We start from the raw sequence: 144,179 nt of genomic DNA, 5'->3' as shown, positions 1-144,179 counted from the left end.
CAGTAATGACTCCTCCGGATATCAAACATGATATGAAGCACTTTATCACCACTACCAATGGTTTCCAAGCCTAGGTGCCTTGGTCCTGAAAAGTTAGCCATTGCAAAATGGGAATTCCAATTCGTACTGGATCACAACACAATTCATCATCGGTTTGCCCTTCCAGCGAGCCGGGTAGGGTGTTTGAAAACGAGCATCTTCCAAAGTTGCCTATTCAAAAACATTTCGTTGTCCAAGACAGATTCCCAATTCCATCCTCTTCTCTCCACATCTTCCCTCAGTTGGTCCATCCATCTTCTTCTTGGTCTTCCAGCTGGTCTTCTACCTGTTATTCTCTTTTCCAAATAAGCACATGGTAACCTTGTGCTATTCATTCGTTTAACATGCCCAAACCATTTAAGTCTAGATGACCTAAGTCTTTCCTCCATCGATTCATTTAGACCTAGGTTAGATCGGATCTCATCATTTTTCACATGATCAAGTCGGGTCTTTTGGAGGGCAGTTCTAAGAAATTTCATTTCACAGGCTTGAATCCTACTATAATCCTTTGATGTTAGTGTGCAGGTTTCCAGAGAATATGTAAGGATAGGAATGAAATATGACTTGTACAGGGTCATTTTTGTTCTTTGTGGGACTTTCTGATCCCATAGTAGGTGTCTAACGATGCTGTAAAAGTTAGAGCCTTTGGTTACTCTGTTTGTTATTTCTCTCTCAGCTCTGTTATTACTAGCGATTACGCTTCCTAAATAACTGAATTGGTGTACTACTTCAACTTGGTGGTCCTGTATTTTTATGTTGCATTCTGTATAATGTCTGCTGATTTTTAATGCTACTGTTTTTGATGGGTTCAATTTCATTCCATAGTCATCAAACTTCTTACACCATGCATTCAGATTATTTTGCACTCCCTCCTCTGTTTCATCCCATATTGCCACATCGTCTGCAAACACCAGAGCCTGAAGATCTTTATTACCTTTTTCTTTTAGTTCCTTTAAAATGGTATCCATAACTGCTATGAATAGAAGTGGTGACAAGGCACTTCCCTGTTGTACTCCTTTGGTTGTATTGAACCATTCAGAGTGACCATCTCCAATTCTGACACAGCTTTTACAATTACTATATAGCATTTGGATCTTCCTAATAAGGTACTCCGGTACACCAAGTTTTCTAAGACTTTTCCAAATAGTTGATCTAGGAACATTATCATACGCCTTTTCAAGGTCCATAAACACAATCATTAGGTCTTTTCCTCTTTCCCAGTGTTTCTCTGCCAACATCCTCAAAGCAAATATCAGATCTGTTGTGCTTCTTCCAGTCCTAAAACCATGTTGTTCCTCTTCTAAGATAGGCTCTAGTATATCCCTTACTCTGGCTTCAATGATCTTCTCCATAATTTTAAGGCCGTGTGATAGAAGGGTAATGCCTCTGTAATTTTCACTTTTCCTTCTACTCCCTTTCTTAAAGATAGGAACTATCACCCCTTTTGTCCAATCTTCGGGTATTTCATTATCCTTCCATATTGTTCTGAGAACTCTATACAGTCACTGTATACTGGTGGACCAGCAGCTTTAATCATGTCAGCTGTAATTTCATCAGCTCCTGCTGACTTACCACTTCTCATCCTGTGGAGAGCTTGCTCTACTTCTGTCCATGTAATTGGGATATCTTCCTCTATTGTTTTCTGTCCTACATCCTCAACAGAGATCTCTTTAGGGCCATTTAGGAGCTTGTCAAAATACTGCCCCATTGTATCCGTGATATCTTTCATATTGCGAACTATATTCCCATCTGCTGTCTCCAGGGCTGTAATTGCTTCTTTATCTGATCTTTTACTTTTAACTATTCCATATATCATTTTCATATTCCCTTTACTGTCTTCTTCCAGTTTAGTTGTAAATTCTTTCCAACTTTTCTCTTTTTCTTCCCGTACAATTCTCTTGACTTCCAACTTTCTGTATCTATATTCCTTTGCTATCTCTTCCAATTTATTGTTGTCTGTTTGGTCACTGTTGATTCTTCTGTCAGACTTAGCCACATCAAGAAGTTTTTTGGCTTTATTCCTTTTCATTATGGCTTTTTTCACTTTATCATTCCACCAAGATGTTCTTTTCTCTCTCACTCTTCTGCTTGTTCTTCCACATATTTTATCTGCACTACCAACCAGACTTTCCTTAAAATCATTCCATTCTTCATTACCTTTCTTTGTGTCTGTTATTGGTATTTTAGCTCTGATTTCCTCTTGAAACTGCTGTTTGACTTCCACATCTTTCAATTTTCAGTCTTTAATTCGTGTTTTTTTTCTTCTTGTCTACTTTAATAATAGGTTTGGTGACTTTTAGGTCTGCAATGAGGAGTCTATGGTCACTATCAAGGCTCTCACTAGGTATCACTTTTACATCATGCACCTTTTCTCCACTTGACCTATCTGTGATGATAAGGTCTATCACTGATCTATACTGACCGTCCCAACTGTATCTCGTTATCTTGTGGCTATCCCGTTTCTGAAACCACGAGTTCTTCACCAGAAGTTGGTTTCGTGTACATAGATCAAGCAGAAGTTCACCCTCCTCATTTCTATTACCAAATCCATACGGACCAATAATGCCTTCATAACCTGACCTATCAGTTCCTACCTGGGCATTAAAATCCCCAATTATCATTATGTTCTCTTCATCAATGATGTCCTCTAGTTTTTCTAGGAAGCTCGCTTTTTGGTCATCGCTACAACCCTGCTGGGGAGCATAAACTTGGATTACAGTTTGAGTTTCTCCATTTAGGTATATTTTAGCTTTGATTAATCTCTCATTGATGAAGGAGACATCTGTTACACTATCAATGTCTTTATGGAGTATAAAACCAACTCCATTCCTCGCCACTGCAGGATTACCACTCCAGTATAATTTATATCCGTCCTCTAACATTCTTGTGTTGCAACCTTTCCTTTTGGTTTCACTTAGCCCTAGGATGTGAATATGTCTACGGTTCATTAAATCCGTGATTTCGTTGCATTTTCCTGTTAGAGTCATAACGTTTAAGGTTCCAATCCGAAGCTTGTTTCTATGATCGGGTCTTCTCGTGCATCTTGAATGAACATCGGACATGACGTCGTCATTAGTTCCAAGAGTACTTGAAGTATTGTCGACATTCAGAATATGTTTCTTTCCGAGGCTCGTTTTCATTTTGAAAGCAACTGCATTGTACTCCTGTACTGACTTGCTAGGCCTAACGTACTAGAGGATTTTCTTTCAGGGTGGTCTCCCTTAGCCTTTGGCAGTCCCCTGCCTCACTGCAAGGCAGCAGCTGATGAATTTATGTGTTATTTCCCACACAATGGTCTCATCTTATCCAATCTTCTAAGCGAAAACTCCTCTGCTCGCAGCTATTGGTTTTCCCTTAGTTTGCCTGGTTTGGTATCGGTTGCCAGACCCTCAGCCAGACAGTCGCAGGTAGTACCGTCTACTGTCGCATACGATAGCAGAATATATTCTGACCTGACACCAACTATCCCAAAAAGCAAGGATGCCTCTTCCGCCAGTTCCGCCGTACCAATGATCTTCATCTCCGCCTTCACTGCCATTGAGGTCTTCACCCGTAACCCTGAGCTGGGACCCTTACCAGATGGTACACACCGGGTCAGTGTGCTCTGGGACTCACACAGGCAGGGGCGCCACTCCCTGGGTAGGGCTGCCTCCGCAGAGGGTCCCTACCTGCTACCTTATCACAACATAATTCAGCCTTCAAAATCACAATGGCCAAGCCCAGTGCATTTAGCTGCAAAGAAGAATGGAATGTGACATGTGTCTGGTGACTATCATAGACTTAATGAGTGTACCGTACCCGACCGTTCTCCCATCCTCACACTGATGACATCAATTTACATCGTACAAGGCAAAACAGTTTTCTCAAAATCAGACATGTTCAAAGCTTTTTTCACGAATTCCATTAGCAGAGGAATATAAAGAAAAATCAGCAATAACTACACCATTTGGCCCATTTGAATTTAGGCTAATTTTATGCCTTATGGACTCAGGAATGCCCATCAACTTTTCAAAGATTTATTCATGGTATTTTACAAGGATGCCTTTGCTGGCAGGATGTAGTGTTTACTGTGCACTATGTCTTCTGGTACAGGCTAGAGCAATTTTGTTACTTTCATTGATCTGTCTCTGTCTTATCCTTGCCTTTGACAATATGAAAACGACTAAGGTATGAGCAATGCTAGTAATGTCATTCCTTATACAGCCAGTACCCGCTATGAATGGTGTGAAAATATTGCTCATAGGATCGGTTGGTGCATGCATTTCAGTGGACTCTGCAGACTGATATGTAATAGCAACTTCTGGCTCGTTGAGGAAAGCAGTGGGAAACTACCTCACTCCTCATTTCCCTAGTATGTCTCTTCAGTGATGCCTAGGCTGTGCACGCATTTCAGTGGACTCTGCAAACTGATATGTAATAGCAACTTCTGGCTCGGTGAGGAAAGCAATGGGAAACTACATCACTCCTCATTTCCCTAGTACATCTCTTCAGTGATGCCTAGGCCATCTGTAACAGCTGATGGCAGAGCTGTGGAGGATCCAACCAGCCTTAGGGTTGAGGATTGAACATACATTTTACAAGAACTTGATTATTGTTTTGATTACATTGATGACATCTTGACTGCTTCAGAATCTCCAGAGAAATATACTGAGAATTTGAATTTAGCATTTCAAGGATTGAATGATAATGACCTTAGAATTAATTTAAGTAAATCAGGCATTAGGAGTACATTAAATTCAATTCCTAGGCTATTCAATTACACCAGCTGGCACACAACTACAGCAAGAAAGAGTTGAAATAATCCAAAATTATAAGCTTCCTCAAACAGTTTGAGAACTTAGGAAATTTCAGGAATTATCAACTTCTACAGAAGACATATCAAGAAAACAGCCAACAATTAAGCACTTTTGAGTGAATTCCTTACAGGATCAAAGAAGAATGACAATAGGAAGATAGTCTGGTCAGAAGAAGCTATTATGCAGTTTCAACAGTGCAATCCTTTCAGCAATGTTTGTTGATGCATATGACTAGGCAGTTGGTTCTGTATTACAGCAGTATGAAAATAACGGTTGGAAACCAATTGAAGGAATCAATCAATCAATCAATACTGATCTGCATTTAGGGCAGTCGCCCAGGTGGCAGATTCCCTATCTGTTGCTTTCCTAGCCTTCATTGATGTTATTGGATGTTCATTGGATGTTATTCCAAGAAAATGAGTGAAACTGTGAGAACATATGATAGAGAACTACCTCTCAATAAAATATTTCAAGCGTTTAATGCAAGGCAGGAAATTTTCATTGTTCATGGATCACAAACCTATGGTATTTGCCTTTAAGCAAAATAATGAAAAAGCTTCACCAAGGCAACAATGTCACCTGAAAAACATATCACAGTATATAACGGGACAATACAGTAGCTGACAACATGTCAAGACTAGAGGAGATATCGATAATAAACTATGGTGAAATTGCTGCAACTCAGGAAGAGACTGAAGAACACAAGAATTCGCAATTAAACCCTCAGGCTTCTCTTAAGTTCAAGACATATCCATTACCATCTGGGAAATCATTATCTTTTATCAGACCATACATACCTAGCATCACTGGTATATGTCTTTAATTGACTGTACAGTTGAAGCTGTGCCCTAAAACTACCTCTGTCCACAATCTGTATCCTTTTATACAGGTGAAAAGTTATATGTTGCCTGAGGGCAACAGTATGCAGTCAAGTATTTCATCATTACCACAGCAGGTCACACCCAGGTGTATGGGCTACCATGAAGCTAGTATAACATCCAAGGTGATATGGACTAATATGAAGAAAGACCTAACTCTCTTGGGCCAGATCCTGTCTAAACTGTCAACGAAGCAAAGTATCCTGTAGGTATATTTTCTAACGAAGACCAGCGATTCAATACTGTTCTTATGGATCTGACTGGATCTTTACCACCTTCTGAAGGTTTCATATATTGCCTCATTTGTATTGACAGATTTACTGGGTGGATGGAAGTAGTACCTTGAACAAACATCACAGCAAAATTAATAGCACAAGCATTTCATAGCATTTAGATAGCAAGATTTTGTGTTCTTTCCAAGATCATTTCAGACCAAGGGACACGGTTTCAATCTAAACTTTTCCAGTCACTTCCAAGGCTGTATGGATGTAAATTCAATCATACAACACCTTATCATCTACAAAGTAATGGGAAACTGAATGTTTTCACCACAATCTTAAAGCTACTATCAGAGCTCACAGTGTGGCAAGATGAACAGAAGTTCTTCCTACAGTTATTTTAAGAAGAAGAAACAAACTGTTCTATTGCCCAAATAGCTTATGGCTCAACAATCAGACTACCTGGTGATAATGAATATTGAATTTTCACGACCACATTGTAATCGAAAGCGACTTTCAACCTATTAGGTCGTGTTACGTACATTTAGTACGTGATGAAGGGATGTTAAGTACAGAACAAAAATGGCCAACCACACACCAGTGGGTAGAGCAACCGACGCGAAATCGGGAGGTTGTGGGTTCGGATCCCACTGGTGTCTGGTTGGCCATTTTTGTTCTGTACTTAACATCCCTTCATCACGTACTAAATGTACGTAACACGACCTAATAGGTTGAAAGTCGCTTTCGATTACCTGGTGATAACTTTGACGATTCAACAAACCAAAAAAAAAAAATCTCCATCTTTTGTCAGTAAGCTACAACATCAAAAAGCAACTTTAAAACCAGTGAAAGGCAGTCATAGAAATCAAGGCAGGTCATTTGTACATAAAGATCTTCACATTTCCAAACTTGTTTTCGTCAGAGTGCGTAGGATCAAGTCACCTCTCGAAAAACCATATGAGGAACCATATAAGGTAAGTGAAAAATTGAATAAATATTTTATCCTTGCTATCAAGAACAAAGAGGTAAAAATCTCCTACGACAGACTGACACCCGCAAACACTCTACCTGATGTTCCAGTGAAAGGTCTCCCAGCTACATCTCAATCATCATTAAGAACCTCAAGTGATGATCAGACACAACTGACATTAAAGAAGTTGTCTCTGGATCGAGAAAAAAGGGTCACTCGTTCAGAGCATGTTATCTGTTTTTCTTCCAGGTATCTTGAAGAACAGTAGTGTAAGAACCCTGTTGGACATAAGATGGCTGCCATCCTAAACACCCTGTAACACTTACGATGACTAGCGTGTGCTAACCGAAAAAACGAAGTCGGTATATAGCCTATAGTTTCTTAGGGAAAACAGTGGAATTAGATTTATTATTGTTTTGATTCAGGAATCAAGTGTAAAGTGATTCTTTGTTCTTATTTTATTCATTAAAAAAGAAAGATGTGTTGTTATTATTATTCAAAGTAAATAATTGCTCTTGACCGTACCTACATATGAATAATCAATAGTTATATTATGAGAGGGTTCCTTTTTTCTTTTCTATAATATCATGTTTGTATATTAGCCCGTGTGGTGGCCATTTTCGTTAAAGCATCAAGTCTAAATGGTTTGACACCATGATTAGCTGGTTCGAGTCCTGTTTGTTGGGGGGGGGGGAAGAAAAAGATACCATGGGAATGTTGGCCTGCAGGGTAGGCGAGGATGTAGGATACAGTTTCTAATCACTAGATTGCGTGCCTAAACCCTGGAATAAAATAATTTCCAAACCTCTCCGCAGTGTTCATAGAGGGTGAGGGCATGTGACGCTGTTGATGGTTATTCGTCCATCGGATGGCGACGTAAAGCTTCGAGCAGACCCCCTTGGTGTTTTTCGACAGAAATAGGATACGTACCAACACAGGGTTTCATCCTCTCCTTACCCTTGTTATAAACATCCCACATCCAGACATGCAGGTCACCCATGGGCATCGAATAGAAAAGAGAAAGACCTGCACCAGGCGAGCCAAACATGTCCTCAGACACCACCACCACAAAACACCATACTGTAAATAAATATAATGCTTCTATATTAATTTGCCTGTTATTCTATTCCACTTTCTTCAATCTTCATTGCACTTATTTTAGTATAGGGAATGTACATAGTAGTCTGCCTCTGTGGTGTAGTGGTTAGTGTGAATAGCTGCCACCCCCGGAGGTCCGGCTTCGATTCCCGGCTCTGCCACGAAATTTGAAAAGTGGTACGAGGGCTGGAACGGGGTCCACTCAGCCTCGGGAGGTCAACTGAGTAGAGGTGGGTTCGATTCTCACCTCAGCCATTCTGGAAGTGGTTTTCTGTGGTTTCCCACTTCTCCTCCAGGCAAATGCCAGGATGGTACCTAACTTAAGGCCACGGCCGCTTCCTTATCTATCCCTTCCAATCTTCCCACCCCCCTGCAAGGCCCCTGTTCAGCTTAGCAGGTGAGGCCATCTGGGCGAGGTACTGGTCATCCTCCCCAGTTGTATCCCCTGACCCAGAGTCTGAAGCTCCAGGACACTGCCCTTGAAGCGGTAGAGGGGAGATCCCTCGCTAAATCCGAGGGAAAAACCGACCCTGGAGTGTAAACTGATAAAGAAGAACTGTACATAGCGAAGGTTATTACAAGATATTAGAATAATTCCGTGTTGATGGTTATCACTTTATTACTCCATCTAATGATGGAATTATTTTATGTATTGAATAGGCAGATACATTAAATTTTTCCTTTGTAAAGTAGGTAAGGTTATTTTTTGTGTAATGAACCTCCAGGTTGTGTACCTGTCCCATGTTGTATTTGTATGATATACTGTAGGATGAACATTCGTCATAAAAGTGAAACTTTTTCTTTAAACCTGCATTAAAGTAGGCTACTAATTGGTTCACAGGAGTCACAACACGGGTTGTCACATTTATAGCACATCATGTTAACAACCATTTCGTATGTAGTATTAAAATTTTAAATTCATAAAGGTGAATATTCTTTTTCCCACTTCTAATATCCCGATGAATGTTCCACCGAAAAAATACTACGGCCTAAACTCGACATTTTACGGTGTCAGTCACTAAACATGTGTACACTTACTAATAGGATTTCACACTTTCCTAAAACGCACAGAATATGAAGGTTTTCGCGCAGCTGCACTTCCACGCAACGTACCAAATTTTATTATAAAAACCAAATTAGGCTTGCGTGATCCGCAATATCAACCACCTCACATACAGAGTGAGAGTACCACTGAAAAAGCGCATCATTTGTTAATTTCTTTTCACGTAAGTTCCCTTAGGGAGAACTCTCCAAAAATTATTTTAGTGTAAAATTAATAATGTGACAGTTATAAAACTGCACAACTTCCGACCGAAATTTATGTCGTAAACTTTGCGGTTATAAGCGGAGTAGCACCTCCGGGATAGCAGAGGTATATAAAATATTCCCTCAACTCAACCTCACCTTCCATTTTTATGTAACGAAAGAATTTTTTCCACCATTACATATAGTCAGTTTACTCGACAGATATTACATAGGATCACATACTTCTATAATCTAGTACATAACACACCGAAACGAACGCTAGAAAATAGGCCATTGTCCAGAGTAGTGATGGGTCGTTCATTGAGAGTCGACTCTTGTACACTGCCTGCTCGATCTGCACCCGATGGCTGCTTATACTGCCTGCTCAATACAACATTTTAACACGGCACTAAATGAAACACTCCGTTTTCAAATACCCACAGCAGGTGGCAGCACCAACCGGCTCCAGACTTGTCAGAATGAAATAGCGGGAAGTAGGGTAGTACTGTACTTGTTTCCTTTTTTTTTTTTTCTTTGCTAGTTGCTTTACGTCGCACCGACACAGATAGGTCTTATGGCGACGATGGGACAGGGTGGGTCTAGGAGTGGGAAGGAAGCGGCCGTGGCCTTGTACTTGTTTCCAGTGGAAATGATGTACTGCTGCGTGCCTTTCTGCAAATCAAAGAAAGGGAAACCAGAAGGCCGTGGTATTTCTTTCCAGGACACGGGCCTTTTCAGGAGATCCAGTTGAACCCATGTTTAGTTCTATAAGAATGGGAGGAGGGTGCAATGACATGACTGACTCCAGGGCTGCTCAGAATTAAATAAAGAGAATTCTGAAATCCGGTATTTTAATGTTCACCGATGGTGCTAACTTTATCCACAAAAATATTCAAAATTTTCTGCCTCAGTATCCTCTCCCGGACTTGACGAAACAGAACCAGTGATGCCGCTGAGTATGTACTTGATTTACTGGAAGATGTTCGTGAGTCCCCCTAAGTCAGTATGTGTCACTTTTTTTTTTTTTTTTGCTATTTGCTTTACGTCGCACCGACACAGGTATGTCTTACGGAGACGATGTGATAGGAAAGGCCTAGGAATTGGAAGGAAGCGGCCGTGGCCTTAATTTAGGTACATCCCAGGAAAACCATCTTCAGGGCTGCCGACAGTGGGGCTCGAACCAACTATCTACCGATTACTAGATGCTGGCCGCACTTAAGCGACTGCAGCTATCAAGCTCGGTGTGTGTCACTTTAGAAACTGCTTCCCAGGCATTAGTGTGTGGTTATTTAGTGCGTGTAATCGAAGAAAAAACAGAATGCAGCACGCGTTTGAATAACGTTTCCACCTCAGTTAATGCATCCCCATTGATGAACTGCGTTATCCCCAGCAACGATTTATTGGCCTAATTATGGGGCTACAGAAATTTGTTGAGGCGGCTCTGCCGTACTGCAAAAAATCTACAAGTCTGCTCCAGACTATGAAAAACTATGTTCTACCCTCTTTGTGCCAGTGTAAGATTTTAAAGCGTTTTGGTAACAATAAGCACCAGGAACTTGTGTCAGAAACTGTGGTGGCCAGATTCGTGAAACCTCTACTTAGTAATGTAGGGAAGTATAATACAAACAAAGTTTCCAGGTTTTCTTGTTGGTCGATACCTCTTTCTCGAAAAGTCCTGAAGCAACCACTCTCTAGAGCATCACTTTATGCGTACAATTCTTTAATTTTTCTGTTACTTTCAGATTTAAAATATGGCTTGTATGCTTATCTAGCTGTATTCACGCGATAAGTGGGTACGTCTGGTGCTGCCATCTAACGGCATATTGTTTGTAAGTCGTGTTACAAGTTTGAATATGGAATGAGCAGGCAGTATAAGCAGCCATCGGATGCAGATCGAGCAGAAGCAGCCATCGGATGCAGATCGAGCAGGCAGTGCTCTTGTAAGAGCTAGCTCCCTCCCTGCTCGGGAGACCTAAATAAGATTCACCGCCATCTAGCACCACGTGTGACGTCACGCAAAGCCGAACATAGCCGCCTCAGCTCCGACCCGGAAGTAGTTCTTACTCACTGATCTCTATACATGGATCGCTGATGGCAGCTCTCCGCTGCAGGAGAAAGTACGCCAAGTTGAGCGCGCGGTTCGCCATGTTGGCGTACCCATCCTAGAGCTCTCCTTATGGGGAAGCAATGATAATATAGTCAATTTTAAATCGCAATTAATGGCGCGTTGGAATAATTGAAAATATAGGGACATGTTCACTCAAAGCACAAGGACATTGGGATCACTGACACGTCGTTCCGAGGTCAGTATATCCCCGGGATAGCAATAAAAATGAGTGTATAATAACGGCCGACTAATATTAACTTAGGTGCTGAATACATGCAATTAGCGATCGGTAACAAATACGAGTGAAAATCAGTTTCTGGAAACATTGCTCTAAATTGTATACATGTATGTCACGAAATTATGCATTCTTAAAATGATGTACCTATAAACGTAGCTCACTATATAGGCCTAGATTCGACATACCATAATCGGTGCTTGATAATGAATTCCTGTTTCCTGTTTCTATGAAATAACGCGCAGTTTATCAAATTAAAATATAATTGAAGCAAATGTACACATTCATAAAACCAGAAAATATTCAAAACTTGTCAATATATCACATTACCTGCAGCCTAATTTATTATTACAGACCTCTTTAATTAAATTCAGCTACCAAAGCAATATTGATGGTCATCATCAGAAATATGTAACACCTGTTAAATGAGCCCCAAATACCACAAATAATGGGATAGCCTAAAAAACCCACCACACTTTGCCTTCTCCCACCACTCCAGTGTCTGAAACCTACAATTATTACTGATGTAAATAAGCTCTAGAATTCCTCCAGACTTCATTTTCTAAGATTGTTATAAGGTCACGTCAATTACTTCATCAAAACCGTCAGTTTAATTATGACAAATAAATAAAAATATAAGTAAATCTTTACTTGCAGTTAATGTTCAGTAAAATTGAAAACAGTTGGCTATACATCATTTCTAAGGCGTGCAGTTTGTCCATTTTTATTTAAAGAGTCTTCCTCAAAGTGATGGGAGCAGAGAACAGCTGTTTTAGAAGGCTCCCAAGTCTTCCGCCTGATACTCCTAATTCATGATCTTAGATGTTCGGGTTTCGAGAAAGGAAACCTAGAAAAATTGCCATTTTGCTCCCAGAATATGCGAAATATATATCTATTTTTTTGCTAGTTGCTTTACGTCGCACCGACATAGATACGTCTTATGGCGACGATGGGACAGGTAAGGGCTAGGAGTGGGAAAGAAGCGGCCGTGGCCTTAATTAAGGTACAGCCCCAGCATTTGCCTGGTGTGAAAATGGGAAACCACGGAAAACCATTTTCAGGGCTGCCGACAGTGGGGCTCGAACCTACTATCTCCCGAATACTGGATACTGGCCGCACTGAAGCTACTGCAGCTATCGAGCTCGGTGAATATGCGAAATAAAATACAATAAACCTAAAACTCAAAACACTACCCTAGAGAGATTATTATGTACAGTATAAAACTCACCGATGAAATGATTTCTCCTTCTGCTGATCGTTTCTGTTTGTACATCCATAAGCTGAACACTGCGGTATGTTAATACCCGGTAGGATGTTTCTTCATTCGGATTTCACATAAATACATGCACATTTAAATTTAATTTTGTAATTTACTAGCAGTGTCCGCCTCTGTGGTGTAGTGGTTAGTGTGATTAGCTGCCACCCCCAGAGGCCCGGGTTCGATTCCCGGCTCTGCCACGAAATTTGAAAAGTGGTATGAGGGCTGGAACGGGGTCCACTCAGCCTCGGGAGGTCAACTGAGTAGAGGGGGGTTCCATTCCCTCCTCAGCCATCGTGGAAGTGGTTTTCTGTGGTTTCCCACTTCTCCTCCAGGCAAATGATGGGATGGTACCTAACTTAAGGCCAAGGCCGCTTCCTTCCCTCTTCCTTGTCCCTATCCCTTCCAAACTTCCCATCCCCCAACAAAGCCCCTATTCAGCATAGCAGGTGAAGCCGCCTGTGCGAGGTACTGGCCATACTCCCCAGTTGTATCCCCGACCGAAAGTCTGAATCTCCAGGACACTGCCCTTGAGGTGGTAGAGGTGGGATCCCTCGCTGAGTCCGAGGGAAAAATCAACCCTGGAGGATAAACAGATTACGAACGAACGAATTTACAAGCATACTACAAGGCAACAAACCTAAATTCATAAAATACACTACTATTTCTTTTGAAATAATACAGCACAGAACACCCGTGGAACTACAATCAAGGGGGTTGGCGTCACTGAACTAAGCATAAACAAAGCAAGCGCGCTCCTCGTGGTCTACTGTACCGTGCGCTCGCTGCCATGTTACTACGCCAGTCATCTTCTATTCCGCTTACTGCTACCCAAGCCACCGGCCATCCATCTATAGAGATCAGTGATCTTACTCCAACACCCGATAGAGGCCAGCGGTTGCGCGCGCAATGGGACTCGCATTGTCATAATTTAAGAAACGCATTTTATAAATGATGAAATGAGATCATTTAATAATTATTGAAAATTGTTGAAAATAACTGGAAGTATATTTTTAAATTCAAAGTTTTTTCTTCAGAAATATAAATACAAAGTACGCCTACACAATAAATTTGATACTACTGTAAATATCACTTTGTCAGAAACATAATGCTAAACTTCAGCGGGATAGAAATATATCATCAAATAATTTTATTCAGAACTGTTCTGTTAGTTTTGTGTCTTCAGCCAGAATCCTTGGAAAACTCTCTGTAAATAAAGAATATTTATTCATTTTATGATAGCAAACGATATGTTTAAACCTGTTTCCAGTCATTTGACCGGGTCAGCAATGGAATGAACGAAGCCCCCATTCTAGCGGCGAGGATGGGAATTGTGCCGGCTGCCGAGGCCTGTCGCACTCCTCTGGGGCAATGATTAATGAATGATTAATGAAATGAAATGAGATTGGAGAGTGTTGCTGGAATGAAAGATGACAGGGAAAACCGGAGTGCTCGGAGAAAAACCAGTCCCGCCTCCGCTTTGTCCAGCACAAATCTCACATGGAATGATCGGGATTTGAACCACGGAACCCAGCGGTGAGAGGCCGGCGTGCTGCCGCCTGAGCCACGGAGGCTTCTCGATATGTTTAAAATTCAGTGGTCCCTGGGGATTTCAGCTTGGGAGCGTGGATTGGCCACCACGAGGCCCTTAGCTGAGTCCTGTCATTGCTTCCACTTAGTTGTGCCAGACTCCACACTTCCACTAGTCCTGTCCAACCTCTCTTGATCAACTTTTGTTCATTTCCGACCCCGGCGGTATTACATCTGCGAATGCTACGGAGTCTTTCATTTTCACGCCCTTTGTGACCCTTGTCTTTCTTTGGCCGATTCCTTCATTTGTTGAAGTGTCGGACTTCTTTCTGTGATCAGTTTGTTAAGCGTTGATGGTTGCCCAGTTGTATTTTTTCTTCAAGCAATAATCACGGTTTCCCGTGGTGTAGGGGTAGCGTCCCTGCATCTTACCCGGAGCCCCCGGGTTCGATTCCCGGCCAGGTCAGGGATTTTACCTGGACCTGGGGACTGGTTCGAGGTCCACTCAGCCTACGTGATTGGAATTGACGGTGAGATAGCGGCCCCAGTCTAGAAAGCCACGAATACCGTTCGAGAGGATTCGTCGTGCTGACCACACGACACCTCGTAATCTGCAGGCCTTCGGGCTGAGCAGCAGTTTCTTGGTAGGCCAAGGCCCTTCAAGGGCTGTAGTGCCGTGGGGTTTGGTTGTTAAAATCACCACCACCTTTTCACTGTTATGGAGATATAAACAGAAACAGAGATAATTACGAGGTTTGGATTGAAACGGAGATTAACTAAAGACATTATTTCTAGGGAGATAACTAGCTCTTCACGAATAATAACTGTGTATTTTATTGTATAGTTTTATTATTTATTGAATCCTGGTATCTAAACGAATCTTCGTTTTACATCAATAATAAAGTTACACTGAATTACACATATTGTTTGCTGTCATGAAAATATTCTTTTTGAAACAGTGAATAAATATTCTTTATTTACAGAGAGTTTTCCAAGGATTCAAACTGAAGGCACAAAACTAACAGAACAGTTCTGAATAAAATTATTGTATGATATACTCCTATCCCGCTGAAGTTCAACATTACGTTTCTGACAAAGTGATATTTAACATAAAATTTATTCTGTACTTTGTATTTATATTTCTGAAAAGAAAAAACGAACTTCGAATTTTAAAATATACTTCAAGTTACTTTTGATAATGACTACTGGGGATGATCTCATGTCATCATGCGTATTACAGTGCTTAGCCTACAAGGAATACAAAGCCTGCTCATTCGCAGTGCACTCTTCAGAAACCGTGTCCGCCTGGCAGTGCGCGTCTTGACCACTGCAGCGCTAGTATACCACCTTACATCAGCACTCACTAGCATTGATAACGGGAGTTGAAACTAGCACAAATTTACCTCTACACTACACTTCCTGTATATTATATACGTTACTGAGCAGAATGAAGTAGAAAATAATAAACGTTCACCTTTTACCCCTAGCTGTGGATTTTCATTTCAGATAACACACATAACTGTCGAAATTTGTGTCTGGCATTTAAAAGGACATAAGGTCTACACTAGATATTTTTACTACCGCACCGTAGATTTTCAGTGAAAATGAACGACTTTAACCATTTTCCTTGATATTTTCTCCTCATAAATCGTTTTTCTTCTCAAGAAGTATTCTCGGCGATACTCATCTGTGATGCCATTAGCGTAGTTAGTGACAGAGGGGCGTAGATACTTCTGCAGTATTATTCTGCTTAGTTCTTCAGGATGATCACTTTTCCCACACCGTAGAATAGGATTTTTAGCAACACGTGGCAACAGTATTTCGGTTAATGTTTGTGCTATTTTTGGACTGCCCAGCGTTACCGATAACATTTCGTCCCTTATTTGCCTCAGTTTCATCAGCAGTGAAACAAAACTTGGCTTTGGATTCCTGAGACGTGAGACCACCTCTGTCTTTGATTTTTTATTAATGACGTTAGTGGAGATGGATTCTGGATACTACTAATTTTATCAACACACTCTTGACATGGCATGTGGTCTTCGACAACTCTTACCAAGTACCCTCCAATATATGCCATTGCAGCACTCGACGGAGCGGTCACTAGTGTTCCATAACTTATCCTTGGTACTTGGTACCACCTACACAACAGAATAAGGACATTATTATTATCAGAACAGGAGCAATAATAATAAGTAACCTAATTTTTGCCGTCATAGGGTCTGCGTATTTTCTGTACCATACACTGTCTGTTTATTGCTTTAATCCACAATTCCCTAGTTGGCTCTTGGCAAGGGAATTCATTGAAAACTTTATTTCTAGAGCCTTGTTTAAAAAACGGTACGCAGCAGTACACCATTGTAATATAATTGACGGATTTTAACAATACATTTTTCCCGTTTGGTCAGTGTGTGAATTAAGCCAAAAGTGTCAGGTTCCAAGTCGTCCTCAATTTACAAGAGTTTCCCCATTTCACATTGGATGGTAAAATTATATTCTGTGACGTTTGCAGCAAAGAGGAGAGGGAAACTTGTTTTATATTTCCCCGTAACGAATTATAATCAATTTAACAAAATCAGCATGGTATTTTAAATAATGCATATTAAGGTACGTAAAATTTCAGCTGCGTAAAATTATTGTAGAGCCTATTTGAAAGTCTGTTTTAGGCAGCTAAAATAACACTTTAGCACCTAAATGTCCGAGGTCTAGTAATCACTATATCAAGTTCCTGTGCTGGTTGGAAGTGTAGTGTGTTGTCTGAATATGAAAGGAGAAGTGTTGGAACAAGCACAAACACTAGTCCCCGAGCCAGAAGAATTAACTAGACGTGATTATAATCACCCATTTGGCCGGCAATCGAATCCGGGACCTTCTGAACCGAAGGCCTCAATGCTGACCATTCAGCCAAAGATTCGAACTAATCAAAATCATTATTGAGTTTCATTATTTCTATCGGTATTAACCGACCGAGGTATTCATGTGAGGTTGAATTGCAGCGCCTCTAGCGGCAAATATAGCATCCACAGGGCGGACAGCTATGAGTGGCTATTGGGCAGGCTTGGTATTCATTGTAGGCTAAGTACAGTGAAAGTGTATATTTCAGTATTTTCTTAAATGATTACTTGTATACTAATGCGAGTCCCAGTGCGCGCGCAGCCGCTGGCTCCTGTCAGGTGCTACAGTGAACTGTTTCGGGTCGGAGCGGAGTCGGCTATGTTCGGCTTTGCGTGACGTCACACGTGGTGCTAGATGGCCTTCGATAATATATCCAATAGATGGCTGATGACGTCACATTCTTGAAGCAAGGATCTCAATCAGCTGACTGGTGGGTAGTGCGAGAGTTTTGAACATTGTGTTATTCACGCATGTAATATCCTGATTTAATCTGTACGATCCTGCCTCCCTTATTTGTGATCTGGTCATGTATGTCTATAGTAGTAAATCGCCGTGATAGATCACACTGGCGTGAAGATGTAGAACCCTGTGTCCCCGTGCTAAATCCCTGCAACCTAACACATGTCAACTTGTTCGGTTTGTACATATCTGTAGTATTAGACGCCTCGACTATTCCTCATGTCTCTTTCCTCCACAACCTCTCCCAATACACTAGTGTGTACTTCCGTTTCCCACTACCCTCAAATCTATCCCTTTTTGTAACAGACACTTTGATTGGTGAAGTTTAAAACAACCCAGTGACTGGACGTAGTGCGCTGCGCAGAGTCCAAAAACAAACAAAGAAGAAGAAGAAGAACATTGTGTTATAGGCGAGAATAGTGATCAGCGTACTTAAAAGTGACTTTAAGCTCCTGTTAATGAAGCGATGGTGCACTATTGCGTAGCGTATGGATGCAAGGAGACCTTCAAAAAAGGATCTGGCATTTCCTTTCACAGGTAAGTAAATATTTACGTAAATATGATGATGATGATGTAAGGGGTTTCATACAGTTGTTGTCAGGTGTCTGTAGAATACGTACGTTTATTGTATTGGTTACAGTTCCAGTTTCCCGGTTACAGCAATTTTGAATACTGTGCTTTTATTGATTTCAGTTTTCCTGCTGATGAGACAAGGAAAAAGCAATGGGTAGTTGCATTAAGAAGAGAGAATTTCATACCTGGAAAGCATTCAAGATTATGCTCTAAGCATTTTTCACCGGAATGTTTTGATAATGAAGCATTTGGTGTGGGAGTTAAACTGAAGCCAAATGCAGTATCAACAATTTTTAATTTTCCACCCCACCTTTTACCAGCTGAGAAGAGGAGAAAACCTCCTGTGAAGAGGAAACTTCAAGTGGATCCTGTTGCATCAACAAGTTGTGTGTGAGCAGATTTTTTTTTATTTATTTATTATTTTCCATAGATTTATGCAGGAATGTGGCCTGTCATCCTTATGTGAAATATTTGTGTTTAAGATATTTAACATACTGTTCAACTGCAACATCTATTGCAGCATATTAGGTTACTATATTACACATAGGTAATACATTTTTGTTGTTGACCCTTATAATTTTCATATTTTTTCAGTGTTCCTCAGGAAGAGGAGAATGAGTCTCTTCCTAAAACAAAGTTGTTCAGAAAATCTTGTGTTGGTGATTACACTGAGGAAATGGTAAAGTCACCAAGGAAAGCCCAGACCTTCATGCAGGTTGCCAGGGAAGTTATTCATAAATCCCATAAGAAGCTGAAATTGGAAAGGCAGAAGTATCGGCGAGCTATTAATCAGTTGCAGAATGGGAAAGCCTTAGTAAACCATCTGAAGGAGAAAATGATGATAACTGAAGATGCTGCTTGCACGCTTGAGGTAAGAAAACAACAGCTTAAATATTTTTTCGGTTTCCCTGTATCCGCTAGCCTTTGGTGGTGCTATTTGAGGATCCAAACAGTCTCTGGGTTGATGACCTAACAGACAGACATACATACATAAAATTTGGAGCCTTTAGAAGTCTGTAATTTGTTTCTATTGTATCACAATCTCTGTTAAACAAATATTTCAAAAATAATGTAATACCATAAATTAACTTGTGAAAAAGCATAATGCACCTTTTAACTTCCATTGTTCCAGAAATGTCTGTCTTTCTCCTGCTGCTGCCCAACTTCTGATGCGAACAAAGGATGGTGATACAAGAGCAGAGTATCCTCCTGAACTACGCTGCTTTGCACTTACATTGAATTTCTATTCAAGTCGTGCATACAGCTACTTGAGGGATGTATTTCCTCATGGTTTGCCCCATCCAAGTACACTGCGGAAGTGGTATCAGTCGGTGGATGGTAAGCCAGGATTCAGTTCAGAGGCTGCAACTGCTCTCATTTCAAAAGGCAAGGAGATGGCTATCAGTGGAAAGCCCCTAGTGTGTGCACTGATGATGGATGAAATGTGCATCCGGAAGCACATTGAATTTGATGGAAAACAATTTCTTGGTTATGTGAATTGTGGTACTGAAATCGAGGATCAGGATTTACCAGAAGCCAAGGAGGCTTTTGTGTTTATGGTGGTCTCACTAAATGGACACTGGAAACTTCCAGTGGGTTATTTTTTGATTAACGGTTTAAGTGGCTCGGAGAGAGCAAACCTAGTGATTGAGTGCCTTAAATTTTTAAATGACCTAAATGTAATTGTAGTGTCACTTACTTTTGATGGTGCTGCTTCTAATTTATCCATGGCCCGTTGTTTGGGAGCTTCTTTTGATGAAAATAATATGGTGAACTGGTTTGAAAATCCCTCAAATGATTCTAAAGTGTTTATTCTTCTAGATGCTTGCCATGCTATAAAATTAGTGAGGAATACTTTAGGAGCTAAGAGAACTTTTGCCAGGGGTGATAATGTCATAGACTGGAGGTACTTAGAAGAGTTAGAGAAACTTCAGAGTATCGAGGGCCTTCATCTAGGAACAAAACTTTCCAAAAGGCACATTCACTGGGAGAAGGAACCCATGAAAGTAAAGCTCGCCACACAAACATTCAGTGAAAGTGTTGCAAGTGCAATGACATATTGTGACAGAGACTTAAATCTTCCTCAGTTTCAAGGGTGTGAGGAGACTGTAAAATTTGTTAGGCTCATGAACAATATATTTGATATCTTGAACAGCCGTAATCTTTGTTCAAAGGGATGGCAGAAACCATTGAAAGCAGAGAATATCCACAGTACGAGGGCCTACATTCAGGAGGCTATTGAATATATACAATCACTGCAAGAGATGGATGGTGGTGTTTGTCTAGTGAAGTCTCTAGGAAAACTGGTTTCATAGGTTTGATTGTGTGTCTAAAGTCTGTCTTAGGAGTGTATGACTCAATTTTGAACATGCCACAGCTGAAGATGCATTTTCTGCTCACCTACAAACTTAGTCAGGATCATCTGGAAGTATTTTTAGTGCCATTAGGAGTCATGGTGGTCATAACAACAACCCCACAGCTAGGCAGTTTGAAGCAGACTTTTGCTCCATATACAGATAGGTACTACAACCAGTGCCAATTGCTCTGCAGTTGACCCTACTGTTATTATGAATTGTAGAGACTGCAGTCAAATAACTGGTGATCCTATTCATCTGCCTGCCAACAGTACTGATGTACTTTTTGTTAGTCATGATCATGACTACATTCCACACCCAGCCAACCTGACACTGTATGTTGAGGACGTAGTGGAATATATAGCAGGTTTTGTTGTGAAAATATTACAGAAAACAGTTAAATGTGATGTTTGTAAGGCAGTTCTCCAAACAGCAGTTTCACATTCAGCACTCCTGAAGAGGAAAAACAGAGGTGGCCTTTCAATCCCATCATTAGATGTGATATACCTCTGCAGGGAAGGTGAAAAGATGATGCGACAATTCCAGCACAAAATGACAAGGATGAAGGACCCTTTAAATGTACTTGTAATGGCAGTACTGAACCATGCTAAGAGAGAAGTGTTTGATGAACTTCAGGAGCATACATTTGCTTCTCCGCCCCTTGACAACCACATTCATCAGCTGAAGCGAGCAGTTTTGATGGAATACTTTAAAGTGAGGTTACACCATAAAGCACGGCTTGAAACAGAAAAACTTCACAGTGTGAGGGTACGAAGCTTTCACACAAAGACTGTTCTATTCAGGAACCAGTAATATAAGGTAGGCTGTTTTATAATATAATTATTGCATTTGTTATATAAACGTGTTAGAGTGTGTAGGCCTATATGAGGATTTCTATGCTTCCTATGACTGGAATATTTATATAGACTCAAGTTGCTAATGTAAGAGGATGCTGGTGTGGTATGCTAGTTTCACTGATTTGTATTAGTGTTCTACTTTTAGGCATATTCCCTCTAATCATTCTGTCTATGAGTCAGGTTGATTTTTATAGAAATTCATTCTTAAATTACTTTTATATTGGCATGTCTTGTTTTTGTATTTTGGGAACAACATTACTGAATGCTGCAGGATGTTTTCTTTTCTTCAGATGTGACCTCCTATTTATAGGCCTACTTCAAATGTGGCATGTGCATTAGTTTATGTTGGGCTTTAAACTAAGCTTAATTTAGTAGGTGGCAGTGGAGTGAAATTTTACCTGTGTAGCATTTGATGTATCCCTTTATTATTATTATTATTTATTATTATTATTATTATTATTATTATTATTATTATTATTTTGTTGTTGTTGAAGCAGCATATTACAACACATCCGTGCTTCATAGGCATAAATAGGTACTACAACCAGTGCCAATTGATATGCAGTTGACCCTACTGTATTGTGAATTTTTATAACTTATGATAAGTGAATATTTCTTGTTATGGTACCTGTTTATCGTTTACCCTGGAGAGTTCATTTTTGTTGCCATCTGTTGGTGGTGTATGGTTCACTTAAGTGTGATACTTGTGTTATTTTCTTTCCATAATGATCCTGTAGGCTATGTGTCACTCTTTGCATCTTGTGTTGTTGGGCATTGGTTTGAAGTAGGCCTATTTCAGTCAAAAGTATACCGAGCACGGTAAATACAGTATTTTAAAGTTGTTTTTGGAAGTTATGAAGTGTTTATTGTAGATGTCAGTCGCATTAATATTTCAAATTAGGCTACACTTCCTTACGGACAACTTTCAGAGGTTAGCTTTCAGCTATTAATCCCAATATGATGCGATAATTGGAAAAAATTACTTGTCTCTTACATTATAATAAATAATTAACATTAAACAATTAGTGTTACTCACGGGGATGTAATACTTGCAAAAAAAAATAAAACGATCATAATGAGGGTGTATCCTATCGTAGCTCTCTTTTGGTTTTAAACATTTTCGTCGTAATTATGCATTTATGTCCACGGTTTTTATTGTAATTAACGCTTAACCACAACAGCTAAGCAGGGTACATATCATATTCCGATTTCGCCGCCTTTTCGAATGTCACTGTTTGACAATTTCCTTATATCCTTTCGGACTCTGCTTCGAACTACCCCCCAGTCAGCTGATCGAGATGTTGGCTTCAAGCCGCAACATGGACGAGGTGGCGCTAAGCGCACTCTATAGTATTAATGCTCTAAGTAGATGGCGGTGAATCTTAGGTCTCCCCTCCCTGCCGTTGCTGCTCCCTGAGAGCTAGCACGAGCCGACTCTTTTATCTTCTTCTTCTTGGTATTTTCTTGGGCGCTGCTAAAAAGCCATTACCCAGTCGCAACACTTATTTGATCCCAAATCTTCGAGAGAAACAGACTGAGTTTTACTTATGACGGATAGAGTTGATCAACACTTGTAGAAACACTCAAGAAACACTAGGGATACAGGTCGAGAACGTGACGTCTTCATAGGTTACAGCAAAGAGATTGAGTTACAGTCATGTAGAGGAGGATGCGAGTTAAGAAGCTCATAAGACTCACTAGGCGAGTGATTGTTGTGGGTACTTGTATGTTTCGCGAGCGTAAAGTGTGGAAAAAAACCTTTTCTATGTAGAGCGAAATGGGAACATTGAAAGAATATGTGATTAATGTCGGCCATACTATTATTACATGAACACATGGGTGAATCCACTAACTTTAATTTGAATTTATAAGCCGGAGTCAGAGCGTGATTAAAGCGTAATCTGATAAGTGTTGTAATATTTCTGCGTGAATATTTTGTTGTTGAAAACCATGGGTGACTAGCAATACTTGGTTGCAGCTGATAGTAACATTTTCCTTTGAGTTTCGCCGATTGTGTCCAATTGTGCTGCCATTTTTGTTGAACAGCAAGTTTAATAATCGGCGTGAAATCTGTGTAGGGAAGGGCTATGGAAGCATTGATTCCGGTTCCGGATGCAGCTTGTTTTGCCATTTTATCAGCCTGATCATTATCTGCGTTGTTCGAATGACCTTTTATCCATGTTAAAGTTATATCAGCACCATTTTCATCGAGTTCAAATAAAAGGCGTCGAATATTGCAGATATAACAATTTGTATAGGACTTGTGTGGCATTAAACCTTGAAGTACACTTAAGGAGTCGGTAAAAATGATCGCTTTGGAGATATGATGATTTTTTATGTATATCAAAGCTTGTCGTATAGCGAAAGCCTCAGCAGTAAAAATTGAGGCATAGTTTGGAAGTGTGTATTGCTCACGGACGTGTAACTGCGGAATGTAATATGCGGCTCCCGTGCCGACATTTTGTTTGGATCCGTCTGTATATATTATGAGAGTAGGATTTAGATCGTTTATTGCCATTTTAAGTGTTAGTTGAGGTATTTCAGAAAGTTGCATTGTGCTGTTATTAAAGGAAATGTGCTGAGACACTACAATATTTGGTTTGTAGTGCATAATACTGTATGGCATTGTATTGTATGGAAGCGAAATATTTTGTTGAATGCCAGTATGATATTGTCGCGTCAGGTTGAATGCGTCTAACAAAGCTGGAGTTCGTGATTGCTGTTGAGAACGTTGACGATATTTTTCCATTAATTGTAGTTTGGGTAGAACAGAATGTCTAGCTAGTGCCATTCGGGGCAATAAAAATTTAGAAGCTAAATACAAACGGCGATAGTGGAGAGGCATGTCACATGTTTTAACAAGTAACGCATAGTTGGGGTAGAGGGTAAAGCACCTATACATAATCGGAGTGCTCGATGTTGAATTACGTTAAGCTTGTGAATAAGAGTGGAGGATGAGATATCAAAATAAAAGGATCCATAATCTAAATGCGAGCGTATTGTATGCCGATAAAGTAATAAAGCCGTTACGGGATCAGCACCCCAGTTTCGTCGAATTGTTAATGTCAATATATTGGTAAATATTTGAGTCTTTTACGACAGGTATTCAAAATGGGGTTTCCAGGACAGTTTATTATCTAAAAATATACCAAGATACTTGTGCACCCGGACGATCGAAATTGTAATATTTGCAATTCTGAAAGAGTCTGTATTATACTTGCGTTTATGCGTGATAATCATGGCCACATTTTTAGTAGAGGAAAGTTCCAAACCATGCTCGTTTAACCATGTTTTAGCAGCAGTTAATGCTCGAGTGATATGAGTTCTGCAGACTTCCAGACTTTCACGAGAAAAATAAATAGCTATATCATCCGCATAAAGTAATATTCTTGCATCGCGAAGTACGACACCTTCTAAATCCTTTTAGTATAAAGCAAATAATAGGCCACTTAAAATGTCGCCCTGAGGCAAACCATTATACGCGTATCGTACATTAGAGGTTTGGCATGTGATTTCCATTCGCCGAAAATATAAAAGATGTTGGAGTATTTTAATAAAATTAGCAGGGAAGTGTAAGTTATGAAGTTTCGACAGTAAAATGTGTATGGGCACGTTGTCATAGGCAGCTTTGATGTCAAGGAAAGCAGCAATTGTTCCATGTTTGCGTTGTTTTGCTAGTAGCAAATCCGTTAATAATATATTAATGGGATCCGCTGTGCTTCTCCCTTTTATAAAGGCATATTGATAGACCGGTAGCAAATTGTGATAAGCTAGACACCACAAAAGCCTTTCCAAAAGAATACTGAGGAAGACCTTCCTTAAACATGATCCTAAAACGATTCCTCTATATTCGATGAGATTGGTAGTCGAGAGTTTTGGTTTCGGTATGGGCACAAGCGTAAATGTATTGTACCAGGAAAGGTTTTTGGGTAAAGGGCATGAGTAGGACCTCAGGGAGTGGAACTTGGTTTTGGAGCCGATACAGAGTAGGATAGACTCGCAGAGCGAATAATAGATGGTTATAAATTTAAAAAAACAGTTTATTGATTCTTCACCCTGCAATATGATTATTGGACTCAAATCTGGCATTGACATTAAAAGTTTGAACTAATCTTCCTGAATTCTGTTCATGAAAATTAAATGATTATCACTGATTCCAAAGTCTTTCATATGTGAAAATACGAGGTATTAGATTTCCACCTAAAGTCTTTCTAAATATGAGCACACACTTGTAATTGCAAATTAACATAGGAATTTAAATTTCTGTTGAAAGTTTTTCAGTTTGTAAACCTTGATGAGCACACTTGAAAAGCCTAAAGTTCTTTTGTGAGATATTAAAATTAAATTTGAAAATTAAATTAATCACAAAAGATGAACTTCTGAGAAATTATGAGAACTCTGAAATATTTGTTCACACGCGGCACTGAAGTTTCCACTGTTCAAAATTAATGAGAAAAATTTTACTCAGTTTGTTACTACTCACTTAATGAAAGAAATGTTGCTACAAATGTTGAAGGACGGACGTCTGGAACGTTCCGTGGAGAATCAGGATCGGCGATGTTCCATTAACACACCATGTTGACGTCTCGATGAGGTGATGATAGCTGGAACTGGATCGTGTAGAATTGTAGCTCGTTAAGGTGATTTTTCGCACACGAAAAATTCACTTAGTGCGAGTAGTTATCACTGACACTGTCATTTACTGTCGAACACAGTTTATGGCGTAATTGAACTTTAAGACGTTAAATGAATAATCACAGTCCTTTCTGTATGAAATACTATTTAAAGTCGTTACTGAGAATGTCCATAATTAGACAGTTCACACATGAAAAGGGCAAATCATAGTCTATAATCACAGTCTTTGAACACGGTCATTAAGTCACTAAGGATTATTTTCTGATTATCTGGTTATTATAACGTCATATTACCTCAGAAAAAGTTCTTAGTATTCACCCAGTTTACTACTGTAAGTCGTATACTAATATGGCATGAACACTACGTGAATAAAGAAACACAGTTCAATGCTCGAAAAGAAATGAGTCCTGGTAATTCTACACATTAATTTCTGTTCATGGTAGAAGTTCAACATTATGTGAGGTAAACTAAGTCGACACGTAATGATATACTCGGTGAACGTTAAATATTTTGATATTTGCACTTCAATAAGTTCACTCGTATTATATTCTCAAATGTCTTTAGAATTAGACCGTAGTCACGACGCGATATACTAGATACAGTGCGACGTCTTTTATAATTTTGTCGGCGATATAACTTCGTATTCCGAAAACGCGACGGCAAGTACTTTCACCGTGACTGCGCGGACATACTGTACGGGGTCGGTCTCCCCTCTGTCTCACTCACACACACGTCTGTGTACTCGTCCTTGTACTGCCCTGCTCTGCTCTGCTTGTTAGCCTTGACGGCGCTCGGAGGGGTGTTTCTATTGGTCATGTGACCGTGAGTGCATAACCTTCTTAGACTTGAAATTATTATAACTCAACAACTATGGGATGGATTAATTCGAAATTCACAGGGATTAACTTTTATGACGTCCGCTACAATTCAGCGTTTGTCCCGTTGAAGTTGGTTAAGGCGTTGAAAAGCTTGCGAAAAGAAAATTCTTTTCGAGAAATATCTCTAGGGGAGGTGAGCTTCGAGCGACAGGTGACGTCACTTGACTTCGCCTAGTGCACTCGTGGAGTCTGGTACATGCTGGAACATTCCTTTGAATTTGTTCGTACGTCGGACGAATATTTTATGCTGGAATAACGTTTCTTTCGATTGATATGGGCCAGGACCTAGGCTTTCCTGGTACAGTATTCAATGCAGAAGGAGGAGCATCTGAGTTTAAGTATTTTATTGTAATACGCTATGATTATTGCATGTGTATGATAAGGAAGATGGGAGAGCATTTTATAGGTAATATAGTCCGGTCCAGGAGCAGAAGTAGGTTTCTTTTGGAGTATGTTAAAAAATTCTGGGTAAGATATAGGTTGGGAGAGTGTGAGAAATTTATCTGAAAGAGGCATTGTAGTATACTGCTGAAATTCTTGAACAACGAAATCCGGAGTTAATGTGTCGTAAAATTGGGAGATGCTTTCGAGGTGTGGTTGGTCAAGTTTATTGCATCCCGTATGAGCTAGTTTTTTATAGCAGCACAAATATCCTTAATACAGGTGTTTCTATGTAGGGAGTTAATAAAACATTTCCAAGATTCTCTTCGTCGTTCGTTGAATAATTTTCTCAGGTGGGCAGTGTACTTTTTATATTGCAAATAATTAGCTGGTGTGAAATTTTTATTTAAACTTCTAAGCAGGCTGCGTCTGCGTTTCACCATAGCAGCGCATTGCTTATTCCACCAGTGAATATTAAGTCGTCTAGTAGTATTGTTATATTTACGATAATGAAAACGGTGATATATATCTGGGTAGTTTTGAATATGCTGATATAAGGAAGTATAGGCAGAAGCTGTTTGTGAGGAAAATTTAATGCGATTTGAAATATAATCATGAAAGAGGCCAAAATCAAAACCTTGCAGATTCCGTGTTCTACGCTGAAGGTTTAAAACTATGTTCTGCGGATGGAGCTGTGTTATAATGTCAATAATTATAGGAAAGTGATCACTTAGATGAGTGTCTTTGTGCGTGTACCACATTGATTTATGGACGATATTTTCGGAACAAATTGATAGATCTACTGCACTATTAGGGTGTCCGGGTGAAGATAGCCGCGTAGGGGAGCCATCATTTAAAATAAACATGTGGTTATTTAAGACTGCATTAAGAATATGACGTCCCTTTGTTGTGATATCGACACATCCCCGGTCAGTGTGATGTCCGTTTAGATCACCTGCTATTATTGAACTGTCTCGGGCTGAAAACTGTGAAAAATAGTGATGCCATTGAAAGGCGTTGCCTTGTATAGAAGGCGGGCAGTAGAGGTTCACGATAAGGAAATGTTGTACTCTCACAGCCAAGGAGTATGTGTTAGGAATCGTGTAAGGTAGCAAGACGTTAGTATATGGTATTTGCGACGCAATTAAAGTGAGTACCCCACCGTAGCCACAATCATCCAGTCGTTCAACATTATAACCCTGGACGGAAAAGGTGGAGTCAGGTTTTAACCATGACTCTTGTAATATAATAATATGGGGATGATATTCTTGGATGAGAAATATTAATTCGTGCTTTTTTGGAATAATACTTCTACTGTTCCATTGCAGTATGCGCATCCTCCTCTACTAAAAACTGACTAACTTTGTTAAAGAGGATTTTTAATAAATGAGCCCATTGAGGCTGTTCACCCAGAACGTCTGCTAGTCGCTTGAAGTCTTGCAGTATTTCTTCTTAAACATTCTTTGTTAATCGCGGGAGTATTGGGCGATCAGATGAAGTATGAGGACCTTCTGAAGGGGAAGCCGTGCTAGTTGACTGTTCCACTTGCACCTTTGGCGGTTGAGCCTGTGAAATAGATTCCCGTGGAGCATGGTCCAAAATAGGATTGCGTGAGATTGCGTGATAGCCTGCTCTATCAAAGCCTGGCAGGGGAGCTGGACGAAGTGGTCTTTGAATTTCTTCAGTGAATTTCCTTTTACGAGGAGTCTCACGTGGAGACGTCGAATTGCTTGTACTAAGCTGTGGAAATAGATGTGGGACACTAAGGGGGGAAATCCTGTCGGATGGAGTTTTTTTTTGTGCTTCCTGGAAGGAAATATTGTCCACACACATCATGCGCTTGATTGCGATTTGTTGCTGATGAACTTCACATCGATCGGATCCTACACTGTGATTTAGCCCACAATGTAGGCATTTACGTATTACATCAGAACATGTGTGAGTTTCATGATTCTTAGAGCAATTACCGCATGTCGAAGACTTTGTTCTGCAGTTTTTGGATGTATGCCCATATCGTTGACACTTCCTGCAGATAATAGGGGGAAAAATAAACGCCTGAACCTCCAGTATTACATGAAAAATAGTAACAAATTCGGGTAAAGCTTGGCATTTGAAGGTTAATTTTATCGTTCCCGTAGTAACAAAGTTAGCTTCTCCATCAACTGTCACACGTCGGTTGAGCCGTTGGGCTTTAACTATAGGAACGGGGGATTCAATGTACTTGATAATGTCCTCCTCAGTTAATTTCTTATCAACTCCCCGAATTAATCCAATGCGATACAAGTTGGATTCCGGAATGAAAGCTTTAAGTTTATGAGAGCTCAAAATGGGGTGTTTGAGAAAAAGGTTGGCATTGTTAGCTGAGTCAAATAGAATTTGAATACGCTTTGCACCTTTCGGTTTGATAGATTTTATACCGACAATTTTACTATCGTAGAACAGCCGACCAAGCGCCATGGGATGAATATTTCCAGTGTTTTTCTCATCAGCTGACTCAACATAGATTACGTACGGACCGCGGTGTCCTGAATAGTAGTAAATCGTATTAGTGGTAACAATCTTATCAGAGTGTATATTGGATAAAGAGTTTTCACCACCGATAGGTGTGCTGACACTATTAGTGGTGGACCGCACTGTTTCTTCATGGTGAATATCACTAGAAATATCCATGTCCGGTGAACGGTTAGTACCGCCACCCCCACTATCGAAGAGAGCCATACATATACTGTAACGCTTGCACTATAGAATACTGCACTTGTCGCACACGAATCAAGTAGGAAAGTAGAACCGCACACTACCGCTGTTCGAAGCGAACTGCTCGACTCTTTTATCAACTACGACTCCAAGAAAGAGCTAGCTCGTCACATCGACTCTCGTTCATTTCTAGCCAATACCATGCCTCAGATAATCACGTGACTCGGATCCAACAACCCCCTTCAACCCCTCCCACAGCCATCTCTCAATACGTCACCTCCCCCACCACGCTACAGCCTCCTTAGTTGCGTCATTCGCGGCGTCGATCCCTCTATTTCTGAAGACACCATCATCTCCGAGCTCAACTCAGAAGGCATCCCGGCGAAAAAGGCATTCCGGATCAGGAACGCCGCGGGTCCAACTTACATGGTCCGGATTCTTCTCCCCACACCAGCAGGCATCGACCGGGTACTGGCCAGCGGAGTCTCGATTCACCGTCACCACCATAAGGTTGAACCTTCACGTGCACCGCCTCCCCAATCCTTCAGGTGTGAGAGGTGCCTCACATACAACCATCATCTCACCACGCACTGCACTGCCCAAAGCCCATCATGTGGACACTGCAACCAACAACACGCTACGCCCCGATGTCCCAACACCCAGCAACCACCCCAGTGTCATACCTGTGGAGGAACTCACCCCGTCTACTCCCGCCGTTGTAGAAGCCGCCCTTCCCCTCCCCATAATCGCCCAGACCTGGTGGCCCCTATTAGAACCATAGACCCGCACATATCTCCCAGTCGCTCTCTATTCTCACCACCCACCGTTGAAGATCTCATCCGTTTCGTCACTCTCTCCCTGCTCAACATTCACCCCTACAATCGCTCCTTAGTACTCCATCACCTGCAGGCCGCAGCCAATCAAACCTTAAACCTCCACTTCTCCACCACGCATTCCGGCTTAAATTCTCATTTCAGTTCCACTCCTCTGGAAACACTGGTTTAACCTCCCCTACTCTACCGTATATCTTGCAGGTCTGTAAGTGTTTTACAAGAACATTTTCCCATGGTTAAATATTTCCACCGTGCGCTGTCTGTCTTCACATCTGGTATCCCAGGCGTCGGATATAATGGACAATTCCTGAAGTTTTGTTAAAGCTGTAAATTATGTTATTACAAAAAAAACCTGTCCAAAACCCTTCCACCTGATTATGCATATACTTGTTGCTTGTATGTACTTTTTCAAAACAAAGAGAAAACAAAACAAAAACAGAAACAAAAAGGAAAAATAATAAATACATAAATACAGTAGTAACATCCTTAGGCATAGACAAAATTCCTCCCCATCTCCTCCTTCTTCACATCCTTTACCCACCTCCTTCTTCCATCACATCTCCCCAACCCGCCCGCATCTCTTGGCCAGAGAGAGGGCGTAACCCTCTAGGTGGCCCGCCCCACCCCTTCAGGGTGGGAATGAAAACATTCTTAGATAGATACAATCACGGGTCATACAGAAGCCGCTTTCTTTTTAATAGCCTGCCCAGTCTAGCCCACTTATTCTCTTTGGTCTAGCCTCTTCCCTCATTCAGTCAGTGCTCTGAGTGCAGTGGTTGTGGTCTGTCTGCTAGGTACGTTTTTGTGCCATAGTTCTGGCCTTGCAACCTAACGAAAAAATGAAATGAAATAAACAACATGTTATTGAGCAATACTTACCTGTTCACTTCCTGTATCCACTCATAATCTATGAAGTTCGGGTTAACTAACCTCAACTAAGCACGAACAAACAGTCACTATCCAGAATACTGAATATACCACTCGGCAAGTAGAAACGGCGTAGTTTTATTCTGTCTCAAATAATTAAGAAATACTCTGACAAATCCTCACCTGTTTCTTAAATGCGGTCGTAGTTATGAATTAACATATTGCCAAAATCTTTCGGTTTTACGGTGCAGTGGATAAAATAATATAGGCTACCGTAGTTTTAAATCGAATTAAGGCAAATAGAAAATAACACTAGTTTTGGCTTTAAAATATAGGCTAAATAACCCATACCAAAGTGTATACCGCAGTACATTTCCAAATAATCATGTATCAACGTGTAAGGAGTCCGACTCCTTAGCTGGATGGTCAGCATTGAGGCCTTCGCTGCAGAGGGTCCCGGATTCGATTCTCGGCCAAGTCGGGAATTTAATTCTTCTGGCCCGGGAACTGGGTGTTTGTGTTTCTCCCAACACTCTCCTCTTCATATTCAGACAACATACCACAATACCAACCACCATAGAAACACGCAATATTGATTACATCCCTCCGTATAAGGTTAGCGTCAGGAAGGACATCCGCCCGTAAAACAGGGCAGCCGGGCTGAGTGACTCAAACGGTTGAGGCGCTGGCCTACTGACACCAACTTGACAGGTTTAATCCTGGCTCAGTCCGGTGGTATTTGAAGGTGCTCAAATACGTCAGCCTCGTGTCGGTAGATTTACTGTCACGTGAAAGAACCCCTGCGGGGCTAAATTCCGGCACCTCGGCGTCTCCGAAAACCGTAAATGTATTTGGTGGGACGTAAAGCCAATAACATTATTATTTATTATAAAACGGCCAAATCCACATTTGCGGAACAGTTCGCACCCGCGAATCCACAAGTGTGGGAAAAGTGGTCGAATAAGAAGAAGTAGGTAGTGTTAGGAATGCCAATATATCGAAAATATACGTCTCATACGGTTCAATCGTTCTTAAAAAAATAGAAGGGAATGTGACCATACTGTACGCGAAAAAAAAAGGCAAAATGCTATGCGTACTGTAGTATACTTGGTTATATGTACATTTGTGCTGATAGTAGTTTCCATTATTTTCGTTTAAGATCGCGTTTAATCAGTTATGTTTCCTACGCTGCAGTAATGCATGAAAGAATCTGTTGTTCCAACGCGGAGAGTCAAGTGTCCATATTTTATTTAAGCCCCCTCCTCCCGCCGGGAGGAGGAGTTTGGTTAGATTTGCTAGTACCGGTGCAAATAATTGCTCCTCACCTAGCAGTGTAGTGGCTGTTGCGCCGCCCGAAGGGCGGCGCCAGTAGAAAAAAAATATATATGTATTAGAGAAATTAGAAAAAAAATATATATGTGTATTAGAGAAATGATGTTATTAACGATGTAAGGAAGATTTGAAGGTTTTAATAGTTGATTTAAATTATTGTTATAAGAGAAATGAAGTTATTAAAAAAATGTAGAGAAAGATATGTTTAGTGTTGGTCACCCATCCAGTGAGTGACCAAGCCCAATGTTGCTTAATGGTGGTTATATAATTTAGTGAATTTAAATGGATGTTGCAAGTTGTTCACATCGTGTATGGCTGACACAGTTATTGAGTGGTTGCAGATATGTGGTGGTACCAGTATGGTACTCATTCCAGTACCACCACGCCCATGGTTACCTATGTTTGGTACGGGCTTTTATCTGTTATCGTGCGCAGTGACGACTCATTGATTAAACTAATTGTTTAATATTTAATGAGTGTATGCGGGTATTGATTTTAAGCAGCATTGCTATTAGAGCGCCTTGATGTTTGGTTCTGCTAAGGTGTTGTTACTTGCCTGTGATGTTGGTTGCGTATCGTAGGAGCTGAGGAAAAACTTGTTTTAAGAGTATTTGTGTTTTAGAGTAGTGTAGTTGTTTGCATGTGTTTTGTACAGTGATTGTAGTTTTATTTGTTGCTCAGAATGTTCTTAACAATAAGTATGTATTTGGGACGTCGTTTATACTTATCTTGTGGATCCGGTTCGTAAGTACCCAGATGTCTGATGAGTGGGTTGGTGTGATGTTGTGTTCGGTGATAGAAGTTTTTAGTGATATTTACAGCGTAGTCTAGGAGGTATGGCACTTTTGTTCTGTTGTGTGTATCTGTGGTGCGAATTGTTTTATATTTAACTGCTAATCTAAGTAGCCAGTTTTGGATTGTTTGTAGTTTTCGAAGGTTGGTAATTGAAATGGTGCCAATGGCCGGGATAGCATACGTGAGGATGGGCCTGATGAAGGTATAATATATGTTTACAACATTTTTCTGGGAGAGGGTACTGTTTTTGTGTATGAGTGGGTATAGTGCGAGAGTTATCCCTTTGGCCTTTTGTATTGTGTTCTCAATGTGGGGTGTTAATGTCAATTTGGTGTCGAGTGTGACCCCTAAGTAAGTGTGTGTTGCTGTCCATTGTACGGGTTCATTGTGTAAGTTAAGTTGTTGTGGGGGCCGTATGTGACGTCTGGTGAAAAGCAGGGCTCTTGTTTTATTTATGTTGACTGCTATTTTCCATTTAATGAGCCAAGGTTCCAGTAATGTTAGGTGTTCCTGTACATTTTGGATTGCAGTTGGTAGGTTGCGGCTCTTTGCTAGGATGGCAGTGTCGTCGGCGTAAATGGCAGTTATAGTGTTATTTGTGGTTGGGATATCATTGATGTAAACGAGAAATAATATAGGACCGAGTATACTACCTTGGGCTACGCCCGCATGTATGTTTACTAGGTCAGATTTTACTCCATTGACTGATGTGTAAAATTTACGGTTTTTAAGGTACTGGTTTATTATCTTAATGTAAGTAGGGTGGATATTTAGTTTGATTAGTTTATATATTAGGCTTGTGTGATGAACGCGGTCAAAGGCTTGTTTATAGTCAAGGAAGATTGCAGTGGTGCTTTGGTTGTGTTGGAAGCCGTGAGTGATATATTCTGTTACTCGGAGGAGTTGATGTGTAGTTGAGTGTCCTTGGCGAAAGCCGTGTTGCTCATTAATTAACTGATTATTAATTGTGTTGACTATCCTGAGGTACAGCAGTCTCTCAAATAATTTTGAGATCATGCTGAGAAGGCTGATCGGTCGATAATTCTCAGGAAGTCTTGGGTTTTTGCCGGGTTTAGGAAAGCAGATAATTTTTGCAATTTTCCACTGCTGTGGAAAGTATTCTAGTTTGATCATACTATTAAATATTAGAGTGAGGAGATTAATCATGTTATGGTTTAGATGTTTAAGTAAGGGATTGGGGACTAGATCGTCCCCTGGTGCTTTGTTATTTGGGAGGTTTTTAAGGATGTTTTTAATTTCAATAGGTTTAAATGGGGGGATTGATGAGTGTGTAGGTGTGTGTAGGAAAGTTTCCGTGGTTGTTTTAACGTGATTATCGTGTTGTGGGTTAGTGAGATAATCATTAGGTTTAAAGTGTTCTTTAAGGGTGGTTGCAAGAATTTCAGCTTTATCTTTATTAGAGGTGGCTGTGTTGCCATTAGGGGTATTTAGTGGGGGTATGTCTCTTTCTGTTTTAGTGAATACTTTTGCAAGTCGCCATAGATTATTAGGATTATTATTTTTAGTATTTATTGTATTTAATTTAGTGTTCCATTGTTGGTTCCGATATTTTATAATTTCTCGTTTACTTTTAGAGTGGAGGCGATTAAATTCTATTTTATCTTGGAGGGATTTAGTGCGTTGATATTTAGAGCGGGCTTTATTTTTGTCCTGAATAAGTTGAATGATGTGGTTAGGCAGTGTGTACGGTTTAGGTGGTTGGTGAACTGTGCTGGCTCTGGCAGCCGTTAGTATAATGTTTGTGAAGGTTTTAATAGCTGTGTCTATCTGTTGGGTAGTGCTTGGTTCTGGAATGGTATTAACTTCGTATAGGGATTCAAGTTGGTGGTTGTACTCATCCCAGTCGATTAACGCAGCATTTATGTACTTGGTTTCATGTCTGTGTTGTACGTGTCCACCAAGTTGCATAAGTACAGGGCGATGGTCGGATCTGAGTGCTGGCATGGTGTCTATAGTGTAGTTGTGTGGGATGTTTTGTATTAGTGCGACGTCGTTTGTGTCGGCGTGTAGTGTATTATTTCGTGTGTAATAGAATGTGGGTTCTAGGGGGGCGGTGACGAAGTAGTTGTTGTTCAGGTTGTGGGTACGTAAGATGTTTCCATTTCTGTTTATTACTTTACTATTCCAGTCTGTGTGCTTAGAGTTAAGGTCGCCTGCGATGATAACTTGTGGGTAAGAGAGAAGTAAGTCCAGATCTTGTGTGACAAGGCGTTTTTTAGGTGGTAAGTACGCAGAAATAATTGTAGTTGTGGTGTTGTTGTTGTCATCGATCTGGATAGCTGTGGCTTCAAGGGATTGTGTAGCTGGAAGGTATATATGTGAGTGGGATATATTACGCTTAATAGCCACCAGTGTTCCTCCGCCATGTGTGTCTCTGTCGGTTCTGTATATGTTGTATTTAGGGAGACTAAATCTTTTCCTGGGATTTAATTTAGTCTCTTGGAGGAGGATGATATCAATATCGTTTTCTGTGATGTATTGTATGAGTTCTGTGCGTTTAGCGGTGTCGTTGATGCCATTAGCGTTCCAGGTTGTGATGCTCAGTTTGTTCTTACCCATGTTTCTGTAACGGCGGTGGCTAAGTCTGCAAACAGTTTATTAAGTTTGTTAAGTGTAGTTATAAATTGGTTTGTTATTTCTGAAAGTGTCTGTTGTAGATTAGTGAGTACAATTTGTAGTATTTGTGGTAGTGCCTGGTCAATTGGTGTTTTAATGAATGGCAGTGAGTACATGTTTTTTGAGGATGTTATTGTGGTTTCCGGTCGAGATACTGGTGTAAATGGGTTAGTGGATGCACGTGTTGTTTTGGAGGTGCTGGGTTGCTGTTGTTCTGAGGGGGTCGTGGGGTTGTTGAAATGTGGTGGTGGAGTGAATGGGTTGGTAGGTGTTTGTGGAGCTACGTGTTTGGTTGGGGGTTTCTTTTTGTTGTTTAAGGTGTCTGAGAACAACTGAGAGGTACGCCTCGTGGATGTAGGTGTTGGGGGAGGGCTGGATGGTTGTTGCTGTTGTTGCATCGGGGCATGAGTTTGATTGCTGCTGGGCGCAGCTGGTAGGCTTGGAAATTGCTGCTCACAGTTAAGATCTATGGAATTTGTGTCATCAGTCATTTCGGATAGCACTTGATATCTGTTAGTGCAGGTGACGGTGGTTGTTGTTGTTGGTGCGCTACTGGTTGATGGTTGCTGATTGGGGGGTAATGACTGCTGGGTGTTGGGTAGTTGTTGTTGGTTTTGAGCGGGTGTTTTCAGTGTTGTTGTTTGGTTGTTTCTCTGTCTTCTTGCTAGTTGGTTGAGATATACAGGGCATTGACGGTAAGATGCTACATGTTTACCTGTACAGTTTGCACATTTGAGTTCCTCAGGGAGTTTTGCAGTGCAATTATAGGTTTTATGCGGACCTGCGCATTTAACACATTTATTGTCCATGAAGCAATATTTGTGGGAGTGGTTGAAGGCCTGGCAGTTAAAACACTGTACTATGCGTTCCTGAGGTTGATTGTGCTGTTTGGAGTCTTCTATTTTTATGGGGATATTGCACAGGTTCTTAATGTCACGTATACCTTGATTATAGGGGAAATCATCGTATGTAACCATGAAAAGTGGCAATTTCTCTCTGCGGGGAGCAGATGCTCGGCTTTCTTGAGGGTGTTGCTCTTTGGTTTTTGTGATTTGATGTACAGAGAGCGGTTTGTAGGACAGTTCCCTGATACCTTCTAGTACCTCCTCAGGGGACATATCTACTGGCAGTCCTCTAATGACAAAGTATTTGTGAGCTGTTTTGCTGAGAGGGTGCGTAAAGTAATTAATGTTTACCTCACTAAGTTTGGTGGTGAGAGCTCCGTGGTCAGCGATAGTCTGTACCTGGACTACTCCTCCTTCCGCGGTTGGTTTTAGTGTGTAGTTAGTGTGCTTTAGTGTATTGTGGATAAATGTTCTAAGGTCTTTCCAGGTTTTAGAGGTCCTAACATGAATAGGCGGCGGGGGCCGTTGTGTGGTAGCTACTTCGGGTGTTTTCATTGTGCAGATTAATTCTGATTATGATTATTTAGTGTTCGGCGCGCAATGCTTACGATAGATATTTAAGTTCTTTCTGAATGACAGCATCTGCGGTAGCCGCCTCGGCGGCGGTGGGGGCGGTGACCCTAAGCCACGTACTGGGGCGCTGCGTCGGGCCAGGTAATTGTTATTAGAGTGGTTTCCCCACGACAAGGCCCGAGTCAGCGCACCGCGTGGGTGATAGTCTATGCTGAAAATTAGCCGGTGAAACGAGGTGGATCGCAGATTTATATACTTTACTGGCTGTAGTTCGTGTAGTAGAAATCTGCCGTGGCTGTGAAGAGAGGAGTGGCTCCGACCAGTCAGGCGACCGCGGCCCCAGGGAGCGTCCCCAGACAAAGAAGGCTGGAGTGGACCAAGGACCAAGGGGGATGTTTTCATTCCCCTCCCCGAAGGGGAGGGGCGGGCCACCTAGAAGGTAACGCCTTCTCTCTGGCCAGGAGATTTGGCGGGGTTCGGGGATTTGGATTGGTTTGAAGTGAGAAAGGGGGAGCGTTAGGTTTTAGTGAATTGGGGGAGTTTGACCTCTTGGCTAAGTGTGTAGTATGTGCCTTGTGCTTTTTATTAAGAATTTCTTACAATGGTTACATGTGATTTACAATAGAATACAAAGGTTGTACATTAGTTTCTTACTTGCTAGTGAGTAGGATGGGAAGGATTTGCTGGTAAAATGCGGTGATATTTGCTAGGGACGTGAGTAGAAGGTGGAGGAGGTTCGTATTATGGTGTGGATTCGGGAGATGGTGTTGGGGACGGGGTTGGTTGCGAGGAGGGTTTGGGCGGTTTTGGGTTTTGGGTGGGGAGCGAGATGGTTCCACACGGTGTTGTTTCCCGAAGAGCTGAATTCCGTGTTGGATGAGGCGCTCTGTCTCTTCGGGAAGCTGGAGATGTAGTCGCACCATGTAGGTCGGTCCGGCTGCATTCTGTATTCTGGTGGCTTTCTTTGGTTGGAGTCCTGTGTTTCTGACTTCCTGCAGGATGAGCTCCGGTGGGATGGCTGGGTTTACGCCTCGGATGACGCAGCTGCTGGTGCTTTCTTCTGTGGGTGGTGATGGTGACTGGGTAGTTCGGTGAGGCCCGGACTCGGACTCGGGAGCTGGTGGTGGTGGTCGTTCTGTTTCCATTACACTGTTGTGGGCTTCTTCTTCTTCTGTTGTTGGTGGCCGGGTAGGGCTGGGGAGGGTTGATGTGGTGGGAGACATCATGATGGGAGTGGAATGGGCCATGGTTGTAGTAGTTACAGGAGTAAGGGGAGCGGTCCGGGCGGGGGTAGTAGCAATGGTGGTGGTGATGGTAGTTATTGGGGTGGTGAAAGGATGGGTTGACGGTTGGTGTGGTGGGAGGTATGGTGGGGGGGTGTAGGGTGGTGGAGGTATCTTCGCTGGCGTTCGAGGTGACTGGGGTGGCTGGGTTCCCGGGTCCGGTCCGAGATCGTTTGCCATGCACGGTGGGCATGGCTCTGCCAGGTGTGGCTTGCCGTAGATATATATGCCATATCTGAGGGCTGCGTGTACTGCCCGTTCTGAGCTTAGCTTGATTAGCACTCTGTCCGTGGGGGTGAAGTCAACTTGGAGTCTTGAAAGATTAATTGCTGGAACTCCTTCGTTTTTCAGGTAGGCCAGTAGAGCTGCATCACTGAAGGAGAGATCTACACCGGATAAGATGATGTTTGGCATGATGGGGGAGGCCGGCCTCCTGTTTGGTGCCTGGCCTGATTCTGCTTTATTGGGACGGCTAGGACACGATAGTAGAGTTGTGGAGTCCCCTAGCCGTAATAAAAACGGTGTAGATCGTTTCTCGGATGATGGAGAGGCGATGACTGGAGTGGACCAAGGACCAAGGGGGATGTTTTCATTCCCCTTCCTGAAGGGAAGGGGCGGGCCACCTAGAAGGTAACGCCTTCTCTCTGGCCAGGAGATTTGGCGGGGTTCGGGGATTTGGAGTGGTTTGTAGTTAGAATAAAGGAGCTTTGGATTTGGAGGAGTTAAGGTGTTTGGCCTCTTGGCTAAGGGTGCAGATCTGTTCCTTTGCTTTTTATTGAGTTCATGATACAGAGATTACATATATGCATGGGTTTTACAATTATGATTTACATAGCTTTACAATGGTATAAGACAATTTGTTATAGTGGTACATGTTATTGTTGGTGGTTAGGTAGAAGGAATTGGGTTACGTGTTGGTATAGGGTAGAGAAGTTGAGTAGAGATGTGAGAAGGACTTGGAGTAGGTAGGTTCGGGTCTGGGAGTTTAGTTGATGGGGTTGTGGATTGGGGAGTCGGGTGCGGTTGTGTGAGGTGGATGGGCGGGGGGAGGGTTGCGGGGGAGATCGGGATGGCTCCACACGATGTTGGCGGCCGAATAGTCTGATCCCCTGCTCGATCAATCTTTGGGCTTCTTGGGTACTTTGCAGTTGTAGCCTCAGCATATAGGTGGGTCCAGTGGCGTTGAAGATCCTGGAAGCCCGTAGGAGATGGATTCCGGCCTGTCGAATTTCATGATTGATGAGGTGCTGAGGTATGCCTGGGTTGACTCCTCTCACGACGCAGCTAGGGTTGCCCTCGGGCGGTGGTGGTGGCGGTGATGGTTCATTGCAGTCGGGCGGTGGTGGCGATGGTCGTCTGGTGGTTTCCATTGGTTCCTCTGGTTCCTCTTCGGGTGGCCGAACCGAAGTATTGGGTGGGGTAGTTGGGAGGGGAGATATCATTATAGGTGAGTTGTGGGTCGAGACTGTGGTGGTTATGAGGGTCTTAGGTGAGGTGGGGGTAGGATATGTGGCGGTGGTGGTTGTGATGGTAGTGGTCGGAGTTGTATAGGTGTAGGACGAGGGCTGTTGAGGTGGGATGTACGGAGGTGGCTGGGTGCAGGGTTTCGGTGTCGGTGGGGGAGGGATATACTCAGGTGGCCGAGTCCCCGGTTTCGGTTCAAATTCATTTACCATGTGCGGTGGGCATGGATCTACGTAGAACTGGCGGCCGTGGATGAAGATTCCGAATTTCAGGGCTTGCTGGACGTCGTGAGATGTGGCCAGTTGGATTAAGAAGTTCTCTGTGGGAATGCAGTTCTCTAGAATTCGAGAAGCATTTGTAGCTGGTACACCGCTGTTTTGTAGAGAACGGAGGAGACCTCCGTCCGTCACTGGGTAATCAACGCCTTTTAGTACACAATTAGGCATGATGGGGAGGCCGACTTCCTTATTGGTGTCTGGCCTAATTATGCTGTTTGGCACGGCAGGGAACAAAATTAGAGATGAGGTGTTACCCTGCCGTAATAAAAATACAGGCGTGATCGATTACCGAGGTTGGAGAAGCGATCCTGGAGTGGACCAAGGACCAAGGGGGATGTTTTCATTCCCCTCCCCGAAGGGGAGGGGCGGGCCACCTAGAAGGTAACGCCTTCTCTCTGGCCAGGAGATTTGGCGGGGTTCGGGGATTTGGATTGGTTTGAAGTGAGAAAGGGGGAGCGTTAGGTTTTAGTGAATTGGGGGAGTTTGACCTCTTGGCTAAGTGTGTAGTATGTGCCTTGTGCTTTTTATTAAGAATTTCTTACAATGGTTACATGTGATTTACAATAGAATACAAAGGTTGTACATTAGTTTCTTACTTGCTAGTGAGTAGGATGGGAAGGATTTGCTGGTAAAATGCGGTGATATTTGCTAGGGACGTGAGTAGAAGGTGGAGGAGGTTCGTATTATGGTGTGGATTCGGGAGATGGTGTTGGGGACGGGGTTGGTTGCGAGGAGGGTTTGGGCGGTTTTGGGTTTTGGGTGGGGAGCGAGATGGTTCCACACGGTGTTGTTTCCCGAAGAGCTGAATTCCGTGTTGGATGAGGCGCTCTGTCTCTTCGGGAAGCTGGAGATGTAGTCGCACCATGTAGGTCGGTCCGGCTGCATTTTGTATTCTGGTGACTTTCTTGGGTTGGAGTCCTGTGTTTCTGACTTCCTGCAGGATGAGCTCCGGTGGGATGGCTGGGTTTACGCCTCGGATGACGCAGCTGCTGGTGCTTTCTTCTGTGGGTGGTGATGGTGACTGGGTAGTTCGGTGAGGCCCGGACTCGGACTCGGGAGCTGGTGGTGGTGGTCGTTCTGTTTCCATTACACTGTTGTGGGCTTCTTCTTCTTCTGTTGTTGGTGGCCGGGTAGGGCTGGGGAGGGTTGATGTGGTGGGAGACATCATGATGGGAGTGGAATGGGCCATGGTTGTAGTAGTTACAGGAGTAAGGGGAGCGGTCCGGGCGGGGGTAGTAGCAATGGTGGTGGTGATGGTAGTTATTGGGGTGGTGAAAGGATGGGTTGACGGTTGGTGTGGTGGGAGGTATGGTGGGGGGGTGTAGGGTGGTGGAGGTATCTTCGCTGGCGTTCGAGGTGACTGGGGTGGCTGGGTTCCCGGGTCCGGTCCGAGATCGTTTGCCATGCACGGTGGGCATGGCTCTGCCAGGTGTGGCTTGCCGTAGATATATATGCCATATCTGAGGGCTGCGTGTACTGCCCGTTCTGAGCTTAGCTTGATTAGCACTCTGTCCGTGGGGGTGAAGTCAACTTGGAGTCTTGAAAGATTAATTGCTGGAACTCCTTCGTTTTTCAGGTAGGCCAGTAGAGCTGCATCACTGAAGGAGAGATCTACACCGGATAAGATGATGTTTGGCATGATGGGGGAGGCCGGCTTCCTGTTTGGTGCCTGGCCTGATTCTGCTTTATTGGGACGGCTAGGACACGATATTAGAGTTGTGGAGTCTCCTAGCCGTAATAAAAACGGTGTAGATCGTTTCTCGGATGATGGAGAGGCGATCGCTGGAGTGGCGATAGCAGCTTGCCGTTATAATAGAAGCGGAGAGAAGAAGGCCGTCTCAGCTCGTTGTTATAGCAGTATATTGTTGTAATTGTGTGCTAAGCCCAAGTGCTCATTCTCAGCGTACACGCAGCGTTCAGTTAGAGGAGCAGCGAGTCACAACCACACCGTCCTGCTGCCTCTTCCTGTAACGAATGTGAGAGTCAAGTGAGAAACTTTCTGTAGCTCCAGTCGAAAGAAGATAATCTGGTGACATCTTTTGAGTGAAATGTAAACTACGTGAACAGGAATAGAGATTCTTCTTATGCTTATCTAGACTGCCGGGGTCGAACAGAAGTATTGCCAATATCTCGAACATACGTCCCGTACGGTGCATTCAATCTTGAAAGACATCACTTTAAGGAGAATGGAACTTAGGCAAAGTAATATTAGATGTCATCAATCAACATTGTACATTTGTGATACATTTCTTCGTTACTATGTATAAAACGTTGTCATTGGATTAATTGCGAATGTTGCCAGCAGTGTACATTAGTTTTATTCCAAGAGTAGCGTGCCAAACTGGACACTGTGTTGCCATCTGTTGTGGGAAAGGTGAACTATCTCGCGCCAACTCGATCCTTCAAATAAAAACGGGAGTCACGATTAATCTAGAAAATGTAAAATCACACTATTATGGGCTTTTATGAATAAATAACTCATGGCTAGTATATCCTATAGTAACTTACATCCCATTATATTTTTAAACAATTATTTATTAACGTGTAAGTATTGCCAATATCATGAACATACGTCTCGTCACGGTGCATTCAGTCTTGAAAAGCATCATTTTAAGAGGAAAGGAACGTAGGCAAAGTAATATTAAATGTTATCCATTAATACTGCATATTTGTTAAACATTTCTTCGTTATTGTATATAAAGCTTTATCGTTAGATTAATTGCCAATGTTGCTGGGAGTGCATATATTAGTTGTTCATTTGTTTTATTTCAAGAGTAGCTTTCTAAACTGGACGTTGTGCTGCCATCTGTTGTGGGAAATATAAACTATTTGCGCTATATCATTCGTTCTCGGAAGTCATACAGAGCGACCGGAAGTCATAATGAGCCGTCTGCCCTAAACCGGATGAACGAATGAACGAACGAACCTGGAGCGGAGAGCGGCCTCTGACTTCCTCTTCTCGCTCCTACCTTCCCGCTCCCAAGAGTCGACTCTTTTGAACGACTCTCAGTTAAGAGAGGGAGCCGGAGGGAGCGAATGAGCTAGCTCCCTCAAAAGAGCTAGTTCGACCCATCACTAGTCTAGAGTGGGTCGTTCATGAACTAACTAGTTCATTTGAACGACTCTGGTACGAGTTCGTTTAAATAATTTGAACGGGTCGTTCACGCAAGCATACAGCATGTTAGAGGACGAAGACCTAAGCAAGCACCATCTATCGTAAAATGTACGTACTAGCTGGCATCTCGTTCATTTGAACGACTTCGTTCATTGAACGATGTGGCGGGAGAGCTGATTCCATGAAGACAGCACAAATGAACTACCTCGTTCATTTGAACGACAAAATAGTCTCGTTCACTCTGTAGAGCGGTGCGGTTGTATAGCGAGTGCGGTTGTATCGAGTCGGTTCTAGAATTTTCTACTTAGTGCTTGAAGAGTGGTAGAGTGCATAGTGTGGGACAACATGGATAGTGACAGTGGCGGAGGTGAAGAACCTGATCCTTCCGTTAACGAAAATGTAGATCATGAAGAAACAGTGAGGACGAATCTAAATTCAGCAAATAACGTTAAGGATATCTCTGTGGCTATTAATCCTCCACCTAATAAGGCTCATAATTTAACTACTAAAATCACTAACAATAAGTTTACTTCATATAGCTACCCTACCAATCACCAAGGTCCATATATAGTATTTGTGTCCGCCAAAAATACGAATAATAGTGGCAACCTACACCCAATGGCACTCGGAAGACTTCTACATGAAAGTAATTTCCATGTGCACTCCATTCAACCAAAAGGGAGAAACAGGATTCAGATCACTTTTCAATCTGTCCTACATGCTAATTCATTTTTACAGCGTAATTTTCTTGCCTCACACAATTTACAAGCCTTCATTCCACATTCAAACCTATTTCGGATTAGAATAATTAGAGGGGTTGAGAAAAATCTTACAGAAGCTGACATATTAGCACTAATTAAAAGCGATGTAAAGGTGCATTCTGTACAAAGGCTAAATCGTAAGACTATAGAAGAGGGGAAGTTAATATATGTGCCGACAGTCTCAGTCAAAGTCGTCTTTTGTGCGAAACATCTTACCAAATATGTCTCCATTTTTCAAGTTGTGTTAGAAGTTACTCCATTTAATTTTTATCCAGTTATTTGTACGAAAAGCCAAAGATATGGCCACACGCTAAGAAATTGTCAATCTTCCACCTTTAGATGCAGGAATTGTGCTTTAAATCACGCGACAACTGATTGTCTATCTAATGTAATACAATGTCTGCATTGCAATCAGCAGCATGTATCGGGTTCGACCGATTGTGACGTACACAAACGCCAAGACAAAATAAAAGAAATTAATGTGCCTAGAGAATGTCTCCTTTTCGGAGGCTGCTTCGCGTTTATACCCACAGCCAATAGCTCCACAATATTCTCTTCGAAATTCCCCCCACTCCTACATACTCAAGTGACTCCAAGTGTTGTTGAAGCTCCGCGTAAGAGGAAGTTTACACAGGTTATTGTTCAAGATTTGCCTCCAAACCAACTCCCGGTTATGACCGTATGGGATATATGCAACTTCTGCAACACTATCAAATTCCTCGGCACGCATCGATGATGGCTCAGCAAAACCCCCCTTCACATACTAAGCCGATCCCATCTACATACAGACAACACTCATCACAGTAAGCGGTAAACCAAAGCTGGTGTGCCCTCTCCACGTGATGCGCAAAAGGACCAAGTCCTACAATGCCTAAATACGCTCATGTTGCTACTACAACCACTACTTAAGGATCAACCTAATATGTTAACCATGATTGGACAACTCTGCGACAGCCTCCAGCACTTATTCAATCAAGACGATGAAAATAATTCAATGGAATGCTAGGAGTATTCGGAATAAATATCATGAATTGCGAATATTGATAAAAGAAACAACACCGGCTATAGTAGTCCTACAAGAAACTTGGCTTGCGCCCGATAATGTTTTTTTCTATACCTTCTTTCCAAATTGAACGCAAAGACGGCCCGGGGTATGATGGAGTAGCATTTCTAATACATCAATCAGTCGAATATCGGCTATTTCATCCACAATACCAAATACCTAACACATATGTACTTGGTATAATATCTAACGATATACATGTCATAAATATATATTGCCCACCTGATCGATATATATCACATATGCAAAGGCAACAATTCCCCGACACCAGCCATATTCACCATACCCAATGGCGTTCACAAGTTGATACACCTAGGGGAACTAACTTCTTGAATGCAATACAGCGAAGTAACCTATTCATTCTCAATGATGGGTCACCGATCAGACTAACCCCCCCCCCCCTGAAGCACCTCCCAGTGCAGTGGATATTTCATTATGCAGTTATAATATAGCATCCACAACTACCTGGCGTACATTAAGTGATACCCACAACAGTGATCACCTTCCAATATTTATCACTCATGGTTTCGGAGCAATAGTAACACCCCCATGGTCCCAAAAGGTAATGAGGAAAACACGCTCCTTACATAAGTTTGATACCGAGGCGTTCAAGATATTTATACTCAATCAGATTGAAAAACATATAGACGATGAATTTAATTACAACACTCTCTACCAAATGATATACTGTATCAATATCTGGAATGTTATCATCCATTTAAACCAACGCCTTACGCACAGTCCCACAATATTGGTGGCCTCAGATGGTGGGATGAGGAATACTACCACTTAGTTCTTAAACGGAAACGCCTTTTTAAAATCTATCGGAAAACATTAAACTTAGCGAATTATATTCGCCTGAAACACCATACTGCTACACTAAGACGAACATTCCACCAAAAAAGACGCAAAGCTTGGCAAACATTTATCAATTCTTTCCATAAATATATATCAGTAACAAGTTTATCAGTAACAAGTTTATGGAACGCGGTCAGAGCATTGACGCGTGTCTCCACACAGATTACTAGACCTTTAATTCATCCCGATATATTGGAACAATTCCTTTACTCATTAACTCCAAATACGGTGGTCCCACAGTATATCCCTAAAAGCAACGATTCTCAGTTTTGTTCCACAAAATCACCCTCCGTGAACTTACAGCCACGTTACAAAGATGTAAAACATCCACACCTGGTCCGAATTACATTAATTACACGATGATAAAAGCCCACCCCAATCAGGCCTTACAAGCACTTGTGAATCACTACAACCATATCCTACAAACCTCGGCCCCTCCAGACGACTGGAATACATTTTTCTTAGTACCTATTCCCAAACCACGGCTACCGTTGAATGATCACAAGAATATTCGTGGAATAGTCTTAGCATCTTGCATACGCAAAACATTTTAAAAATAATACTACAACGCTTTTTATGGTACTTAGAATGCCATGAATTAGTTTCCCAGTACCAATATGCATATTTTAAAGGTCGCAGTTCACATGATGCAATTAATATACTACTAACCGACATATTACTTGCTAAAACACGCAAATACCACACAATTGCAATCTTTCTGGATATAAGGGGGGCGTTTGATTCCGTCCCATTGCATATGTTATGGGCCTCACTATCATCCAAAGGCATTCCTACTTCGTTCACCACACTACTCCGAAACCTCCTTACATATAGAACGCTTATAATAAAACACCCTGATTCTCCACCTATTTCTCATCAGGCTACGGATGGAATTCCTCAGGGCAATATTTTTAGTGGCATATTATTTGCATTGTATCTCTCAAACCTAGAACAATTTGTACTACAATATGCCCGAATCTTGCTCTATGCGGATGATATAGGCTAGTCATTTACACATCAGAGAGAGATATTGATAGTGCCCGTAATACTATTACTAAAGTAATGCTTGAAGTACAGAACTGGCTCAGTGCCCATGGTTTATCACTATCTCCATCTAAAGGCGCGTCAAGACTTGCAACAGAACATCGTAACGCAACCGCGTCGCGCTCTTGTCTGGACGGTACTGCGTAACTTCGTCGCGGAACCTTAGCCCGCAACATGAACGATACGGAACGAGGTTCGCTGCGTTCCACTGCTTGTCGGTTTTCCCGCATTACATCAAAGAGCTGCGCGCGCTGAAGTTACAGCAAGCTTGGAAGTACACAGGACCTCGGCGCGTAACACGCATTCGCCTCTATCTACTTGATCAGTAAACATGGAGTGGGACGAGCAAAACACACTGCATTTTATTGAAAAAATGAAATGCCGCATGGCTTTTAGTGCCGGGAGTGTCCGAAGACAAGTTCGGCTTGCCAGGTGCAGGTTTTTTGATTTAACTCCCATAGGCGACCTGCGCGTCGTGATGAGGTTGAAATGATGATGAAGACGACACACACGCCCAGCCCCCGTGCCAGCGAAATTAACCAATGATGCTTAAAATACCCGACCCTGCCGGGAATCGAACTTGGGACCCATGTGACCATAGGCCAGCACGCTAACCATTTAGCCATGGAGCTGGACACTGCATTTTATTGAAATGTACAGAGCTAAGGAAATTTTGTGGCTAGCTAGCCATCCCAGGCATTTCAACAACATTTTAAGGAATGATGCATGGGAGGAGCTGGCGACAGAACTGAACACAACGGCCTAGGAATGCCGGAAGAAAATGACGTCCTTGCTTTCTTCACTCCGAAGGGAGAAGGGCAAAATAAAGAAGAGCATGGGAACAGGGTCAGGTGTGTATAAATAAAACTATGTAATATTACTTATAAATTATGGCATCAGACTTTAAATGCGACGACGCATTCTTAAGCTTTCCGCTTTAAACAGTGTGTACGGTACTATATTGCGATGTTTGAATATATGCTGCTGCAGCTATGTCCGTCTTTCAAAGCTGCACTGTCTCAACTGGCGGAACGCTGGTAGGTTCCGCGTTACGACCTACGGCGCGGGGTTGAAAATTTACCTCGCAACCGCGGTGCGTAACACTGCCCCGTTTAACCTTGGCGCGCGATGTGGTTACGTTACAGAGTTAAGCGCGCATATCTGTACCCACCTTAAGTGTTCTACACTCATTTTTACGCAGAAACGGATATACAACACTGAACCGCAAACAGTGGGTTCCTATGAGATACAGATAAATACACATCATAAATATCTAGGCATCATCCTAGAAAACAAACTAAATTTTTCAAGACATGTCAACCACCTCAGAGATACGGCTGATAATTATATAAAACTCCTCAAAGCTATAACGAGGCGATCATGGGTGGCAGACCCTACAACAGCCAAGTCAGTGTACTGCGCTACAATTCGTTCGAGATTAGATTATTGCGCACATACCATTGATATTGCTAATCCCGCAACACTGAATAAGCTAAATACTATACAACAGCAAGCGTTACGTACTTGTTTTGGTGCATTAAAATCTACACCAACGAATGCTTTGCAAGTGGAAACAGGAGAACCACCACTCTATATTCGCCGGCAGTACCTTGCTTCCAAGTACCTACTTATTTATTTTCCTGCCGCTTTTCCCACACCTGTGGGGTCGCGGGTGCAAACTGCGTCGCACATGTGGATTTGGCCCTGTTTTTACGGCCGGATGCCCTTCCTGACGCCAACCCTCTATGGAGGGATGTAAGCACTATTGCGTGTTTCTGTCCTGGTTGGTGGTGTAGTATGTTGTGTGAATATGATGAGGAGAGTGTTGGGACGGACATATACACCCAGTCCCCGAGCCAGAAGAATTAATCAGAAGTGATTAAAATCGCCGACCCGGCCGGGAATCGAACCCGTTCCAAGTACCTACTACGACGTTTAATATCAGTTTCTAATCATATTATACCGAAACTCCAACTACTGTATGAAAGATACAATTCGTATAAAATAAGAAATAAAAAAAAGCCTGCTCTAATAAGTGTATTCCAACCCGTATCTACATTCAAAACAAATACACTGACTGACAGAGCAAATGCAACACCAAGAAGGAGTGGTCAGAACTTTATGCCAATTGCTGGGTAGACTGACGTCACTGAGGTATGCTCATGATGTGAAATGCGCCGCTGTGCTGCGCACGTAGCGAACGATAAATGGGACACGGCGTTGGCGAATGGCCCACTTCGTACCGTGATTTCTCAGCCGACAGTCATTGTAGAACGTGTTGTCGTGTGCCACAGTACACGTGTATAGCTAAGAATGCCAGGCCGCCGTCAACGGAGGCATTTCCAGCAGACAGACGACTTTACGAGGGGTATGGTGATCGGCTGAGAAGGGCAGGTTGGTCGCTTCGTCAAATCGCAGCCGATACCCATAGGGATGTGTCCACGGTGCAGCGCCTGTGGCGAAGATGGTTGGCGCAGGGACATGTGGCACGCGCGAGGGGTCAAGGCGCAGCCCGAGTGACGTCAGCACGCGAGGATCGGCGCATCCGCCGCCAAGCGGTGGCAGCCCCGCACGCCACGTCAACCGCCATTCTTCAGCATGTGCAAGACACCCTGGCTGTTCCAATATCGACCAGAACAATTTCCCGTCGATTGGTTGAAGGAGGCCTGCACTCCCGGCGTTCGCTCAGAAGACTACCATTGACTCCCCAGCATAGACGTGCACGCCTGGCATGGTGCCGGACTAGAGCGACTTGGATGAGGGAATGGCGGAACGTCGTGTTCTCCGATGAGTCACGCTTCTGTTCTGTCAGTGATAGTCACCGCAGACGAGCGTGTCGTCGGCGTGGAGAAAGGTCAAATCCGGCAGTAACTGCGGAGCGCCCTACCGCTAGACAACGCGGCATCATGGTTTGGGGTGCTATTGCGTATGATTCCACGTCACCTCTAGTGCGTATTCAAGGCACGTTAAATGCCCACCGCTACGTGCAGCATGTGCTGCGGCCGGTGGCACTCCCGTACCTTCAGGGGCTGCCCAATGCTCTGTTTCAGCAGGATAATGCCCGCCCACACACTGCTCGCATCTCCCAACAGGCTCTACGAGGTGTACAGATGCTTCCGTGGCCAGCGTACTCTCCGGAGGGAGTTTATATCGTCCTTCACGCGTCAGGTTCCAATTGCAGACTTGTGGAATGCCATCAGGGCAATCACACGAGTTACGCAGCACTCCCCTGCCAAGACCATCCCAGGTCAGGTATTATCTGATTTTCTTGTTAGAGAGACGCCAGATTTTGTTGTACCACAGTATGTTCATTCCCAAGACCCACTAGACGCACGTTTTTCCGTATTGCTACAACCCTGCGATTATCAGGAATTAGAGGCAGTACTCCAATCATGCTCACATTCCTCCCCAGGTCCAGATAATGTATCATATCAAATGCTCCAATTGTATTGTTGTATTGTATTGTATTGTATTTTATTTCGTCCAACTGATCATACAGTGATATGGGACACGTCAATAATCATATTTACAGTAACAAAGGATAAAACAGTAATATACATGCCATGATAAATAATGAGAAATATACAATGTGGTAAAGAGGCACAGATTTAAAAAAAAAGTGATACATAAGTTAATTTCCAAGAGCTAAGTATTCTTCAATAGAATAAAAACAATGGTTAGAAACAAATTTGAATAATTCTTTCTTAAATTTTGAACATGGTTTTATCTGCTTAATGTAGTCTGGTAATTTATTAAATAAATGTACTCCTGCATAACTCAAACTTGATTCATATAGCTTAGTTTTGTGTGGTTCTATGTGCAGACTGTGTTTATTTCTAGTATTATACCTATGTACATCAGAGTTTATGGTGTAGCTGTTTACATTCTCCTTCATATATACAAGTGTATGGAAGATATAAAGGCTAGGCAATGGTAAAATAAAATAAAGTTTAAAGTATTTCTTGCAGCTTGTCCTCCTGCCGACACCGGCCATTCCTCTAATTATTTTCTTTTGTAACTTAAAGATGACTTCGCTATATCGTGAATTCCCCCAGTAAATGATTCCATAGGTTAGTATGGGATGGACATATGCAAAATACATAATTTGGCAAGCCTTTAAATTAAAACTATTTTTCAAAGATATTATCATGAAATAAATTCTACTAAGCTTTTCCCCTATAAACTCTGTATGTTTTTCCCAGGTTAATGATTCATCCATCCACAAGCCAAGAAACTTTGTTGAGGATGAGTACTCAATTATGGTCTCTCCAAATGATATTGGACTAACTTCCATATTTAAATTAATCTTATGGTGAAATCTAATCACAGAGGTTTTCTGTTTACTTAAAATTAATTTATTATCTTCAAGCCAGCTCAGGATATTACTCACTATATTGCATGCCTTCAATTCTAACCCTTCAGAACTTTCATCAGCTACAAAAACAGTAATATCATCTGCAAACAAAGTTAATTGCACACCTTGAATATCATCGACAATTTGGACGATATCATTAATAAATACTAATTACTAATTACCTATTAGAGCAAAGAAGGCATTATTAAACAGGTATAATGATATTTTTTGCAATCATAGTACACCTGTTAGTTGGAATGACTTTTTTCTAATTCCCATTCTTAAAAATAAGCAGTTACCCACTGAGGTTAGTAATTATCGAGGTATAGTACTCGGTTCGTGCCTCCGTAAAGTCTTTCTAAAGATCTTACTTAGAAGAATCATATGGTTATTAGAATACTATAACTTGACGCCTCGATATCAACATGCCTTTTTTAAGGGACGCTGTACATCTGATGCATTTAATAGTTTTGTTATCGATTTACTATTAGCTCGTCATAGAAAACATAGTACCATAGCTGTTTTCCTTGATATTCAACGGGCTTATGATTCCGTACCTTTGAACATATTATGGGAAAAACTTGCAACTCTTAATATTCCTGAGGGATTTATTATCATTCTCAGACAACTTCTGACTTATCGAACACTCAGATTTAAATCGACACCTTATACAATCCAGCCCCGGCAGGTAAGTCATGGGTTGCCACAGGGCGATATTCTGAGTGGTATTCTTTTCGCTCTTTTCATGAAAGATTTCGAAACGGTCATTTTACGTCATGCTCGACTACAGGCGTATGCTGACGATTTTTTGCTTTATTATACACATGAAGATTTACAGCTCTGTAGACAACATATTAGTTTCACGCTTCATGAAGCTAGAACATGGTTAGAGGCCCAAGGGTTAAATCTTTCCATAGCGAAATGTCGAGCGATGATATTTACACATCACCGAACCTATGACCGATCGCCACTTGCTTTTGATCAGTATGAAATACCAGTGGTTAGTCACCATAAATATCTTGGGTTATTTATCGATCAAAAACTTACATGGAAACATCATTTTTTATATTTGCGTTCGAAGAGTGAACGGTATATTCAGGTAATACAAGCTGTAACCCGTAGGCAATGGGGGGCAGATCCCGTTGTGGTGCTATCTTTGTACAAAACCACTATTAGATCGATATTGGACTACGGATCACATATTTTTGACTTGGCATCGTATACTAACTTGAATATTCTTAACACTTGTCATTATAAAGCAATACGCTCCTGTATTGGATCTTTAAAGTCCACGCCTACCAATGCACTTTTGGTCGAATCCTGCGAAGCCCCCTTACAAGTACGTAGAAAAATACTTGCGACGAAATATTTACTTAAAAAGTTTTCTTTAACAAGTCATCCTTTAATTCCGAAGTTACAGTTACTCACGGAGTATTATTCCGTACGGCGTCAGGTTTTACTCAGATTGTCAGTACTGTTTCATGCTTTTACTACATTGCAGTCTAAACAGTATACCTTAATACACAGTGTTAATTTAATACCCTATACCTTACCCTATCAGGTTTCTTATTATAAGCCTCAAATAATATGGCCTATACGTAATGGCTCCACTAACGTTACTTGTCTGCAGGGGACCGAGATTTGTCCTGTTAAAAGAGTGAAATTTTCTAATATTCCACGAAGCATAAACATTTTTACAGATGGGGCAAAGAACATTAATGGAGTTGGGTCCGCTTATTATATACCTTCTCTAAATGTTAAAGAACAATATGGTTTGCCTAGTGACTGTTCGATTTTTACGGCGGAGTTATTCGCTATACAGCAAGCTTTACTTTTTGTTCAGCGACAGGGATATACGCGAGTTACAATCTATACGGATTCGCTGAGTGCATTACAATCTTTGGTTTCGTATCAGTTATCCTATAATTGGTATGTATACAATGTCAAGAGTCTCCTTTATATGCTTGACAACGTCGGTATTTACATACCTAACTTTAGTATGGGTACCAGGTCATGTGGGTATCGAGGGCAATGAAAAAGTAGATTGTCTTGCAAAACAAGCTTCTCGTCTTCCTGTTCCGAATACTAACAATATTGTTCCTGCTTCTGATTATGTAGTTGTTATCCGACAGGATGGGCGTCAAGAATGGCAGAATTTCTGGATACAGACTGCACAAGTCAAAGGTAACTTCTATTATCATTTACAACCAACACTTTTGGTTAACCCTTGGTTTATACGAAGATCATATTCTCGACGACATATTATTAACGTCATTCGGTTACGGTTTAATCATGCCCTTACACCATATAGAGCACGTTTCCATTTAACGCAGGATACAAACTGTTCGTGTGGTACAAATATTAGTAACTAGTTGATGTACCCGTGCTTCGCTACGGGATTCTCAGAAAGACTGACTTTGTGGTTTTCCTAACTGAAATCAACATAGATCATTACAAAAACGTAAGTATGAATGTAGCGATTAAAAGCAATGCTATCATATAAAATACTCGATCAAATGGAAAGCCGCGCGTTTTATCACTTTTAACGAATAGTGCTGCGGTTAGATTGCGGTGCCAATCTAATAGTCCAAAGTTCCAGAGCTGGGATGACCAGGCCGCAGATTGCCATGAACACTCATCTGCCATTATTCCGCTAAATATGCACACTGTTCATTCCAATCAGTGCCTCAGAGTAGGGATTGAATAGCCCGAATGCTATGATGATCCAGTGTGTTACGTACCAGTAGTATCAGAAAATTTATAAACCAGGGGAATGGCATGCTAAAGAAGAAAGTTATCTAACTCCCCAGCTACTTCCCATCAATATTCAGACAGGCTGTTACACACTGTACGACTGGGCGAGTTGACCGTGTGGTTAGCGGTGCGCAGCTGTGAGCTTGCATCCGAGAGATAATGGATTCGAACCCCATTGTTGGCAGCGCTGAAGATGGTATTCCGTGGTTTCCCACTTTCACACCAGTCAAATGCTGGGCCTGTACCTTAATTAAGGCCTAAGGCACTCCTAGCCCTTTCCTATCCCACCGTCGCCATAAAACCTATCTATGTCGGTGCAACGTAAATCAAATGAGAAATACTCTGTACGCAGCAGTAATCCTATCTACCGGAGATAAGGGGCAACAGAAGACACAAAGCACATCACGACAAACAATGGTCAATGTAATGTTATTGTTGATCAATGTTATGAGCTTTCTATATTGTAGGCCTTCACATTTAGTTTTCTTTCGACTCTGTGATTTGTAAAATATTTTATACCATAAACTGTAGTTTATTATTCACCGACTTTACATACCGATTTTCATTAAATACTGTTTACCCATTTTCTCGTTACTCGGCGCTGATATGTACTTAGTAACAAAAATCCAAATTCATGAATATCTTTGTGATCATAGCCAGTACGGCAACAATGTATAAGACATGAATAATAGGAAATTTAATACTATATAACCTTAGTTATGTAGCATTCATCAGTTACACCTCTAATACGAAATATTTGAGAATTACATTTTAGGCCTTCCCCTAAACTACCATTTCACTCAGCGTGAATAAAATAATTTACAGCGTAGACTATAGTGACTTATTTTCTGACTTTGCATACCGATTTTCATCAAGATAGGACTACTAATAACAACAATATTTGAGAATTGAATTTTACGCCTTCCCCTAAACTACCATTTTTCTCAGCGTGAATACAATTATTGATAGCCTAGATTGTAGCAACTTATTCCCCAACTTTGCATACCCATTTTCTTTAAAATACGACCACTAATAACATAAATAGTTGAGAATTCAATTTTAGGCCTTCCCCTAAACTACCATTTCACTCAGCGTGAGTAAAAATATTTATAGCCTAGATTGTAGAGGCTCATCCCCGGACTTCACATACCGATTTTCATTAGACCACTAATAACATAAATAGTTGAGAATTCAATTTTAGGCCTTCCCCTAAACTACCATTTCACTCAGCGTAAGCAAAATAATTTACAGCCTAGATTGTAGAGGCTCATCCCCCGACTTCACATACCGATTTTCATTAAATTATCTTCAACCGTTTTCTCGTGATGCGTGTACATACATACATACATACAGACAGACAGACAGACAGACAGACAGACAGACAGACAGACAGACAGACAGACAGACAGAAATTACGGAAAAGTAAAAAGTGCATTTTCATGTTACTATGGACATGATCGATACAGAAATACCATTATTTTCAAATTCTGAGCAATGTACAGACAAAACTCTTATTTTATATATATAGATGGCGACTCCAACCACATTTTATTTGAATGTTCTTTATATGCTAACCCCCGTAAAAAATTTATGACTAATCTCAAGCGACTCAAGCAAGTTTTTCCAACCAGTGTTTCTTGTTTGCTCTGTAATCCTACAGTCGAGATTATTAGAGTGCTAAATTTGTTTCTAGATGAAGCCAATATCGTGTTATAATTCTGTCTGTAATATAGGGTGAGAATTGCTCATGCTTTTGAAGGTTCCATTTGAGTGATTCCTCATATCATTAGTGTATTACTTGAGAGTGCTATTTGGATTATTCGTGTGGGTGAAGCTTTAGAAGAAGTGTAATTGCAAGATTGGAAGTTTCCCGTATGAGAACAGTCTGCTCTAGCAAACTAGGGTTATTATGTGATATAGTGAAGATCAGTGTTTTGTGTTTTCTACTTGCAAGCTCAAACATCAATTATTGAACAGAAGTTTTTCATTTATACTAGTGTGTTTACATGAGTAAGTGAGTATTGACTGGGTGAAATGTCGTAGACACAGCCCATAAGCATCAGCTCAGCAAGCAAGCAAGCAACACGTGGTTTTGTTTACATTTCGTTGTGTGTTTTTCATGGTGTTTCTTATCGGTTAGTGGATCTGTGGTTGTGTTATGTATAAAGTGATTAATATATAGTATTGGCAACTATTTTAGTGATAACTGCGAGCTTACATTGATCGGTGATATTAAAGAGTAGGCCTAAGTTAAGCCGTAAGTGTGGAGTGGAGAAGTATTCACGAAGGTGACCTCTTGTGCAGCTTTCAATTGTACAAATCGGCTTCGTAAAGGATCTGGTATTTCTTTTCACAAGTGAGTACAAATTGAAATGTTATAAAATTACCATAATCGAGAATGGGCTATAGAGTGGTGGATCAGGGATGTATGGACGTGGCATTCTCAATGTTTAGGCTTCTTCTTCTTGGCGTTTTTCATTTCATTAGGGACAGTTCTTAAGAATTAAACAGCTATTCTGAAAAAGCTCACATTTTGTTCTTACAGACTTTGTAGGGCTACCCGTATTAAAATTTCGGTAACACGGCCTAGAATCCGGAAAATATGATTGATAAAAAGCTTGGCAAACCCATCTTTTTTAGGTTAAAATATGGTTTCAAATTATTAACAATTATGAGAAAAATGAATTATTGATACCATTATCCATGTTTTCACATCATTTTTTATAATAAAAGAATTGTTAAATATGCTGTTCCAGAGAAGTTTGACAGGGCTGACTCCTACTTTGCACGAGAACACATTAATCAAATTACCGGTTTAACTGTTGTATTCATATATGCTTAATATTCAAGCTCCTTTATCTTCTTCCTTGTGTGAATCATAATGTTCTTGTAATAGACAAGTCAGAACACATTTTCAATTTTAATTTGTGTTCGGAAAATCTCCTTTCAGTTCGAGTTTATAAAATCAGTAGGCCTAATATTTGTATTTAAGATGATAATATTATGAGAGGGAATTTTGCATCCTAAATGATATATTTTTCCTCTCTTAAACTTAAACAACTGCTAAAAATACATTAAACTCAGAGAAACTCAAACTAAGCTAAATAGGTATTCTTTTCATTGTTAGATACATTTAGAATTATGAGGTAGAGTAGTACTAGTGTAAATGAGCTTTTTCAGGAAGAAGATTTTCAAAATGTAAAATAATGTAGTGAAATGTGAATGATTGCTGGCTCCACCACTCTGTTCTGAAATATATCACATGAGGTTCTATTTATTGAGCTGAAGAATATTTTGTGATAAATCAATGGGGGAATGTTCTGCCTTTGTACCAGGAATTGTTGAGAAAGAAATGAGGGATAGATATGTATTATACATTTCTTTGGTTTTGAATATATGGCTATTATTTTTAGACATACTGCTTACAGGTTCCCATTAAATAAGCCTGAACTTCTGTCAAAGTGGCTTGTTGCTGTTAAAAGAGACAAGTTTGTTCCAACTTATTCCCATAGATTATGTTCAATTCACTTCTCAGAAGCAAGTTTTTGGAAATCTCAAGGGAACAAAATTTTGAAAGATGATGCAGTGCCAACACTGTTTGATTTTCCAGATCTAAGAAAGGTACTTGTAGGTCAATTAACTTGGATTAGATATTGTATTACTTCATATTTAAAAACAACAATGATAAGGTTTTGCTTATGGTAGACTCAACAGGCCTATGTATTTTTATTTTTTTCAGACTGAAAAAGTTCCCCGTAGGATTTTAAAAAGGAAATTAGATTTTGGAGGGACTCAACAAAATAACACCATAGATCCCAGTCCATGTAGCAGTTCAGTCAGTACTGTTACACAGTGCATTTCATCTGAGCATAATTATTGTAGTGCGGAAAGCCCCACAAAACAAATAAAAATTTTAAGTGAAAGGCTTGAAATAAAAAATAAACAAATTGCAGCATTGAAGAAAGAGAAAGCTAGGACTAAACAACAGTGTGACAGGCACAGAATACAAATCAGTGACCTTAAAAACTTAACCAAGGAATTAAAAGATCAGAACTTAATTAATGAACATACTCTTGAAATTATAAATACTAACTTTTCTGAGGTAATGTTTGAGATAATTAAGAGATCTGCTGGGGCACGCACTAGTGAATATTCAGACACACTTAAGAAATTTGCTCTGACCCTTCACTTTTATTCTCCTGTTGCTTATGAATATGTGAGGCAGAGTTTCAATATGAGTTTGCCTCATAGAAATACATTAAGGAAATGGAGAAATTCATTATCTGGAGATCCAGGTTTCACTCCAGAAGCTTTTATTGCTTTAGAAGAGCAAGTATCACTTTCCCAGGATCCAATCTTTGTCAGTCTAACATTTGACGAGATGTCGATCAAGAGATGTATTGAGATGGTAGAGGCTTTACAGGATATGTCGATATGGGGGAAGGGATCTGTGTAAGTGAAATGGAAGAAGCTAAAGAGGTACTAGTGCTGATGTTTGTTGCAATAAATGCATCATGGAAGATACCTGTAGGATATTTTTTGATCAATGGATTAAATGCTGATGTTAGGATGAACATAATTTCAGAGTGCATAAGTCGCCTTCAGGACTGTAAAGTAACAGTTGTTTCAGTGGTGTGTGATGGACTGAGCAGTAACATAGTAATGGGGAGCAAGCTAGGCTGTAATTTCCAAGCTGACAGGGTAGATACATCTTTCCAAGTAGGTAGAAGTGTTGTACAGATGATGTTTGATGCTTGCCATATGGTCAAGTTGATGAGAAACCTGTTTGGTGATATGAAAGTTTTAAGGGATCAAGATGATAATGTAATTGAGTGGAGATATGTGGAGTTGCTGGAAGAGCTACAAAGTTAAGAATCCCTTACCCTTGCCAACAAAGTAACTAAGCACCACATATTTTTCAAGAGTCAAAAAATGAAGGTTCGCTTGGCAGTACAAGTGTTAAGTGCTTCTGTTGGAAATGCATTGCTGTTTTTATGTAATGACTTGAAATTAAAAGAATTTCAGGGTGCAGAGGCAACTGCGAAGTTCTGTCTCTTCTTTGACAGGTTATACGAAATCATGAACTCAAAAAATCCACTTGCTAAGGGTCAGAAGAGTGTTTTAAATTCTAAAAATAAGGAGTTAACTTTTGCTTTCCTTGAATGTGCTAAGGTGTGTTTACTGGGTCTGAAGGATAAAGAAGGAAGACCCTTGTATCAGTTGCCAAGGAAGACTGCCATCATTGGGTTTCTTTCGTTGTGTAGGGGAACAAAGAACATTTATGTTGCATTAGTGGAATCCTGTAAGCTGAGCTATTTAGCAACATATAAATTCAGCCAGGATCATACTGAAATTTTTTTCTGCATGGTCAGGAGTAGGATTGGTTATAACAACAACCCTTCTGCTCAGCAATTCAAAGCAGCATATAAGTGCCTGCTTATTGCCAATGATGTAAGCAGCAAAATTACTGGCAACTGTGTTGAAGAAAATGTAAAAACAAAGTTGTTGGTATGGGATGGAATGAAGAAGGCTAATGTTATGAGCAGCAGTGAAGACCAGTATCACCAGAGTTATGACCATCGAAGAAGATTTGATCAATTAGACCCTCCACCACCATTTGATGGATATAGCCCCATTTTCTTTTCCTCCTCAGCTGTGTCTGAATATTCAGAAAATGTCATTGTGTACATTGCTGGTTTTATAGTGAGGCAAATCAGTGACAGGGTTTATTGCGATAAGTGCAAGGAGGCACTTTATGGTGATGAAACTGTGATACATCTGGCCTTTTTACTTAGGAAAAATAATGGGGGTCTTGTAATACCATCGCCAGATGTCATTAAGATATGTCGTCATTGTGAGGTAGCAATTCGACAAGTGTGGAAAGAAGCAGGGGGAAGACCTCCCAAAGGTCCTGTTGCCCTCATTATAAAGAAGATGGTATTGCAGCAGCTCAATGTATCTTCCTTATTTCCCCAGTTGCAAGATCACATCCTGGAAAATGAATTCCTAGATAATCATGTGTTGAGGATTATAACTTTAACTGTGGAAATGTACATGAAAGTGAGATTCCACCATGCTGCTAAAACATACAGTGTGAGTCTACACAAGAAGATTGTCAGGCAGCATTTAACTAAATCCATTCACTTCATGAACCAGTAGGTAAGAATCCTTTTCCCTGGTAACTTTTATCGATTTATATTAGAAGAATATCTCAGTAGATTTTAGATATCTATTTTCCAAACCATATAGAAATCATAATTGAAGGTATACTCACCCTGATATATTAGTGGAAGTGAAAGTTAGGGACTTTGATTTTCTGCTTAGAAAGCATTTCGGGGAGACTTGGGAAGAAAACGAAGATCTTGTTTTCTATAAGAATCTGATGGATTCTCAAACAGCTGTGTACAATGCAGAGAAGGACTCAGAGTTTGAAATTCATCCAGAAGACAATGAGTTGCCTGTGTCATTTCGATGGAACAGGACAGGACTTGCAAGGTTGCAGCCTTTTTACTTCTTGCAGACTATCATTTGATGTCATAGGCCCTATACTATGTAATCACACTTACTTGTAGTCAATAAATAATTTATTTTGTCATTTGAACCAGCATTAAGGCATCTTCTTTCCAATTACGTTGTGATAATATCCCTACAGAAGCAAACCTACCTAGATCCATGAAAACAGGAGCAAAACTCGGTGAATCCAAACAATTTTAGGTAATAACTAAACAAAATAAAACCCCAATATTTTAAAGATTGTCATAAACATAGTCCTTAAGTGAATATAAATCTACAATGAAAAGGAATTTTGCATATCTGCGAGCCAAAGGAAGTTAGACGTTTTTCGTGTTTCCTGAAAAAATGTTCTGGTGCACTCACAGTGTTTTGCTTCTGGACGCCTCAAATAAGAATGTAACATTACATTTCTTATTTTCCTTGTATTGAATCGGTTGAGCCACTTTATTTCTTGTTTTCAATTTAATTTTGGTACTGTAGTTAGCATGACATGAATATCAAGATAGGTCCAAGGTGTCGGTCGATTGTGGGCCCATTGCAAGAACGAACAGAAGTGGTGATAAGGCTGAGGGCTGTGAAACATACCAGATATCCCTGCAGAAGCTTGGCATGTAGTTTCATGGATCTGTATATACACAGAGTATATTTTAAGACTTCACAGCGGAGTACTGAGGCATAGGAGTTCAGAGAACCAGTGACTGTGAGTGCAATCCCACAATGGTGAGCGATCATATTCATCTCAAATAAGCAGCATAATTACCCCTATAGAAACCAAATGAAACTGAACTTGCCTGCTATATATATATGTAGGACAAATAAATAAATTAAGGAAACAAATAAACTAGTAAATGAAAGTGAACTCACCAGTATTTACAGAAGATGTTGAAAGTTATCTTGTTAAGCTGCGATGCGAGCTTCACATCTTATGAGATTTAGAAACAGACTTTGCAGTTTCAGAATTATTCCTCCAAACTTTAAAATTCACATGTGCTTAAATCAGGTGAACGAGGGGACCATAGGCCTTTATTGAAGATCTCATCATCATCAAACACTTCCTGCAACTGCCGCATAGAGATGCGTGCCGTAAAGGTTGTCGCACAGTCCTACTGGAAATAGCCATACATTTTTTCTTCAGTCATTTCAGCAAAAAATGGTTCGAAATTGCTGTGAATATAATGGTTGGAAGTAATCGTGTCCTGAAAAAATATCTGACCGATAACCGATAATTCATCGGGCACTAATAACACACCAACACCCACCTTCAGATCATGCAGAGGTCTTGGCTATAAAATGTGTGGGTTCTCTGTATCCCAGATCCTATTGTTCTGTGAACTAAGATATCCACTCAAATTAAATCATGCTTCGTTACTCATAAAAAGAAAGTTCGGATCCACTCTACTATCGTGGACACTGTTATTCAAATTAAACCCCCATGGCACTACAGCCCTGATGTCCTTGGCCTACCAAGCGACCGCTGCTGAGCCCAGAGGCCTGCAGATTATGAGGAGAAACATTGTCAATGCGACGAATCCTCTCGGCCGTTATTCTTGGCTTTCTAGACCAGGGTCATCATAGCTTGGTTCTGTGCTGAAATACTAGTCATGATTTTTCTCTCTTAACCTGTGTGTCAGGAAACATAAGATTCTTTTATACTTGAGCAACGATGAGATGTTTCAAGGGCCCTTGCCAGGAACGTTCGGCTGGGAAGTCCTCCCCCAACAGGGCCGGGGGGAAAGGCTTTCCCAAATAGGTCTGGAAAGTCCAGCCCTCCTTCCAATGCCCAGACCATAAAGGAGGAGAAGGTGAAGCCACAGAGCTCCCTTAAGAAATTGGAGAAGAAGCCTTCTCTAACTCAATCAGGGGTCACAGGATTCCCAAAGAATTCCAGCACGCCATCTACCAGTTCTCCTCCAAAAAAGACAGAAACGGTGGGCAAGAGCGAGAGACCCCGACGCCCTTTTGTTCGATCACTTTCTGGAGAACCTAGTTTTCCCAGGAAGAAGGCCCACTGTTCCCGATCAATGAGATCACCGTCGCGGAATGCCCAGTCACCGCGTCTCCTTCTTCCGAGGAGACATTGGAGACTGAACCACTCATTGTCGTGGATGGTGATGACGACAAAGATACCGACAAAGACGGCAGAACCTGGCAGGTAATGGTCCGAACGGAGGGCAAGAAATTGCTCTAAATTCGAAGCGTTACCTATCCACACAATGGCACTATTACAGTGGAACTGCAGTAGTTATCACTGTCGCTTAGCTGAGTTACGTCAGTTGATATCTGTATATGCGGCTTCCATAGTCTCCCTACAGGAATCTCATTTGAGACCTGGACACGACACGACTATGAGAGGATATCGTCTTTATTCCAAAGACAGAGTAGCTGTGGATGGCGCGGTAACTGGAGACGTTTGTATCCTAGTTCGCTCCGACATCTTCAGCGAAGAAGTACCGCTCTGTACTCAGCTAGATGCTGTTGCAGTTCGCACTCCATTGCCAGTAATGACAACGGTGTGCAACGTGTACATTCCACCGGACTACGATCTTGAAATGCGTGCACTACAAGATTTAATCGCTCAGTTGCCTCCTCCTTTCCTCATGCTGGGAGACGTGAACACCCGTAACACACTATGGGGTTCTCCGTCTTCCTGTGCTAGGGGGAGGATGCTCAAGCGACTGATCTACCGGTTTGATCTTTGAGTGCTTAATACAGGGGAACCGACACATTTCAGCAGCGCACATGGCACATTCTCACACCTGAATGTCACTTTGTGCAGTCATGCGGTAGTTCCCCTGCTACGGTGGCAAGTACACGACGACCTCTGTGATGGTGACCATTTCCTGATAATTCCATCTCTCTTGAATCAAAGACAGTCCGAAGTACTCAAGCCTGGCTATTTCGGCGGGCAAATTGGCCAGAATTTTCCAAATGCACAGTGGTGACCGATGATATGCTGGAGTCTGTTGACGACCACGTTTCTTCCATTACTACTGGAATTTTGACTGCTGCAGAGGAAACAATTCCATCCTCGTCTGGTATTCATCACCAGAAACAGGTCCCATGGTGGGCAGACGAAATTGCAGCAGCCATACGTGATCGCCGACAGGCTTTTAAGCACTCTCGTCGGAATCCTACGATGGCGAATCATATCACATTTAAGTGTATGCGCGCGAAGGCCCTTTTTTTTGATTTGAGAAAGTAAGAAAGCTACGTGGGAAAAGTATGTGTGTTCTATGACGGCACATACTACATCATCACAAGTGTGGACAAAACTCCGCCGTATTGTCGGGAGTACAGAATGTGCCCTCAGTCCCCAATATCTCCATTAATGGAGATATTGTTACAATTTCTTCAGTCATTGCAGACCACATCGCGTTACATTTTGCAGACACGTCCAGCTCTGGGAGATACAACCTTGCATTTCTACCAATTAAGTGCAAAACAGAGGCACACCTCTCTTTCGCCACTAGTGCTTCACATTCCTACAACATGCCTTTCACGGAGTGGGAGTTGTGAAGTGCATTCGCGCTATGCTGAGACACAGCTCCTGGACCGGACAAAATCTATAATCAAATGCTTAAGCATTTGAGTGACAGATGTCTCAAGGATATCCTCACCCTACTCAACAGAATATGGAGTGAGGGAGTGTTTCCATCTGAATGGCGTGAGGGAATTGTGATACCAATTCTTAAGCCAGGTAAAGATCCGAAACTCCTGGATAGTTATAGGACTATATGCCTTACAAATGGCCTTTGTAAGCTATTTGAAAGGATGGTTAACCAGCATCTTGTGTGGGCCATGGAAATGGAAGATCTCTTGTCTAACAATCAGTGTGGGTTTCGCTCTCATCGGTCTGCCACTGATCATCTGGTCAGACTGGAGAGTGCCATTCAAGAGGCCTTTCTCCGGAAGGAACACCTAGTCGCCGTGTTTTTTGACTTGGAGAAAGCTTACAATACTACCTGGTGATATGGAATTCTCTCCAATCTACACCAGTGGGGATTTCGGGGAAATTTGCCAACGTTTATTGATAACTTCATGTCCCTCCGGCTCTTTCGAGTCCAAGTAGAGAATGCATTTTCTCAATATTACGTACATGAAAATGGAGTGCCTGAGGGATCTGTACTGAGTGTCACGCTGTTCGCAATCGCCATCAACGGCATAGTTGCCGCTGCGGAGCCCGCAGTCATTCCATTGCTGTATGTGGACGACTTCGCTCTACATTACAGCTCCGGAAGGGTAGCGTTTGCTGAGAGACAGCTACAGCAAGCTATTAACCAAGTCAACAGATGGGCCCTGCAACATGGTTTTCGATTTTCAGCGGCAAAAACCACAGTTGTACACTTCTGTCGACGTCGGCTTGTGCATCGTGAACCAGAACTCCGCTTGCGAAACAGTGTCTTACCAGTGGTAGACATCTGCAGATTCCTGGGTCTCCATTTTGATAAGAGACTAACGTGGCAGCCCCACATCCGTCATTTGAAGGTTGCCTTCATGAAGAGAGTTAACATGCTTAAGTTTCTCAGCGGCACTTTGTGGGGCGCTGACCGTGCGGTGCTGCTACGATTTTACACGGCAGCGGTCCTCTCCTGAATTGACTATGGAAGTGCGGCTTATGGCTCAGCATCAAAATCTACGCTGAGCCTTTTAGACAGTATTCACCATAGTGGAGTTAGGCTGGCAATGGGAGCTTTCCATACTAGCCCCATTCGCAGCCTACTCGCTGAAGCGGGAGTTCCACCTTTACGGGTAAGGAGGCAGCAGTTACTCCTCACGTACGCTGCCAAAATTCGTGAAATGCCGCTACATCCAGTCTATCAATGGATCCTTAGTACCCAATACCACCAGAGGTACCAAAACTGGCCGAATGCCACACGGCCGGTTGGGTTTCGAATTGATAGCCTGTGTTTGTTGTGATTTGAATATCAATATCGATGGTTGTCTTGAGCAAACTTTTAGCGAAGTACCTTCGTGGTTAGTTCCGCGACAGGATATACGTCTAGATCTACTCCGTGGACCCAAGGTGAAGACGGATTCCTCCGTTTATCGGAGGTATTTCCAGGATTTTGTTCACCAATATCCGGCCGCGAGATATATCTTCAAGGATGGTTCTAAAATTGGGGATAATGTTGGTTGCTCTTTCGTGACCGATGATATGAGTACAAAGATCTCGCTTCTTAGTGTATGTAGCGTGTATACTGCAGAGCTTTACGCCATCTTAGAAGCTCTGCAGTTTGCACTGGGTGACGAAAAAAGCCACTATCTTATGTGTACCAATTTGTTAAGCTTTCTGCAGTCTATTGAAGCCTGTTTCTCGCAACACCCCCTGGTGCAGCAGATTCATGACCTTGTAGCCAGGTTAAGTGATGCTGGCTCCAGAATCACTTTCACACGGCTTCCAAGCCACGTTGGGATCGCGGGAAACGAACTTGCGGATGAAGCTTCAAAGGAAGCCGTACTTTTACCTCCCAAGACCTGTCAGTGAACTTGCTAAGATTATTTGTTCTTGGCTACATGGAACCATCTTGGCTCCTGGGAATCGGAGTGGCTAGCTATCCGAACTCCCAACAAGCTGAGATCAGTTAAGAAGACAACTACCGTGTGACGGTCCTCTTTTCGACCTTCACGGAGAGTGGCCATTTTATTGTGTAGACTGAGGATAGGTCATTTACGATCTACCCACTCTTATCTCCTAAAGAGGGAAGACCCCCAGTGTGTTCTTATGGTGCCAACTTCACCGTGGCCCACATCCTCACAGAGTGCGCCGATCTCGCTGGCCCTGCAGGAAACACTCAATCAATCAATCAATCAACACTGATCTGCATTTAGGGCAGTCGCCCAGGTGGCAGAGTTCCTATCTGTTGCTTTCCTAGCCTTTTCCGAAATGATTTCAAAGAAATTGGAAATTTATTGAACATCTCCCTTGGTAAGTTATTCCAGTCCCTAACTCCCCTTCCTATAAATGAATATTTGCCCCAGTTTGTCCTCTTGAATTCCAACTTTATCTTCATATTGTGATCTTTCCTACTTTTATAAACGCCATTCAAACCTATTCGTCTACTAATGTCATTCCACGCCATCTCTCCGCGGACAGCTCGGAACATACCACTTAGTCGAGCAGCTCTTCTTCTTTCTCTCAATTCTTCCCAACCCAAACATTGCAACATTTTTGTAACGCTACTCTTTTGTCGGAAATCACCCAGAACAAATCGAGCTGCTTTTCTTTGGATTTTTTCCAGTTCTTGAATCAGGTAATCCTGGTGAGGGTCCCATACACTGGAACCATACTCTAGTTGGGGTCTTACCAGAGACTTATATGCACTCTCCTTTACATCCTTACTACAACCCCTAAACACCCTCATAACCATGTGTAGAGATCGGTACCCTTTATTTACAATCCCATTTATGTGATTACCCCAGTGAAGATCTTTCCTTATATTAACACCTAGATACTTACAATGATCCCCAAAAGGAACTTTCACCCCATCAACGCAGTAATTAAAACTGAGAGGACTTTTCCTATTTGTGAAACTCACAACCTGACTTTTAGCCCCGTTTATCAACATACCATTGCCTGCTGTCCATCTCACAACATTTTCGAGGTCACGTTGCAGTTGCTCACAATCTTGTAACTTATTTATCACTCTATAGAGAATAACATCATCCGCAAAAAGCCTTACCTCCGATTCCACTCTTTTACTCATATCATTTATATATATAAGAAAACATAAAGGTCCGATAACACTGCCCTGAGGAACTCCCCTCTCAACTATTACAGGGTCAGACAAAGCTTCACCTACTCTAACTCTCTGAGATCTATTTTCTAGAAATATAGCAACCCATTCAGTCACTCTTTTGTCTAGTCCAATTGCACTCATTTTTGCCAGTAGTCTCCCATGATCCACCCTATCAAATGCTTTAGACAGGTCAATCGCGATACAGTCCATTTGACCTCCAGAATCCAAGATATCTGTTATATCTTGCTGGAATCCTACAAGTTGAGCTTCAGTGGAATAACCTTTCCTAAAACCGAATTGCCTTCTATCGAACCAGTTATTAATTTCACAAACATGTCTAATATAATCAGAAAGAATGCCTTCCCAGAGCTTACATACAATACATGTCAAACTTACTGGCCTGTAATTTTCAGCTTTATGTCTATCACCCTTTCCTTTATACACAGGGGCTACTATAGCAACTCTCCATTCATCTGGTATAGCTCCTTTGACCAAACAATAATCAAATAAGTACTTCAGATATGGTACTACATTCCAACCCATTGTCTTTAGTATATCCCCAGAAATCTGATCAATTCCAGCCGCTTTTCTAGTTTTCAACTTTTGTATCTTATTGTAAATGTCATTGTTATCATATGTAAATTTTATTACTTCTTTGGCCTTAGTCTCTTCCTCTATCTCGACATTATCCTTGTAACCAACAATCTTTACATACTGCTGACTGAATACTTCTGCCTTTTGAAGATCCTCACATACACACTCCCCTTGTTCATTAATTATTCCTGGAATGTCCTTCTTGGAACCTGTTTCTGCCTTAAAATACCTATACATACCCTTCCATTTTTCACTAAAATTTGTATGACTCGAACGCATGCTAGCCGATGACGCGACTACTGCTGTTCTCGTCATCCACTTTATGTGAGACAGTGGATTAATCAAGGTTATACAAATTACAAGTGTACTGTTACTCATGGAACACAGATTCCCTTTTGATTATTTAGTAACTATTTTTTTGGCTAAATTCAATAATTTAAAAAAAAAATTGTGCTGCATTTCCAAATTTCTTTGTTGAATAAATAATTTTTTTTTAAATTTTAAATTTCTTTTCCACTAATTTATTCAGAGAGGATGATTACCTCGTTGTACTTCCTCTTAAAACAAAAATCACCACCACTAGCTTCATTGTTCTAAGAATGGCAAGTTGGCTGGTCTTTAAGCAGAAATGGAAAACATCAAGAACTTTCAGAGTGGGTGGTACTTTAGACATTTCTTGAAATGTAAGAATAGATGCCTAATAATAGTGTAAAACTCTTGTACGTGGATTATTTATCATATTGCCAGGCTGAGTGGCTCACACGGTTGAGGCGCTGGCCTTATGACCCCAACTTAGCAGTTTCGATCCTGGCTCAATTCAGTGGTATTTGAAGGTGCTCCAATACGTCAGCCTCGTGTCGGTAGATTTACGGGGATATAAAAGAACTCCTGCCGGACAAAATTCTGGCACCTCGTCATCTCTGAAAACCGTAAAAGTAGTTAGTGGGATGTAAAACAAATAACATTATTATTTATTGTTATTTATCATGTCGATGGCCTAATTCTAATACCACTTATCTGACTGCTCCTCCTATAAATTATTTTCCTTAAGACTTGTCACTGCTTCCAGCCACATGTAGATATTTAGTCCATCAGAACAACTTTCTTTGTGTTCATTTTCCTATGCCTATGTGTAAAGGAAAATGAACCTCACCATACCGTACTGTAGGAATATATGTCTGTATGAAGTATTTATGAACTCCTACAGTATAATGTATTTTTTCTAATAATTAATATTTTTTGGGTTATTGTAGGTCAGCCAGTCTTCTCTCAGTTGCCAGCAGATTGGACTTGGAACATCCAGATTGGTGAAGTTTTAATTCTTAAGTGAGTACTTGTAAGTTGTATCTTATTATATAGTAAGAAAGTAGAGGACAGTACTTAACCCTTTAAAGTCCTAAGTAACTAATACTAGTTGCTCTCCCAGGTCTGCCTGTTCTTTCAGGCCATAATGAAGTAAACGAATACACAAGATATAACAAGTCGCACCACATTATAAATGACAAAAATAGTTTCTTACTGCTTACCATTACATCAGAGGCAATACTCCTTCAGGGTGTGATACCTCTCGAAGCATGTACGTAGGTGGTTTGAAAAGTTCTCGGAATGTACTAGAATTAAGTATCTTACCTCGGTGAAACTGCTTTTATTTTTCACATAGTCTCCCTGTAGACTAATGCATTTGGTCCAGCGATGTTCCAGTTCCTTGATCCCATCTCGAAAATGAGATTCCTCCAGGCCTGCAAAATACCTCTCCAATTCGGCTGTCAGTTCTTCCCTTGTAGAAAATCTCCGTCCACCGAGGGAAATTTTCAGCTTGGGGAATAGATGAAAGTCTGATGGTGCCAAATCAGGTGAATAAGGTGGATATGGCAACAATTCGTACCCCAGTTCATGAAGTTTTGCCATGGCAATAACACTTGTGTGCGCGGAGCGTTGTCCTGATGAAAGATGACCTTTTTCCTTGCCAAACCAGGCCTTGTTTCACGTATCTTTTCCTGTAGTTGGTCCAGGAGGTTTGCATAGTATTGCCCCGTAATTGTTTGGCCAGTAGGAAGATAATCTATCAGCAGAATGCCTTCTGCATCCCAGAAAACTGAGGCCATGATCTTTCCGGCCGAACGCACTGCCTTTGCTTTCTTTGGTGGTGGTGAATCAGCATGTTTCCACTTCTTTGACTGCTGTTTTGTCTCTGGGGTACAGTAGTGGACACAAGTTTCATGTGTAGTCACAAACCGGCGCAAAAAATCTTGTTGGTTGCACTGAAAACGGGCCAGACTTTGTTCGGACATTTCCAATCTGGTGCGTTTATTGTCCAATGTCAAGAGCCGCGGCACCCATCTTGCGGATAATTTTTTCATACCCAATTCTTCGGTTAAAATATAATATACCCTTTCAGAAGACATCCCTACAGCTTCAGCAATCTCCCGCACTTTCAGTCGACGATCCTCCATGACCATTTTATGCACTTTTGCGATAAATTCTGGGGTCGTAACACTTTTTGGCCGTCCACTACGTGGATCGTCATCCAAGCTCTCCCGACCAAATTTAAACTCGCTGGTTCACTTGGCAACATTTGAAACTGAAGGAGCAGAGTCCCCCAGTGTGTTCTGAAAGTCGGCATGAATTTCCTTTGCTTTCATACCTTTCTTTACAAAGTACTTAATCACTGCTCGAACTCAGTTTTTTCCATTGTCACAAATCACTACGCGGGAACAACAACAAAGAGTCGTCACTACCACACTCCTGCAGCTAGAGCACTGACGCGCCACGTGTTCACTCACAAAGGATGTGTGATTATTGCGCGAGAACCTCGTTGCTCTAGCACTGATATCTAGCAGTAATTCAGAGAACTTTTCAAAACGCCCTCATAGTGGCATGGAGTCCTGGGTTCTTGCTACATGTCTGGCAAAAATATACAGTGCATTTCCTCCCTCCGGGTCCTTACGTTCACTGCAAACAGCACAGTCCTTATTTTGGCTCTTATCTGACTGCCCTAGGAAGTGCGGAAGCCCATTTAGTCTCTCTTCTGGCTACATACTCGCAGATGGCCACCCTATTTTGACTTTATTTCTGGTTGATCCAATAAGGTCTGTTATTAGATGATTCCTGAATGTCTTATGTTGCCATTTTGTTTGCTGTTCAGTATCTTGCACAAGATTGAAAAGAATGAATCTGTTTACTACACACACTTCCAGCAACCAGAAAAACATCTTTCTCCACCATTTCAGTGATTTCCTGCAAACATTGTAGCTTGAAGTATAGTGGTCTGCACAGTCAACAGGTCCTGTTTTCTATGTATATTCCTCAATTGCCTTAGGTTTCTCAATGTCACACTTCCCAATTCTGGTTGTTTGCTGCACAGTCTGACATGTACTAAGCATCAATACACTTCTTTTATCAAGCAATACAAGTGCCATAATTGAATCATCTTTTGCACAAGCTACAACTTCATTCTGTTTCATTTCTGTTTTCTTTCTTCAGGTAATCCTATTCTGTTTGATTTCACAGTTCCTGTCAGATCAATTTTATTTCTTAGTAATTCTTGAGCTAATGGCACGCTAGTGTAATAACGGTCCATGAAGAGGTGAAATCCAGAACCATCTGACCTTACTAGAAGTTCGGTACTTAAATGCATGACAGTTCTATCTAAACCTCTAGTTATAACCTGGCCATAATATGGCTCAAAACAACACACATATCCAGTCTCACAATCTCCTAGAACAAAAACATGCATTCTCCTTTTAGTGGGCTTCAGAGGACTTTCAACTTCCCAATGGACTAATGCCATTAAAATGAACTGCAATGTGATAGCATTCCGAAGCGTTCCCGGTAGAAGCCAAGAAAACCATTGCTGTTACTGCAATGAGATAGAAACCCTCCTTCATGTTCTTGGTTTCTGCTCGAAAGGGGAACTATTGAGAAATAAGAGGCACCATAGGGTCAGGAGCAGTATTGCAGAACTTCTCAAAAATCTGGCAGATTTGAAGTCTTTGAAGAAGTGCACTGTATCTCTAGCGATGGATCCAGTAAATGTGCAGACATTATTACAGTTGACAGGAAGAGAACCATTGGCGTTGTTATTGATCCAACAGTAAGGTTTGAGAGTAACAGTTCATAGGCCACAGAAGTTAATTCTGAAAAGAAGAGACACTATGAACCCTGTTTTAAGTACTTTGAAGGGAAGTATCACATACCTGCCAGTTGCTGGGAAGTGATTGGGTTACTCTTCGGTGCGCAAGGATCTGTCACAACATTTTCAATGAATTTCCTCCTTCGTTTCGTATTTAAAAGATATTCGTTTAGATGTTTTACGAGATTAATTGGCAATGGTAAATCATCATTTGTACGGTATGTGTAAAGGAAAATAAAGTTTTCCTAATCGGGGATAGCTGTAATGCTACAACAGGGGAAATTCAAAATAAAATATATATAAGCTCATTTTATCCTAAGATAAATAGTGCAAAAATTATTATCTGTTTGATGCTGTTACCGTACGGTACCCCTTGTTCTAGCACAGCTATCCCTTGTGGATTCTCTCTCTCTGTCTTGAAAGCTATCCTGCCTTTGAAAGATATAGTACTTTCATCTACCGCCATATCTCTACCGGGAATTAGAAACTTTGTCTTCAAGTATGGCACTATATTTCCTACTTTTTCTTTCTCCTCTCCGTCCCCTTACTTCCTTGAGAGCTACTGGAATCTACATGCAACATCCAGTGAATCTGTAGGAATCTTTCCCGAGAAAACACACGAGGGAAGAAAGGGGTGTGGTCCAACCATTCTTTTGAGAAATAATCTCTGATATCTGGTTTTGGGTTTAAACCCATATTCAGAATCACACCGAAATAGGCTTTCATTACAGTTACAGTTACATCTTGCCAATTATTCCATATTGAATGTTTCTGCAGTACCATATAGGCTAACTTCTCAGCAGCATACTTATGGTTTCTCTTACAATTGCATGAATTAGTTCATCAGTAAAAAATAACTGAAAGAAATCAATGGGTTTCTCTGGCAATGGTCTACCACGACACAAAAATCCATTACTAACATTATACTGTGACGTGTTGGCGGGGTAAATAAATAAGACAGAACCTGGTAGCGTCCTATTTCTAAGATTTATTACCTAAGCATTAAAAGTACACAGGACTACACACAACTTACGCTCACAACACGCTCTTATACAATTCGCTCTCTCTCTCTCTCTCTCTCTCTCCGTTACTCACTTGTTCTCACACTACACAGTTTTACATTCACACACAAGGTTCCACGTTGCACGGCTACACGTTCTCTCCTTTGCCGTCAGTCCTTACTTTAGCTGTAGCACGCTAGTCCGCCAATCAAGGCAGTTCTTGCATTTCACAGCACTGGCAGTCGCTCACGACTGAACCACACCAACACCAACTGCCCAGGCAAGTCACTTCTCTCTTGTGTATCTGTGCCGGTCCTTCCAGAATAGTCCGGATGCTAGATGTGTCCAGAAACCTCGCAAGATGGAAGACTCCAGATTAATCATTGAGTAATTTCCATAGTCCTCTGCTGCGCTACCGCGGACAAAAGCGGGAGGGGGCCGGCCTAGCACTTAACACATTGTTGTCCGGGCGCGCGCTACTTCATTCTTTCCTGTGGACCGGCAACAGAAGCACACCTAGCTTGAGAAGTAGGATGAAATATAAATACATGTAACTTTTAAACGACATGAACTAAATTATTGAAACCTGGTGAGAGCACTCACCAGTGATTCTAATACTTGATTTTAGTGTGGTAATGAGTGAGGTTGCTGCCCTTGTGGAAAGGAACTTGACAAGCCGAGCAGATGTACCTTGTGTCCTTGCTTTTCTTGTGTGCAGCACATACTCTGCAGGGCTTCTGACGGCACTTTTTCCTTCCACCACATTTATATTTTTCCATTTCTGGGATTTGGGGGAGGTTTCATACCTCCCGGAATTTTGTTCATAATAGAGATTTGATTGTTCCACAAGAAGCTGAAGCAAGTCATCGCCTAGGGAACGATCTACTACCTCCGGGATACTCGCGGAATTACTGGTCGTATAAGTGAGGCCTGTAAAACATATAAATGGTTCTAGGACTCTGTTTTCATCCTTATTTGTCCATCCATCAACCTCACTGTCACTACTGTCACCGGCATCTTCACTTGTATTAATGTTGCCGTCAACAGACTCGTCTGAACTGAAGTCGCACTTTCACTTTTGCGCGTATATGTTGATGGACACACATCTTCACAATCACTAATACTTACATTTTTGCAATCAATAGGGACATCAGATAAACTATCACCATGCAATTCTCCAAATGTTATATCATCGTTCAAGCTGTCTTTGCTATGGCGCGCTGTGGTGACACCTGACAATGCACTCGGTCACGTGGTACTGAGTGTTATGAAACCACACTTCCGGTGCCAAAAGCATAGTCAAGGAAAGAATATACCTATCTACATTCCGATCAACAAAGACTTTAGTTTGTAAACAACATGAACTATTTCGATTAATAAACGGTGGAGAGGATAAAATCACACAAAAATGAAGCAAAGTGAGAAAACTTTAATTTACGTAGCCGATCGCCCGGACACCAATACGAAACTACGTTAATTAGTGTAGCCCGTCAATAATGTGTTAAGTCTTGTTCGTGATTGGCGCTGTTGAAGTGTAAGCGGGTAGGCCGATACGGTGACATCCCCACCCATAGTAAGTTGGCATGGCGGACGCTATATCCATTAAAATACGTTTGCTGTTTGAGGTTGCTCTTGCTACTGATAAGTTTCCTCCAACCGTCACGTGCATCCTGCACAGCAGCAGGTTCCTCTTCTATAACTGGTTCATCACTGTTCTCATTACTATCACTCTCCACTACAGCACCTTCAAATTCACTATCGCTATTATATAAGCTCTGAGAGAAATGTCATGCCACGCGTGACAGTGGTCTGCAACCTGTAAAAGGAAATATCACGGCGTGCTTGACGAAGGACTGGAAAGGGTTAAGAGATTCCTACAAATAGGAGTACAGTTGAAAGTAATTCATCATCATAATCATCCTCATTTTCCCATTTCCAGCTGACACCGGGTGGGAGCAAATAGGATTCCTCTCCACTTTGTTCTGTCATTCCATCCTCTTTCTTCCGACACGATGTTCCAGTGTTAAACCATTTCCATGATGTCGTTTGGTGGTAGCTTGTTCGTGCCTGACCGAGTCATCAGTACACCTAGCGGCACTGCAACTTTTGATGTCAGGTGTTGGTTGGGGTGTGCCTTTCTTGTTTCCAGTATGACGAGCTCCACATTCCCCCTGATTATTGCGAGTGTGAGCGGAGAGTTCCCCAGCTAGAGTGCCTCACAATCTGAGTTCCCCTTCTTCACCAGCATTTGTAATGTTGTCTAAATTAGAATCTGGCCACATGCATAGAGCATGACCGTTAAATGATGGTCGTTATAGGCGCTAGTCGCCCAAACTTATTTGCAATAAGTAGTCTACACTATTTGTGGAGTTGGACAATATTCACGTAATAGTTTTAGTTTTAATTTCAGTGTTAATAATTGTTATATCCTATATCGCAGCCATACGACGCAATATATAAGATAATTATATTTAATAAGATTTCTCAAAAATTGTATTATTCAAGTTTGCTAATGACAAATCATGTATACAAATTCAAGTTCAGTATTCCTAATTAACCTTGTGATGACAATATGGCTGAAGATGCTCTAAAAATGAGTGAAACATGTACAACGTTTTTAATAATTTGGCAATAAAATAAGGATGAAATCCTAATTTTTTTTTTGCTAGTTAAGTATTGCATAGGTGGAAAACAATGTATTATTATTTTCTTTTCAATTGATTTTCAAAACTGGATCTAAAATGAGAAAAGTCTCTTGCTTGAAAGCGATGTCGCAATAAACGGTTTCGACTGTAGTACAAAGTGAAAAACCCTAAGATGGATTTTTTAAATCATATCTGAGAGGCCTAACTAATATTTCTTGGGTTATAGGTCAGGAAGTCTTCTCTCATTTGCCAACAGAACGGACTTGGAACTTCCAGATTGGTGAAGTTTTAAAATTTTGGTGAGTACTTGTTCATACCTGCCAACTTTTCCGATTCTTTGTGATTGTGAATAGCAACTTTTCCGATTTAGGCGGGAGACTTCTGATTTAGGTGGGAGACTCCCGATTTTCAACAGTTTTCCGCCTCCTGATTATTCTATTATTTCTCCCGATTTTAGCTTTTTTTTTTTTTTTTTTTTTTTTTTTTTTGTGAACTTCAAACGTTTGTTTTCAAACCCCTCCATTTCAGCTTTTTTTTAACGCCAGTGGCCGGAACTCCTTCGGTCATTGGCCGCTCTCAAATGAAATATCGACATTTATTAATGCGAGAAATGTGCGCGAATGTGCGACGTTTATTGAAACCTGTATATCGCGACGCGTATATCGATTGTCACTCTCTCGTTCTCGCGTGCTATGTTCGTGTTCATTCACAGTTCACATCAGTCTAGTCGATTCTAGAGACTAGTCGCTAGATATGGAGTCTTTTTTAGTAATTTAGTGAGAGAATTTCAATGACGACTAGTGACTTTTCTAGAGATTTTAGTAGCCATTTGGAGACAATCCTGACTAATTTTCATTTTTCTCAGTATAAATAAAATAAGTGTTTTGCTTTTACATTGCTCAGAATTTAAAAAGAATGATATTCCTGTACCGGTCGTGACCACAGTAACAAGGGGAAATGCACGTTTTAATTTTCCGTTATTTCTGTTTGTATGTATGTATGATGTACGCTCATCACGAGAAAACGGCTGAAGAGAATTTAATGAAAATCGATATATAAAGTCGGGGAATGAGTCTACAATCTAGGCCATAAATAATTTTATTCACGCTGATTGAAATGGTAGTTTAGGGGAAGGCCTAAAATTTAATTCTCAGATATTTGTTGTTATTGGCCCTATCGATAAAAACTACATAACAAAAGTTGTATGTTATTAAATGTCCTATAATTTTTGTCTTATACATTTTTACCGTACCGGCTGCGATAACAGAGATATTCGTGAATTTGGATTTTTATTGTTAAGTCCATATCAATACCGAGGTACGAGAAAATGTGTGAACAGAATTTAATGAAAATCGGTATGTAAAGTCAGGGAATAAGGAACTACAGTATACGCTAAAAATAATTTTATTCACCCTGTTCGAAATGGTAGTTTAGGGTGAAGATGCCAAAAATTATTATTTTTAATTACCTATCTTATAGGCCATATCAAAAAGTACTACATAACAAAGGTTATAGAGAATATAATTTCCAATTATTTATGTCTTATTCAGTTTTACCGTACCGACTATAATAATATTGGTGGTGATGGTGATTAAATTGTGAAGATGATTATAAGAATGAGAAAAGAGTAATAACACAGGAGGGAGTCATGAAAGAAAGGACGACTCACTTTACGTTAGATGCTCTAATGTCTCAGAGTCGGAAGAAAACTGAATGTGAAGGCCTGCAATATAGAAAACTCATAAAATTGATCAACAGTAACATTACATTGACCATTGTTTATTGTGATGTGCTTTGTGTATTCTGCTGCCATTTATCTCCGATAGATGGGATTACTGCTGCGTATAGAGTATAACAGCCTGCCTGAATATTGGCGGGAAGTAGCTGGGGAGTTAGTTCTCTCCTCTCTTCTTTAGCATGCCATTCCTCTGGTTCAAATATTTTCTGTTACTGCTGGCACTTAACACACTAGATCATCATAATATTCTAGCTATTTGATCCCTACTCTGAGGCAGTGATTGGAATGAGCAGTTTGCACACTTAAATGGAATAATTACACAAGAGCGTTCGTGGTTGTCTGCGGCCTGGTCATTCTAGCTCTGGAACTTTGAACTGTTGGATTGACATCATAGTACTTATATAAATGGTCCGTTATTGGACATTATATATTTTCCAGCTAACTCATTCCTGGTTGCCAGCGTTTTGCCCCCGTTTGCTAGGTTGGACTCATCAGTTGGTACCTAGCACACCTATCAAGGGCATACCGTGGAGGCCACTGCGTAGGCTACTTGGAGCCACCGGCAGTGCCAATGCTTAAAGGCCAAAGGCACATGCTTCCCCTAGTGCACCGTCACTGCATTGTCCTACATAAGAGGCTTGCAGTGGTGTCTCAACCGCCAGCGTCTTGGAAAGGTGTAGCAATCCAACTGATGAGCCACTGTTACACTGGGGGGAAACGCTGGTCATTTCACGATTGAAAAAAGCCTAAGGAGCTTAAATGTTAATAACATTATTATTTATCATATGGATGGCCTAGTTCTACTACCACATATCTGACAATGTTCCTCCTATCAGTTATTTTCCGTAAGACTTGTCACGCCTTTCAGCCACATATAGGTATTTAATCCATCATAACAATTTTCTTTGTGTTCATTTTCCTATGCCTATGTGTAAAGGAAAATGAACCTGACCGTACCACAAATACTGGCACAGTCATCCTCCAAACTCTCAACAACGTATTCCTTAATACCTATTTTATATTCTTGTCGAGCTGAATACCGGACCTGTGAAGATTACAAGATTATTTTGTGCATCTACAGAATGGTGTGTTAATGAAGCTATGTAATATAGAGAGAGACCTTCAAAGGTGGTTAAATGAAGAAGTTATATCATGTTCAAGATCATGCTTTCACATCTCTGCACAGTATTTAAAATAAAATTTACCTTTGGTCTTTTATAGCTATTGTTGACCGGGCGAGTTGGCCGTGCGCGTAGAGGCGTGCGGCTGTGAGCTTGCATCCGGGAGATAGTAGGTTCGAATCCCACTATCGGCAGCCCTGAAAATGGTTTTCCGTGGTTTCCCATTTTCACACCAGGCAAATGCTGGGGCTGTACCTTAATTAAGGCCACGGCCGCTTCCTTCCAACTCCTAGGCCTTTCCTATCCCATCATCGCCATAAGACCTATCTGTGTCAGTGCGACGTAAAGCCCCTAGCAAAAAAAAAAAAAAAAGAAAAAAAAAAAAGCTATTGTTGAGAGTTAAGGAGAATTTCCTGTTGTGTATGTTTATCAGGAACTCAAGGGAGACTTCACTAGTTAGTCGGAACATAGAAAGAATGATGAACTCTTCTCAGAAGAACTCTTAAGGTTTCACCTTACTTTTTCCTGCCTGCTGGCTCTTTAGAAATGTGTGCGCATGCGTCTTGTATTCAGGAATCACTCAAGGCAAATATTTTCGCACTGCAAGTTGTGTGGTTAAGCTTATTTTTAATATGTATAATTTTTGCTTTCTCAACGATGCATTTGTTTCTACATTCGTCCCTGTTTTTATCTCCTCGTAAGATGTGTATTGTTTAATGTAACACCTTGTGTAAAAAATCGGGTTAAATGAAGGAGTTATATTATATTCAAGATCATGCTTTCACGTCTCTGCACAATATTTAAAATGAAATTTACTGTTGGCTTTTATAGCTATTGTTGAGAGTGAAGGAGAATTTCCTGTTGTGTATGTTTATCAGGAACTCAAGGGAGACTTCATTAGTTAGTCGGAACATAGAAAAAATGATGAACTCTTCTCAGAAGAACTCTTAAGATTTCACTTTACTTTTTCCTGCCTGCTGGCTCTTCAGAAATGTGTGCGCGTGTGTTTTGTATTCAGGAATCATTCAAGACGAATATTTTCGCACTACAAGATGTGTGGTTAAGGTTATTTTTAATATGTATAACTTCCCCTGTTTTCATCTCCTTGTAAGATGTGTATTGTTTATTTTCCTGTTGTGTATGTTTATCAGGAACTCAAGGGAGACTTCATTAGTTAGTCAGATCATAGAAAGAATGATGAACTCTTCTCAGAAGAACTCTTAAGGTTTCACCTTATTTTTTCCCCGCCTGCTGGCTCTTTAGAAGTGTGTGCGCGTGCGTTTTGTATTCAGGAATCATTCAAGACAAACATTTTCGCACTGCAAGTTGTGTGGTTAAGCTTATTTTTAATATGTATAACTTTGCTTTCTCAACGATGCATGTGTTTCTACATTCGTCCCTGTTTTTATCTCCTCATAAGATGTGTATTATTTAATGTAACACCTTGTGTAAAAAACTGGGTTATATGAAGGAGTTATATCATGTTCAAAATCATGCTTTCACGTCTCTGCACAATATTTAAAATGAAATTTTACCGTTGGTCTTTATAGCTATTGTTGAGAGTGAAGGAGAATTTCCTGTTTTGTATGTTTATCAGGAACTCAAGGGAGACTTCATTAGTTAGTCAGAACATAGAAAAATGAGAACTCTTAACGTTTCACTTTACTTTGTCCTGCCTGCTGGCTCTTCAGAAATGTGTGCACGTGTGTTTTATATTCAGGAATCATTCAAGAAGAACACTTTCGCACTGCAAGATGTGTGGTTAAGGTTATTTTTATATGTATAACTTTTGTTTTCTCAACGATTCATTTGTTTCTATACTCGTCCCTGTTTTTATCTCCTTGTAAGATGTGTATTGTTTAATGTAACGCCTTGTGTAATATAAATGCCTAAATGCTTGGCTATTCCCACATTTTGGCTGATGATGACGCAAACCAGCGTTGAAACTAGTTCCAAGTACAAATACATGTTATAAATAAACTATAACATTTTTGTATTGAAAAGGTGGACCGTTTTAAGTTTTCCTATCATCCTTCCTCAGTTCAATACGGACAAAAATGAAATTCCTAGGTTTAAATCAATAGCTGCAGTCGCTTAAGTGCGGCCAGTATACAGTATTCAGGACATAGTGGGTTCGAACCCCACTGTCGGCAGCCCTGAAGATGGTTTTCCGTGGTTTCCCATTTTCACACCAGGCAAATGCTGGGGTTGTACGTTAATTAAGGCCACGGCCGCTTCCTACCCACTCCTAGCTTGTTCCTGTCCCATCGTTGCCATAAGAGCTATCTGCGTTGGTGCGACGTAAAACAGCTTGGAAAAAAAAAAAAAAAAAAAAGCAGTTTTATAATACCTAAAAATACTTATTAGTGCCTATTTTCCATTCTGATTCTATTTTTAGAGCCAATTTTCCAGTTTGACTAGTTTTTCCTTTGTTAGATTTGAATTTTGATTTTAATTGTGATATTTTACACTATATCATAATAATGGTCTACTGTGCCATTATTTTTAAAGAGCATGCAACTTAAAGGTCAACTATGATACTTACGAGTCCGTATAAAACACTGCAAGGAGAGTTAGCAACCCCTTCCTCTTTACGAGATTTGGAAAGCCCAGCAGTTAGTGACACAGTGCGAACGCCATTCTCTTTACCTTTCTTTTTCTTCTTTTATGACCACATAGGATCACTTTAGTCAGTCCGTTGTTCAGGTCTCTTTGAAGGGATTGTTAGGGCTTTGCGGTCCTCCCAGTACTTCTTCAGACGCTCCGATCTTCGTGCCCTTTCCTCAGTTGAAAATATGCGTGTTGTTTGTTTGTTTTGTGTAAGGGTAAAGCGGAGGTTTGTATTCTTGAGTTTTGTATTCAATTTTATCTTATTTGTGGTGTCTTCTGTTGTAAGGCCTATTTCCTTCAGATCCTCTCTTACTTCTCTGATCCATTTACATCCTGTTGTATTTTTTGAGACGAGATTGTGTTGTACTAGTTGTTTCAGAAGTCTTGAATCCTGCATCCTCATGATATGTCCAAAGAATCCCAGTCTCCTTTTACGCATAGTATCTGTAATGGGTTCTAGCTGTTTGAATTTGAATTGAATTGAATTTATTGAACTGAACATAACAGGCTTTCGCCCAGTTACAATGTTCCCATATACAAATCAAAATAAACACTCACAGACTATTTATAGCTAGGCACTAACTACTTACTACTTAACTACTTCGAAATCTACTATGTAGCATCTTGCACATGGGCGGATCGCCAGCTCCATATGCAACACACCACCTAACTAAACTAACTACTTTACTACATAAATATATACTAACTCTAACCTAAATCTGTCTGGCCACGACATCACCCCTGGTGAGGAACTGCTACCACCCTTCCCTGGGATGTCATGACCAGACATGTCTCATGAGGCTCGGAAACCGATACCTCATAGACCCTTTAAGCTGTCAATGTTATTTCCTCACCACTCCTTCCTGTGACAGCTCACATGTGTGCGGATTGCCTAGCTCCACATGTAGGCTGTCACACCTGTATTTCACTGCCGAGACGGATTCCATAACTCGGCTCATCTTTCACTGTCTCATTGACAACTTACTTCCTCTAACCTACCACTATTAACTACTTTACTCTACTCTACATGTGCAGACGTACTGAATCAACACTTTGGCTTGAGATAGGTCAGGCCTATCTCCCCCTCTCCCAACTCTACTGTACGTCAGCAGCCAAAAACAAACAAACAAACTAACAAACCAAACTAAAATAAAACTAAAATAAAATAAAACGGGCAGACAAACAACCAACAACCTCATTAAAAGGTATACAGTACGGCTTACATATCAATGAATTGAATCTACTAAATAGAAATATACGATACCTAAGGAACAAAGGAACAAAACTGAACAAATATAAAAACGGAACATAATACTAAACTTATAATTATAGTCGCCCTTGCTTATTAGTGAGTTATACTATATAATGTTCCATATCTGTGAATAAATCGAATATATTATGTTGTATGTCTTCCGCTCTCTTCGCTAAGCGCCAGCCAGCCGCACGCACGCAAGCGTGGATCATTCGAGACTCGACGCGCAGTCTTCAGTGCGCGTGTCTGTTACGTCGTGTGCAGTATATAAGGAGCTCCCTGTCTGTCACTCATGAGGATTCTCCCCATTGTCCTGCTCCAGAATACACTGAACGTCGAACACGGAGGCTACTCCTCTTAAAAATGTGTCTCGACTAGGTGGACGGAATTCTGGTAGTATGAGGTTTCACCTCAGGTCACTACTCCACTTTCCTGTTCCTTCATCCATGTCGAGCCCCGATGTTTTATGCCACACATACCCAAGCTCACTCAAGCTCCGACACACACATTAGATTCTCTAATTATGAACATAGCTTTCATTTGGTACAAGCTTATGAACTCAGACACTTCAAGTTAGAAGGAACTCTCTTAGCTAATCCATGCTAGTGCAAATGATAGTTTTCAACTATCACGAACTATTCCTTTCCCAAGAACTATCTTTTCAAGATAGCAGTGAGTGTAAATACATTCAGAGTGTACATAGTGTATAGAAACAGAAACTCTCTCAAGATTAATCATCTACTTTGCTTCAAGACAATTTTATGTTTTATTCCTGTACATACTGTAGAATTCTGTGTGAAGCAAATAAATAAGTTGTGTTCTTGTAAACCTTATCTTGTTTACAACATATTAATTCCACACGGCCGATTGAAAACAATGAACGGACATCGCCCCCTCCCTCCCCCCCCATCCAAGGATGGCCACTAATAGGGGGAGAGACCTTCCGATCATCGCATCCATCGCTAACACATGTCACTGGTTCTGTTCAATTTCGAACTGTAACTCACTTGTAACTTGTACCATATTCAATTATAATTTACTACCACAGACATATTCATTAATAGTTACTTACATATATCTTTGAACGTAACTACATGTAATTATCTCTGTTTTCTTTACATTTTTTTTTTCCAAATACCTCTCATAATATTAAATAATTTGGCTATCTTTCCCGGTTTCTTCCATTCTCTGTTTAATAGACTTGAGAGTGTGTACAGTTCATTTTCATTTAGAATTTTATCCAGTTCTTTCCTTTCTATGTATTTCTCTCTAATGTTTCTTGTTTCTTTGCAGTCCTTAATCAAATGAGCCATTTCCATATTTGAATTACATAAAATACATTTATTTTAGTCATTTTTTTCTCTTAAAGCTTTATTTTCATACACTCCCATCAACCACCAGATTATTCCTCTCATTTCCCTTTTTGTTAACATTTGTTTCCTTATTGTCATATTCTCACTTATTTTACAAAATTCTATTAGTGTTCTCTTACTATTGCATTCTGTCCTAATTGTTTGTCTTTCTATATCTTTCACTCTTTGAACTACTTTCTTATGCAATCTCCTGTCATCCCTTTCAGTATTAGTCACCCAGTATGATCCCATTCCTATGTACTCTAGAAGCTTCTTCACCCCATCCACCCAGTAGCCTTCGTTTAAATGTTTCATTTGGTGATGGTAGGCTAAGCCTAATATTTCACCACCTTCCCCAGTCTTTAATCTCAACCAATACTTGACTATTCGCTTAGCAATCTCAGCTCGCATACTCACCCCTTCACACGTCATTCTTACTCCACTGTTTGCAGTACAGTTAGGTAGTCCCATAATTATTTTGGCAAATTTGCTAACGATTACATCTAATGCTACAATTCCCTGATCTATTCCCCAAATTTCTGATCCATACAGTACTTTAGCTTTAACTATTGCATTAAATATATTTTCTTGGATTTTGTATTCTACGTTAGGCATCCTTTTATCTAATATTTTGCTACTAGCCAAGGCACTTATTCCCCTCATTTTTGATCTTTTTATTTGGTCAGACCAGTTTCCATTATTCTAACTTTGTCCTACCCATCCACCACTGTTCACTCTTAGAATGCTTAACACCCCTTTTACATGCCATTACTCTGGTTTTCTGTGGATTAACCTTTAAATTCCACTCTTTGCAGTAATTCTCTACCTCATTAATACTATTTTGCATCTTGCTGGGTGTTAATCTAGCTGTTTGTACACGACTTTGTTAGGTATTAACCGCCACTGTCCATCTTTCTGGTATTTTTTGTTGATGCAGGTTTATTACCTTTATAAATATAACTTTCTCTAATCTTGGAATTTCATCTTTCGCTAGAACAACAGCTGAACATCTGGTATGTGTGGTCTGTTGGTCTTTAGAGCTCGACATGTTCGCTTGAAGAAAACGTAATGCCGAAAATAAAATCATCTAAATTATCATTAATTTGACAGTGGCTCCTTGAATTTCCCAATTACTCGACAGAGTTTTGGTGTTTTCTTGATATCTGCTCAATTATATATATCTGCCTATCATTCATTTTAGTGCTTAAATATAGCAGTTAAGGAGCCTATGTTAGGCGCCTAAAACATTACCTTTTTGAACCTTAACTTCCGCTGTCTATTTATACAATAAGAAAGTAGAGGACGGTACTTTAGACATTCCTACAAATAGAAATACAGTCGAGACCAGTTGTGACGACTCTGAAGGGACCATTAGTAATTATAAGCGGTAGTCGCACAAACTTGTTGTTGTTGTTAAAAATGTCATCTGTATATTTCAGATTGCACGCTTACATGGTTAATTAACAGATTAAAGTTAAAACTTCAAAGAACATAACTAAAATAAGAACGGTATTTGTGGAGTGGGTCCGAGAGGAATTTTTCTTCTGTTGTTTACACGTTACGTACATTATCAATATGTCAGCAAAATATAAAATAATGAGGAAAGAAGTAGCAACAATGTAAATTGATCAATAATGTCGCACACATTTTCTTGGCTAATAAACAAGATGTTCTCTCCGTCCTGATCAATAATGTCGCACTCAGTTTCTTGGATAATAAACAAGATGTCCTCTCCGTCCTGATCAGTAATGTCGCACTCAGTTTCTTGGCTAATAAACAAGATGTTCTCTCCGTCCTGATCAATAATGTCGCACACAGTTTCTTGGCTAATAAACAAGATGTTCTCTCCGTCCTGATCAATAATGTCGCACACAGTTTCTTGGCTAATAAACAAGATGTTCTCTCCGTCCTGATCAATAATGTCGCCCACGGTCTTGGCTAATAAATAATATGTTCTCTCCGTCCTGATCAATAATGTTGCACACGGTCTTGGCTAATAAATAAGATGTCCTCTCCGTCCTGATCAGTAATGTCGCACTCAGTTTCTTGGCTAATCAACAAGATGTCCTCTCCGTCCTGATCAATAATGTCGCACTCAGTTTCTTGGCTAATAAATAATATGTTCTCTCCGTCCTGATCAATAATGTCGCACACATTTTCTTGGCTAATAAATAAGATGTTCTCTCCGTCCTGATGAATAATGTCGCACTCAGTTTCTTGGCTAATAAACAAGATTTCCTCTCCGTCCTGATCAATATTGTCGCACTCAGTTTCTTGGCTAATAAATAATATGTTCTCTCCGTCCTGATCAATAATGTCGCACTCAGTTTCTTGGCTAATAAACAAGATTTCCTCTCCGTCCTGATCAATAATGTCGCACACATTTTCTTGGCTAATAAATAATATGTTCTCTCCGTCCTGATCAATAATGTCGCACACATTTTCTTGGCTAATAAATAAGATGTTCTCTCCGTCCTGATCAATAATGTCGCACTCAGTTTCTTGGCTAATAAACAAGATTTCCTCTCCGTCCTGATCAATAATGTCGCACTCAGTTTCTTGGCTAATAAATAAGATGTCCTCTCCGTCCTGATCAATAATGTCGCACACAGTTTCTTGGCTAATAAATAAGATGTCCTCTCCGTCCTGATCAGTAATGTCGCACTCAGTTTCTTGGCTAATCAACAAGATGTCCTCTCTGTCCTGATCAATAATGTCGCACTCAGTTTCTTGGCTAATAAATAATATGTTCTCTCCGTCCTGATCAATAATGTCGCACACATTTTCTTGGCTAATAAATAAGATGTTCTCTCCGTCCTGATCAATAATGTCGCACTCAGTTTCTTGGCTAATAAACAAGATTTCCTCTCCGTCCTGATCAATAATGTCGCACTCAGTTTCTTGGCTAATAAACAAGATGTTCTCTCTGTCCTGATCAATAATGTCGCACTCAGTTTCTTGGCTAATAAACAAGACGCTCTCTCCGTCCTGATCAATAATGTCGCACACATTTTCTTGGCTAATAAATAAGATGTTCTCTCCGTCCTGATCAATAATGTCGCACTCAGTTTCTTGGCTAATAAACAAGACGCTCTCTCCGTCCTGATCAATAATGTCGCACTCAGTTTCTTGGCTAATAAACAAGATGTTCTCTCCGTCCTGATCAATAATGTCGCACACAGTTTCTTGGCTAATAAATAAGATGTCCTCTCCGTCCTGATCAATAATGTCGCACACAGTTTCTTGGCTAATAAACAAGATGTCCTCTCCGTCCTGATCAATAATGTCGCACACAGTTTCTTGGCTAATAAACAAGATGTTCTCTCCGTCCTGATCAGTAATGTCTCACTCAGTTTCTTGGCTAATAAACAAGATGTTCTCTCCGTCCTGATCAATATTGTCGCCCACGGTCTTGGCTAATAAATAATATGTTCTCTCCGTCCTGATCAATAATGTTGCACACGGTCTTGGCTAATAAATAAGATGTCCTCTCCGTCCTGATCAATAATGTCGCACACAGTTTCTTGGCTAATAAATAAGATGTTCTCTTCGTCCTGATCAATAATGTCGCACTCAGTTTCTTGGCTAATAAACAAGATGTTCTCTCTGTCCTGATCAATAATGTTGGACACGGTCTTGGCTAATAAACAAGATGTCCTCTCCGTCCTGATCAATAATGTCGCACACAGTTTCTTGGCTAATAAACAAGATGTTCTCTCCGTCCTTATCAATAATGTCGCACACAGTTTCTTGGCTAATAAACAAGATGTTCTCTCTGTCCTGATCAGTAATGTCGCACTCAGTTTCTTGGATAATAAATAATATGTTCTCTCCGTCCTGATCAATAATGTCGCACTCAGTTTCTTGGATAATAAATAATATGTTCTCTCCGTCCTGATCACTAATGTCGCACTCAGTTTCTTGGCTAATAAACAAGATGTTCTCTCTGTCCTGATCAATAATGTTGCACACGGTCTTGGCTAATAAATAAGATGTCCTCTCCGTCCTGATCAATAATGTCGCACACAGTTTCTTGGCTAATAAACAAGATGTTCTCTCCGTCCTGATCATTAATGTCGCACACATTTTCTTTTCTAATAAATAAGATGTTCTCTCCGTCCTGATCAATAATGTCGCACTCAGTTTCTTGGCTAATAAACAAGATGTTCTCTCTGTCCTGATCAATAATGTCGCACACGGTCTTGGATAATAAACAAGATGTTCTCTCCGTCCTGATCAGTAATGTCGCACTCAGTTTCTTGGCTAATAAACAAGATGTTCTCTCCGTCCCGATCAATAATGTCGCACTCAGTTTCTTGGCTAATAAACAAGATGTCCTCTCCGTCCTGATCAATAATGTCGCACTCAGTTTCTTGGCTAATAAACAAGATGTTCTCTCCGTCCTGATCAATAATGTCGCACTCAGTTTCTTGGCTAATAAACAAGATGTCCTCTCCGTCCTGATCAGTAATGTCGCACTCAGTTTCTTGGCTAATAAACAAGATGTTCTCTCCGTCCTGATCAATAATGTCGCACACGGTCTTGTCTAATAAATAAGATGTCCTCTCCGTCCTGATCAATAATGTCGCACTCAGTTTTTGGCTAATAAATAATATGTTCTCTCCGTCCTGATCAGTAATGTCGCACTCAGTTTCTTGGCTAATAAATAAGATGTTCTCTCCGTCCTGATCAATAATGTCGCACTCAGTTTCTTGGCTAATAAATAAGATGTCCTCTCCGTCCTGATCAATAATGTCGCACACAGTTTCTTGGCTAATAAATAAGATGTTCTCTCCGTCCTGATCAATAATGTCGCACTCAGTTTCTTGGCTAATAAACAAGATGTTCTCTCTGTCCTGATCAATAATGTCGCACACGGTCTTGGATAATAAACAAGATGTTCTCTCCGTCCTGATCAATAATGTCGCACAGTTTCTTGGCTAATAAATATGTTCTCTCCGTCCTGATCAATAATGTTGCACACGGTCTTGGCTAATAAATAAGATGTCCTCTCCGTCCTGATCAATAATGTCGCACACGGTCTTGGCTAATAAACAAGATGTTCTCTCCGTCCTGATCAATAATGTCGCACTCAGTTTCTTGGCTAATAAACAAGATGTTCTCTCTGTCCTGATCAATACTGTCGCACACGGTCTTGGATAATAAACAAGATGTTCTCTCCGTCCTGATCAATAATGTCGCACAGTTTATTGGCTAATAAACAAGATGTTCTCTCTGTCCTGATCAATAATGTTGCACACGGTCTTGGCTAATAAATAAGATGTCCTCTCCGTCCTGATCAATAATGTCGCACAGTTTCTTGGCTAATAAACAAGATGTTCTCTCCGTCCTGATCAATAATGTTGCACACGGTCTTGGCTAATAAATAAGATGTCCTCTCCGTCCTGATCAATAATGTCGCACACGGTCTTGGCTAATAAACAAGATGTTCTCTCTGTCCTGATCAATAATGTCGCACTCAGTTTTTTGGCTAATAAACAAGATGTTCTCTCTGTCCTGATCAGTAATGTCGCACTCAGTTTCTTGGCTAATAAACAAGATGTTCTCTCTGTCCTGATCAATAATGTCGCACACGGTCTTGGCTAATAAACAAGATGTTCTCTCTGTCCTGATCAATAATGTCGCACACGGTCTTGGCTAATAAACAAGATGTTCTCTCTGTCCTGATCAATAATGTCGCACACGGTCTTGGCTAATAAACAAGATGTTCTCTCCGTCACCCCAGCGTCAGTGGGTAGGGTCTGACACATCCCACTCTGATGAGTCTAGTGTCAGACCTAAGACGAAACGCTGGTTAATAGAGCAAACGCCTGAAAAGCCTTACATCTGATATGTTTTTGACATTTTTGACATGCTCTATTGGTGAAAAATATCTAATTCCCTCCATGGGAATTTAGAATTTTCCATTCTGATCAGTAATGTCGCATACGGTCTTGGCTAATAAACAAGATGTTCTCTCCATTCTGATCAATAATGTCGCACTCAGTTTCTTGGCTAATAAACAAGATGTTCTCTCCGTCCTGATCAATAGTGTCACACAGTTTCTTGGCTAATAAACAAGACGCTCTCTCCGTCCTGATCAGTAATGTCGCACACGGTTTAGGCTAATAAACAAGATCTCTCCGTCCTTCCAGATTGTAGAAATCGTTGAATGTGATACAATTCCTTTGCTACGCTGACGTTTCTTTCCCCATTTTATCTTTCGTTTGCGACATTTTCAAAGTGATTCTTGCATTGACTGTTTAACAGACAGACTGATTTTTTATCTACAATATAGTGGAAACAAGAGTTTGAAAAGAAACTTTACATTGTTGTCAACAATCTGCAAATACATAACGAACAAAAATAAACATTGGACATTACAGTCAACACATTTCTCTGAAAATGTGATAAAAATACGCTATTTTATACAATATGTTGTAATAAGTTATGTCGTGCCAAGCTTTTTTTTAAAAAAAATAAAGGGCTTATATAGGATTTAATCCTAGAATACTAACCTTATTTCGCCACACATAATTACTAATCCTTCGTAAATTTGACTACTCCAATTTATAATTGTTATATTTTCTACGTAACAGCTTATATTCGGCAAAATTTTGGTTATTTAGAGTTCCTATAGTGTCGTAAACTTAACAGGAATCAAAATAGGTAGATATTAAATAATTTTATGCGATTATTTATTAAATATAGAAAACTTGACACACACAAAATATTAAATGAACACGTTTTATAAGAAGTGAATTTTATAACACAATATATTCAAATAAACCCTTAAAATTATGAATGTGGGTTATTTACATCGCAAAGAAACCAAAACTACCAAGAAAATAAATAAAATAAGTATAAATGTAAAAAAGGCGTGAAGATACATTATACTTATAAGTTCACACTATCACTAACCGTTCGTCAATATGACGACACCCATCCAATTATTACAAGAATGAGCAAAGATATCAACAATCGCACCTGCCACAGTCAATAACTGTTTGAAAAAATCAGCTACACAAAACGGCGGCAGGCACGCATGCGCGGAAGGCAATGAACTACCGTTCTGCTACCTACCGTCGTAAAATTTGCGAAGGGTTAGTGTTCTCGGGTTAAACGGACCATTAGGTTTCACCATTATATCCAATATGTCCTTAAAAGCGATGTCGCATTAAACGGTTTTGACTGTACTTAAATCTAACATACAATAAGAGTGTAATTGATCCATCTTATTCAATACAAAGTATGTTGCTAAAACTATAGTTTGTACTTCACCATGTGTATATCTTTGTTCATTTGTCCTATTTTGGCTGATGATGATATCCAAGACATTGAAACCGGTACCAAATAAATAATGTGATTTTGAATTAGCAACATACTTTGTATTGAATAAGGTGGATCAATTACGCTCTTCTTTATTGTATGTTAGTTCCATTCAGTACTGACCAAAGATAAAATTTTTAATATTGAATGTACTTAAATCGTCAGTACAGAGTGAAAAACCTTGACATGGATTTTTTATCATATCTGAGAGGTCTAACTAATATTTCTTGCATTATAGGTCAGCAAGTCTTCTCTGATTTGCCAATGGAATGGACTTGGAACCCTCAGATTGGCGAAGTTTTAAAATGATGGTGAGTGCTTGTTCATTGTATTTTATTAAATTGACTGTTAATGGCCTGTGATTCTTGTAACAGTGCTTGGTTGTTGTTGATGTTTGCAGCTGGTCAGGAATTATGGAGAGTTATTGTGTTGACTATTCATTACATAAAATCAGCTTCATGGTCCGTATCGCACTTCAATAGATTCACAATGAAGTATTTAATTTATTTTCCACCTAGTCGATACAATGATTGCTTAAGGCAATTTTTAATGGTCAAAAGTGGTACATGTTTCCAACATCTTCAGCCACATAACACTGTTTAGATGAAAAATATATAAAATTGACAAAGTAATGCTTTAGAGGAAGTGTCCTTAAAATTAACATAAGATTAGATGAAAAATATATAAAATTGACAAAGTAATGCTTTAGAGGAAGTGTCCTTAAAATTAACATAAGATTACTGTAGTTAATTTTAAGGACACTTCCTCTAAAGCATTACTTTGTCAATTTTATATATTTTTCATCTAAACAGTGTTATGTGGCTGAAGATGTTGATAATATACGAAACATGTACCACTTTTGACCATTAAAAATTGCCTTAAGCAATCATTGTATCAACTAGGTGGAAAAAAAATTAAATATTTTGACTATTCATGTCACAAAAATAGCTTGAAGACAGGGGATGTGTATAAAACTGGCTCATTAATATAAAGTCATCATCATTAAACCTTCCAGGATATTTTGCTTGCAAAAACCTTTCTCCCAGAACTGGAGAGTTTATCATAAAAACAGGAGAGATTCAGTAGGAGCAGGGTGGGGGGAGGATGTGCATGCTAGTGAAAGAAGAATTTGTTAGCTACAAAAATGTTAAGGATGAGAAACATGAAATTCTAGATGTAAGGCTCATCTCTAAAATTAATAGGTAACGCTTTTGGGGTGACGCTGATGCAGAGTTATTTGATAAAATAATCAGCTTTGTGGAGAATGACACAGAAAGGGACTGAATTGTCTCAGATTATCTCAAATGTTATATGGGAAAGAAATGTGAATGACGGAAATTATGACCAACAAATGGAAACTAAGTTAATCTGCGAAGCACAGAAAACAGAAATACTTAGTCAGCAATATGTAAAGATAATTGGATGTAAGCATGTCTAATATCCAGGTGGAGGAAGTAGATTTATCTATGATAACAAAGATATTTACAAAAAGGTGTAAAAGTTAAAAACTAGAAAAGCAGCTGGAATTGATGAGTTTTCTAGGATAAACTAAAAGCAAGGGCTGCCACATTGGACAAAGTGCAATGTTTGCATATGTATTATAAATATAAATGAAACATCACAGTTTAAAAGTACATCCACAAATCTGTCCTTTTAACAAACATAGCTAAAGCTGCGGAAAGTTTCACATTTATATCCGGTAGTGGAGGTATCGCCTCTTCTGGCTTGCAATGGAAGAAGACGTTGTTGGTGTAGTTGGTGCCCAAGTATTGTAATATATACCATAAGGGCTGCAAGGGCTACTTTCTTCATAATTCAGAGTCTGTCTTTTAAACCCAGACCGAGTGCACGGTTTTTGTATTCTGCGCTACAGCAGCTGCCTCAGCCCAACTTATGTCGCGTGTGGCCGCCCGCCTTGCCTTAAGTATGTATACAATCTTATATGAAATCTTACCTTATAAAAGATGCTGGAAGCGTCATTCTTCATAATGAGGGACCGGGACTTCATAAACACCATTAGGATTTTCTGCATACCAATAGCGAGATTTATGACTGTTCACGCGACCATTAAGACGAAGCTAGGCCTAACCTGAAAAGAACACAAGCTGTGGATCAAATAAATGATCATTCAGTGACGCAAGATACCACTCACTGTTGTGGCTGGATCAGCAGGTTTAAAACAATGGGCCCGTGTAAACCTGTACGGTTTGATGTGTAACAGCTTTGTAGCTCTGTGTGAAGAAGAAACCGAAACCCCTACTTGTGCTAATTTTGTGAGTCATTTAGAGTCAGTGACCGTTCAGGATTTGCGCCAATGTCATCTAGCTTTTCCTCTGTTAAAACTGTTCGTGTGTGTGCATTTTTTTTTTTTTTTTTTTTTGAGCACTGAGTCAGTAATTTCAAATTTATTTACAATTACATGAATCTGTGCTCATGAAGGTGACACTTCACCAGGAAATTGCTGAACAAATGCACCACGTACCCGTCGAGCTGACTCGTACTTAAACTAACTTTTACATATGAAAATACGGTGTTACAATGATAACTGTTTCACCATGTTAACAGCTGAGACTCAAACTGGCTCTTGATGCTAGGTCGAACACGTGCATGCTCCTTACAAGGTCAACAACTATCCGCATGTCTTCCGTACAGCTGCTTAGGTCTCGGAGAGTAGAAACGCCACTGGACGGTCCGGATTTATAAGAGAGACCCTGTACTGTTAGGCAGTGTTCTCCCTAGGACCTTTTTAATGGCCGCACCGCCCTGCCGTTTTTACAGACCGCCCAGCTGATATAATCTAGATATGTGCTATTTACATAATATTAATACATATTTGAGCCATTGGGTGCACCAAATTAGCATGTAAATACTGTAAAACTGTTAATTTAAATGATAAATCATTATTGTTAGCATAATTGCATCAATTACATCGGAGATAAAATGTTTAGCTCGACCACGACGTAGTGTCGCGCGCGAGCGGGGTCTGGATTAGCGTAGAATCGCATGCAAGCCCTCTATTCCGCAAAATGTCACAAACCCACATCGCAGTCCACTTGTCCACAGCTACCGAGTGGTAGGCCTTCGTCCGCTGTTGCATGATTTGGAAGGAGCATTTGAACATTAGAAGTTCAAAATACTCTGTTATATCTTGTTCGTGATAACTCAATAGTTTGTGTTTACCTGTCTGATATAATTGTTCATGCTTTGAGGGGGATGAATTGATTTTTTTTTTTTTTTTTCATATTGAAGTTTTACGTAGTATTCCTCGCCCGGCTACTCATTCCTGCCACCCGGCTGACAAAATTTTCTGGGGAGAACACTGCTGTTAGGTATATGCAACCTTTTCCAATGGTAATTTTAAGGAAGGATACTATGGTTCCCTTTGTGCCGACCATGCATCCGATAAAGTCAGTCCTCTTGCTTTTATGTCTTTCAAAGCAATGGGGGACAGTCGGATTGTACACTCTTTGTTTCTCTTAGTACAGTTCCATAGGTTGGTACGTTTTTGTATGCATTGATATCTGTACACTGTGCACTTCTTTTATCAGCTAGACCATGAAGTTCCTCGTGAACAGTATGCCCAACGTCATTAAGCCCTGTTGCAATCGGTGATCAGATTTGGTAATGTCTACTGTATTTACAAAAAATAACAATTTTAATCCCACCTAATCAATACATTAATTACCATTAACTCATTCAAAGGTTTTAGGACTAGTTTCAATCAATGTAATGATAATCTAGATTAAATCAAAACAAGATTAAAAAAAAACACACAACCAGAATGAAACACATAATGGCGGAATGTCTGTTTAAAGAGGTCAAATGGGACTGTGGAAGTCCTGTAAGGAAGAATACAATGAGCAAGAGATATATGTTGGCTTAAAATCTTGATGTCTAAATAAAATAAAGCAACAACCTCACTTTAACTTAAATTCCGCTGAACTGTTGTTGAACGTATAAAGTGTGTCCAGGCACATCAGATTGTGTGTCGGATTGATACTGGTTGACTGTATAAGGCTTCTGCGTGTAGCTGAAGTCTTCTATTTATATCCAGGTTGTAATGGCTTCCAAAGTAGTGCTGAACGAGGAAACGTTAAGTCTTAAAGGGATATCCTAGTTGTTGAGTGAAAACGTAAAGCCACGTTGATCAACCCGCTGAATGATGTGTGCGATAGGATATCTAAAAAGAGACCAAATGACCGTGACGTAGGAAAGCTGATAGAAAGATGTATTCAGAAAAGGAAGAAAAAAAAAGTGTGATGATTTCAAGATGTTTTAACTGAAGATATAAGTGGCAAGTAGCTTCCTATAGGAATATTTTGAAGCGATGATTTCGAGACCAGTTCTGGGAGGCCAAATTATGCTATTTTTCTCCTACAGTGATGCAGTATAATTTGATAGGATGAGTCTCATGTCAAACAATCCTATTATCATCATTTGATCACTCAACAAATTATAATGAAAGCACTGTTTTAGGATATCACAGGTCTGTCCAAATCATAATTTTGAAACGAAAGGAGCTACCTCTAGAATGTAGATATATTCCTGGGTCTCCGAGAAACTGGTTTAATTCCTTGTAGTAAAAAAAAAGAAACTTATTTAAAAATAATGTTTGAAGCCTTGTTTTTTTATTTCCCCCATCTCTTTTGTTGTTAGCCATGCAAATAATAAGGAATTAAGCTTTAAGAAAATTTGATTTGGAAACAGAATAATTTTTATTTGAGTTTCTGTAGTTAAAACCTGGTTGGAAGAATAATTTGAGAAATCTCTTTCTGTGCTTTATGCTGACTGGTTTCAGACTTTCTTTCAGTTTTTCTTCCTTCCAGTCCTTCAAGTTCTCTTGATTGCTTTGTTTGTTCCAATGATATGCCTAACATTTTCACATGTTCCTACATTGTAATGGAGGTATTCAAGAGAATTTTATCATTTTGAAGCAGGTATGGACAACCTTCTTGAAGCAGTGTGTGGATGTAGAATTTTAACCGTGTTGTGTTTTGGTACAAAAGTACATTTATTATATTCGATCCCCAAGGAAGTACGAACAAAATCTTTGGCTAATTTGTTTATTTTCTCTCTCATTTAGCTCTTTGGTTAGAATGTACATTATTTTACAGATGATATTGCCTTTAGTGGAGCTTTAATAAAAGTAGGAAAGATCACAGCATGAAGATAAAATTCGTATTCAAGGGGACAAATTGGGGCAAATATTCATTTATAGGATGGGAGTACAGTAGAACCTCGATTATACGTTCCCGAAAACTACGTTTTCCCGGACTATTCGTTCAAATTATCTAGTCCGGCGCACATCCTAATTAAATCACGTTGTAAAAAGTCCTGCATTATCCGTTCCTCGAACAAACGATACCCCGGATGAATCGTCCAGAAATTTCAGTCCCATCATTGCTAAATCCTTGATCAAGCATTTTTCAAGAAACTGTACCTCACAAAAGGACAGCTATGGTATACTTATGGATCTTGGTGTTAACGTCCCGTCATTGCGATAATTAGAACAAGTACTGTACTGGAAAAGTGATTGGCGGTGACCTGTATAAGGGACCATTTTAGCATTGCATTCGGGTGGTATTGTTCAGAGATTGCTGGGAAATAATAAAACAGAGAGTGGCCACAACAATTGGAAGGAGACAGAGCGCATTTCGACAGCTCTACTTGAAGAATGAACGAGTTTCGTGAAATGTTCGTAGTTGTAAAACGTCTGCATTATGTCCAGGGTTAGATGTTCTTTTTTTTGTCGCCGAAGAGGTTTTCGGTATTTCCCTCAGGGCACTGTATAGTCACTAGGCTTTCAGGTAGGAATTGAAACTGCTCCTTCTTAACACAAATTTAGTATTTTAATATTATCACATACGATTGTGTTATCGAGACCAGAATAGATGTTGCACCTTACATACATAAAGCCATGGGAGGTTTTAGGATTGCCTATTACTGTTTTGGTCCTAATATAAGACTGGGAATTTTACGTTTTGTGTTAAAATGTTAACAAAAACCACAGTAGTTTTATTTGCGCACACTACATTTACCACTCATACTTTTACAGTGAGCACGCTTTCCAGCTGAGCTCAAGGCCATGAATAACTGCCATATCTGAAGTTTTGATGATATTTCTCTTTCCAATTTGATCATGATTAGTGATGGGTAGAAATGAATATAATGCATTCGAGAACTTTTGACAGTCGATACTTGCATTCAAAACCATATTCTCGAGTTCAATGTAAACTTTAAAAGTCTATCTGGGCCTAATTTATGCGGTACAAGATTTCCAGAAACTGATTATGAATAGTATTTGTATCTACTGTCCTTTATTTTATTAGATTAGAGAATTAAAAACTACTTGTGGTCGATTGTTGTTTGGCTTGTCGTTATTAGATTTTTCGAAGAGTTTGGCTGGTCAAAGTTGCTGAACTGAAAGAAGTTTTCACAGGAAACTGATGAAGTTCTCTGGTAAAACTGAATGTCAAGTTTCGAGATTTGTAACTCGTGTACCAGAAATTAATGTTTGAAGCCAGCCCTGCGGTCTAACTTGCCTGCCTCTCACCCGAGGGCCCGGGTTTGATTCCCGGCCATGTCAGGCATTTTTACCTGGATATGAGGGCTGGTTCCAGGTTCACTCAGCCTACATGATTACCCGTAATTGAGAAGCTATCTAATGGTAAGATGGCGACTCCGGTCTACAGAGCCAGGAATAACGGCCGAGAGGATTCGTCACATTGACCATGCGTCACCTCGTAATCTACAAGCCTTCGGACTGAGCAGCTGTCACTTGGTAGGCGAAGGCCCATTGGGGCTGTAGTTTGGTTTGGTGTAGGAGTATTTGTAAGTTTATTATTACCGTAAACATATTTAGGGTGATGTTTAGCCGAGTAGTTGATGGTTCATTCATTCCCGGATTTTCCGTTTTCACGTGTTGTACATTTTATTTCCGTGGTCCCGCCAAAAGCGGAGAATTGAGGTTCCACTGTAATTTATCAAGGAAAATGTTAAATGAAAAGGCTAGGTAAACAATTGATAGGTTATTTGCCACCTTTGCGACAGCTCTAAATGCAGATCGATGGATGATTGATTTCTTTTTGGATTTGAAGTGGACAAACGTAATTCAGTTTACTTGTAGGTGTATACTTATCGTGGCCAACAATGTCGCTGGTTTTGATCTTGTTTCGCTGTAGTCCACCTTATGCCCATATTACATGAGTATCTCGGAAATGGAGATAAGTTTTTTTAAACTGCGAAATTATCAAAGCGACTGAATAATGTTGAATCCAATCATAACAGTGTACAGAATATGTCAGGAGGAAGGAAATGCAGTTTGTGCATCTGTGTTGAAAAGTGTTGCCAACATTCAAGTAGATTTTACTAAATGCTTGCAAAAATTAAACAGGAAATAGGGGATGCTCAGCTGAACATTTTGGGATAGGAAACCAGAGGTGTACAAACTCCACATTTAACTTGCCCAAGCTAGCCGCACGTAAACAACAGCACAGACAGGCTGCTGCACTCCTGGCCAGGTCAAGCTCAGCCCAACTTGGGCAGGCTACAGGTTAGCTTGCTTGCTTGCTTGCTTCTTCCTGCTGCGTTAATCAATGTTTGCTCGTTCATTGTGCTGATATGAGACTTGTGTGAATGTTGTTACATGCCAGAATTTATATAGCATTCATTAACACAAATATTCTTTTGTATGGTTATTTAGTATTATGTTAGTCATTACACAGTTATGTTTACATTTATTTCGTAATTCAGACATCTTATGTAACTAATTAGCAAATAATATTTCTCTCTGTCAAAAGTAGTTACTTAATAAAAAGTAGGTTCTTTAAACGCCAGCCCCGTGGTGTAGGCGTAGCGTGTCTACCGCTTACCCGGAGGCCCCGGGTTCGATTCCCGGCCAGGCCAGGGATTTTTACCTGGACCTGACGGCTGGTTCGAGGTCCACTCAGCCTACGTGATTAGAATTGAGGAGCTATCTGACGGTGAGATAGCGGCCCCGGTCTAGAAAGCCAAGATGTAAAGTCGGCTCCTCATCACCCTCAAGATCAATTGTGGCTTCCTTAAATGGCTTAAGAAATGTTATAAGCAGGCCAGTAATATCCTGATCATAACCGAGCATTTCTTCAGAGGCACCCTCCTTCTCTAAAATAGTTCTCACAGCATCTATCTGGGAGTGAACTGATTGCAGCATGTCAAAATTACTCTTCCACCGAGTGGAAACATATGGTTTCAAAAATGACTGTAACCTCTTAAAGTACGAAACCAGAGATTTCACTGAATGTATAACAGCTAACATGTTAGGAACACTTTCTTTCAAATAGGGTTCGCTCAGAACATGCTTTAAGACTGTATTAATATGAGCCATGCATGGAATACACTTGTATATGCTGAGGGTCTTAACAATATTGCTTCCTTGGTCTGTTACAAATGTAATTTTACAAAAATCTTCATGAGAAACGCCAAGTCCTTTGAAACGATCTTCCAATTCACTGTAAATATTTTCACCAGTTTTTGGACAGTCAGGGAAGGCCAAACACATTAATGCATACTTACAGAGAGACCAATCTGCATTTATATGGTGCATTGTGACAGATATTTAGTGCACACCCTTGTAATTATCTGTCCACAGATCCGTGGTACTCGCACAGATACCAGATTGAATAGCATGCACTATATCAGGAAGCATTTTACTGCGCACTTTGTCCGCGAAGATTTGTACTTTCCTAGCAACTTTGACTCGAGTGGGTATAACATTTTTAATATCCACCGAGCCATGCGTTTTGCCCATTTCTATCAGCGTTTGCCCTAAATTTAAAAATCCTTCACCCTCAATAGTTGTAAACAGTCTCAAGTCCTTGGCGCACATTTCCACGCACTTGTCAGTCACCAAGTCCTTGTCCTCATTCAAAATATTTTTAGACTGTGGCACATTTGGGTCAAATTTGCAGACATGTCGCAGCATAATTGAGGTTCCTGAAAGGGAGTTGAGTAGCCTTTTGCAAAAATTGCATTGCGAGTACGCATGCACTCTCGCTTCGCTGACGCTGAAGCTAAGCTGCTTTGCTTGTTGCAGAGCAGCTTGAGGCAGGGAAGCCTGAAGTACATTTTATACACCTTTGTAGGAAACCCCGAAGTGAAAGGGGTTAAATATGTCTATCACAATGTTCTGGATTATTTACAGCGACGTTTTTACATGTATTCAGCTTTATATTATTTCCAGTGGGCAGAAAATTGGGTGTTCACAAAAACAGTAATAACAACATTAAGTAAAATGCTTGTCACTAGCTTAACTGCGCTGTTGGCTTGTAAATGTATCACGTTTTAGAATTGAATCTATCGAGTTCATGTTAGCGTTGATTCATCTAACTAAATAAATAAATCTATATGAAAACTCAGTACTTTACTGTACTTCTTTTGAAGGTGGTACATACACAGTGACCAAGCGAGTTGGCCATCCAGTTATGGGCATGCAGCTGTGTGATACTGGGTTCGAACTCCACTGATGATTTCCCATGTTTTCCCCACTTTGATACCAGGAAAATGCTGGGACTGTACCTTAATTAGGGCCGTTTCCTATCCCATCGTCGCCATAAGACCTATCTGTGTCGGTGCGACGTAAGGCAACTTGCAAAAAAGAAAGACATGGAATTCATTACCAGGATTGTAGTCGCCTGCGATTTGAAAGGGTACGCGGGTATCTGGTATGTGAATATTGTGCTTGTATTGAAGTTGGTGGCCGTTATTTTTTTGTGAGGCGCAAAGTTATACATAAACTCAGGTTTGTCAATGATATGGTACTGTAAAAGCTAGATGTAAATAAATTAACACGTTTAAGCTGGTTTCCAAAGAAGAATTTCCTGGCTCAACAACCTTAAAACCTGGTTCAACAAAATATCTGCAGAACTGTTCCGAATTTCAATGGATAAAGCCCGTATAGCCATGTTGATCGCCAGCGTCCGAGGCAGACAGGCACGCTAATAATAATAATAAGAAGAAGCTGGTTTCTCAGATACTACGTTCCTATCTCAAAATGTTTAGTAGAGCATGTCATATTTCCTGTTTAATTTTTGCATGCTTGTACTGAAAAAAAATCGTGTATGTATATTAGGTATGGTGTCAAAGTGACTCCCCACTAAGGCATGTGTGGCCAGTACATGTAGGATATCAGAGAGATCTCGTAGCTGTCTTGTAATTAACAACAATTTATTTGTACATTCCATTGAGGATCATGTTTCAATTTCAATTTAAAAAAAAACAAACAAAAAAAAAACACAGCTATTTAATGTTGAACTTTCAACTTCATTATTTGGACTCGTAGTACAGAGAGGAGAGAAGTGTTATGGATTGGAATATGTTCAATCATTTTCCAAATTCTTTGCATTTTTTTAAAGAAGAGATAGGGAAACTGCCAACTGGGTGACTGCACTAATTGCTGATCAGTGATGATTGATAGTGTAAATCTGAGTATATTACGAGGGCTTACCAATTTGTTGAACAAATCAGTGATAAGAAAGTTGTCCTTACTTGTTAGAAATGGTTTGTGATTTTTTTATCTAGTAGTACTGCCAACTCTTGCAAGTGTTGAACAGTTGTTATTGAAAATGGTACAGATAAACTGAACCTAAAGTTAATGAGCTTAAGAACTTACCCATCTTGGTTCAGTTAACATGTACATCCAACCCTTGCCCAGTTTCTTTACGCAGTTTGGTATGAAGAAAGTTCTTAAGACCGGGTGCTCTTTCTGATGTCAACCTCTTCAGAGGAGCTAATGAGATGAAATGAATGACGTGATAGTAGGAAGGGAGAGGGGTGAAACGCAGTGCTGGCACATAGCCTACTTCTGTTCAATAGCACCAAGCAGCCTGCTCAAGGCTCAACGTCCCCCATCTGACGGGCGAATCACCAGTGTCATATACCCTTACTCCATTTGAGCACTGCGGTGAGGTTTAGAATTTAATCCAGGCTTTTGGCACATAATCTAGTGATTAGAAATTGTATACCACCATCTCTCCTACCTGCCAACATGATGGTAATATTTTTTCCGAGCAGTGTAACTCGAACTGGCTAACCACCATAATGATCAACGGCCACCAGGCGGGCTATTTTGAGAAATGATCATTTACTAACACAAAATAAATTGTTAGTGTTTGGACCTCCCAGGAAGCTTGATTGAATACTGCAGTCTTTCATCATTGAAGAGTACGAGAGACCTACTCCAACCAAGCAAGTTGGCCATGCGGTTAGGACTGCGTAGCTGTGAGCTTCCACTTGGGAGATGGCGGGTTCGGTGCAGCCCTAAAAATGGTTTTCAGGCATTTCTCATTTTCATACCAGGCAAATCTTTGCATCGCCGAAAACCTTCAATGTATTTGTGTGATGTTAACACACTAGCAAAAAAGATGCCTACTCTAATGAGATAATAAGTCTCTTACGACTTACATTAGTTGAAGGTGTAATAAACACATACCCTTTCAATATCTCGTGCCAACAAAACCAGCGAAATAATGGTGCCATTTTAAACTGTGGTAAAATTAGGGTGATTCTGCAAGATTATTTCTTCACTAGTAGGCAATTATGAAACCTCTGACTCAGCACGCCAGACTCTCGCCACTGGTTTCAGTGCTTCAAATCGTGGTCACTCCATGTGAGATGTTTGCTGGACAAAGCAGAGGTGGGAGAGGTTTCCCTCTGGTTTCCTTCTCTTTCATTCCAGCAACACACTCTAATATTTCATCCATCAGTCATTAATCATTGCCTCAGAGGAGTGCGACAGGCTTCGGCAGCCAGCAAGGTTCCTACCCTCGCTGCTAGATGGGGGCTTCATTGTTCGCATTTGTGACTGTCAGATGACTGGGAACAGGCTGAGAATTTTCGTAGTAGGCAATTGTGTGCATTATATTTAGATATACACTTCCAGTTGTTGGCAGTACTGCTACGTTTAATATTGTAATAACAACAGCTTATCGTTGCATCTACGGAAACACCTGTGTGAAATATTTCCTCTTGAGATAACAAAACCAAACTGTTCAATACTGAAAGTTGCCTCAAAGAATTCTTTGATATCACACAGTCTTTGTAGGTGCTTCGATGATGTGTATAGAGCACTGCTATTGCACAAGTGGGGGAGTAAAAGTGCTCTCTTCTTGTGCAATAGCAGTACTGTATTGGATGTACTTAATATTAATCTTTCAAATTTTTTTTTTCTTGAACAGGAAAGTCCGTGATTCATAAAAGTTTCGACGCTGAACCTGGACACTTGAAATGAGGTGTTGGACTTAGGGTATATTTTTAAGCTGTTTTTCTGCTCAAAATGTCATTTTTCTTGCAAAATTTCATTATTTTTTGTAATTTTTTCTTAATTTCAATGAAATAATTAAGTTTTATAATTAAAATTTTTATTTTTGATGCATTTCTGAAAAATAAATGAAAAAAAAAAAACCTAAGTCCAAATTTCCATAATTTTGTATTCAGAATGGAAAACCTGAAATGTTAAAATTGCTTTTTATTTATTTAAAAATAGACAAAGCCAAAGCTGTTCTCTGAGCATTACAAATCAATTACAACTTCTTTTGTTACATGAAAAGGAAAGTATAAGGAGCATAATATATAAATAAGTCCTTTGTTCTTTCTATCCTTTATTACATAATTTTTTGAGTGTTACAATAAGTAATACAATTGATGATCAAGCCTGAGGAAAGAGACCAACTCTCTTTGTTTCATCACATGTTAAGTATGCTGAACATTCAGATTACTTTTTATGAACATTTCCAGACAAAACAAACTGTTCTCTGAATATAGGAAAACTGACAGTCACAATAGCAAATGTAGGAAGGAAACAGTTGCCAGCTTCCTATTACAAACAAGTCACAATAAGTGAACATCTGAACAGAATAGCAAAACCACAAACAAATGCCTATTTGCAACTCTGGCATTATGAACCATATTTCAAGACACACTCCCACAAACAGTAAATACTAGGATGCTAAAAATGTATGTTATACAGGATTTTTCAGCTAAGTTGTCCACCTCAAATAACTCATGAACCAATTAAGATAACATTCTCTTTCCACTTTCAGTAATGGCACCAACTGTTTTCTTAAATGGAGCTACACATAGCCTTAAACCTACAAATTAAATACCATAATTATTTTGAAAATCAGAAGTGTACTTCACAAAAATACAATGACAAACGTATGTTTGAATACATCATATTTTCCACAAAGTACTTTTCTGAATGAAAAAATAATCACCATGCTGAAATTGTAATGTTAAGGCTATGTGTACAAAACAGTGTACCAGTATTTCCACTACAAGAAAGTACTGTAAGTCTGATGAGCCCATTGGAAGTTACCAAACAACTTATTCCACTATTTCCTCCACCCTCATCTAGAAAAATAACTGAAAATGTTCAGATATTTGCAAAATATTTTAAGAGACTTATCCTTATCAATTTCAAATATGATACATTACAAGCAATCCAGCAATAAAAAAAAATTTAATTGTCAAAATAATAAAGTATAAAGTTTACTGAACAAGTCATCAAAAAATCTACTTTGGGTCAAAAAAGACCACTATTTTCCCAATGTTAACAGTTAAACTGCATTGTTATATCACATGGTAATAAGAACACAATGTCGTCGCCATAAGACCTATCTGTGTCGGTGCGACGTAAAGCCCCTAGCAAAAAAAAAAAAAAAAAAAAAGAACACAATGTGTCCCCAAATTTTCTTGCAACACTGTACTTATTTTCATGAATGCAAAATTAAGCCACTATTTTCTTGTCTTGATTGCTGAACAATTTTCTAACTGCCATAGCAAGTCTTCATCTCATCCATGCAGTACAGGAAAATACAGCTCTCAGAACTGCAAACAAAAAATATATTTGAAAATGAATCCCTTAAAATGGAATAATACTTCATATATAATGCAGTATACATCCAAACAATCACACAAATGAGAAAAATCTGTCAATGTTCATTTATATTTGGACCCACAAGAGTTTGAGTCTGACACTTGAGCAGCAAAAACAGTAACTACAAAGTATGCTGCCTGGTCTGTTACCTCCATCTGCAGCATATCACCCTTTCATAAAGACTGAATGTTTAATCAAATATGTAGGTCTAAGCTCATGCTAATAATTCCAGCATTTAAGACAGAACACATCATTGCCAATAAATGACAATATCCTCAAGAAATGCACATGCTAAATGGAGAATAGAACTGATTAACTTACAAAAAATGAACAAAAATAATGTTCAGAAAACAAACATGTAAATAATTACATAAACCAGCACCATTCTGAATAATATCACAACATAAACTGAGAGCAAGCCAACCCACATGGTGATAGCTTCCTTAAAAGTGGCATCTGTTGTCAATGTCATAAACAGGTCATTTGAGCAGAGTTAGTGAACTTTTTCTCACCAGTGGCACTAAACATCAGACTTAAACTCTTGTGGGTCCAACTATAGTCAAGTGGCACATGTCATGGGATCCATCAACAGAATTTTCACTTATAAATATTGATTAATGTACAGGGATGTGCCACATCTATTACCCACCCAAGGTCCCCAGTATGAGGCACAGAAGACCTAGGATGAATTACTCAAATCCCCTCATTCCTGAAACAGCAAGAGTGATTATTATCCAAAAATGGCTTTCACAGCCACAGATCTTATAATCACAGGAATAGAACCAGCTTTTGGGTGGTTAGGCCATGTGCATTTTGCAGAGTTTCACCCAGACATGCCATTTGGGCTCATCAGCTGGAATGGCACACCCCTCCAGGACTCTGCTTAGCAGTGGCACCACCATGTTAGCAACTAGGGATTGCTAACCTGCTAAAGGAGAAGTGAATTCTCCATTCAAAAATACATACTACCTCATGGAGATACAATATCCAGAAATGGCTTTCACAGCCACAGAACCAGATGGTTCTATTCCCCTGATTATGATAATTTATTGTTGTCCAAATTGTTTTTTTTTAAATACATGCAGTTTTCCTTAATACAGTATGTATTACAATATCATTAGGCCTAATAAATGTTTGCACCCATTCTCCAAATTGTCAGAGTTTATTTTTCCTAGATGTTAAATAGTGTTATATAATTTAACAAAAAGTATATCCTGTCCAGTAGTTGAATGGCAGAGCATGCAAGTGACTGCTAACACTAAAGGTGGCAAAACAGTAAAGTAGTCTGCAGCTATGCTGGTTTAATTAACAACTGCACTGTTGACAGACACTAAGATTTGTCCTCAATTTAACAGAATTCAGCACAACACAGCACAGGCTGCAACAATCGTAGGAATCTGAAATTTCGTTAATGTACTAACTAAGCAATGCGCTAACAAATTATGCCAAAAAAAATTATTAGTTTCCAGTCTTGCATCAGATAAAAATATGGCGCTGCAAACACTCAAAACATGCAATTTTTCATTACTCGTGACGTTAGAAAGTTCTTCCAGTGGAATTCCGTTGTCAGTTCCTTGGTTTTTATAGGAACAACCATTGCATTCAGCTTATTTGATTGGTGTAGTTTTACAAGCTCATTCATTCTTGGTCCATTTTTCTTTGAAGACATGACATGGGCCTGTTAGGTGCCCCTTACAGGGACCTCCTTGTGCAACACTTAGAACGCAACTGTGACCACACCGCTATTTTCAAGCAAGATGGGGCAACACCGCATTAACCCACCAGGTGAAAGATTTGCTGCAAGACCTTCAGTAAAGACCACATTATCTCTGGGCATTTTACAAATGTGCAGTCTTCAATATCCCCCAACCTAAATCCATGTGACTTCTGGTTGTGGGGATATCAGGGACATATCCAGTCTCTGCCAAAACTAAAGGCTAGCATTCAACATCATGTCACTGATTTCACCAGATATGCTGCATGCAACTGTCAACCATGCTGTGTGACAGATGCAGCATGTTGCTGAGTTGGGAGGCCATATTGAACAGTGTTTATAACCATAAATCCTAAACATGCCAGAATCACCATGTTCATGTGATTTTTTCCTACCTTTTTCTGCAACCCTACCACTCATTACAGCACCATATTTTACACCTGGTGGCAAGACATTGAACTAGTAATTTTTGTGACATAATTCTTGTGTGCATTGCCTAGTTAACATATCTACAAAATTTCAGACACCTGCAGTCATTACAGCCTGTGCTGTACCGCACTGAACAGTTTAATAATGTTACTGGCTTTACATTCCACTAACTACTGTTTTCAGAGACACCAAGGTGCCAAAATTTAATCCCACAGGAGTTTTTACATGCCAGTAAATTACTGACACAAGGCTGACATATTTGAACACCTTCAAATACCACCAGACTGAGCCAGGATCAAACCAGCCAAGTTGGGGTCAGAAGGCCAGCGCTTCAACAGTCTGAGCCACTCAGTCAAACTACCATCAGTTTGATTGTGCACATCCAGTATACAGGTGTCTCAAACCTTTTGGGTCAAAATGAAACATGATAAAGGGTCCACAACAAAATTATATTGGGATAGAGAACCAATGATTGGAAATTAATATGGACCATGTTATGCATCAGACCAAGCACCATTTCATAAAAATCAAAATTTGTGCACATTCTGTTGATAAACAAACTTAAATGGACAAAAATCACCATACATGTCCTAGTAACAGTAGCCTTAAAATATATGAAAAATCTAAGTGCCAATTTATATATGTTTGATTTTGTGTTTTGCATCATGAAACCAAAAGCAATAAGCCAATATTTAGTTATGCAACAGTAGACCAAGCACCTTTTACCAGTCTGTGGTTTAGTGATGCTAAACAAAACAGGTGTACTGGTTCACAATAGACCACACATCAGCTGTGTAGTGTTTACTAACCTAGTATGTTGTTACTGTGCATGTTTACATGGTAAACGATCGTGCTGTCGTATTTCCTACATTGTGGTACCAGTAATGGAGGCTATCAGAGCAAGAACCAAACACATTATTACAAATGCAATAATATATTATCATATAATAACTGAGGTTTTAAGGGTATGAAAACAAACATTTCCTTTTTATGTTAACCTCCAAACAACTTTACAAACAAAAACATTTATAGATTTGTTGTTAATTTAATGGTTTAACTAAATAACAGTCACTCCTTTTAATGTATAGTGGTGAGGGATGAAAATGTACCAAGTTTAAGGTGTACAAGTTAATTAAGAAATTACACATAACTAGAGGCATGATTTTTTCGCATTAACAATAAACGTGACAAAAAACATTTTGAAGCGATTTTGCAATATCTTTACGAATCATATGTTTCTGGTTAAGAAAATATGGAAATTATGTTCGCAAATTAAAGCGATAAGGCCACTTTAAAGCGAAATTCAATTATTTCGCATCAAGCACAATATTACAGCGAAATCTGTAGTGCCCCCATCATGCCGGGCTCAGCTCGCCGGAGAGCGAGGGTCTCAGAGGTGGACCGTTTGCTATCGGCTGTGCAGAAATTTTTTAAAGGCAGGGATAGATGAAGGACTAGCGACAAATGAAAGGAGACTAAAATAGGTTTATACATTTATTAAAACTGACACTCTTTCAAATAAAACAATTAAATTCACAAAATCTGGGTTTGATTCTTGGAAATATCTTCTCCTCATGCTATCATTTATGAGGGATCTTGCTCAAATTAAAGTTCAACGACTGTTCGTGTCTGTAATAAATATAAGAATCATTAATTTACTGAAAATTGACTCGAAAATCAAAATAATATCTGATATTCTCCTATAATGATAATTAAATTGTTTAAATTAAAATATTCCATCCGGATCTCACTTTTATTTCACAAGAAAATGATCATTTTCTCTTCCCTATTTAAATTATTGAAAATTATTCAATTCAAAAATTATGGTTAACAAGTCTTCCTTAGACTTTTCCTTCAACAATTACTTCATTTTTATAATTATTAATTGACTAAACTTCCTGTAATAAATTTTTACTTGAACTCATATCAACCTAAATTTGACTGTTTTATGCTGAAAGTGACTGTACAATAACTGATAATTTAATCTCGTGACATCAGTCCACAGACGTTGCCTTCTCTTATTCACTTTAACTTAGTGAATTAGGCCCTAATCTATCTTAAATTACAATAAAATCTTCTAAAGGTTCATAATTCATCCAATTACAGACACGCAAAATAATACAAATCAGTCAAAAATTTGACGCACATAGTGGAGAATATCATCACGAAATCATACAAGAAATATTCATAAAACACAGAATATAATTATATCACACAACCCACATTCACACATAGGTACACAACAATATTATAATATTATTTACATAAACACTAACCCATTATTATTAAATTTAGGATTTATTGCAAATTAGGGAAATCATTCTCTAGATGACAATATCACATATATCCCAGGTATCAATTTAGAATGTGATAGAATTGAGGTTATCACTAGTGTGTAGAAATTAATTATACAACGATGTTCACAGAATATTTTAAACAGAAATCATCCAAAATAAGCAAGTAGAATAACTACAACACAGGTCAAAATATTAGAATACGCGCTTATGGTCCATGAGTTGCGGCATTTTTTATTCACCTGTAATGTCGTGGCTCTCGATTAATCTGCACTGAAACTCTAAGAAATCATGTCCAGTGACACATCTCTTCCCAATATGACTAATGGATGCATAAATTATTACTCAAAACATAATGTCCATCTGCAAGTCATACTCAAATTAATAGCGCAGAAAATATACATATAATTTGTCATTACTCCGTCCAGAGGATTGCCATGTTCCAGGCTTACTTTACATAAAGTGAGCACACGATAATACATTCCAAGAATAAACTAACATTAAACCCATGACCTTATTAAATAATTTTAGCCCGTAATTAGGTTTAATTATTTTTAATCATTATTATTATATTTGACCGTGCATAATCTCACTCGCAAAGCTATCATACGAAATTATTCGGATGACTCTAGCGAACTCAAACCCACAAACATGTCGTACAATCGTAGGATTAAATTTTACACTTAGAAAAACACTAGAACACTGTCCTAATTTGTCTCAATTAACTTTCAAATTATTTCAAAATCATTCAAAATTAACACGGGTTCATTTATTTTTATCTCTCCTGCCTTCTAAATTCTTAGGACAGTTGAGGTCTCTCTCGATGACATACACTCATCTCTAACTAATAGAAACCAATACACATTCATTCCAGAGCACAAACTACCTCCCACCAAAGAAAGAAGAATAAAAAGTCAAACTACTGCAAAAACTAATAGAAATCTAAATGAATAAGGTAAGGCTACATTTTACAAACATTTTACAGAAATAGGAAAAAAAAAAGAATTCTTAAAGAATACTCATGTGGCTGGTGTGAACTGGATTCTGGCTGATGACCTAGTACGTGGTCACATCACCTTCCATCGAACAAAGTCTTGTCCATGTCCGACGCCTTACATGATTAGTGACTCATGGAGGAGCTGAAGGTACACAGGAAACTGTAGTATTCCTCACGGAACTGGATAGCCATCTTGAAGTGAGCTCGAACCAACGACCTTCCTTCTTCCAAGTTCTCGTAGAAAGCTGAAACTAACAAAAGTCTTAGCAATAGTCCAGGATACACACGCGATGTTTTATAATTTGGAGATGTGGACACTTATCTTATGACAATCCTAAACAAATCGTAGCTAAATTTTCCAAGTGTCTGAATTGCGGTTTATACAGTCCTCAATGCCTTCTCTAATGTAAAGTCTCCCAATGAAGCAAACGACGTCCAGTCTCTTCCGTAGCTGCAATTAGAGTAACGCTCAAATCAAGTGTTCAGAAGTAAGCACCCTCTATAAAATTTCCTCTGGAATTACCATTAATTCCCTGTCTTAAGACGTAGGTGTGCCTCTTAATTACATCTAATTGGTGGATCTGTTGCATTCCTATGAAGGTTGTCATTTTTATTGGCTGCTCCAGTTTCACATCACTTGACTTTCCATTTATTGATCGATTGAGATCACGCTGCTCGCCGGGTCACGTGGTACACATGTGTTTGAAGGCCATCTAACAGGAATTTCACCCTGCTTCCTCGTTCTCTTGGTAGGTCGGGAAAACCGGTTCGCAAGTGGCTGGCTCGCACTAGCACGGAAATACAAAATCTCACCCTCCTGGCGATTAAATAATGTTCCAACTCTCTGATGAAATAAATCATTCTCCTTTACTAAATTATTACCACTTTTGAAGGGGACAGTAGTGAATGACGAACTTTACATTTTGTTCCAAAGTTATGTATGAAAAGAAAAGGAAGAGCGAATATTCATCAACAGGAAATAAATGTTCAGGAAAAATCTCTAAGACATTGCCTCAAAGAAAAAGGGTTGGCTCCAGGCTTCTTGCCAAACAAAATGTTTGGAATGTTTTTGTGGTGGCTGGTAATCCCACCCCAGCCTGTCTTCTCACGGCACTGTTCAATCCTAGAATCCCTAATGACGTCTACAAGCATCACAATTGACCGGGGTATTTCGGCTTCGTGGTCAGGTAAAATGAAGAAAGTGATCACAGACAGTAGCGAAGTGTTACGGTGCACAGCAGAGCTAAACAGTTTGCGAGTGAAGGTTTATAAGTTTCGGAAAGCAATATTCTAATGTATAAATTTTGTAATGTTCGTATCGAGTGAGAGAAAAAAGATACCGTCTCAAAACATTGTTTTAAAAATAAGGAACATTCAGAACGTAAAGTTAGCATTCCAACAGTGAAACGGCAGGCAACAATAGAACTATTAGATATGCAAAAGAAAGCTAAGAGTGAAAAAATAGAATTTATTCACGAAACAACAGCGATGCTACTCAAAGCCAACATCCCACTGGAGAAGGTAGATGACCCTGCAGTCAGGAAATGGCTTCAAAAGTATGTACCAGGTATGTACAGTATGTCAAACATCCACAATCCTTTAATGATTAATTTTAGAATTTCATTAAAGCAAAATTAAAGCGATACAGCAATATCTATTTCACAAAATAATGCGAAAATTAGTATCCTTCCCGCAAAATCGTTCAAGAATTAATGCGAAAAAATCGTGCCTCTACACATAACCTATGTCATAGCACTAGTACTGAATAATAGCACATATTGGATTTATAATAAAGTGTTTTATTAAAATGAATTAACTGAAATTAAGACACCTTTTTTTGTTTGCATGTAAATTCAAATGTAATTCATGTTTCTTTTGATTGCTAGGAAAGAGATCAGACATCTGTACACAGTGACAGCATATCTTGTCAACTATTGGAATGCAGAAGCAAGGGTAATTGTTCGTCTTCAAACTGATGTCATATTGAAACAATAATATGGACCTTACTGAACTAGTGCATGTTACTATGGAGTCACTTTTGCCAGGTGCGCTTAACAGTGTTTCATCTCTTTCTAATGGCACATCGCAAGATTGGTAGTCAGCTTTATGCGACAAATTTGGCATGCTAAGAGATTTTAATAACAGCGAACTGAGTGCACGTGATACGAGTTCCAATTCAGAAGGTAATAAGTTAGGTTTATTATCCAATAATGAAACTCATGCTGAGCACAATAGTTGTTTATACAATCAAGACAACTGCAGTGAAACTTAACAGTGTAAAATTATTGAACTGTATTCAGAACAGTTACACAATAAACCTGTTGAGACAAGTACTCTTACTGAAACAAATAAAAGTAATGATTTGAATGTAAGTGTAGTAGTGGATACTGAAACTGATGATGGGACATACTGTCACATAATTCATAAAGCAGATTAATACTGTAGGTCCTGCAGTAACCAAGTAGAAAGAGACAAAAGCAAACCTACAGCAGCCTTTGGATTCTAATGATGTGGAAAATACCAATCTTGAACCAGATGCAAATCAGGTACTGGGAAGACCAAAAAGGGGAAGAAAACATAAGTATGAAAACCAAAACCGAGAGAGACAAGAAAAAGACTTTGCATCCAAAACAAAGATTTTACCCAAAGAAATGCATTCAAAGAATGTAAAGAGTTCAGTCGTTACATTTGCCCCTGTAAATGTTTGGAAAAAGTAGGTAAGGAAAATGCCAGAAAATAATTTGACAAGTTTTACACTCTGATCAAAAATTAGATGTTGGCTTTTCAGACACTGGCTCTATTAACCAGCGTTTCGTCTTAGGTCTGACACTAGAATCGTCAGAGTGGGATGTGTCAGACCCTACCCACTGACGCTGGGGTGTATGCAGGTGAACTTATCAGAAGCCTATTTATGAGGCACAGTCTGATAACTGCATACGGGAGATAAAACTCCACAATGGAGTGTGCCTCATAAATAGGCTTCTGATAAGTTCACCTGCATACACCCCAACGTCAGTGGGTAGGGTCTGACACATCCCACTGACGAGTCTAGTGTCAGACCTAAGACAAAACGCTGGTTAATAGAGCAAACGCCTGAAAAGCCAACATCTAATTTTTGATCAGATTTTTGATATGCTCCATTGGTGGAAAAATATCTAATTCCCTCCATGGGAACTTAGAATTTCCAAGTTTTACAGTGTCGAATCACATGACGCCCAGCATGCAGTGATTTGCTCAATGGTTCAAGAGTGTGAAATAAGAAGAAAAAGAATAAAAACAGCCAAAAGAAAATGTAGTAGGTTGTACAAACTGTGTGGTGTGGTTGTGTGTAAAACCTTTATACAGACATTGAGGATTTCAAGTAGTAAAGTGAATAATTCTTTGAAACATATGAAACGCTCAGGAGTTCGTGATTGTCGTGGAGTAGGTGGCAGACACAAACTTGATACGCATATACAAGAGGTAATAAAATATATTAACAAATTTCCCAAATATAAGTCTCATTACAGAAGAGCAAATACAGAGAGAATTTCTTTCAGAAGATACAACAGTGGAAAAAATGCATAACTTGTACTACTACTACTAATAATAATGATAATCGTATGGCCTCAGCTACCGTGTGCAGACATTTCAATTTGACGCCATCTGGCTGTCTGCCCATCAATTTCGACGTTCCGTTTTACTCTAGACCCACTAGATGGCAGACCGAATAAACCGAAACTCTTGGGCGTCTATGGCTGAGATTTAATGAATTTTGTCGGGTAAACACCAAATGTGTCACCAGAGATCTTTTACATGCCGACATCGTACGACATGGAGTGTCGAATGGACTCTTTTCCGCCCTTCAAAAATCCGACTACCTCTGCCGGGTTTGAACCTGCTATCTTGGGATCCAGAGGCCGACACTACCACTTATCCACAGAGGGAGCTACTTGTACTGTGAAGAAACTTAACCAGTAAGTGTCTTCTTATAAAAAGTTTTTTTTTGGTGACCAAATTCAACTTGCGTAGAAAAATACTGAAGAAAGATACGTGTAATGTGTGATCGATTAGAAGTTGAAATGAAGCATTGTGCAGATAACATAAAGCTCCAACCTTTGAAAGAAAAAGATTTACATTTGGAAAAGGCACGAAAGACACAGGCAAAGAGGAAGGAAGGCATGCTTGCAGCCAAGGATCAGCCTGATGTGGAAACTGTTTCGACTTAGAGCAAACTTTGCCCCTACCTGAGATTCCTACTAGCATTGTATACCATAAAAGGTTATGTGTCTATAATCTTGGTATTCACAGTGGCAAGGACAACAAAGGTTACTGCTATGTTTGGATTGAGAGTGAAGCTGGTCACAGAGCTCAGGAGGTTGGCAGCTGCCTTAAGAAACACATCCAAGAAAATCTATGTTCTGCAAAGGAACTTATTCTTTGGTCAGACTAATGTGGGGGCCAAAATCGAAACAAAAAAATAGTTTTAATACTTAAAACTGTTTTGGAAACTCACCCCACGCTAGAAAATATTACTTTGCGCTATGTTCTCCCAGGGCACAGTTTTTTGGCCAACGACAGCAATTTTGGAAACAGTGCACGCTGAAGCTACAACAATGGTTGTACACTAAATGACTATATGAATTTGATGAAAGTATGTCGTAGAAAGAATGCTTTGGTTGTTCACAGAATGGAACAGAAAGAATTCTTAGGAACAAATGCTGGAAAAACAGATAAACCATAAAGTTGACATGGAAAAATCACAAAATAAACTGGCTGAAAACAAGAGAACATTAAATCAGAAAAGACAAACCTCTAAGCATTTTCATGAAGAGTGACTGACAAGGACACTGGAGTTGAATTAAGTATTGAAATAAAAAAAAATAGGAAAGGAAGACCTTCTGCACAACCAGTTCATTTGAGTGAACACTTAATTTGTTTCTTAAATTTTGTTTAGTTACTAAGCAGTATTGTGTTTCATGCTAATTAGTGAAACCAACTTCCAATGGCACCTTTTAATTTTAGGGGTTTTGTTTATGTTTATAAGATTCATCAAGTATCTCACTATAATTCATTTTTTACAGTTTTGTGATTCAAGCCAGCTAATAAAAAGTATTAAAGTGTAAAATACATAATGTTTTTGGATTTGTTGTTTTGTAAGCTTTATTATTTCCATTTTTATTCAGTTTTACATTACATTACCATGCTATTTTGCCAATTAATAAAGAAGAAAGTACTTTTTACTGCAAAATTGTGCATGTTATTGCCATTTCCTCACACTATCAGTAAGAAATGGAATTTCTACAAAACAGTCTTGAGAGCAAAAATGACTGACTTAATTCATAATTCCATACCGTTAAATTGTAGATTTCACAAATGATTTGTATCTTACATAATATAATTTACAACTTCATTTATGATTATGTGTCCAATATAGTGAAATGATAATTTCTTGAACTGTAAATTTCAGAAACATCATGTAGTTTACTTATGCTTTATCACAGACTAGTCCTAATGCACAGTTTAGTTATGCCTAACACAACCAAAGGATTTAAAAGTCACTTAGTCTGTTGATGCAAAACAAAAATGCACAATCAAACTTAAATAGACTAACCGCCATTTTATTTATTTCTAGCGTTATTTGATAAGTAATTAGGTTGAGGATTTACAAAGGAGTTAAAAAATAATTCTTACTGCAAAAGATTGGAAAAATTTAACAATAAATGGATTGTTAATCAACTGGAAACTGTGAGCTCAATTATCTCAGAATGGTGTTTTGGTTCTTAGTCTAGCGATGCCTAACATGGTCCATATTTACTGTGTATGGACATACACAAGAGTACACCGCATAATAACAGTAATTGTTCGAAGTGACGATCGCCAGCCTCAATGCATGCGTGGCAATGGCGTATGAATTTCTGCCGTACTCTCTCGTGGATCCCTAGTGTCTGTTGTACCAGCAGACAGGCCGCTTAGACCCGTTTCTACAGGAGTTTCATACGCCAACGACTTGATATACCAGTAACCCCAGAGGAAGAAGTCCAGAGGTGCAAGATCTGTATGTGTTGTTCAGGTGACCGCAGACATTAACATGAAGTGGGCTGGTGCACTGTCATCTTGAAACCACATCCTTTCACGGACAACAAGGGGTACAGTCTCCAGTAATTGTAGCAGCACATCTCACAGGAACAACAGGTAAAGTGGACCAGTCAAACAGGACCAGAAAATAAGGCCCTATTAGGTGATATTGGACAATGCCCATACATACTTTGACAGAATTGTTTGTGGTGGCCACCAGTGGAGGTGGCATGAGGATTGCCCTCACTCCAGACATGACTGTTGCGAGTGTTGAAAACACCATCACGAGTGAACGAGGCCCCATCCATGAACAGAAGTGAATGCAGGGCTTAAAGTCTGAGCTTGTACACATTCTTTACGATAGGGGTGTAATACCTTTTCCGCCAGTACTCTCCACACTGTACCCTTTGAAGTGTGCGTTTTATGGGCAGGTTGACAAGTGCTTATTGCTGGGTGATCGGCCGCACGATCCAACACCATTTCCTCAAAGTCTGGTGTTCGGACATGCCTTTGACGGGAACCTTGGCCGGCTCTCATAAGTTGGTATCCACGGAGATAAACTTCTTCCAATCAGGGTGACACCTGTTGGGAAAGCGTTCTCTGTACATTTAATTTATTTAAAGATATGAACTTTATTAATGTTTCCGTATTGAACTGAGATCAACGATAAGATATCTATTAGGTTCAACCTTTTCCAACACTAATTAGGTACATGTTTATGTTACAAATACCTTTTATTCAACTTGGGGATCAGTTTTGACATATGTCATCAGCCATAAAATAAATCACAAATATATAAGCAAAGACATAATCTGTAACTGACCATTCACACCATGTGTCATAACAGAAGAGCAATGGCTTAATAATTAAATCTGGCGCAGTGACACATTGAAGTAAACAAAGTCTCATTATTCAAAGAATAAAAGAAGGTTCTTCAATATCTAGTCTTTGTGCATCCGTTCAATAGAAGGCTCCGATAGGCTTCCAAGTAGTCATTTAAAACACACACACACACGTGATGTGTGCCAACCAGACTGTCGAGAACTTGAGTCACTTGTAATTTATACCTGATCAAATTTTAATACTGATGAATATGAAATCAGTCCGTGGTAAAATAAGTTAGTCTTGTGAGAAGGAGATATAAAATTTGGTAGGTCTGGAGGGGAGGAAGATGGGGGGAAAAGAAAAAGATCTTGTTAGGGGATTAGTACTGTAGGTTTAAGGTGGGTCTTGTGAACAATGTGGTGGGGGTTTGTAACATGATAGGGTACTGTGTATCACTGTAAATATTGACCTCTTATTCGGAATAGAATGTTAGTTTTTTCTGAGTTTTCGTTCAGATTTGAATTGGAGTTGAAGAACCGGTCTAAGTGAATGAAGCAATTTTCTGCAACATCAAGAATAGGGCCTTTGTCCATATTCATGAGCACCTCTAACTTGTTGTATGTTACTCAAGCTATGCTTTGAATCTTGAATGTGCTGGCCAACTGCTGAGTATTATATTTTGTAGAATTTTGAAGTTCCTCCCTGATATACGAGGATAGCTAGTTTTGACATTAGAATCTGTACACACCTGATTTTTTATAAATGTTAGTCATGTTAATTGAGCTGGTATTATATAAGATATCCATATTTCTATTGTTAGTCTGATATGCGATTTTGGTGTTGAATGTGAAGGTTGAATAATAATCAGGTTTTATTTTCTCTCTAGTTAGAGTTGAATTTAGGCAAATTTTCGTTTGTTGATAATGTGCTCTATAAATGTATTGTCATAACCATTATATTTGGCTATGAAGTGGATTGTATTCAATTCTTTATTTAGATTTACTGTATTAAGTGGTATACTGAATGCCCTGTCTACCATTCTGTTGTAGGTAGCATATTTGTGTGCTTTGGGATGAAGCGTCAGTTACAGATTATGTCTTTGCTTATACATTTGCGATTTATTTTATGGCTGATGACATGTCGAAACCGGTCCCCAAGTTGAATAAAAGGTATTTGTAACAAACATGTACCTAATTAGTATTGAAAAGGTTGAACTTAATAGATATCTTATTGTTCTCTGTACATTCGTGCTGCTTTATGGGTCCTACATCCTGCCACACCAAATAAATGCATGCCTGCCAACTCATGACGAATAATGTTCCATCTCCGACTACGCATTATGCACTGCATACAGTAACACACCTCACCATGGACACATCACAAGTTGACTGATGCAATGGAGAACAGACACCAGGGATAGTGGTGTGTGCGCACCACAGGGAAATCCACCTGTGCAATGTATACAGTCGTCACATGACACGTGCTATGAGCTAAGCTATGTAAAGTAAGTCTTTTTGGAGGTCAGGGGTGTACAGTGTGTATTACCCACTGCCCGTTCCAGTGCACAACAGACACCCGGGATCGTTGCGAGAGAGCAGCAGAACTGCTTGCACCGTTGCAACACACATTCATCGAGAGTGGCGGTAGTCACTTTGAACAATTACTGTGAGCTACGGTGTACGTGCATAACACGAATATGCACTTCCAACCATTGGTTCCCTCTTTCTATATGATCAGTTGTGGATCCACTATCACCTGTTTCAATTTGACCCCAAAGGTTTGAGACACCCTGGATTGTAACACTTCATTTACATAGAGGCAATATGGAACATTGCCGTCGTACTATACGATAGTTTGTGCTATGAACGGCTATTAATTCACAATGTTAAAATGATCTTAGCATTACGTTTTTTGTGTTCCCATGCAAGACAAATGGATATTAGCAGTGAACCAAATGAACTTTAGGATCATGAAATCATATCAGAAATATTGAATTCATACATAACTGACCCCTTAAGAATGAGGGTGTAGTCATTCTTAAAGCAGACAATAACATCTCAAGTTCCTTGGGCCAGTTTATTACAACACTAAATTCATGTAATACAATAATTTATTTTGTACAAATTCTAGATTTCACCCTTTCTGTAAATGAATATGAATTCATTCCTGAAAAAAATACTAAGAGTAGTTAACTGAGTTTTAAAACTATTTCAGTTCTGATTATTTTTTACCAAATTTATGCTTCATATTTAGGTACAAATAAACACATTTGGAATGAAATATTAAGAGAAAAATTGGGCGAGAAAAACAAAGGTGTTGAAATTATTACCTGATAGACACAACAAGAAGAAATCGATCTGTTTGAAGAAAAGCCAACAAAACAGGTTTGAGAATCTCTTCGAGGGGGGTAATTATTAAAAACTGAAACACTGCAAAATTTTTGAAGACATATTGGTCGAATAGAGAGGGGAGAAATTCAAGTACATGTGGGAAATAATTCAAGAAAATGGTTTTGAAAAATCTGCTGAAGAAAGGTTACACAAGATGGAAAGAGCATATGGCATCAGTAAGAATTTTTACAAGAAATGCTTACCTATAGATCATAAAATAAGGCATACAATATGGTAAAACCAGAATGTCTATGCAAGGGAATATCTAGTTTTGATAAACTTGAAGTACCTTCTAAAAAGAAGAAAAATCTTTGGTCCAATGAAAACAGAACAGTGGAAAATAAAAAGGAAATATAAAAGAACATTTGAAAATATAATAGAAACACTAACAAAAAAATTCCTATTATGAGTATGATATGAAAAATTAGCCTTTTTAAGATTGAAAGGTTTCTTACTCACTGACATCACAAGAGAATTGAATGCGAGGCTGCTGATACTAAGCTGGCACAGGAAAACAAAGTTGTTTAAAGGGGCATCAGCCCCAAATGGTACGAGATGATCAAAATTAAAATAGACACTTAAAAATGTAGCCACTGATAAGCAAATGGAAAAAAAAAGAAAAAGAAAAAGGGGGTCGTGAAACAAAAACAATCCGTGGATCCTATTCACAATACCTTAATTACTGGGATGATACCTAAAGGGGTCATAAATCCAGGTCACCAGCCCCCACCCTCCCCATAATGGTGCTCCTCCTATAGTGGTACTAAACACAGGTAACAGACTCATGGTGTTTCTCGCATGGTGGTACTAATCACAGGTAATGTATACCCATGGCATGTCGCACACAATGGTACCACTCACAGGTAACTCATACCCATGGTGTTCCGCACATAAGGGTACTACTTGCAAGCACCGCAGAACCATGGTTTTCATAGTGGTACTCATCACGGGCACCGGTCACACAACCTGTGGTTTTTCTCACAAAGTGGTGCCAACCACAGGCAACGTAGACCCATGGGGTTCCTTATAAAGTGGTACTACTCATACGTAACGCAGACCCAATCTGAACACAGTGGAACTGACTGGCAGAATGCACATGACACTTATCACAAACAACGCTCAGACCTGTAGGGTTCCTCACAGGGTTCTAGTCTCAAGTAACATCTACTTATGGTGTTCTACACCTAATGGTACTAATAAGTAATCACATGGATCTAGTATCATCCCTTTTAATTGCCTCTTACAACAGGCAGGGGATGGAATAGGTAGATAATTTCCAATTATTTAGGATGTGTGTTCTCCCAGGATGATAGTATATTAAGTGAGATTGAATCAAGGTGCAGGAAAGTTAATGCAGTTGCGATCAACAGTATTCTGTACGAAGGAAATCAGCTCCAGGATGAAACTATCTTTACATCGGTCTGTTTTCAGACTGACTTTGCTTTATGGGAGTGAAAGCTGCACGAACTCAGGATATGTCATTCATAAGTTAGAAGAAACAGACATGAAAGTAGCGATTGCTGGTACAAACAGGTGGAACAATGGCTGGGGAGGGTATTTGGAATGAGAAAAGCTAACTCAGGAATGAACTCAAAGTAGCTGTACGCATAAACCAACTTCTGTGGTGGGGTCATGCGATGCAAATGGAGGAGGGTAGGTTACCTGATAGAATAATAGACTCAGTTATGGAGAGTTCATGTTCATGTGTGCTCACGTTCTTTATTGGGCACCGAGCCAGTAGTTTCAAATTTATTGACCAGGTGTGAAGGTGGCACTTCACCAGGAATTTGCTGAACAAATATATCGCTTACCCGTCGAACCAACTCTTACTTAGTAGTAAATTGTGACACTATTTTCGTATGTAAAAGTTATTGTCTCACCATGTTAACAGCTAAGATTCAGACTGGCAACTCACACTTAACAGGTTGAACATGTGCAGGTTGCTTGCAAGGTCGGTTCGCTAATATATTCCCTGTTCGACTTAAAAGTACAAATAATTCGCTCTCTTATACTACCTATATTTGACTACTGTGACACTGTTAACTGGAATAACCTGGGACAGTAACAAGAAACTGGACTGGAGCCTGAACAGCTGCATAAGATATATCTTTAATCTGTGTTATGATGCTCATATATCACCTTATTATAAGGAGCTGTTGTGGCTTCGAGTGCACCAGCGCCATGAACTTCACATGCTATCGCTTCTGCACAAAGTTCTTCCCACTAATACTCCCGACTATCTGTCTTCATCTTATTCTATCATGAACACAATACAAGATCTGGTTCCTCTTTTGCCATACCTATAAACCGCACTGCTGTGTACAACCGCTCCTTCATAATCTGTGTCTAGGTCATGGAATTCGCTACCTGCGAACATTAGAGAAAATCCTTCTCATCGCAAGTTTAAAGTGGCTTGCCGGGAGCATTTGCTGGGTAGATCCCACTGACTTGCTGGATAATTGTTGAGTGAATGAAGGAATTAATAGGATGAATGAATGGATTACTGCAGTTACATAATTTAAGTGTACGTTATTTTGTGTATTTTAAAATTAAGGATACTTTCATTATTATTATTATTATTGCTATTAGTATTATTTGTATTCAAAATTATAAGTTATGTATATGTATACTCATCTAGTGGTTAAGTGTAAGAGAGGGCCTTGAGCCCTAACTTCGCCACCAATAAAGACATTATCTATCTATCTATCTATCTGAGGTCTTCCTCCACATTATCCAGCCATCTCTTTCTTGGTCTTCCTTTCAGTTCCTGCCTGGTTTACTTTGATATACTTTCTTAACTGCTCTCTCTTCAGGCATCCGTTCCACATGTCCTAGCCATCTCGGTCTACTACCCTTTACTTCCACTATACATCAGTGTATATCTTTCACTCTGAAAGGTACCACTCCCTTTCCATCTCACCTCTTGTATGGCCGCAATGTTTATTTTGTACCTATCCATTTCTTCTTCCAGGGATTGTAAGGCACCTGGTTTCTTTAATGACCTTACATTCCAGGTTGCAATTGTAATGTCATGTTTCCGTTTGCGAGTACCCTTTCCATGCCTATTTCGTCGTTGTTGATCAGTCCGGCTTTTCCTTCAGAGTTCCGAAACAAGTGAAGTTTTCAAGAGATGGAGTTGTTAGCCCCATACTCAACCCCTAACCTGGAGGACCAGGGACCTTCTGTCTGGGTTACCATACCATAGCCGAGGGTATCCCGTTTTAAGGCGCCGGATACTCGCCCTCATCCATCTCCCGAAGGAGTAGGATTTGCTGGTAGTGTAGGCAGCAAAGCCACCAACTTGAGCGTTTCTCATGGGCGCCCACTCGGCATGTGCACCCACACAGACTCATCTACCAGCCATTAACCCTCCTCCTTTATCCAGGCTTGGGACTGGCGCTGCGATTTCCGTGGTATCTCCCAGTGGCAGATCATAATAGTACTAATCATAGGTAATACAGACACTTGCTGTTCTTATAGTGGTACTAATGACAGGTAACACAGGCCTATGGTGTTCTGCATACTCACAAGCAACATAGACCCATGGTGCTCCTTACATAATAGTACAGCTCCTATGTAATGCAGATCCATGGTTTTCCCCACAAGGTGGTGCTAGTCGCAAGTAACGTTGACCCATGGTGTTCCTCACGTGATCGTACTAATCACAACGAGTCTCATGGTTCTAATTTCATCATCCCTTGGTCGCCCCTTTTGACAGAGGGGATACCAGCAGTGTATTATTCTTCTGCGTCCCACCACCATCAGGGGGGCAGCAACTCTCTATAACATTGAACAAAGTGGCATTACGAGTGTTCAGGAGATTTGAAGTTGTGAACTGAAAGGTCCTTCTGTATGCAAAGGTTTCCATGGGTATGAAGATATTAAAAAGGGAAGCACACATAACAAGCACTTCCTTCCAATAATCTGAGATTGTTATTTTTTAATCAGGCCAATAAAAATGACCTTTTTATTTATTTAATAAGGATGAAGTCAGAGCACTGAGTTTTCTGATTGGTGTTCAGTTTCTTAAAACTGGATACAGCATACTGTGTGAAGCTACTCAAAAATGCATTTTTTGGCCAAGTCTATCTGTTTCTACTCTGCCATCACACGCTGTGGTCTGCCTGCCACAAAACTGCCCTGCTGTCACAGAGCTTTCCTCAATTTCCTGTAGCTGCTTGACGGACAAAGATCTACCACCGTCAGTCTGTTTCCAAGGATATCATCATTTCCCTTTATCCAGCTATAGCCGAGCAGGGGAAAATATGGTTCCTCTCCACTTTCTTCGGTCTTTCCACCACTCCAACACTGTCCCAGTCCAGGTTTCTTTCTATAATACTGCATTGAATTGTGTCCTTCCATCTCATTTGTGGTCGTCCCCAGCCTCTCCTTCCTTGCATTTCCATCACCTTTTTTGGCATTCTTTCATCACTCATTCGCTTTATGCGCCCAAACCATATTAATTGGCCTTTCTCTATTCTACCATTCATTTTTTCCACAACAATTTCTTCCTGGATTTTCTAATTCCTTTTTTGTCTCTTCTACTCTTCTGTATCATACTACTCAAAAACTTCATTTCGGCTGCCTGTATTCGACTCATCCTTCGTCACTGTCCAAGTTTCTGCTCCGTAAGTTACGAGTATGTAATATGTCTTGTACGTAGTTTCCTTTGCTTGCATTGGCAAATCTTTGTCCCCTAACATATTTCTTACACTATGATAGAAACAGCTTCCTCAAGCAAAAATCCACCAACAACTCACCTTCTGGATTGAAGTATCCATATCGAAAGGGCCCTACAACATCTTCCTTACCTTGTATTTGCATTCCTACTTTTGCATTTCGATCTCCCATCAATAGCACCTTTCTATATGTCTCACCATTTCCTCTAAAATGTCCTCTAGATGTTCATCTATGCAACCAGTTTGTCGGGCAAACAACTGAAATAGATCTTTCATGCTATTTTCAAACTGTAGTCACATCACCATCAACCTATCTCTGACGCATTTTGTATATTCCACATATTCTTGCATTTCATTTCTAAGTATGATGGCCACTCCATTTTTTGCCTCAGGTCCTACGCTGTGAAACAGCCTGTACCCTCCTTTCAGAGGAATCTCTTCCGTACCCCTCTTCTTGGTCTCACAGAGTCCAAGTATGGCTGTATCTTTTTCTTTCATGAAGTCAACCAGTTCTGTCTTTCCTGTCAGTCTCAGGACGTTTACTGTCGCAATCTTGATGTAGTTTGGTGCTGGTTGCCCACTTCTCACAGTTCCCCAGCACCCAAGGAGCTGCATGTTGCTTTTAGCAGGGGGCGCCCTAACATTTTTCGAGGCACCGTATCTGCTTTATCCATTTAGGATATTGTTATGATGGGAACGCCACATCCCAAAGGCATTTTATACCTATTGCCAGGGTCAAAATTTGGCCGCCCCTAACATGGAGACATGTCTTAAGTAGCTGCTACTCTGGAGTACAGATGCAACGGATTTGCCCCTTCCACCATACTGAAGTCCACCTTCTCCGCCGTGGATGCCGTTCAGGTCTTCACTCTTAACCCTGAGCTGGGACCCACACCAGATGTTACACACCGGGTCAATGTGCTCTGGGACTCGCATGGGCAGGGGTGCCACTCGCTGGGTAGGGCTGTCTCCGAAGAGCGTCCCTTCCTGCTACCTATATCCAATGATGTTATTGGCTTTACTTAGAACTAACTACTTTTATAGTTTTCAAGTGAGGTACCAGAAGTTAGTCCTGCAGGAGTTCTACATGGCACTAAATCTACCGACACGAGGCCGACTTACTTGAGCACCTTCAAATACCAACGGACTGAGCCAGGATCAGACCTGCCAATTTACAATAAGTTGCAGAAACTGCAAAATGACCTCAATGTTGTGAGATTGACAGATAATGGTATGATAAACGGGGTTAAAAGTCAGGTCTGAGTTTCACAAATATGAAATATCCTCTCAGTTTTAATTACTGCATTGATGGGGTGAATCATTGCAAGCACGTAGGAGTTAATATGAAAGACCTTCGTTGGGGTAATCACATAAACATGATTGTAAATAAAGGGTACAGATCTCTGCACATGGTTATGATGGTATTTATGGATTGTAGTAAGGATGTAAAGGAGAGGGCATGCAAGTCTCTGGCAAGACCCCAACTAGAGTGTGGTTCCAGTGTATGGGACCCTCACCAGTATTACTTTATTCAAGAACTGGAAATATCCAAAGAAAAGCAGCTCAATTTGTTCCGGGTGATTTCCAACAAAAGGAGACGAGCTGCTGGGCTAAGCGGTATGTTTGAAATAATAATTTATTAATTTGACCACCTAATCAATACAATAAGTCTTGTCTTAGTTGATTTACATTGACATGTTAACCCTTACCCCTCGAATTAAAGTTCTCTGTGTTGCCTCTACTACTCGTATTTTAAATGTACATTTTTATCTTATATGACCTGTATTAATCTTTCACGATTTGGGAGATAGCACTTGGTTTTAAATGATGTAGTTAGGCTATGCACGTTTACAGCAAGCTATACGGGAGCAAATAAAAGCAATATGGAATTTAAGACGAATTATTTTTTATTTTTTTATTTTTATTATTATTATTATTATTATTATTATTATTACCGTTATCGCATACCGATTGGTTTCTTTAATAATTGAGTGTACAAATTCTCGCTAAAAAGCAATTGAAAAACTATTCAGTCTGTTTTCATACCTCGCGGTAGTATGTAGGCTGAAACCACTGTAAACGGCAATTTCTTGAAATCTGAATCTGTTGATTTATAATTGTGCCAGCCGTCAGCATCAGGTACATGTTGGGTTACGGTACACAAACCGACCATCGTCTGTTCACTTTTAGGCATCGTGAAATGCTATTAGATATATTCATTAGGAGCAGAGGTGCGAAAATACTGAGGTTTTGTGTGTTGCCTGACATATACAACATATATGACTAGAGGAGCACATGGCGGCCATGTTTGTTTACTATGTGCGTGATTTGACAGCTGACGGCTACACTGCCATCTAAATAATGGATTTTTGACTGATTGTCGAATAGTATCTGGATTCTACAAAGTTCCACGCGGAACCAAAAGATGGCAGTACAGTATAACGTCGTGTATTTTGTCGGCTAAGAGACGGCAGACGAGCGGTGGGCGCAAAGAGGATAGAATAGAATAGAGATGAAACTCAATGATAAATTTCGGTTCCAAGCCACTTGGCGCTAGTAGTTTTAGTCTCTTTTCCGAGATAGCGCCGCAGTGTGCATTTTGGTGTAATACCTTAGTATTACTATCAACAGATAGCGCGCAGAAATAACATCCGGCGCAGTAACGCACATCCGGGTATGCTTACGGCTCCTCCCCCCCCCTTCTTTCCCTGCCCCTCGCCCCTCACCCCCCGCCAAACGGCGATAATAATGCAGTTCTACTACTTCCATGCCCAATACATTGTAATTCATATATTTTTATTTCCAAGTACTTACTACGTTGTAAATAATGATCTGATACCCCTAGTTCGTATGGCATACTATGTTACCGAGAACATAACCACACACCTCAAAGCAGCTTTAACTTCAAATGAATGAATGACACATTAACACAAAGCTGATATTATAACAAATAAGAAATCCCTTCGAAAGCAAGACAACAGAGCACACCATATGCAAGACAATGGGGTATCACATCATTATCCAAGTACCACATGAAAATAAAAATAACAGAATTAAATGCACTGAGACAGGAAATATATAGATAAAATGCCGTGTCGGGTCTCCCCCGACATGCGACCGGAACGGGAATATCGTAATGTCGGGCCTCACCTGACAGACGAGTGGTAAAGGTTAATTAAAATGGTTCATGTTTCACCTTGTATATAGGCATCATCAGCCATTGTCTTAACCTTAAAATAAAATCAGGCACCTGAATTACATATAAATAAAATAAAACTAATTTATAAAAAGCCTTGCAGAGACTTAACGAAAATTAACATACGGTAAAAGCCTAGTACAATGTTGGTTTTAAAGATATTGCAAAGAGTGAGGAGTTTACAATTGGTGAAAGTATTTGCAATATTGACATTGGAAGGCTACTATTGTAAGTAAAATGAACAAAGCAACAGTCTGTTATAAACAAGTGGTAAGATTGCTATAAAATGATGTTGACTGACCAGTGGTTACAATTAGACAATGACGAGAATGATGATCAAAGTTGTATTTATTCAAAAAACAATGAATAAAATAATGTCTAAGAATGGTCAAGTGACCTGTAATTATTTGTTTACATGAGATAAAAGTCGAAAGTCAATAGCAAATGGTGAAGGTGTGGTTCACTTTGATGAAAAAATACGCAGCTGTAGTTTAAGGTTGATGAACGATGTTTAAATTGGACCTCTATGGACCATCTCAATTTGATGCAATGCTAAAACATTAAGAATATGGGTTTATTGACACGGTGGTCGAAAAGGCGATGTGACAGTTGAATCTGTAAAAGGAAACCAGAAGCGTGGTGTTAGTTGTGTGAAAAAATCTTAATAAAATGTTTAGGTGGAAATCTTGTACACTTACCATTTGACGATGGTGACCCGCACAAACACCCATCCCCACAGTGTCCGCACAGGTAGCAACAAGACAAGAAATATAGGATTAAAAAAAAAACCAAACAAGGTGGAAGCAAAATTATCCAAAAGTAAACCATCACAAAAGGTACTTACCACGAATAAGACAAGCGACCAGAGGCCATGGAAAGAATGAAAATAACTATCACTGTATGGTTTCAAATACTAGAATAATAACACGTCCAGGTTCTTTTGAAGTAAATAAATATATTTAATCAGAGAAAGAAGTAATATTAAGATAACTCTGGACTCAGAACATCAACAGGAATAAGAAAAATATTCAAAGAGAAATAATACCAAAACACAACTAACCTACGGTTCGAACCGGCCTAACTTATTGGGACCCAATATAAAATTTCAGTACTAGCCTAACCTACCTTCTTATTTATAAATTACCAATAAATCATGATACTTTTTAAAGTCTTTTGGTTTAGATTAATTATTTTCGCACCATTAACTTAGTTAATTTGCATGAAATAAATTTGTTAAGTTAACTTTTCTTCTCTTAGAAAATACACTAAGCGAATACAGAAATTCTTTGAGGTACTAAGCGAGGAGGTGGTACAAAGTTCATTGTACCCACACCCAAATAGAGGAAAACAAGGAAAAACCAGAAATTAAATTGAGAATAAATCAGGAAAATCATATCACGCGGGTAAACGGGGATACCAAGAGATAAATCAATAACCAAAGATAAGCGAGCCAAAAATTAAGGACAAATATTAGCTTTCAACATTACAGCATCCCACAGGAGCATAAAACCTTTTGTCAACAACCCTCAAATCCGGCTCCATAGCAACAACAACAATTAACATTCACTTCAAAGAGAGTGAACCAATCCCAACGAGAAACGCAACAATGGCAAAACAGACCGCTTTAAAAGAAAACCGCAATTTCCCAAAGGGAAAAGAAAAGCCTTAAAAGAAAGGCAGAAATAAGCAGAAAATTCGCACAGAGATACCTTATACAACTTCCTCGCTTAGCATCTTTCGTTACCCAAGAGTAGGCCCTCTAACAAGGGTTTAAGACATCACCTTTTTGAAAATGAAATAACGGAAAGGTGACCAGAATAAATTTTACAATATTAGTAACACATTTTTAAGGTTTCCAATTTTGAACAGTTCCTAGTTTGGAAAACGATACAAAGCATGGGAACTGATTTCTAATCACAGCACACCGCCGAAAAAGTTATTATTATTATTATTAAATTCAAGTTCAGGTAAATTTCGATTTGTAATTCCAGTAGAGGCATTCCATGTATCACAACCCAACTAGCACAATCACTTCGACGAAATCGTAGATGAAGTTAGAGGAAAAGTTATAACTTACAGTCTTGGCGGTGACGTAGAGGAAGGACCCCGTACTTACATTAGGCCGAAGTTCAAACAAATAAAACTAGTAGAAAATACAACATCTGCGATGCTCCAAAAGTTCGTCCAGAGTACAGGAACTCATAAATCGGGGAATGTGACCCCGAAAATGCACTGGATCAACCAGGCACCATCTTGAAGTTGAACATCATAGCGGAGCTATACATGCACGTCTGTTCGGCTTCCATGTTCTCGGCAGACCACCTCTCTCTTCCTCTTACAACGGTAAGCGGAAGTTGGCTTTCGTTACTCCAGGATCGGGATGCGCCAGGTTGCGCAGTAGGTTACAGTCCACGGAAATTAAACGACTCCCGGTAGGGCATATTAACCAACAGAGTTTACAGGCCCGATGTAACTTCGAGTAGTTGCGTATAATCAAGTTTCAAATAAATAGTAACTCACCCACAGTCGTAGGAGAAGGAAGCAGTTCATTAATTTAAGTTACTATGAGGATTAAGTCCATATCTCGCAGGGAGATAAAGTGAAATAATTTCCACGGAGATAGACTCCAACTCGAAAATGTCAAACAAGGAGACAGTGTTTTAATACTGTCTCAGCCTCCCGCCCAGAAACCACACGTACACTCGTACTTTATGTTACACATACTGCGGTGGTCCAGAAGTATACTAAATTTTGGTGAAGGAGTCCATATGAGTAAACGACACACCGAGATAAGTTCACTTCCATGCACTCCCTTAACATGATTGCATTATGCCTCAGGAACACCAACATACCAATGTATATGCCTTCCAATTGTAGTTAGTACCTTTAAACCCAATGCTTGTTTAGTTCAGATATCACAAGAATAATAAGACTGTTGTACTACACCAGCCATATAACCAACATGTTGATTCATAGTTCACATACAGTAGATATGTATTACGATGAATACCCGGAATTATCTTCTTCAAAAGAAAATTAATTTGCAAGATCTTGGTGATTTTCTTTTACCATAATTATATCACCTCTGTACCAGAACATGTTTCAGTTAACGAATGGAAAATTCCCAAACATCAATTTTAAACCTTTTGAGATAGTAATAGAGATATTCTCAATCTTAATATCAGTTTTATTTATAGAGTTCCCATTTACCTACTAAGAAATGCAATCTTCTTGTTTCAATATCAAGATAAACGAAGATTACCACCCGAAAAGGAAGGAACGCAAGGGAGCAAGGAACAGGGAACAAGAAAGGATCATAAATTGGTGTATGCAGAACTACATGATACCCAAGATCCAAGTATTAGCTTTAATTTAAATTTTTAACTTGCGCTCGATTGAACTAGGGCCCGAGTATACCACCAAAATACCCCAAATAATGCATAGCACAAGCAGGACCAAGGTAACCAGAACTAACTCCAACAAGTAGAACAGAACAGAGGCTGACCTTCAACACAGCGAGCTCGCAAAATTCCAGATTTCACAAATGCACCAGAAAAGATGCAAATGAATATCCAACAAATGAGGCTCAACATTCCATATACACCATGCATAACCAAGATGGACAAGAACAAGGAGAGGCAACCAATACACAGTCAATTAGCAAAGTTTCAGGTAAGCGAAAATAGAACATAAAATATGGAAAAATCCAAGGCTAAAAAGGTAAACAAATTCATAGCAAGGGAAGAGTAGGCAGGATCGGTTGGAGACCTCTTAAAGATCTTTTAGATGGAGGGTACGCGTTTCAGTTTGTCATCAACAACAGACCAACCAACAAACACCAAGCTACCAAAACTTACAGATCAAAATTAAGTACAACACAGGACCATAATTAGCTCCATGGAAGCAACGGGACAGAAATAGGGACAGGAGAAACTCAGGAGGGAACAAAATCTGGAATCAGGTAACTAACCTACTGCATGGAAACAATCACATTTCATTCCACAAAGGGACACCCAATCAAATTTAAAGGAAATTTAAAACCTCAGATCAGAAGACCCCAAAAGGAAAATAACGAGCACTGACCAACACAGCGTACACTACCGGTTACCCAATAGGGTCTCAGCATAACCTGGTCTATAAATACGTGACTTTCCGATCACACTGTCGCTCTACAGCCAACAGGTGCCTCCCCCTATCTCCCAGGGGAGCAGGCAAATAAAACATAAGTGGCAGAATACGAGGCAAGTCCATGGAAAATGCTCACAGAAGCATGAAGAAGGCAGTTCTCAACCAATAGACCCCATAATCTATTGGCAGGAAGATTCCAGTACCGACTAAGAGAATCCTAATCCGTCCCATACCAGAGTAGCAACTCAAAGCACGGTAAGATGGTCAACACCAATGTCAACAGACACCAAAGAACCACTGAGAGAAGAACACCATAGAGTGGCAGATAAAATTTAAAATGAGCATTACAGAAGAACCAAAAACAGATACGATGACATCAGATCAACCAGAAATGCAGGGCGACAGGAAATGAAGGAACCAGGAAACCAGCAAGTTACAACAAAGCAAGATAGTTCCAAACGAGAAATAAATTCATGCGAGGGGTTATTCCCAAATCTACAGAGGCACAAGGTAAAACATCAAGGCAACACATCGCCCCTACCTGACATGCCATAACCACAATTACACACACTACAATAATAATAGTAAAACCATAATGACTACCCCAAGCCACGTGTTAGCCCTTAAAGGGATTAAAGGAATACACCATCCTCAACAACATGCTCAGTAATCAATATGCAAATCCCAAAATCAAACTTACGGTACCGTACTCTTTCCTTCAAACACAGGATCACGACCAAACCATTACAGGTTAAAAGGAACTCAGTCCTCAGGTGTTATGATCCTACTGCATCACTCAACTCCAAAACAATAAGTAGATAAGGTAAAGGATTTCACAGAACTCACAACTCGAAATGGAACTAGGCAAATAAGGATAGGTTAAATGAATTTTGCAGGAGAAGTATACCTAGACACATAATAACTTCAACATGGTACCAAGTCAGATATGCCGAGAACTACCAAATACAAGAACCTCCATATATGATCAAAAATTTACATCAGGATGACAACAAGGTCACAAATTTCAGACAGAACGAGCTAGTTTAATAATTCCACCATAGACAATTCATCAGCAGGAACACTTGAGGCAGGCCGCACCGTACAAATACTTTCAACAAGGTAACAATTACAACCGATAATAGGGTACCAAACACAATGAAACAGAGAACCACATGCAATCAATAGTTGGGAAAAGGGTAAACAAGCAAAGACACTAAAATGTCCAGGCACGTGGCCAACAAGTCACCAACCCAATCACCGATTAACAGAGTTCAACTATAGCCCACAACTACCCAATAACAGATGACATAAAGTAACATGCCTCCGTCCACCACCTAACGACACGCCAAACGGACACCAACAGCAAGACCAGGTAAAAATGGAAACCACTCATGCAAAAAGCACAGCCAAGTCTCGCGGCTAGGACAGATCAGCAATCGCACAGCAAACATGGAAACACATCACCACCGACTGGTTGTATAAAACATAAATGATGACTTCCAAGTAGATACAAGGCTCTACGCTTTAAAGTTAAGTTCCGCTCCGGACTAATGGTAACCAAACAAGGTTAGGAAACATTTACCAGACAAGGTAAAGGTAAAGAATTTCGAGGAAACAACCGGCCCAATGTAAAGAAACATCACAGGCAGGATTAATTTCAAAGTTTAACAATCATCAAGAATTAAGTACTCGAAAGAAACAGGTACAGGCATGCACACAATCCCATTTAGGCCAAAGAAGGCAGCAAGGCATAATTTCAATCGCACAGAGCAAATAACAGTAACACATACATGCCAATCACATAAACCAGTAAAGGTTTAAAACGGGTTCATAGACACTAACGATGGGAGGATACGATGAAATGCCAAACAGTTCAGCAGTAAATCACACCCATACTGACCAGGCGCAAGGTAGTCATGCCCAAAGATTAAGTACATGCAAGGTTCACACGCTGTTAGCAACGCAGTAGGTAAAATCAACAACGATAGTTTCTCGCAGAATGATTTTAGCACAGTCGAAGCATCATGTCAGGTAAAATAATTAAAATATTAACAAACCTGGGAAGCAATATAAAAGGTCAGGACAGATAAAGTAATAAGTTCCCAGAGTACAGGCCAACGATCATAATCCAGTAAAACAAATAACGTCACACGCAACATATCCGAGCAAAACCAATAACTCGATTAAACACAATTAATTCCATAACCACAGATTAAATCATTTTCGCAGGTAGACCATGAAAATACTGAACAAATAACCACCAAGAAAATCACAGAGTACACGGCAAACTGTGGTACACTCGTAGCCCAAAGCCAATCGATTCGTGCTCAAGTGTCGGTCATTTCACAATTTTTAAAGTTAAATGATGATAAATTCAGAATTTAGAGTAATTGATAAACTTCAAACTCACCAATTTACGAAGAAACAAAGAAGGGAATGATACAAGGCACCTGAAAGCAGTAAGGCAGGCAGGCGGGAAACACACGAACAGCAGCTGGTAGGGCAATACCAACATCACGTACACAATCCAAGAAGGTAGCACACAGCTCGACAGGGAACCGGACAAAACACCCCGAAGATATTAACATGAAACAAATTTTTGTACAGTTAAACAAGATGAATGCATTTCCTTTACATTTTTTAATAGATATCTTAACATGCCTTTCATTACCCAGACACACCTTTTAAAACCATACAGTGACAACGTTAAGGGGATGCCAAGAGGGTCAGCTACAAGCCGACGAAACACAATAACACAAGGGTCAACAAACAGGCGAGCAATTCTGAAGGAACAGCTCGCATACCGCCCAGAGCGAAGTGAAAACAAATGACAACCACGCTCTGGAGCTACCACTGACTGACCCGCACAAACACCCATCCCCACAGTGTCCGCACAGGTAGCAACAAGACAAGAAATATAGGATTTAAAAAAAAAACCAAACAAGGTGGAAGCAAAATTATCCAAAAGTAAACCATCACAAAAGGTACTTACCACGAATAAGACAAGCGACCAGAGGCCATGGAAAGAATGAAAATAACTATCACTGTATGGTTTCAAATACTAGAATAATAACACGTCCAGGTTCTTTTGAAGTAAATAAATATATTTAATCAGAGAAAGAAGTAATATTAAGATAACTCTGGACTCAGAACATCAACAGGAATAAGAAAAATATTCAAAGAGAAATAATACCAAAACACAACTAACCTACGGTTCGAACCGGCCTAACTTATTGGGACCCAATATAAAATTTCAGTACTAGCCTAACCTACCTTCTTATTTATAAATTACCAATAAATCATGATACCTTTTAAAGTCTTTTGGTTTAGATTAATTATTTTCGCACCATTAACTTAGTTAATTTGCATGAAATAAATTTGTTAAGTTAACTTTTCTTCTCTTAGAAAATACACTAAGCGAATACAGAAATTCTTTGAGGTACTAAGCGAGGAGGTGGTACAAAGTTCATTGTACCCACACCCAAATAGAGGAAAACAAGGAAAAACCAGAAATTAAATTGAGAATAAATCAGGAAAATCATATCACGCGGGTAAACGGGGATACCAAGAGATAAATCAATAACCAAAGATAAGCGAGCCAAAAATTAAGGACAAATATTAGCTTTCAACATTACAGCATCCCACAGGAGCATAAAACCTTTTGTCAACAACCCTCAAATCCGGCTCCATAGCAACAACAACAATTAACATTCACTTCAAAGAGAGTGAACCAATCCCAACGAGAAACGCAACAATGGCAAAACAGACCGCTTTAAAAGAAAACCGCAATTTCCCAAAGGGAAAAGAAAAGCCTTAAAAGAAAGGCAGAAATAAGCAGAAAATTCGCACAGAGATACCTTATACAACTTCCTCGCTTAGCATCTTTCGTTACCCAAGAGTAGGCCCTCTAACAAGGGTTTAAGACATCACCTTTTTGAAAATGAAATAACGGAAAGGTGACCAGAATAAATTTTACAATATTAGTAACACATTTTTAAGGTTTCCAATTTTGAACAGTTCCTAGTTTGGAAAGCCGGCCTCGTGGTGTAGGGGTAGCGTGCCTGCCTCTTACCCGGAGGCCCCGGGTTCGATTCCCGGCCAGGACAGGGATTTTTACCTGGACCTGAGGGCTGGTTCGAGGTCCACTCAGCCTACGTGATTAGAATTGAGGAGCTATCTGACGGTGAGATAGCGGCCCCGGTCTAGACAGCCAAGAATAACGGCCGAGAGGATTCGTCGTGCTGACGACACGACACCTCGTAATCTGCAGGCCTTCGGGCTGAGCAGCGGTCGCTTGGTAGGCCAAGGCCCTTCAAGGGCTGTAGTGCCATGGGGTTTGGTTTGGTTTTTTTTTTCCTAGTTTGGAAAACGATACAAAGCATGGGAACTGATTTCTAATCACAGCACACCGCCGAAAAAGTTATTATTATTATTATTAAATTCAAGTTCAGGTAAATTTCGATTTGTAATTCCAGTAGAGGCATTCCATGTATTACAACCCAACTAGCACAATCACTTCGACGAAATCGTAGATGAAGTTAGAGGAAAAGTTATAACTTACAGTCTTGGCGGTGACGTAGAGGAAGGACCCCGTACTTACATTAGGCCGAAGTTCAAACAAATAAAACTAGTAGAAAATACAACATCTGCGATGCTCCAAAAGTTCGTCCAGAGTACAGGAACTCATAAATCGGGGAATGTGACCCCGAAAATGCACTGGATCAACCAGGCACCATCTTGAAGTTGAACATCATAGCGGAGCTATACATGCACGTCTGTTCGGCTTCCATGTTCTCGGCAGACCACCTCTCTCTTCCTCTTACAACGGTAAGCGGAAGTTGGCTTTCGTTACTCCAGGATCGGGATGCGCCAGAGGTTGCGCAGTAGGTTACAGTCCACGGAAATTAAACGACTCCCGGTAGGGCATATTAACCAACAGAGTTTACAGGCCCGATGTAACTTCGAGTAGTTGCGTATAATCAAGTTTCAAATAAATAGTAACTCACCCACAGTCGTAGGAGAAGGAAGCAGTTCATTAATTTAAGTTACTATGAGGATTAAGTCCATATCTCGCAGGGAGATAAAGTGAAATAATTTCCACGGAGATAGACTCCAACTCGAAAATGTCAAACAAGGAGACAGTGTTTTAATACTGTCTCAGATGGTGAAGGTAACGTGTTACGTTATGAGCTAAAAGTTATTCATTACTGTCTAGTTCTTACGAGTGTTATAGCTGTAGGTTTGTGTTGGAGGGGGATCTGTTTGCGAAGGCGTGACTATGGGCTTGTTTGTAGTATTTGGAGGGGAGCTACTATTGGTGGGAGAGAAAGAGGGAAGTGTATTGCTGTGTGTATTGTAACGGTGAGATGTCGTTGGAGGGAGTAATATTAGAGTGGGTGTGGCTATGGGTCTATTGGTTCAAGTCTTGCTTGTCTTATACAGTAAAAGTTGTAGGTCTAATTTTAAGTAGCTTTTCATATCCTTGAATTCCTAACTCTGGTCTAGTAATATTTCCCTGGTCTTATCAACAGGGTCTTGCTTTTGGCTCTGTGCGAGTGTCCAGTAAAAATTGACACCTCTAAACCTGCACCAAATAAATATGACAAATAGTATTTTAACAGATGATGCTCGTTTAAAGGGGTCCAAAATCCAGGTCAATGGCCCCTCAATTGTACTTATCGCTAGTAAACTAGAACCATGGTATTTCTCCTGTAGCGGTACTAATCATAAGTAAGTAGACTCATCGTGTTCCTCACATTGTGGTACTACTCACAGGTAATGTATTACGCACAGCGCAATGCAGACCTATGTTTCTCATATAATGGCATCACTCACAGGCAACGCACACCCATGGTGTTCCTTACATAACTGTACTAGTTATAGGAACCCGTACTATCCCATGGTGTTCCTCACATAATGCGTACTATTCAGGCAACATACACCCACGGTGTTGCTCATATACTGGTACAAATCACAGGCAATGCAGACTCACAGTGTTGTTCATATAGTGGTATTAATCACAGGCAATGCCCAGATCCATGGTGTTCCTCACATAGTGGTACTAATTACAGGGACCCATACTGTGTTCCTCACATAGTGGTACTAATTACAGGCAATGTGTTCCTAACACAGACCCATGATGTCCACAACCAGATAATGAAACATCTCAGCAAGTGTAGCCTCTTTTGTTCTTGGGGCATTCCAACTGAAGCTGGACAAAGGAGAGCCTCTGTCATAGTGGTGGATACACTGGTATTTTAAACCCATAATGATCCACCCCCAGACCCTTGGTATTCCGCAGTGTACTAACCTTAAGAAGAGTCAACTTAGTGTTTCTCACATGATGGTACTAATCAGTCTCATGGTTCAAAATTCAGCATCCCTTGGTTGCCCCTTTTAGTCACCATGTATGATAGGCAGGAGATACCGTGGGTGTATTCATCTGCGTCCCCTACCCACAAGGGTTTGTGTGTGATCTGGGGGACCTATTTTATTTTGTTCAAGTCCGCCGGCAAGCCGGTCAGGACCCCCCCCCCCAACCTATCTTCCACTTAGGACACCTCACGTGGGAGTTACCACCTCTTCTCTTGCTATGACATAGGTGCGTGGAGTGCCATTTTTGAGTTTTATTTAATCTTTTGGGCTGTAACAGATCCATCAAACTACATGTCATGGAAGTAGCCTGCTGGACAGTTTCGAAGAGCAAGAGGAATATTACTACTGACAAATGGGACACATCCATTCCTCTTGCTCAGAAGCTGCTGACAAACCAACTTACACAGGTCAGTACTTTAAGGGTTATAAATTTCATGTTGGTCCGTAGTGAACTGAGAATAACATGAGTAACAACACAGTAAAGGTTTCCACCTATTCAATACAAAATATATTCACAATATTTTAAAATTACATGGAACTAGTTTCGACCCATCTAGGGATCATCATCAGCCACATCAAAGCAAAGATCACTCTTGACGAAATCCTAAGAACATAGGGGTCGAAACTAGTTCGATGTAATTTTAAAATATTGTGAATATATTTTGTATTGAATAGGTGGAAACCTTTACTGTGTTGTTACTCAGTACTTTAAGATAAACCAAAATGGAAATTCTGCCGTGTCATAGTGCCGTGATTTGTACTGTGTTACTATTCATATGTCATTTGTTTTTTAGCGCTGACGAGTGCGCCACACAAAATAAAAATATCACATGGAGAGTTATGTCAGGTTTACATGCAGAAATGATATCGTTTCTCTCAGTGGGTCATGCAAAACTTTTGTGACTGGACTGTCTCAGGAAAAGGAAGTACTGCATGACATACTGTCTTGGTCATTTAAGACATCACCACTGACTCAAAACTTGAAGCTCTCATCATCAGAAAAGAAATTGGAGAGCTGTTGAATGTAACTCAGCATTAAGAAGTTTTCATTCGTTCAAACCACTTACAATGTTGACACTTATTTTGAATTTAAAACTTCTTCATGCTGAGTTACATAACTCAAACATTTTCAATTCAAAATAAGTGTGTCAACGAAATGGTGAACATATTAGACTTTCAAAGCTACTATTTCAAGCAAATTTTATTACCACAACCACATCATTGTAATTTAGCAAAAGTCACTCATAATTAAGTAATGTTTTAATGATACGTTTTCGTTAAGACAAAGGTTCTTCAGCAGTTTAAGATGACCCACAAATAGGGTCGTAACTGTTACTGTTATTTAAAATATTAAGGACCTTGTACAAAATAAATGTACTGATTAGGTGGAAAGTTCCTATCTTTATATTTGCGATCATACACTACCTAACCTAGAATTCCGTATACAATGTAGAATTCCATAGTAAATCATGGGTACATCAGCTAATATTGTACATATAGTTTAGTTCTGACATACTCCTTAGACCAAAGGCCGAAATCCCTTCCAGGACTCACATTGTGAACTTTGAAGATGTTCTAAATATATTCCTGGACCTCACAGCATAGCTGTAAGTCTCTCACCATGACTGTGCAGCTGAGCCGGATGTCCGGAGATAGGTTTGAATCCCGGTCCTGACATTGGCCATGCTGAAAGTGGTTTTCCACAGATTTTCCCACAATCCTTCCAGCAAAATGCTGGGACTGTACTTTGTTTGAAGTCCTGGGGCACCTACCCCAATCTTAGACCCTAAAAACTAGTTACATTAGGTTGTCAGACAAATTCAACAAACACCTATGTATGCCTGGATGAAGACCAATATGTCCCAAGCCCCTCAAATGAATTAACATTTATTTAATGTGAGATGGCCAGGTTGAGTATCTCGGTCTGTTGAAGCGCTTGGCAGGTTCGATTCTGGCTCAGTCCAGTGGTATTTGAAGATGTTCGAATATGTCAGCCTCGTGTCTGTAGATTTACTGGCGCGTTGAACTCCTGTGGGACAATATTGTCAAGATGTGCAGTTCTCATATTTTCACAACATTTCTAGAGAAGAATGGTGTATAACTGACACGCAAATATTTTGTTTCCTGCAGTATACAATACATTTATTGACTGGCTGTGTTTGTGAGTTACAGCCTACATGGCTTCCTGTCTTTCATCACATGGTAAATTATGTAACACTTTTAAAGATAGTTTTGTGAATGGTACATCTTATTAGGCTTCATTAACTCAGTTATAGTTTGACATAACTTGAGCATTTAGAAGTGTTGAACGACTTGTGGTGTGTGTGCTCTTTCATATATGATAGTGGCTGATAACCTAGATGTGTGTGCGTTCATGCATGATAGTGGCTGATAACCTTGATGTTACGCCCTGTAAAACAATTCTTATGAACGTACGTAACTGTATTGTGATGGTCTGTGAATAACTGTGATAATGGTGGTGATAATTGACGATAATTATTCTAGGTGTTGGGGATGAACGTTGCTCACGTCCGCAGGATTTATCTTGTTGCCCTTCACATGTCCCCTGGGTGGTGCTAAGCGAGCAACAGCAATAAGCAGCAAGTCAATCCTAGGATCCCCTGGTTATCAAATTATGTCAAAGACGCCATGTGGAAACAGCTCTTCTCAGAGCTGTTTAACAAGAAACATTGGTCCCACTATTTGTATTTTCCAACTCAATACAGAAAGTATCAGCAGAGCGAAGTGTGATTATCTGAATTGATTATTTTCACCACGTTGGTCCGTATTGACTTGTCTACTGCTAAGAAATGTATGCCCAGGGGCTATTGGAAAGAATATGTTCCTGGCTGGAATGCCAAGAATGAGGAATTATTTAAGAATTTCCAACAAAAGAGGGATGCAGAAATTGCTAACAAACTTCTGGCTAGCTTGGATGATTGCCGAAGACAAAAATGGGTTGAAACTGTTGAAAGCTTTGATTTTACTCATTCTAGCGGAAAGGCCTGAAGACTTCTTAGAAGGCTAGGAGAAGGTGCACCAGTAGTGAAGGGTCAACCTCAGGTGACACCTGACCAAATAGCTTCCCATATTGTAATAACTTCCCGAGCTTCAGCTGATAAGAAGCATACAAAGTATGTAATATGCCAGCTTCTTGCTCTTAAAATTATCAGCACATCGCATATCTAGCTATTCACGTCCCTTTACAGCCTTTTAAGTTCAAGAGGCCCTCAAAGAACTAAAACCTGGTAAGGCACCTGGATTCAATGGAATTTATCCAGAATTCCTCATACATATGGGAGACAATGCAAAGAGATGGATAGCACAGTTCTACATGTACATTCTCCAGACTGGACAAATCCCACCTGACTTCAAGAAAGCTAAAATTTCAATATTGAAGCCTGGAAAACCTGAAAATAGACCTGAAAGTTACAGACCAACAGCCCTCCTTAGCTGTTGCTACAAACTCTTTGCAAGGCTTATGTATAACAATTGGATCAACCATTTTAGAAGTCATTCCTGTGGATAAGGCAGGCTTCAGACCTCACCGAAACTGCTGCGATCAAGTACTTTCATTAACATCTTACATTGGGGCCGGATAATAGCAAAAGCTTAAAACATCTATCTTTGATACCGTATGGAAGGAGGATTGATTTATAAATTACTCAGAGCTATACCCTGCAGAATGATTGCACAGCTTAACATGATCAACAGGAAATTCCAGGTTTGTTAAGGTGGAAAAAGCTCAGCGAGAAAACTGCATTATGGTTTGCCCCAAGGATCAGTTTTATCGCCACTAGTGTTTAATCTGTACATCTCTTATCTTCCAGAAACAATATCCAGAAAGTTCTGCTATGCTGATGACTTGACCCTGGCCACACAACACAAGCTCTTTGAGAAAACTGAAAACCTTTTGACTCAGGAATTGCCCACATTGGCAGAATATTTCAGGAAATGGAGGCTCAGACCCAGTACAGCGAACTTAAAACTAAATATTACCTTCTCCAATTGAGTACTTAAGCACAATAGGTATCCAAAATATCTCTGGTTTTCTCTGCTGCTGACTATTGTGCTCCAGTGTGGATTAATAGCCTGTACACACAGTATATTGACCCACAATTGAATACCAGCATGTGTCATATCTGGCACCATCAGCTCAACTCCAGTTCACTGGCTCCCACTGTTGTCTGGAATAATGCTACCTGACTAAGAAGATCTAGTGCTCTTGTTCGAGGGTACAAGATCTGCAAGAATCCTCTGCTACCTGTTCTAAATGACATACCAGCTCTTGGTCACCAAAGACTGAAATCACGACATCCACCCCTTTGTGATTCTGCTCTGACGACGTTCACCAAATTCAATGCTTTGGAGGAGTGGAAAGGCCGCTGGAATAACTCTCCTGACTTTCACCTGCATAACATCTTCAGAGGGGAAAAACTTGCAAATGGATCCCAACTGCCACGTGCAACTTGATCCAGACTGAACAGGATCAGAACAGGTCACGGAAGGTGCAGGGATTCTCTCTACAAGTGGAAGTCTGTACCATCTTCAGAATGTGACTGGAGTTCCTCGCCAGACTATTCCCCACATTGTAAGCAAGTGTCAATTTCGGGCCTATCCAGGTAGACTTATCTCCAACAGTGGAATGCAGGTTATTGGTATGTTTTGTGGAGTTTATTATTTCCCAAACTGTGAAAATATTTTAAGAACTATTTTAGACAAATAGTATGGAGAAAATTCAACCTATGAAATCAGAAGACAAGTAACTAGAATAGGTTAACCACATAAGGTCTAATCACGCCATCATATCCTTAGCCGATACGTAAACACATCCAAATATCACATATATGGAAGAGCTTTCTTAAGAAAAGAAATTTGCTCACTTCAAACATTGATATAGGAAGTAGAAAGATGTTTTTGAAGACTTTCGTGTGGAGCATGGCATTGTATGGAAGTGAAACAAGGACGATAACTATTCAGAAAGGAAGAGAATAGAAGCTAGAAGCTTTTGAAATGTGGTGTTTCAGAAGAATGTTGAAGGTGAGATGGCTAGATCGAATCACAAATGGAGATACTGAATCAAAGTGGTGAGAGATCGATTTGGCTAAATTTGACGAAAAGAAGAGATAGAATGATAGGGACACATCTTAAGACACCCAGGAGTTGTTCAGTTGGTTTTTGAAGGATTTGTAGGTGGTAAGAACAG

General features: G+C 40.0%; 1 long non-coding RNA gene across 1 annotated transcript; it reads left to right on the top strand.

Moving 5' to 3' along the window:
- The first annotated feature begins 57,087 nt into the window (after window positions 1-57,087).
- LOC136885575 (uncharacterized) lies at window positions 57,088-104,311 on the top strand. Its single transcript, XR_010861566.2, has 5 exons — window positions 57,088-57,309; window positions 70,051-70,123; window positions 76,802-76,874; window positions 92,216-92,288; window positions 104,190-104,311. It is a non-coding gene; the product is annotated as an uncharacterized lncRNA (long non-coding RNA).
- Window positions 104,312-144,179: the final 39,868 nt, after the last annotated feature.

This window comes from Anabrus simplex, chromosome 14, assembly GCF_040414725.1.
Source record: "Anabrus simplex isolate iqAnaSimp1 chromosome 14, ASM4041472v1, whole genome shotgun sequence".
Taxonomy (NCBI): Eukaryota; Metazoa; Arthropoda; class Insecta; order Orthoptera; family Tettigoniidae; genus Anabrus; species Anabrus simplex.
Note: the sequence above shows the minus strand (reverse complement) of the source record. Positions and strands in the feature narration are given on the sequence as shown.